The sequence below is a fragment of the Glycine soja genome, chromosome 11 (genome assembly GCF_004193775.1).
Source record: "Glycine soja cultivar W05 chromosome 11, ASM419377v2, whole genome shotgun sequence".
NCBI lineage: Eukaryota > Viridiplantae > Streptophyta > Magnoliopsida > Fabales > Fabaceae > Glycine > Glycine soja.
The window spans coordinates 39514893-39645286 of NC_041012.1; the positions used below are offsets into that span (position 1 = coordinate 39514893).

General features: G+C 31.0%; 16 protein-coding genes, 1 long non-coding RNA gene and 1 other non-coding gene across 21 annotated transcripts in view; 9 read left to right on the plus strand and 9 right to left on the minus strand.

The window, feature by feature from the left end:
• Positions 1–10731: 10731 nt before the first annotated feature.
• Positions 10732–14269, minus strand: LOC114375798. Its single transcript, XM_028333659.1, has 3 exons — positions 13794–14269; positions 12371–12499; positions 10732–11920 (listed from the first exon to the last, which is right to left on the minus strand). Exons 1-3 carry the CDS (start codon positions 14085–14087, stop codon positions 11099–11101), a joined length of 1245 nt encoding a protein of 414 aa, XP_028189460.1. The 5' UTR covers positions 14088–14269; the 3' UTR covers positions 10732–11098.
• Positions 14270–24868: 10599 nt separating this feature from the next.
• LOC114374971 lies at positions 24869–25683 on the plus strand. Its single transcript, XM_028332699.1, has one exon. It carries the CDS (start codon positions 24957–24959, stop codon positions 25368–25370), a length of 414 nt encoding a protein of 137 aa, XP_028188500.1. The 5' UTR covers positions 24869–24956; the 3' UTR covers positions 25371–25683.
• A 7361-nt stretch (positions 25684–33044) lies between these two features.
• LOC114376798 (uncharacterized GPI-anchored protein At1g61900-like) lies at positions 33045–37804 on the plus strand. Its single transcript, XM_028335075.1, has 8 exons — positions 33045–33353; positions 34439–34609; positions 34710–35315; positions 35603–35848; positions 35990–36001; positions 36271–36414; positions 36619–36663; positions 37370–37804. The coding sequence occupies exons 1-8, from the start codon at positions 33296–33298 to the stop codon at positions 37438–37440; spliced, it is 1353 nt and encodes a 450-aa protein (XP_028190876.1). The 5' UTR covers positions 33045–33295; the 3' UTR covers positions 37441–37804.
• An 8900-nt stretch (positions 37805–46704) lies between these two features.
• On the minus strand, positions 46705–47040 carry LOC114373280. Its single transcript, XM_028330780.1, has one exon. The coding sequence runs from the start codon at positions 47038–47040 to the stop codon at positions 46705–46707; it is 336 nt and encodes a 111-aa protein (XP_028186581.1).
• Positions 47041–50348: 3308 nt separating this feature from the next.
• On the minus strand, positions 50349–51239 carry LOC114373281. The gene has a single exon (XM_028330781.1). The coding sequence runs from the start codon at positions 51237–51239 to the stop codon at positions 50349–50351; it is 891 nt and encodes a 296-aa protein (XP_028186582.1).
• Positions 51240–56097: 4858 nt separating this feature from the next.
• Positions 56098–61221, plus strand: LOC114374176. The gene is made up of 3 exons (XM_028331786.1): positions 56098–57252; positions 57352–57606; positions 59798–61221. Exon 3 carries the CDS (start codon positions 60189–60191, stop codon positions 61047–61049), a length of 861 nt encoding a protein of 286 aa, XP_028187587.1. The 5' UTR covers positions 56098–57252; positions 57352–57606; positions 59798–60188; the 3' UTR covers positions 61050–61221.
• A 1785-nt stretch (positions 61222–63006) lies between these two features.
• LOC114372996 (polyadenylate-binding protein RBP45-like) lies at positions 63007–67319 on the minus strand. Of its 3 annotated transcripts, XM_028330555.1 has the most exons (6): positions 66933–67319; positions 65643–66117; positions 63888–63949; positions 63687–63817; positions 63497–63593; positions 63007–63407 (listed from the first exon to the last, which is right to left on the minus strand). In XM_028330555.1, the coding sequence occupies exons 1-6, from the start codon at positions 67203–67205 to the stop codon at positions 63216–63218; spliced, it is 1230 nt and encodes a 409-aa protein (XP_028186356.1). In that variant the 5' UTR covers positions 67206–67319; the 3' UTR covers positions 63007–63215. The 3 variants fall into 3 exon arrangements, with proteins under 3 accessions (XP_028186356.1, XP_028186357.1, XP_028186358.1); XM_028330556.1 differs by lacking the exons at positions 63007–63407; positions 63497–63593 and having other exon boundaries at positions 63683–63817; positions 66933–67310; XM_028330557.1 differs by lacking the exons at positions 63007–63407; positions 63497–63593; positions 63687–63817 and adding an exon at positions 65262–65344 and having other exon boundaries at positions 63896–63949; positions 66933–67310.
• Positions 67320–68373: 1054 nt separating this feature from the next.
• Positions 68374–71179, plus strand: LOC114376896 (zinc finger MYND domain-containing protein 15-like). 2 transcript variants are annotated; one of them, XM_028335211.1, is made up of 2 exons: positions 68374–68464; positions 68585–71179. In XM_028335211.1, the coding sequence occupies exon 2, from the start codon at positions 68826–68828 to the stop codon at positions 70719–70721; it is 1896 nt and encodes a 631-aa protein (XP_028191012.1). In that variant the 5' UTR covers positions 68374–68464; positions 68585–68825; the 3' UTR covers positions 70722–71179. The 2 variants fall into 2 exon arrangements, with proteins under 2 accessions (XP_028191012.1, XP_028191013.1); XM_028335212.1 differs by having other exon boundaries at positions 68405–68776; positions 68815–71179.
• A 1125-nt stretch (positions 71180–72304) lies between these two features.
• On the plus strand, positions 72305–73333 carry LOC114374562 (15.4 kDa class V heat shock protein-like). Its single transcript, XM_028332222.1, has 2 exons — positions 72305–72519; positions 72832–73333. Exons 1-2 carry the CDS (start codon positions 72384–72386, stop codon positions 73095–73097), a joined length of 402 nt encoding a protein of 133 aa, XP_028188023.1. The 5' UTR covers positions 72305–72383; the 3' UTR covers positions 73098–73333.
• A 4489-nt stretch (positions 73334–77822) lies between these two features.
• On the plus strand, positions 77823–80882 carry LOC114377311 (derlin-2.2). The gene is made up of 6 exons (XM_028335761.1): positions 77823–78135; positions 78505–78604; positions 79759–79973; positions 80058–80141; positions 80269–80322; positions 80423–80882. Exons 1-6 carry the CDS (start codon positions 78037–78039, stop codon positions 80603–80605), a joined length of 735 nt encoding a protein of 244 aa, XP_028191562.1. The 5' UTR covers positions 77823–78036; the 3' UTR covers positions 80606–80882.
• Positions 80883–82108: 1226 nt separating this feature from the next.
• On the plus strand, positions 82109–82180 carry TRNAW-CCA. The gene has a single exon. It is a non-coding gene; the product is annotated as a tRNA-Trp (tRNA).
• Positions 82181–84594: 2414 nt separating this feature from the next.
• Positions 84595–86791, minus strand: LOC114373282 (RNA-binding protein Y14-like). Its single transcript, XM_028330782.1, has 4 exons — positions 86750–86791; positions 85052–85452; positions 84753–84947; positions 84595–84619 (listed from the first exon to the last, which is right to left on the minus strand). The coding sequence occupies exons 1-4, from the start codon at positions 86789–86791 to the stop codon at positions 84595–84597; spliced, it is 663 nt and encodes a 220-aa protein (XP_028186583.1).
• LOC114373882 (probable serine/threonine-protein kinase PBL23) lies at positions 86628–89198 on the plus strand. Its single transcript, XM_028331452.1, has 5 exons — positions 86628–87050; positions 87447–87628; positions 87736–87925; positions 88018–88409; positions 88729–89198. The coding sequence occupies exons 1-5, from the start codon at positions 86822–86824 to the stop codon at positions 89011–89013; spliced, it is 1278 nt and encodes a 425-aa protein (XP_028187253.1). The 5' UTR covers positions 86628–86821; the 3' UTR covers positions 89014–89198.
• A 710-nt stretch (positions 89199–89908) lies between these two features.
• Positions 89909–90600, minus strand: LOC114373883. Its single transcript, XM_028331453.1, has one exon. It carries the CDS (start codon positions 90500–90502, stop codon positions 90152–90154), a length of 351 nt encoding a protein of 116 aa, XP_028187254.1. The 5' UTR covers positions 90503–90600; the 3' UTR covers positions 89909–90151.
• Positions 90601–96699: 6099 nt separating this feature from the next.
• LOC114377437 (adenosine deaminase-like protein) lies at positions 96700–101966 on the minus strand. The gene is made up of 12 exons (XM_028335939.1): positions 101850–101966; positions 99836–99930; positions 99661–99731; positions 99100–99191; positions 98958–99017; positions 98635–98859; positions 98477–98553; positions 98316–98385; positions 98126–98239; positions 97765–97831; positions 97368–97472; positions 96700–97226 (listed from the first exon to the last, which is right to left on the minus strand). Exons 2-12 carry the CDS (start codon positions 99910–99912, stop codon positions 97084–97086), a joined length of 1101 nt encoding a protein of 366 aa, XP_028191740.1. The 5' UTR covers positions 99913–99930; positions 101850–101966; the 3' UTR covers positions 96700–97083.
• A 14379-nt stretch (positions 101967–116345) lies between these two features.
• LOC114373319 (RNA pseudouridine synthase 6, chloroplastic-like) lies at positions 116346–120628 on the plus strand. The gene is made up of 10 exons (XM_028330806.1): positions 116346–116760; positions 116850–116978; positions 117074–117328; positions 117415–117496; positions 117919–118034; positions 118117–118171; positions 118388–118499; positions 119025–119194; positions 119602–119951; positions 120045–120628. The coding sequence occupies exons 1-9, from the start codon at positions 116519–116521 to the stop codon at positions 119875–119877; spliced, it is 1437 nt and encodes a 478-aa protein (XP_028186607.1). The 5' UTR covers positions 116346–116518; the 3' UTR covers positions 119878–119951; positions 120045–120628.
• Positions 120629–123597: 2969 nt separating this feature from the next.
• On the minus strand, positions 123598–124166 carry LOC114377209. The gene is made up of 2 exons (XR_003659050.1): positions 123880–124166; positions 123598–123803 (listed from the first exon to the last, which is right to left on the minus strand). It is a non-coding gene; the product is annotated as an uncharacterized LOC114377209 (long non-coding RNA).
• A 3319-nt stretch (positions 124167–127485) lies between these two features.
• LOC114377208 (glucose-6-phosphate/phosphate translocator 2, chloroplastic-like) overlaps positions 127486–130394 on the minus strand; it is a 3091-nt gene continuing 182 nt past the window's right edge. The window contains exons 1-5 of the mRNA XM_028335627.1: positions 129838–130394; positions 129093–129318; positions 128778–129000; positions 128409–128622; positions 127486–127814 (exon numbers count right to left, since the gene is read on the minus strand). The exon at positions 129838–130394 is cut by the window's right edge and continues 182 nt beyond it. Coding sequence (XP_028191428.1) covers positions 127803–127814; positions 128409–128622; positions 128778–129000; positions 129093–129318; positions 129838–130338 — 1176 coding nt within the window. The 5' untranslated portion in view covers positions 130339–130394 and the 3' untranslated portion in view covers positions 127486–127802. The remainder of the gene's footprint in view (positions 127815–128408; positions 128623–128777; positions 129001–129092; positions 129319–129837) is intronic.

A 130394-nucleotide genomic window follows, 5' to 3' on the forward strand; every position in this document is an offset into this window, starting at 1 on the left:
TATCACATTTTTTTTGTATAACTACCTTTTAAAAAAATAAACATTATAACTAAAAAGGTTAGACGATTAAATAATATATATATATATATTTAAATAAAATAAAAATATATAGTTCACGATTAAATAATATATATATATATATATATTTAAATAAAATAAAAATATATAGTTCATGAGCTAAAATTAATTTCTACATTAATTAATTTATAAAATTTCTTTTAGTTTTTAAAGAAATTATACAAGAGTTTGTACAAATTAACTAACATATAAGTTAAATTTAACTTATGAAAAAATTCATTTTAATTTTTATTATTATTTTATTTTAAAAGTATTTTTAGAAAAATTTACTTAAACCAGCATATTATTAGTTTGAGTGATAATAAATTTGTTCTCCTTAAGTACTATCTCATATTTAAGTTTTGTTAGAGATGAACAAAACAATGATGGAGATAAAGAAAACTGTGACGGAGAAAAAAAAATTCACTAAAAGTAATAATTAAATTTTTGATAAAGATTAATATTAATAAATAGACCTTTAATAATTTTCAACATGAAAATCTATTTTTTGTCGGGCAGGACAAAAACCATTGTAAGACAAAGTATGCAGGATCATGGTGGTTCTGTTACGAATGTGCGGTTTCGGGTGTTCCTTGGTCGTGCTCTGGGGTTCAGGGGTACTGTGCGACAAGGCTGCTACACATAGAAAAAGTTCCAATTTTGATAAAATATAAGGGTGATGTTTCAACGAATAAAGTAATAATATTAAAAAAAAATTCTGTTTAATTTTAAGAAAAAAATAATTTTTATTATCATAGTTCATAAAATATTAGATTATTTCACACAAAAAAACATATTTTTGCTTTATATTTTTATTTTTCATATCTTATATTTTTTTAATAATAAAAGATAAAAATGGTACTCTCATATTTTCTCAAACCAATTATATCTTTTACCTTTCGAACATTTTCTCTCTTGCCTATTATTGGATTAGGGAGTTCTGACAAATTTCTATGGGCCTTAGATTGTGGAGTAGGCCGCGAGTGGGTCACACACACAATTTTCACCGTGACAGGAGGCCCCATGGGAAGTGGTTGCATTTGGCAGGAGTGGGCCAGGGCCCAATTCTGCCTATAGTTGGGACCCATTGGAGCAACCAAGCATCCTATGCTGTGTTTTAATCCCATCTTTTTTTTTAATGATCATATATGTCTAACACTCCTTTTTTAAGTAAATGAACATTTAATCTCAAAAATTATGTTTTGCTATCACTTTAGCCTTCACCTAAAAAAAATCATTTTAGTATTTAGATTAGGCAAAATTAAAAAGAAAGTTCCTAAAACTCTAATTGGTTTCATTAAATCTTTAAATTTAATTATTTAGTGTCAGTTTTGATCTAAAAACATATGTTATATGTTACCTATTACATATAACTTTGGATTAAAATGAACCAAAAATTAACCTTTTAGAATTTTTCTTCTTCATAATTTTGTTAATTTTAGAGAATAAAGGGACAATGAATCATACTTTCAAGTCTAAATTAATTATATTAAAGAAACTTAACTCAGTTGATTGAAAAAAATGTATAAATTATTATAAATTTTTTTATATTTATTTTTGATTCTTACAAATAAAAAATAATCTTAAAATAATTATTTTATTTTTTGAATTTTTGAATCACACGTATACGGAATTGTCTCAGCCTCAAGATTATTACACTTTGTACTTGATTACATTACACAAGCATTTGGCAGTTGTAGTGCTAACATGGGTGACTGAGGATAAATTGAATCAGGTAGCAAAATTGGCTTTGGCGGCTCATAATGGAATGGCCCACCAGCTTATTATTAAAATAATCCCATATCTTAGGAAACCTCACTTGTTTCTTAGCAAAATTGCAAGTGGAGGAATGACACAAACAAGGTAGAACAGTCCCAAAGACTTGACCCACAATTATGTCATCTTTATAAACAAAAACAGCCAAGGAACTACTACAGTCGGTGTTTAGTTATGTCAGCCATTATGATGTTTTCAGAGGATTCCTTTGCTGATAAATCATAGTATTATTCTCTTTCCAATGAATAATAATATTTCACTTTGTTATTACTACATAAGTACGATTTAAATAGAGATGTTTTGGGTGAGTTATATTGATTTGCAGAATCAGAATCAGATTCTCACCTGTTTTGTATTAGGCGCCACCCTAACTTGCGTAATTAAGCAAGGAGAATTAAAAATATATACAACAGAAACTATACTATGATTTTGCATGTGATATCATGCTTTCAAGATGGGTTGGATTGGATATACTTGTTTGTGACAGTCTGAAAAAATCAAATTACATGTACCATGACATATTTTTGGTACTAAGCTAACTTTCAGATTGCAGCATTTTACGGATCGATCAATTGGATACTCTGCATTACCTTAGTTGAAAAATTATTGTACTAAGGTGGAATCTATGGGATTTTTTTTATCGGTGAAAGAGAAAAAGAGGCCCCCTATATGATTTGATTAATAGTCTTAGTCTAGCATTGCAGTTGTATTATATAGAGTTTATTAACATAGAAGAAAGAGGGACAGTGTCTTCTGAAAGGCTTTGCCGGGTATCAAGAAACTAGAGGTTATTCTCCAATGTCTGTTTTCTAGACTTCTCAACTATAGTTTGGTTTAAACCTAAATTTACAAAATATTTCAAGTCTTACTTCTCAAAAATTGAATTTCGAGACAATTTTACTTCAAATATACACGATATAACTAAACATGACTCAAAATACACTTAAACATACTTTTGGAACACTTCCACCAGAAATCTAAATATATACTTAATGTTTTTTTTATTTCTCTCTCTTTTTGGCATGCTTGTAAAAAAATAGTATAAGGTTAAAATATACTATATAATTTTGTATTGAGTTTGTCAAATTTAAAGATTAAGAATATTTGAATTTATACTAATGTTGGTTTATACTTTCATGAATTTATACAAATAAATCTTATTTGCTAAACAAAGTTTCTTATATTGAGAGTCATGGTTAGTCAATTTGAATTTATTTGTATATTTATGACAATACATCGAGACATAATGATCTACCCTTCCGTAAAGAAGGGCCACATGCCCGTAAAGTGCTTGGAAAGCAAACTTTTTTTGCCCCTTCAATGGCACATTTCATTGATTATTTTTTCAAGAAGTTAATAACAAAATAATTTTAGGTGCCTTTCGGCAGAGAAAAAAAAAGAAGAAAGAATAGCAATTGACAATTTTGGGATATACCAGATGCAAACAATAAAAGATAATTTGTTAAGCATTAGTAGTGTTTAGTCATAAGTGTGGATGGAGATAGATTGGACTTCTTTGAAGTTGAATGGTGAGAACTGACAAATGGATAGTTAATAGTTATTGAATGAAAGTGTTTTTGGCTTAAACTTCATGACTTTGGATTGTGCATGTACGTATATGCAATAATTACTTTTTGTGATTCCATTCTAGCTTTCCATCTTCAATTCACTCATGCTATATAAATAATATTTCATTTTTCATAACACCATTTAGTTTTGGATTTCTACACCTCTGTCTCCAAATAGAATGCATCAGATTAATTTGAGCTACAATTTAGTTTTTCTCTTAATTTTAGCGGGTAGAGAGAGTTAATTTCCTTCCTTCAAACATTTCTATATCCATGGTTATTGGTCTATAATTATTGATATAAAAATGTTTAAAGGAACAAAATTAATTTATAGATACAAACATGGTTTATCTTTCATACCCTTGTAGCGACAACTTATAATTCTTATAAATCATAATTATAAAAGAAATTGCAGAATAGCTTTAAACCCTCAATTCATGACATTGTCCGCTATGCATAATAATGACTGTAAGAATCTAGTGCAATTTGGGCAAGATGGAATCCATTTCATGTCCTTCTCATGCGTCTAGCAACTTGGAGAGAGTCCGTTCTTTCTTTAATTCATGGATTCTAGATTCTGAAAACTTGAATTTGGAATTGGAACTATATATCCAATAATCAATGTAAGATTCCAAGAGGCTGTTCACATCTCATGCTTTTGATATCACTATACAAAATAAAAAAATAAGATAAAAATCTTTTAGCTACTTCTGGGCCATTATAGCATATATGGCCAGATGAGTCCCTATCATTGGAGTCCACCACAACGATTGTATGCTAATTCTGTGAACAATATTTAGTGGCAACAGTTTCCTATGCAGGTGGTTCTATCATATTTGCATTAGGTGCTAGATAAATGTCTGAAGATCGTAAATCACAGTCACTCTCTTTTGAATTGTTATTTTCAGCTGGGGAAGTTGGGACAACGATCAGAGTGTCATGCATGTGCTCATCTGAATACAATTGAATCGTTTCATTCACCAATTTGATGGGAACCTTAATTTGTAGTTCAATTCTAATCAATATAGCTAAGACTTAGGGCAAAATTTATGGATTAAAATTAATTGTAAAGAGTTTAACTCAATTGATTAAACATCATACTTGAGTTATTGTAAATCATATTGTGTTTGATTTTTACATGTAAAAGATTAAAAAAAAAATAGATATAATAAAAACAATGCCAAGAAGGTTTTGAACAATATATTTTTCCAAGTCCTACTATCAACAATTCAACATATAGATATATTTAACAGATTCATTTCTCTTACAATAATTTGTTTCTTCTTCTGATAGCTACCATGATTTATAAGATACCATTACAATATTATATAAAAAAACAATTTTGTTTGTCTTATTGATAAGAAATGCAACAGATATCAATTCACCATGGGTCCATTAACAAATTCCAATTGGTTAGTGTGGCACATCAATGATAGCTGTTAATTAATTAATTATACCCTTCCTCCCCAAAATTATTTCATTTATTTAGATACTCAAGAGAGATGCTCATTTTATTAATTAATTTGTTCATCAATATGATTTCCCCCATAACAAATTCACCGGATACGATATAACAATTCACAGGGAATTTAACCATTAGAATTCTAACCAAGGGTTTTTTCATTTATTTTTGGTTTCTACATCTCTATCAACCATGCACCCTCGTCTTGCCACGCATGTATGAGTATATCTTCTCTCCCTAAAGGCGATAGCTAATCAAACTTACTGGAGAATACTAAGGGTACGAAAATATAAATTTAATGTGTTAATTATCAAATGTACTCTTAAATAATTTTCAATAAGAATTTTGTATATTTATCAATACTTAATTTATTGGGTGTTGTTGATCAGTATCTCAAAGCCACTAGTTGAATAATTAATAATATTTTTTTAAAATTACGTTGGAAATGTATTGAAAATTATGGTAATTAATAAAAAAATATTTTTAAAAAAATTATTTTTAATTCTTAATATGTGTCCTGAATGCAGTAATTAATATTTTCATACTTTAATTAGTCAAGTATCTCTTTAGCAAGACTCATGCTTATTTTAGGATCTGCTAGTTCTTATGAAACTCCAAATAGCTATATCTCTATCATATTACTTTCTTCAAAAGCAATCATCATATAACTTAGCTACACTTCAGCACTCCATTATATTGCTTGATTAAGATGACACAGAAACAACCAACAACTACAGCTAGTTGGAAATCTATCTTCTAGGCTGTCACTATTGAGGTGAGGTGAATAGTGTTAGTAAATGTTAGTCTAGTGGGTAAGAATCTTAGTATCATACTAATGTCTCATAAGGATTTATAATCTTGTTGTCGATGTGAATATATTTTGTGTATGAACAATTATAAATACTTCTTTGTGTTTTTTAAGCCTTAAAGTATGTAATAATCTTAATGAAGTCTCAGTATATTTTATGATCTAATTAATCTTAACTTCTCTTTAAAAAAAAAAGTGTGGTAACTAGGAACTTGAATCCTTTATGTCCAATTCTGAATTAAAAAATAAATAAAAAATCTTGTAGCTATTAAATATGCACAAGCAGGCGTGTGTGAGGCACATATATTTTGGTTACCCACCGACCCAGAGATGCGTCAACGACGTAGGCAGTTTCAACTTTCATGGTAGCATTACCATTTCTAAAATTTATTCACATTTATAGTTTGGTACAATATCACTTTCGATATATCATATAATTAAGATCTCGTGTGGCTGTGTCAGCTAACAGTTGCTCATCTTGTTGCTATGACAGTTAACAGAAATCTCAAAATTCGCTTATACAAGGAGTGAATAATAATATTATAAACGTGTCAAATGGGAAAATAAAAGATATTTTAGACTGATAATCGATATTCTCAGTAAATATGTTAGATAGTTTTGACTAATATATAAGAAGGACCAAAATAGGTTTTCATAAACTACGTGGCGTTTAACTAAATTGGTGCATGAATGTGCTTGATTGCTTAAAGTAGAGCTCTATGTTCGTTTTGGTTAATTAGTCATTCAAAAGATATAAATTTCAAATATCAAAATTCAAAACAAATAAAAATTACAACTTAAGCAAAACTTGAGTTGACAAGAAGTTGAAGTTTATATTGATTGACTAAGACATGCATCAGCATTTTAACTTCAATATATTATAAATAGAAACTCATTTACACTTCTCACCAATGCGTTAATGTTTCATTTCAATAAAAAAATAAGGATATATTATAATTTCTTCAAATTAATCATAGTTTGTCATTTTAGTTTCATTTCTTTTTTATATACTTTTTAAATATTTGAAAATGACTATTTATAATGTCACTTTAAGATCACATAATTTGATAATGAATGAAGAATTATCGTACTGTTTATACGTTGAACTAATACAATAGCACACATTAAAATAAAAATATTTACTTTTGTGCGTTTATAATTTTCAACGAAAATTTATTTATATTTTTTTTTCTAAAAGTAACGTTATATCAAATATTATAGAGTAAGAAAAAAAATACAATTGGAAGTCATCTCCTCAAAATAAAATTATTTCTGTGTCTTTTCATAGCATTACCAAGTTAAGTCCCACTTGTGGATGATGAAAGGCAAGAAGACTTTGTGGATATGGTGGTCGTGGGAAGTGCTTTTCTAGATCAAATGGGGTTCAGTGGTACAATTCAATCATAAAGCAAAACACTATTTCTTCTCTCTGTTTTGCCAAAATGAAGGATTTGCTTGGCATCTCGTTATAAATCAAAGGTCCCCAGGGCACATCAAATCAAGGTTTTAATTGGTTATTTATTGCGGGAGGAAGTACTAAGCTAAATAGCTTTAATTATTATGGGTATGGTCCCCCCCTAAATTAAACATTAACTAATCAATCAATCAATCATCTTAATGATGCTTGGATAGTAGGATGACTGCTGTGGTTGTGCTTATTCCAAGTTAATCTTTTTATGTAACCTACTTTAATTAGAAGTTGTTTCTCAGCGATTTATGTATCAATTAAAACGAGTAATGTTAAACTATTCTTCTTTTTTTTTTTATACATTTTTTATTGTTTTATAATGAAAATATTAAATAAAAAAATTTGATATCTTAAAAACATAAACATTCAATATATTTTATATTTATTATGAATTCAATGTACGCCCAGAAACCATATCTTTTTTCTTTTTTATTTATTTATGCTAGAAACCACATCTAATAATATTGATTTCATTTATCTCTGTTAAAACAATTGTCTTTGTAAGGTACTTTTTTTTTAAAGAGTCTTTGTAAAGTACTTGAAACTCGTTATATATATACTAGTACTATCTTAAGGATAAAACTAAAGATTAAAGCACTTTTTTCTTAAAAACATTTATTGTTGTCCCCATGCATATTTTGATATCTCCTGTCTTCACTTTAATTAGTTATCTTTTTGTGGTTGCAATTAAGTTTAGGAAAATAAATTTGTTGTACGTATAGTTTGAAAAACAATTCCAGGATCGAGTACGGTATGGTCTTAATTAATTTACAATTCAATATAATTGTTCTATTTTTTTTCTTCATGCATGAATTGAAATAATTAAATATTAAAATCAAATCAATAACGCAATACATTAGTTTTTTCTAATACAGAATTTTAATCTTAATTAGTTTAGATATGATAATAACAAGAAGAACAATACTTAATCTTAAATCAAGGTTCCTTTAAAAAAAAAATCTTAAATCAAGGCATACTTAAACTTAGTCTAGCTTATATTTGGGGTAAGCTTTAAATTAAAGCGTCTATACATTTTGTTTGTATTTGAATTTCTTTTCTTGACCGGCCGGGTTGTGTTGTTCGATAACTCTTTCATAGAATTCTTTTAGTCCTATGATTGAATAATTTTATATAAAAAATATTTACATAAATGCAGTTTAAAATTGTTTTCTTTTGATATATATCAATTAAATTCTTAAAGATATATTTTCTGAGAAAATTTAACCAAACATATCTAAAGTATCCGCATACAATACTTTAGATGGCTACATATGCTTTTTTCATCATTTGAGCTCTAAAAAATACACTAAAACCATATCTAACGGTGAGTCCTTGATTTTTTTTTTTTAATTTAAATAACTGTTGCAGCACAGAGTTGCACCGTTAGAGTTTAAACTTTAAAGATGTATGAGTCACTTATAAGTAATAATTGCTTCAGGAAGCTATGTATTTTTTCTTATAGAAAAAGTGGCCCCAAGTTGTAAATCAATGGAAGAAATTCAACAAATCCATATCAGTATGTTTTAAGAGTAGTGAAAATGAAAACCATTACAGAATTTTCTGGTATAAAGTAACATAGACGAGTGAATTCAATAATTAGTAGAAAGAAACCATGATTTCCATTTAATCTTTATACATTCTTTGTCACTCTTTATTCCGAAACAAAATGAGAGAACAAGAGTTCAAATAAAGTATAAGTAATTTTTTAAGTGCATCACAAAATTATTCTTTTACTATATTTTTTAAAGGATATTATTTTACTAAATTATTATCTTTATAAATAAACGTGTGATTAACTTTTTTTGTATGAAAATCCGTATGAGCTTTTTTTTTTCCTTTTTCGGTTAATTATATATTTCAAAGCCTAGGATACTTATAGTTTCTAGTTTAAATTTTGAGTGTTTAAAATTAATGTACCAAAAGTAAATTAACACTAAGATTTAATTTTGATAACTGTTATACTCCAAGTTAGCATTGCAAATTATCAATTACACTTTAAAAATTATAATCAATAAAATAAATAGTAAATATATAATTTATTCACATAAAAATTATAGATGTAAGGCCAGATTTTTCTCTTGCTTAATAAAGGGTGCTATTTTTTGTTAGAAAAAAAACTCGTGAACTTAAAAATTAATATATTACTAATTATGTTTATTATAATGTATGATTAAATTAATTTGATAATACAAATTAAATTTTTGTGCCAGATATTACATAGTGATGATTTGCTATTTAGTATCTACTTCTAGAGTCCACAAAATTTTCTCAGTTTAAATTTTTGGGTCATTTGATATTAGGCATTTATATCCAGCACTTCTACTATTACATCGGACATTTCTCATTGTATTTCAAATATAAATTTACATTTTAGAATTAACTTTTCAGAATGGGAGGTGCAGAATAATAATGAGGGTGCATGATACAATAGCCTTGATACTGTTAAAAAGTGGGCTATCTATTAACACATTACGGAGTGTGGGCTCATGCTCAAAGTCCACCTTGATCCATATTATAGGGAGGTTGTTGCTTCCTGCACCTCCAAGTAGCATCTTGGACCCTTTTTGGATTTTTTTTACCTTTTGTATTGGACATTCAAGAAGCTGGAATCTGTAATCATTCTGGAATGCAATTTTATATTCCAGATTGATCATTCTGAAAGCTAAAAAAGAGGTGTTGGAAAAAACTAGGACGTGCAAGAAACAACAACCTTATAGGGAACTAGGAAAGGCCTGGTTTGGATGGGTGACAAGTGTTAAAGCTTTCTACACCTCATAAAAATCAAGGTGCACCTCCATTACATTCCCAAAAATTCAATCCATGAAATTAATGTCTCGAATATAAAGGAGGTGCACCATGATTTTTATGGAGTGCAGGAATAAACATCCATGCTTTATGACTCATGTTTTCACTAGTGACTCGCAAGGCATCATTTTTTCTCTCCTCTTAATATGTTATAAGTGTCAAGTATTTATAGGTTTTGTCAGGGTTAATTTTGGTTAAAGAACCACATTGATAATTTTTAGTAGGATTTCTCCTTTTAACTAGTTTTTTTTTTTTTTTTTTCTATTTGCAAAGCTTGAACCCAAGATTTACTTAAAACATCTACTTCTAGTTCTACTTGTTTCAACTACATATAGGTTACAAGGCATAACTTAATAAAAAAATGTTTCAGTTTTTTTAAAAAGGGAAATTTTGTAGTTTTCCAACAAATCTGAAGGTTTTGGACTTTGGGCACTGTTATTTCTTTTAATCAATATACGTAAATGAGTTTCCATTCAGTGAAGTTTTTTTTTTTAAAGGCCCATTTAATGGAGCTATATTTCTTCCATTCCTTTCATATATCCAAACTTATTTATCCCCAGCAAATAACTGTTTCAAAATCTTTAGATTTTTCAAGATATCATATATAGCACCTCTCTAAAAAAAAGAATAAGTCAATCACTCTCAATTATTTCCAAAGAAAATATTGTATGAACCACTATGCCATTAATTCAACACGAGAAAGAAAAGAGAAAAAAGAGAAAGAAAATAACAAGGTATAATAAGTGATATAACATTATAAAAAGAGATATAGGAAACAATAGGTGTTCATAAAATATTCATAAAATGGAAATATATATTCATAGATAGACTCATTTCCAGATGCTGTATGGCTTTATACTGTGAATAGAATCGACAAAAAGGTTGAAGTACTGACCTTACTCATGTCACAGGGTTTATATAATAATTTCCACACACTTTTTTTCTTCTCTCTCAATCATGTTACTTATTTTTATCATCAATTTCTTCAATTTTCTTTTCTTATTTCTTCCTCTGCGTAGAAACGACTGAAAGGTTGAAAAGTGGAATTACAACCAGACCATTGTTCTATATTTATTTGTGTATCGACGAAAGGCAGAAAACTGTTCATACCATGTTCCTAGAATATTGTGAACTATATATATCTTGGAAGTTTTTTAGACATCAAAAGAAAGCTCCATAACACGTTGAATATTCAATGATTCAACTTCTTGTTTGATCAACTCAGCATCCTCTAGTTCCGTAGTGTCAAGTTCAGCACCCCTTGATATCAAGAACCTTTCAAGAGAAGCAGCAAGTTGCACCAACCGGTTATACTTGTCTTCAAGAACAAATTGTGCATCAACAAGCTTCATTTGCACGCGTTCTTCGCGCCAAAGTTCAGCCATTTGCATCATGTTCCTCTCTTCTTCCACTTCCTCGCAAATTCTCTTGGACTCACTTAGTATTACTGTAAGCTTAGCCTTGTCTTCTCCTATTTGCATGGCTAGTTCTTCGCACATTTCCTCCATTAGTTCTCTCTCTTTCTTATCTTTCTCGCAGTTTGTCATAAACTGCTTCCTTAATAAGTTGGCTTCAGCTAGTTCATGCACCAATTTGGTGTTTAGTAACTCCATCCTCTCTCTACTTCTTCTTTCCCTTTCCAACTTACCCTTTAATTCACCTATTGTTGCTTTAATCTTGTGGTGTTCCTTGCTCTTCAAAAAGATTTTGTCATCTTTGAGATTCTGCAAAAAATGTTCAACGTTTTTCTGGATGGTCTTTTGCTCTGCTTTGAGTTTATTGATGGATCTTTGAGCTTGAAGGAGTTCTTCTAGCAAAGTGGAGACAACAGAGTTATGGTCACCTACTAATTTTTTGTCTTCGAGAAGCTTCCTGCTATGGATCATGATGAACTCATTGGATGCTTCATTGAGAGTAGGGCTCCATTCTGTGGCCATTTCTTTTGAACCATTGAGATGTGGCATAGAAGATTCAAGCTGAAAAACAAAAGCCACAAAGAACATAGATTGAAATGTGGAATCTGTTTTTGATAATTGATCTATTACTTAAACTTCACATTTACACATATTTAACTTTCAACAATTATGAGAAACAAATGAGTGTTGCTTCACAAGATTACATGTTTTGTTATTTTAAAATGAGACTCAAGTATAAACTTCTAGACACACAATCCTACTTATGGATAAAAGAATACCTTGCTCCATTCTAGACTTTACTTACTACATCCAAGAGTATTCTATTATTAACTAAAAACAAGTGTTCAGAAAAAGTCCACACTGCTTACTTCTTAGATAATACATTTCCAGAAATTTTTTTATAGAGATCATGAGGATTTTAAAAATCAATTTGTAGGATATTTAACACGTACAATCTCAAGTAGCTGATGCAATTTAAATAATAATGAGCAAGTAATTACTAGCTTGTACCTCAGATCGAAGTCCGTTTCTTGAACGCAAGATGGTTATTGGCCTCTTTAGCTGATCCTTGGTCTCTTGAAACTTTTCACCAGGTTTGTCATAATGGGGAAACCTGATCTTTGCATTTCCATTAGCCAGCTGAAACAGACATGCATACAAAAATATTATAGTTACAACGACAAAATTAAACTAATATGATATATATATCTGTGTGTGTGCGACAAAATTAAACTAATATGATATATATATCTCTCTCTCTGTGTGTGTGTGTGTGTGTGTGTGTGTGTGTGTGTGTGTGTGTGTGTGTGTGTGTGTGTGTGTGTGTGTGTGTGTGTGTGTGTGTGTGTGTGTGTGTGTGTGTGTGTGTGTGTGTGTGTGATATCTCTGGTGGTTCTAATGGTTATTTTGAAATGGGATTTTGGATAGAGATGAGTTGTTGGACTAGCTTCAAATTTAGATCATGGTGTGAGATCACGTCTATGTTTGATGGTTTTTGTATTTTCTTCATGCTAGAAACTAGAAAAGACATAAGAGAGAATGAAATGAAAATGATAGTCCCCCGTATTGGAATTTAAAAGAAGTATTGTATGAATAGACAAAAATAAGAAAGTAAACTATTGAAAAACAAAGGAGAGTTCTTCTCCCCCGTTTCTCCCGAACTTTTTTAAAGGAAAAACGTTGTGTTCTATTTTTTTCCCCTTCCTCCTTATCTATTCTCTTAAATAAATAAATAAAAATATTTTTTTACCTATTTCTCTTTACTCAGTTTCTCTATTTATATTGAAATAAATGATGTGTTATGTGCCGTATGATTTTTCCACCAAAAATAAAAATATGCCCTATGATTTGTTTAAATTGCTGACTCTGCAGATTGGGTTGTACTGGGGGTTGGGCACTCATGGTTCTCCTTTTAATGAAGTTATTAATTATTCAGTTTTATTTTTTAAATAGGGTCTACGGATGCGTCGTCAGTCCAAATACAGAAGATAAAAATATCATTCTATCACTTTTCTAGTACTCTTTTACCAAAAGAATATTCCCCAAAGAGGTTAAAAACCTTGAGAAGAATTATATAGTACTATTATATTATTATAGTATTTTAATATTACATTCATATTTTAACATAGTTACTTGCGTGTTCGGTTTCACCATTTGTGACGTGATTTTCAAAAACTAACAGTTCTAACTTTCATTTCAACCAGTTTTTAATCATGCACTGCATTCATATTTTATATTTTATATTATGTTACATTTCTTCACATATGACTAACGTTTTAAATATCGGTCACAATTGTTGTCATATTTGTTGATATCAGGATAAATGATAAACAAGTGAGACCGATATGATTTCAATATATTGTGATCCAAATCTGTGTTGGGAAATCTTATTTAAAAGCTTGAATATGGTATGATATATACTACTGGTACATACCTGGGACATGGAGGAAGGAAAGGAGCTGCGTCCAAAAGCAGCAGCATGATGATCCCTTGAGACTTGAATATACTGCATCTGCCACAACCCAGCAGCGAGCTTCCTCGCAGAAACCTCACTTTTCTTGGAACCACCTTCCCAAGAATTCACAACTGGGGAACTGCAATTGCCATCACCACCACCAGAGTGTTTCTTGTGGGTCCCCCTCCTGCGGCCAAGGGCGATCGTCACGGCTGAGTTTTGATGTTTTCGGCTGCGAGGTATTGCCTGAATGTTGTTGTTGCTTGATGCCATGAAAACAGAAAAAGAAAGAAGGCTCAATGCAGAAGAAGAAGAAGAAGAAAGGAAAGCGAAAACATGAGAGGAAACAAACAAAAGTAGGTTAGCATTTAGGAATGTTTCAGTCTGGTGAGTGATCACCTACTGATCCCTGTATCTATCTCATAGCAGTCGTTATAATGCTTTACCCAAAAATGAAGTGGATTGTCCGTACGAGAAGAAAAATAAAATAAAAAGAAAGAAAAAAAAACGGCATATGATAAAAACAGAAGAAAAAGTATAATGAAATAGTTTAACAATGGTTATGAAATCAATTTTATAATATCATCCAATTATAAAATAACGTTATGAATTTATAATTCACCATTATAAAAGTTAATAAATTTGTTATATATGATAATTTATGAAGATAAAAAAATTTATGCATTAATGATAATTTATACAGTCATCTTATTACAACTCATCATATATAATTATTAACTTTTAAAATAATTATATAAAAATAATTTAAACGATAATTTATAAATAAATGATAATATAAAACTATTTTACATGCATATGCATAAACATTAAATTCATTCATGATTAGATATTAGTATAAAATTATTTTATATTGTATTATTTTTTTTCATAAAAAAATGAAAGTGAAAATGAAATATCATATAAATAAGATTTATAATTAGTTGATATATAGTGAAATTTTTTTTACCTTATTAGCGTATGTCTACTGTTTTTGCATATGTTTTTCTTCGGGCTATGGAGACCTAGCCTTACTCCAATCTAAATCATTCCCTTATTTAAACTGTCATGCATATTCTCTCATTTTTTTCTCTAGCAAGTTGAATATTCTTCCGAGGTTTGTAAAATATTTTGACAACCCAGCACTGAACCGACAATTAGTTGCCTCCTACAAGATATGTAATGGTCCTGCTGTTTGGCACAAACTAAATTTTTTTTATTTACTTTAAGAATTAATTAATTTCTCTGATTTCTTGTTTTTATTATATATATATATATATATATAATTTTTAAGCTTCATTTGTTAATTAATTAATCATTTTTCTCAAAACACTAATCAGTAAAAAAATGATTATTATTTAAGATTAAGCAATCCTGAAACATCACTCTATTCATGATATCATAGATTAAAAGACATTTTTATACTAAAAAGAATGTGATATATAATAGGTCGATTTTATAATGAAATATATATAATGTGTTGTAAAAGTCTTGTGACCTTAAAGAGTAGTGCTATTCACAATCAAATATGACAATAAATTATACTATATAAAAGAAAAAGATAAGAAAAGAGAAATAATAATAAGATAAGTAATAAAAATCATAGAGGTGAGAGAAAAAAATAAAAACTATAAAATTATTATAAAAATTTATTATATAAATAATGTTATTGAACCCTAAAATATTTGAATTGTAGAAGCCAAAACTCAAAAGTCAAAAGTCTGTTTTTTTAATTAGGAGTGCAATTATTAGTTAGATAAGGTTTTATGTGCCCCACCTAAATCAGTTAATAAGAAGGACGGGAATCCGGATCCTGCCCCAATCGCATTAGAAAAATCTTCCTTTTTATCATTAGAGAAGTACAACGGTCTCCCTAATCTGTCATAAAAGACCTGATATTTCCTCACGCTGTCTTCGAGCGTATATGCATTAATAAACCGCAACCTTATTAGCTTCTGTTCTCAGCAGATTACTTAAATTTGAACATGTGCATCGTGACTCTACTTTTACGTTTGTGCCAAATTCACCTCAATTTTGTAAGATAACGCAGAAACCCTTGTCATATGTTTCAGGGATGAGGTGCGTCCACGGTTCACGACGCTGATCCAAACAAGGTGGAAGTAACTTTTGCATATTTTTAAGTTTTAAAACATGAAATTATGGATAGGCTTACGTAAAAAACGCAGAAGCGACCACACTTCCTTTTACTATATTATTATATTATATACGCATGTGGCCGTAAAAGCCGATATGTGCTGGTATAAAAATTGGGTTTTGTAGTTTTCCAAAAACTAAAATATAAAAATGAAGGGGGAAGAATTGAATGGTGAACTTCATTGTTTATTCATTGATTTGCTATGTATATATAGATTATAATCAGAAATGGATTGGCCAAAACCTCTTAGAATAAGTGATAAAATATAATTTGAATGATATTTTATGTGAATTTTCATGTTATTTCATGTATTTTATTGGCAGAATTGATGTTTGGACATTAATTTTTACCTTACAAACGTACAATCGCTCAATCAAGTGGAAAATTTAAAAAATACACAATTTCATGAAGATCTGATGCTAATTTCACTTGATAACGAGGAAGGTCATGATCAATCATGAAGGTCCTTATCATTTTACAACATCTCAAGCTTTAGCGTCAAGATTTCGATAACGGCTGTGGTGGATATCACCATGACCGTAATGAGCTTAATTAAAGAAACTATCTTTAGGCATCTAATTGAAGTAATTATCTTTAGGGATTTAATCAGAATATTTGTCTATAGTGCATCTAATTAAAGTAATTATCTTTAGAGATCATTTTAGAATATTTATTTATAATGTGCCTAATTAAAGTAATTATCTTTAAAGATCATATTAGAATATCTATTTATCATGTGTCTAATTAAAGTAATCATTTTTAGAAGTTTATAAATAAGAAGTTGGAGTCTATACTTAGGGGATTCAAAATTATATATATATATATATATATATATATATTATGAACATCAAGAGCTTTTGAGAGGAGAACTGCACCGAAAACAATTGGGATCTAAATCTGTAAGAATTTTTTATCTCTTTCATTTCTAATGCAATATTGTATACTGTTTAGTTATTTTATGACCATGGTTTGTTAAACCCCTTAGAACTTGGGTTGTGATATAGTTGTACTCATGTACTTTAGTTCATCTTTTCAATAAAGTTCTTCGATGTCATTCAGTTAATTGTATCTTTCTATCACTTTCACTTATATATTGGATTTAATCACTCTAATTATTAGTTAATTGCATGTTAGTGACCATCTTCTCATAATTAACTAACTATGGAATGATAGGGTTCATAAAACTTTCATGACCCAACTGGTGGCACGAATCCCCTTTTTACAAACTTCTTTATTATTCATCCTTAACCCTAAATTAAATCCTAAATGATCAATGTAGGATTGATTTAGGGAGAAGAGTATTCTCAGACCTTGACCATAAGTTGATAATTAAAATAAAATGTATTAGGCAATTAATTGGTAATTGAGAGTTGTTAATTAAAATATGAATTCGGGGAAAAACGGTACATGTAAAATCATAATTCGAGTTATATTTATTCATACATATTTCTTCTTTGAAATTGTTGCATGTCTTTAGTTTTATTTTTTGAACACAAATACAAACAATCTCCAACTCTAGATAAAAACTCAAAATTATTTAATTTATGTCATTTAGATTATTTGGAAACACAAATAGTCTCTAGTATATGATATTCAGACTTTCGAGTTCACTGTTGCTATTACATAAGAATAAATCATGTACTGTATCCTAGGTTAGAATAAAATGACTCACCACCAACCATGGTTGTGTTTCGCAAAAGTATGCTCTTGATTGTTTAAGAGGAGAAAGTACAATTATTGTTAACAGCAAGGTTTCTTTAGGTATCAATATTACCATCAAACATTATTAATTTCTAGAAGTAAAACTGCATGTATCCCTACGTGTCTTCTTTATAGTAACAACTAAGACAGAGAATAATAAAACAAAAAATGGATGCGATAAAAAGATGAAAGAAATATACGCCAATAAATCTTTTCAGAGGCGTTTAATCCAAGGTGGAGATTTGTGGAAGAATGTCTTGAACCTCTGGACTTAAAGTTATGAAAATGGTTCTTATTAGTATAATTAGGATGGATCTCATCAAAACAGGAACTTAAAACAGTCAATTGTGACTAATATAATCATCGTTACCTGGAGACTCTAAATATATTGGGTCTTTGATACACAAAGAGAGATAAAAAATAGATAGACACAATCTAAGAGTGTTAGGTACAAATTAAGGTACAATAAGAGAGGTGTGTGAAAAATTAGAAATTCAGAGTTTGAGAATGTTCATATGTTCTTCTGTATTCACACTCATATAGTGAAATTTGTCACTCCCGTGGACATATGCCCAATCTTGGGTGAATCATACGTAAGTTTGTGGTGTCTTGTTTTCTTTCTCATTGTCTTTTGTTATTCTCAGCTCGTTTTATTTGTTCTAATGTTTTGCATCGTTTCTTATTACGTAGCCTAAAAATATTGACCGTTGGTTTTCTCCAGAATTATCACCTCTTAAGTGATCTAAATTGATGAGCACTCTCAAATGCTTGGTTTTGAAATGCAACTTCCTTACAGTTTCGCAACCCAGAAATGTAATAGTACTATCGTTACGTACCTACTTATCTTGACCAATTCGAGTAAGAATTTGAAAATTTTCTTCAAGCATTTAAGAAGTTTTATTTCTCAACTTTATCTTTTGTCGTTTCTAGTTTTAGAATGTCTAACTCATCTTATTTTGTTTGGGTTAATTAAGTAGATTTCTCTGCAATCTATGTAACCTTCATTTGTGAATCTTAATAAAATTTTGTTTTTATCTGTGTTTGTGCTCTTTAAGATTTACCCATCCTTAAAAATTTTAGATCTATTTTAATTTGTAAATGAGAATTTATTTCATAAATGTGTTTTGTGACACAAATTAAACCTAGCAATATTGTTGAGTACCAGAACAAACAACACAAATTACAAAATGTCAAGCCACCTGGGCCGATCAAACATAGCCCATTCCAGTTAGATATTTCAATTCAATGTTTATCTATATTTAATCTCATCCAATGAATTGCAGTTATTAATTAGGGTAAAGGTTTGATTGCATATAAATAGGATTTAAATAAATTAGAATAACCCGATGGAAAAACTAAGAAATTAAGTTGAATTAATTACAAACCTAAATTAGAAATTCTTTGTGAAAGAAAATGAAGTTTAATCTCAATGTTTTCCCTCATTTGAATTAAATCTATTTACTTGCATTCTTTCATTTTAAATTAGAAAACTTAGAAACCATTTTTTTAATCATTTTCTTATAATTTAAATTCTTATTTTCTTTAATTCAATATTAATTATAAATCATTCTCGTGATTCCTAGCTAGTAGAAATGCATTTGTAAAATTTGTAATTACCTTTGTGTCCCTGAAAATGATACTCAATGTCTTACTATTTCAATTCTGATACACTTGCCAATTAAAGTCTCATTACCTAGTAAACCTTGTGCCGCATACCCTGTGTCTGGTCATATAATTGTCTAGTTTTGGTTTAATATATAAAAACACTAGAGTTTGAACCAGTTAAAATCTCTAACTTAAGTTTATCTAACACAACTATTTGGCTATTTGTGCCAAATTTAGCTCCGATCAAAGAATGTGTCAACTCTATCAGCTGGTGACCTAACTGTGTAGACGTAGGCAAAGGGAAAATGAGTCAAAATGACACAGCAGATGATTTCAGGTGATATATATATATATATATATAGGTTAAGATAAGAATCTGTCAAATTAAAAAGGTCATCAAGATAAGAAATTTTAAAGGATGCGATGGTTCAGTTTGGATATCTGTGGGCAATTGACTGAGTGGGCGATGCTTATCCAATTCAAGAGCAGGTTTTCCAGGAAATTACCATATTATAATCAAGTAAGTCGAAAAAGGTAAATTATTATGCTTAGCTTTCAAACTAATATCTGTGGTTAGTCGCCGTAATACTAGTTAACTGTTATTATCAAAATTTGAGTTTTACAGTCTCTAATTTTGGAGGATTTTTAGTTATCAAATCACAAATTAGAGAAATTAATTAAACACACAGTTATATACGTGATGATAATTTCTTTTTTAGCAAGCAAAATTATTATCAGGCACAAGCCATGCCAAAAATATCAGATTACAACATGACAGAAAATAGAGGAGAAAGATTTACATGACAAACATCTCCATTAGCAGTAAAACATCAACCTCCTTCTCCCTTCATCCCGCAACATTTATAACAGAACAAAATTAACAAATTAATACTTATGGATCTTTCTAATATTTTTAACAAAACTAATAAACTAAGATTTTCCAATAAAAAAAAACATCAACCTCCTTTTTAAAAGCAAAGCTATAAAAAGTAAAAACAGAAGAAAACTTTAACATGCACTAGGCACTAGGTAAAAATAAACTAAGTCAGACCGATAACTCTGAATCTAACCTAGATCCTTATTACTAAGGATAAGTCTAACCTATTAATCTACACATAATTTTTTTTAAGTCTTAACTTGATGTTTAAAAGTCTAAACTAACTTGAAAAACTATTTACATAATCTGTTTAAAAGTTTATATATAAAAAAACTATAAACAAACTAGTCAATAGGCCCCTATAAGCCTAATTAGACCAACAAACCTAAAAAAATCAATGGATCTTGTTCATTACATATATTATTTTTATTTTAAAACTTATTATTAATATTATATATATATATATATATATATATATATATATATATTAAATATAATATTATATAAACAAGCCAACTTATTAGGCTTAATAAAAAACTAAATCTTACCATTTTTAATTTTTTTATTTAAAAAAAACTAAGCCTAACGTTTTCAATAAATACATCAAACTTTAACGAGTTAAACTGCATATGATTACCTGATTTATTTTCATCCCTAGTCACCATCGAATAACAATTCCACTACACAACATGCATGTTACTCCGTTGCAACGGTAGTCATCCTAAGACACAATCCTGCATAGTGTTGATATCTTAAGGTTCCTACACAAAATAAATCAGGTAATCATATGCAGTTTATCCTTATTACTAAGGATAAGTCTAACCTATTAATCTACACATAAAATGAAAATTAGAAAGTGAACTGAGAATTTTTTTTAATTAAAGTAAAATTTAAAGTGAGTCTCATATTATTTTATTGTTTATTTCTCTCATTTTTTTATTATCTTTTTCTTCAAAAGATCACGACTTTTATGTGAAAAAAGGACTGAATAAAAAAATCTTACTTAAACGCAATCAACAAAAAAAAAAAACTAAAAAAGAGGTGATTAGCGGTGAGAGATTTACATATAATATACGGGACGTCAAATATATCATGTTATATTTTCATAAATTATATGTTTAATAATATTATAATTATGAATTTTATTTTTAGGTATTTTTTAAATTTTAAACATGTATGTTAAAAATATTTTATTACAATTTAATATTCTTATAAATATTTTTAAAATCCAAAAATTTAAATAAATAGAATTTACCATTTTTAGAAAATATTTTTTCTTATTCCTACAAGAATATCACTTTTTAATCCCTCAAATGAAAATAAAAGTATAAAAAATATAGTAAAAAAAGAAATTTATAACTTGTTCAAAACTGAATAGTATCTGAAATTTTTGTTGTATTTAAAAAATCAATCTATACATCCCAAATATCACATGACGAATGTTAACTCGTTGGTAAATGTATCAATTTGTTAAAGTAGTAAAAACTCAGAAGTCTGAATGTCAATTTTCAAATAAAACTTTGTTTTATACTTTCGCTGGATATATAATTTCAAATTTGTAAGAGGAAAATATAAGATGAGGTAAAATATGAGTAAAAAGAACACTAACTAAATAATAAATATTAGTAGACAAAGAAAATAATAGAAATGAGATGTGAATGTTAGGATCTAACATGTCTTGTTTTCCTAAAATGTATTATTTTAGATTTTTTTCTATTAATTAGATGAATTTTTACTACCACATCTATTAGAATACTTGTCTCTGATGTCTCACAATAATAAGTTTATTTTACCTATCTATATTCCAAATATTTTTGTAAAAGATTCAATAAATAAAATACATGAAGTTCCAATTCTATATGTTTGCTTTGATGCATGGGTATAATGCAATTATTCTATGTCTAGCCATGATTTTATTAAAATATTCATTTCTTTTAGTTCTATTAGAAATTATCCTCTGTCGAACAACTAATTCCTACAACTGTCGAGCACCTAACCCCCAAAGATGATGTAAGGATAAATGATATATGAAATTAAAAATAAGAAATGATAATAGGAAAGAAAACACTTGTTTGCATTGATAAATATGGAGTATATAATATATCTTTTGTCTTTTTAGGTCTGTCAAACCCTAAGGGTTTAGTCTCTCATAGTCATAAGAGATTTTACACTTGAAAAAGGGTTTAGAAACGGATGGAAGAGAAGGGATGAAAAAAAAGAAATAGAAAATGATAAGAGAGAAAAAAGAATTTTCTAAGGGAGAGTTCTTAGACTTTAGATATGTATTAGAGTGTACTCTAAGACTCGATGTATCTTCTTTCCTTGACTTGATTCATTTTTTATAGTTGTTGGAATGAAGTTGAGTCTGATGCAAAAAATCTTCCTTATTCATATTTTTGATATCTTTTTAAATTTTATCTCTCATTTTCATATTTGCAAGTCATAAATAAAAAAACATTTTTAGAGATATTTCTATTATATTTTTATTTTGAAAAACAACTCATAATTTAGTTGTTATCAACCAACATAAATACATTGTGGAAGGGAAAGTATATGCCACAAATTGGTTAGGGATAAATTAGTTATTCTTAATAAAGAATCCTTAATTTCTCTTAGAAATTTTCCTTCTGTTCACTGGCGGTGTACAGAAAAGCATGACATATTGCCATGGGGATCGGAATAAAAATCTGAGTCGGTGCCCACTCTCGCAATCTCAAGGCAATCGGTAGGTCCTATATAATTTTACTAAGATATTATTTATACAACAAATTCTGTATATATAAGAAAGAAAATCGGTAGATCATATTTTTCTTAAGAGGAAATTGGTAGATCATATAATCTATGAAGTGATGATTTATATAATAACTCATACAACAAAAAAAGAAAAAAATATGAAATATAATAAATGATGAATAGTAAAGATAACTATGAAAAATGTTGTAGTAAAAAAAATTGTATAAATGACCTAACTCTTTCTCATAAATCATAGATAATATTTTTTTATCCATAAAAATAAAAAATAAATACTAAAAAATTTAAAATAATTCATATATTTTATTTAACCAATTAAATCAAATTTTCTTAGGAGTAAATAATAATTGATGTGATTATTTTATTTTCCTTTTTTTTCTTTTTAAAAAAATACTGATAACTAGATAAATAATATTTCTGCTTTCTAAGCAACTTCAAATATAGTAATGGTACTGTTCAATACGTTTAGACAGATTGCATGCGTTCAACTACCAAGTACCAATCGACAATCATGCATATGCTCTACAGCCATAGCTACACTAGCCAGCTTAGAGAACCATATTTGTGGCGGTTCTTCCTTTTACTTTCTTATGAACAACGCATACGCATAATTATCGCTCTTTAATTTCTTTGCCATGTGCAAGCATTACCAAAGTTATTTGAGTCCCAATATTATATTCTTATGGGCTTTTTAGATTACGGATTCATGGCTGCTTTTTCTCTTGTTTTAATCCGAACATTCCTATGAGATTACGAAAGAAACATACCTGATCAATGAAAACAAGATATACTTAATTGAACTATCTTCTTCGGTGTTTCGAAAATTCCACAAATGATTTCACCCTAAATCCACTAACAAAGACTGCGTTGTAATGCTCATCATTTTTCTTTTCCTCCATTTTGAAATATTAGGTGTAGCAAAGAAATGAATGCTATTTTTTTAGCATTTACATATATATACAAATAAAATGATGATAATTAATTTTCAATTATTATTTCTTGGTACTTTTACTAAATAAAAAATATTAATAAAGTAAAAAACAATGAAATGTAGTTCTATTTATTAAAAAATAGAAATACTTCATAACTTTCAATTTTTATACGAAAATCTAGAATCATTGATATTTTGAATCGAGGGTTATATATAGTTGAATTGGCTAATCTATTTTGAATCGTCATTAAAAGATTGATTGCGTATAACAAACATGTTTTAACAGATTTTCTAATGCCGATTGAAATCTATGAAAATTATTATTTATTCAACCTCTCTAATAATTTTGCAGTTTCCAGAAATTTAATTAACAATAAGAGAAACTACGGAGCACCGCTAAAAAATGGTATAATTTGAAAGCACAAGATTCTTTACCACGTTAGTAGGTTAGTCATGGAGGGTATAAAAGCTTACGCAAGAGATTAAATTAACCAAACCCACACGTGATATGCTAAAATTAAATGGAAGAAGGAGCAAGCCAATTATCCCTAAGTCTTAGATTCCAATGGCATATGCGCGTTCACACGCACTTAGCGATCCCAAAGATGCTCCCTCGTCCCCCATTTCACACACGTCCTTCACCACGTATCAATCGACCCAATCAAGTAACCTAAGTTCATCTAGGTCCTACACGGCATATATATATTATCATCATAATGTTAACACGAAGTATATTTGCCGTTAAAAATAATAATTAATCTTTATTATAGATAGTAAACGTTCATAAAATAAATATTTATTTTATATTAAAAAACATAAATATTCAATACAACCAAAATTATATAATGAAATTAATTTGGTCAACAAAGCTTACCCTTTCAGTTGCCATATGCACATAAAATGATTAAAATGACCAGATCTATCTGCCACATGTACCTAAGAATTAATCGGCCAATTGTAAAATATTCAGAACCAAAAGTCAATTTGCCTATTACCCACCACCTCTCTTACATCACCCTTATAAATATCCAAACCCTCCAGCTCACAAATCTCTCTCATCATTCCATTTTTACACACTTCATCCTAAAGAAATTAAGCTACAAAGCTAGCTATAGCTAGATATACATGGGAAACTGTTGTGCCAGTGCCACGGAATCATCATCTATGGATTGGGGAGGTGATGATTGGGGTTCTTTTTCATCATCCAAGAGAAGGAGGAGTTCAAGGAAGAATAAGGTGTTTGATGAAGTTCATGGGGAGAGTTTAGGGAACGTGGAGAAGGAGAAGCTCTTGGGTGCTTTGAGAGCTTCTTCTGATGCCAATGGGAAAGTGAAGATAAAGATCTCAAAGAAGGAGCTAGAAAAGTTGTTGGGAGGGAAAGAGAATAATAGTAATAAGCAAGGTGATCATGGACACGCTTCTGCGGAACAAGTTTTGGCTCGGTTGATACACGCTAGAGATCATGCGAGTAACGAATACCATGATGTTCATTATAGGCCATGGAGGCCCGTGCTTCAGAGTATACCTGAGGTTAATTAAATGGGATCAAAGGTGGTGGTGGATTGTGTATAGTGTAGAGGCTGAGAAAGGTTTAGCTAGGTTTGTACTTTTGTACAAAATCGAACTATGTTAATTATTTAGCCAGGATTTTTTTATTTGTTTTTCCATGTTTTCAGCTTGTGTTTTTCTTGTAAGGTTGGGAATGTGTGATTTGTATATTCGTGATTCCGCGAGCTCAAAACATAAGTTTCTTGTGTAAAACTGGATATAGAAAATCGAAATTACTGTTTTATATATATTACATGTTTATGTACCAATTAGTACCAAGTATGTATCTATGATTTCAATTCAATTCGGCTAATTTTAGTGACTCCAAATCACAGTACTCTAGAGGAATTATGAAGAGACCAAATCAAAGAAGTTTCGTGTACTGTATCGTTATTCATCTAACCATGACGCGACAAACCTGTCCAGAAGATATATATTATCTGATTGTCTTTTTCCTTGCTTAATACGTGGTCTAGTTATTTATTCATTTCTAGGTTCCAATTGTCCTATTGCTTTTGATCCTTTCTCTTTTAAAAATAAAATAAAATAAAATATTTTTCCATACAACTATACGGTGATAAATTTCAGGATTGTTCATGTAAAATTTACATGGCACTCCTAAATAACGTGCTGAAAACGAAAAAGAAATAAATTTGAGCATACTGTAAAAAAGAAAATTCTAATTACTAGTTGAATATATATATATATATATATATATATGGACTTCTATGTTACACTAGCTGACTAATCATTGAACTGAAATATGATTGACTACAAGACGAATAAACTTGCAGTCTTGGGTTAGGGGTTGAATTAAGACAAATCAAACACAAATTACTAATGCTTGAAATTAATATTAGTTTCAATTGCCAAAAGAATGAAAGATCAAAATATACTTTTTATTCATTATGCATAAAATTCGTTTTTCAATTTAGACTTTATATGAAAACTTTCAATTTAATCTTCACACACACACACACACACACATATATATATATATATATATATGTAAAATTGATTATAATATTTCTAATACGTACACATAATGCTAACTTTTATTTTATTTTATTAGTATTTAATATTCGTTTTAATAAATGACATATTATTACAATAACACTCGATAAAAAAAATACCTTAGAAAAAGTCGATAAAAGCTTAAATAAAATTAATTATATGTATAAGATAGGAACTAAATTATTTTTTTATTAAAAAAGAATTTCGCATAGGAGAGTTAAAATTATATTCTATGCAAGCTAAAACATCCAACTTGGCCCAAATGTTGTTGACTTTGAGCTCGCTTTTAGTTTTTTTAGTTTGAAATATTAATTAATTGCTTAAAATAAAGGAATTAATAAGTCGTCAATTTGAGAATTGCAGTAGCGCTCTATGAGTCTCACAAGTCACAAGGCATGTTGAGGGCGAATTGGAGAGGCTTGGCAGTTGGGCCAAACAATTGCGGGCTGCGATGGAACAAGCTTGGAAATTGCTTGGGGCACCCAGCAAATTTTGAAAATGTTGAAAATACCCTTATGGTATTTTCGGTTATAAATAGCAGGTTCAATTTTTTATTTCTGCAGCACTATTTTTTTTTTCACAAAATTTTCATCACTTAGTATAAGTTGATTTCGTTAAGGGCGGTTTGGAAGCGTATTTGATCTCCAGTGGTGTATGTGCGTTTGTGAGCAGTATACGGTGAATTTTGGTTAGTTTTCATGTTCGGAAAAGGAGAGGAGTGCAAAAATTTCTTTTACGTACGTACAGATCAGCAATCTGTATGGTTCATACGAATTGCTGATCCGTATAAACCATACGGATTGTCAATCCATATGAATTTGTATGGTCATACGAATTGGCAATCCGTATGGCCATACGGATTGTCAATCGGTAGGTACGTAAATTTTTTTTGTGATATGGGGAATTTTTTTTGTGGATACGGATTTGAAAATATTTATTTTGTAATAAAAAAAACCATAAATAACAAAAATTTAACAATGATAAAACAAATAAATTCAAAAAATATTTTAGTGATTAATTTTATTCAGTTATTGCTTAAATTAGATTGCTTAAATTTAGTGATTAATTTTAATTTAGTAATTGCTTAAATTTAGCAATGATAAAACAATTTAATTCAAAACATATATATAAATTTTTTTAAATTAGATTGCTTAAATTTTAATTTAGTGATTAATTAAAAATAATTTATTTCAAAAACATGACCAAATTAATTAAAAAACAATGGGATAATATTAGACATGACAAAACAACTATTATATAAATAAATTAGATTGCAACAAATTTATGATCAACACATGATAAAACAATTATTATATAAATAAATTGTTCATAAGTCATAATAATGTTCATAATAATTAAATTGCTCAATGTTCCAAGTCATAAAATGTTCATAAACATGGTCAAAAAAGCGCACGATTAACGGTGCGATCAATGAATTCAAAAACTATTTTCATGTCAGTTGTCAAGGACAAGGTTTCATAGAAATATTTCCATCCAACTCTAATTTTAAGTGTTTTCCTCTAATGATTGAACACAAGCTGACATTCTGCAACGTCCTCCAAATGCAAATGAGTTCAGCCTTTATCTTTAAGAAAATAGTACATGCTTCTTGGAACGTCCTGATATTAAGAATAGTGTTATGTCAGTAATATATGTTATGAAATTTAAAACTTGAAAGATAAAGAAATGTTGACAACTAAATTAGAAGATTGCTTACGAGACTGTTGCAGCCAACTTTCTGCTGAGTGAGATAAACCTTAAAAGTGACAGAATTTGGCACTTGATGGTATAATGAGTGTCATCTTGGGAATGATTTGGGCAAACAATTGATCTTGAATATGGTAAGAAAAAATGCACTCTTACCATAATGAGTTAAGGACACTAGATGATCTCCGGTCAGCTGATAAAAATCTCTTAGTGTTGTCCACCCTACTACAATGGTTGATTGGTCTAAATTTTTGTTGTAAACAATGTTATGATAATTCCCATCCTTGTCAACCAAATGCCATACGTCGTCAAGTACATCCTTCCACCTGACAGCAAATAACTTACTAACTTCACTGTAAATCTACATTTGATATAACAAAATAAGGTTGGTTAGTTACACAAAATAACAGAATAATTATATGTTAACTAAATCAAAATGAACATGACCTAATCCTTAGCGTGAACAGTGTTTAAAATAGTATCTGGTGGAACTACGACATTCAGCATCATCTTCGCCATTTCGCACCATTCTCCATGCTCTTCAATTGTTAATTCTGACATAATTAACATTCAAGCATGATATAACAAAATTGACATTCAAACAATTAACAGAATTATTAATCTATTAACAAAAGGTTGATATTCTTACGGGGCACAGTCACAAAAAGCATCTCCAATTCCTCATTGATGTTGGTTAACCATGATGAAGATGGACCAGAGTGTGACATTCTGAAATATATTTGACAAAAATCACTCTAAAAAAGACTAACAAAATCTACATTTTTTTAAAAATAGGTTTTCAATCTTTATTTTCATAACAATCAATTTTCAAACTATTCTGAAAAATATTATTTTTGTTCTACAATTCAAATTTTGGTTTCATAAATTTTAACAAATATATATTTCTAATCTAAATTTTTTAAAAACACGTATTCAATTATTATTTTGACTAACTAACATTTGTAACTATTTTTTTTTATTTTCAATCATTCTCTAAAAAAACTAACCATATCTAATTTTTAAAAAAATAAGTTTTGAATCTTTATTTTCACTTACTAACATTTTTAAATATCTAACATTTTCACTAATTAACATTTTTAAGTATTCAGTTTGTAAATATATTATTATCTTTCTTAAAAACTAACTAACATTTTTAAATATGTTAAAATAATATTTTAGTATTTTTGTTGTACTAACATTTTCATGTTTCTAATCTAATGTTTGTTTTAAAAATCTAATCTAATCTAAAATGTAATCTAATCCTACTACTAACTAACATAAACATTTCTTAGATAAATTGAATAATAAATAAATCATTCATAAATTCAATAATAAACAAATTAATGATACATAAATCAATAATCAACAAGTTAATCACAAACTATTAAAATCAATACTAAACAACTTATAAAATAATTAACATATAAATATTTTTCCTACTTTTTTTCTAATAAAAATCAATTTTTTTATAAAAAAAAACTCATATGCATTGTCAATCTGTACAAGCCATATGGATCGCCAATCCGTATAGGCTTTTCACAGACTGAAAAATCATTTTTTTTTTAAAATCCCATATGGATTGATAATTCGTATGAGCTATATGGATTGTTGATCCGTATGGGTTTTTTCATAGACCAAAGGCACATGCAAAGGAAGATAAGCACAATGAGAAAGAAGATTAACACAATAAAAAAGGATAACCGCAGTAAACACCAACAAAAACACAATAAAGAAACAGAACAAGTAGCAACAACCAACAATAATGGCATCATCCAAGTAATAACAATCACCAACAAACATCAAAAGAAGGATAACTTACCTCGAAGGAGAAACCAAGTAGAAGAAGAGGAAGCAGCAACGCACACGAACAATAGCAACTTCACGTCACCGTAGCACGAACCACAAGTCCTATGGAGTAGGAAGAAGAAGCACCAAGCCGAAGACGGAACAAGAAGCAGGAAGCCAAAGAGGAAGGGAGGAAGAAGAAGCATTTGTTGGGGAGGGGAATAGTGACACATACGGACGAGTCACTATTTGATTATATACCAAAGAGTGAAGAACATTTTAGCCCTTTCATCCGAGTTGTTGGGTGCCCCAACAAAAACGATGGGTACCCCAAGCAACTCCCAACAAGCTTAATGAATTGTTGTGGGCTTTCTCTTAGTATGAATGGAAACAACTTGAGTTTTTCTTTGGGTACCATGTAAATTGCTGGTACACCCAGCATAACATGTGAAATTTTGGTTTTGCCCTTTCGTAAAAGCACGACACTCTAACCAACTAAGCTAATAGACCAATTATATTATAAAATAATTAATATCGTTATATATAACACTAAAATTTCTAATGTATATTTAATGCACATGTAAATTTACAAAATGAATTTTGTGACGATTAATTTTTATCTAATAATTAATTTGTTTACATATATAAATTGTAAATAAAAATCATAGGTCTAATAAAAATCTACATATGTAAAAAATAAATTATTAACATACATTATTAATGTATTTTTTTACCTTATTACAATTAATTTTGATCTAATAATGTATTTTTTTACATATATAAATTTTAAATAAAAATCATAGGTTTCATAAAAATTTATATATGTAAAAAAACTAATTATTAGATAAAATTAATTGTTAAAAAATTTATTATGCAAATTTACATGTGCATTAAATATATATTAGAAATTTTAGTGTTATATATAGTGACATTAATTATTTTATAACATAATAGCTCAGTTGGTTAGAGTATCGTGCTAATCCGTATGAGACTTACGGATTACCAATCCGTATCAATTTTATGGAAGGGTAAAACTAGAATTTCCAATGTTATGGTGAGTGTACCAGCAATTTACATGGTGCCCAAAGAAAAACCCAAACAACTTTGGAGGTTTCTATTGACTCCTATAGCTATTGGCCCCTATAAAAGTGTCATTCATGCAGAATCATAATTCTATTTTAGCATGCATATAATGAAATCATGTTTCCTCTATGTATGTTTTTTTACCCCCAAATAATACTATGAAAACATGATAATGTTGTATTATAACAAACACAAACATGTTTTAGTTGTGTGATTGATCAACACAAACAACAAAAATATAATTCTACTTGTGAGAGTGAGAAGAAGATTTGGGGGCATGGGGAAGGGGAAGGGATGGTGGGTTTGAATTGAGGGGGTAAGAAGGTTTTTCTTCAGGGGCTTTTATTTTTATATAAGGACCAATAACAAAAATGGTAGGAACCAATAGTAACTTTCAAGAACTTCTTATGCTACCCATTTATTCTCTATGGATGTTTCTTCCAACTGCACCCAAAAAAAAATAAATTCAAGTTTCACCCCGTTGAAAAATGATGATGGATAGCATCTTAAACTAGTGTGTGAAATTTACAGACATGCATCAAAGAACCGAAACATTGTTGATTCATTCATACCATTAGCCATTTCATTGCAAGTAAGAATTATGTGTTGTTTGTTATTTTACCTCAATGCATGGTGGCTCATTTTGGAAGCTTTAAATTTTTTTTATTCTGAAATGTTTGTCAATGCGCCCCAAAATTAAATTTTTAGAATGTTTGGTACACATTCAAATATGAATTCGAGAATGTTTACGAAATTATGATGAGAACTAAAGCCTAATACTTTTTAATATATATTATAACTTTTAAATTATAGTAGCATGATCTATCTATCTATATATATATATATTCTAATTTATATTTTTATTTGCTTAAATGTATTCTATTTTATTTATTTTAATGCAACATAACGTAGTCTAAATTAGCAGTTATTGATAATTAAAATTAACAATTATTTGGCTTGAGTAAAGATTATCCATTTGTGAAATTATTTGATTTATAAAAATTTGATCCATTTATTACAACCTTAACAAAGATAATTAAAGAAAATGTAGTTAATGATAGTTATGAAAGATACTATAGTTAGGAAAGACTATTACTCCTTAAAAAAGAATTACATACTCAAATCTCAAACTTGTAATTATTTTTCAATTAACTCAGGCACTCGGTTTTTAATTATGATGGTTGAATTATTTGAATACCAACGTATTAGAGTTTTTTATTTTTAAAAATCAACATATTGATGGACGATGGTGTGTAAGAATAGTAACCATCAAAGGGAAGTGTCATTAATTGTAAAAGAGACGTTCAATCAACTGGTTGATTAAGTGACATAAAATCCGGAAAAAAAAACGATGCTTAGAAGAGGTGATTAGCCAGAAAGAATTAAGTGGAATTGAATGCATTAGGGATAAATCATAAATGGAACTGGTAGGAAGGAGCAAGCAACGCCTCCTTTCCGTTTCCAATTCCATGTCAAAAGCAACACTCAGAAAACTGACCCTATTAATGACGCCAGCTACCAACTGCCACATTACCCAGTTGGCGCCAAAACAATAACACCATACCTGGAACCGCTTACACACACATAGTACGTGTGCGCGTCTCTGGCTCACTCATACACAACCATCACATATTAAATAACACTTATACCTCACATCAATTACAAGTAAAATCAACATAAAATATGCATACAAATTTATTTTTAGTTTATGTAAGTTTATATTTTTTTAATTTTAGTTTTTTTTATTTATAGTTATAAAACTTTACACTTACTAAAATTGAATTTTTATTTTAAATAAAATAAAATATTTTATAAAGACGAACATTTAAAAAATATATACTTACACAATTAAAAATAGAAAAAAAACTTAAAGATAAAAAAAAATATTTAAGTCTATATATAAGTGAGAGATAAATTTTTCTATTCTATTGTAGGATTGAGTTATATTTAAAGTAGATTCTAAATACATTAAAGAATTATCTATGATGTTAAATATATAAGTAAAAGAAGGGGATTTTGTAAAATAAAATTATAGTAGAATCCGGAAGGGCTTACAGAGAGAAGGAATTAAAAAAGAAAGACAATGGTGGCGTAAATGCGGGTAGCTAAGTGCTAATGGAAATGGTGGGGTCTACTACTCTCTCTTAGACAGCTATTACTGAGTCTGCCAGCCACAGTCCCCACTCTCACTCATAGCTCATTCATTCAATTTCTTTCTTCGCTTCACGCATTACATCATATCATATAACCCTTTTTCGATCCTTCTTCTTCTTCTTCTTCTTTTCTCTACAATGCCACAACCACTCACCTTTTCCTTCTCTCCTTGAATGCTGTTTTCCCTTTTCTGCGCCATGCCCTTCCTCTTCCTCTTCCTTCTGCTTCTCTGTAAGTCCCCTTTTTCTCACTTTCCATCGCTCTTATTTGATCTGTCCTATTATAACTCATGTAAGTGTGCTGAATTCCATTGTTGTGTATTTTGTTTCGGGGAAACAGTGTTTCAGCTAAACTAACTTTGAGCATTGCTCTGGTGTTTAAATAGCATAGATTGTTGATGAAATTTTGTTTGTTTTTAGTTTAATTAATTCTGCTCGCTTGCATTATTTTCTCTAGTTTCGTGGTTGCTATTGCTAGTTTCTAATTTCTAATGTTCAGTATGATGAGAATTGAGAAGGGTTAGTTGTGGCAGCTGCAGCCAGGGTTAGGGTTTTGGAATTGTTTCAGTTTTACTTTCAGAGCTAATTTTCTGTGCAATGTAAAAGAAAGAAAGAAACTCAGGTCATGAATTTTGGTTTCGTACAAATGATGTTGCTGTTTTTGACATGTTATTGGTCTTTAATCATATTAACAAGGGAGCTTGTGTGTTTAGCCCTTATAATATGGAGTTCATCCTCCAAAATTAGTTTACATCATGTTAATCATCAATCGGTACAGTTGGATCCTTGATTTTGGAGACTTAGTATTGCTATGCTAGACAACCACTACGTCCCCCATAAAATTTTAAGAGTGCTGGGCATCATGCTATTGATTGAAGTTTAACTCTATCATGCATTATCATCATCATCCTCTGCTTCAGTTCGACAAATAACTTTGGTATTCGGTTGCATTAATTTTGGATACATATTTAGAAGTGTCAATTGCTGTCGAACAAATTTGGCTGGGTTGGCACTGTAATGTAACAGACAGTTGAAATAGAATGAAATTTGGTGTCTGGAAACTTTTATTGGTGAGAATTAATTAATGTTGAATTGGAGATACGTTTCCATGCTTAAGTACCTTTTAACTATGAGATATGTTCTCACATCACATCCACATGCTTGAACTGCGGCTGCTATTACTCGTAACTCTTTAACACAACAGTGTAATTTTTTGTATGTAATTCCTTGTTTGCCAACTTATGCTAAATGAGTAAGCAAGAGGAAGAAACGTGTACACAAAGGGAAAGATACTCTCTTATTTGTGTTTTGGTGTAGGTACACTTGAATCCCATAGCAGTAATCATCTTCAAGGTCCTGTAAGACTGGATAGCCATGTGGGTACTATGTTCCCCAAACCCTCACCTCTTGGTTCTCCACAACCCTTTCTTCCTCTTGCACCTTCACCTTTGGCTCCATTCACCAATACCACTATCCCAAAGTTATCAGGTTCTTTCCTAGACGACTTTGGTTTTTTTGGGTTTTCAAATGCTTGAATTTGGATGTTCTCTCCCCCTCTCTCTTACTGTCTTATCCATGTATCTTGCAGGACTTTGCACTTTGAACTTTACTACTGCGGAAAGTTTGATAAGTGTGGCAGCAATTGATTGCTGGGAAGTTTTTGCGCCATTTCTGGCTAATGTGATATGTTGCCCCCAATTGGAAGCCACTCTCACAATTCTTATTGGTCAATCCAGTAAACATACCAATGTACTTGCCTTAAACGGGACCGATGCTAAACATTGCCTGGCAGATGTGGAACAAATTTTGATGGGCCAGGGTGCCACTAATAATCTGAAGCAGATATGTTCAATTCATTCTTCAAATCTCACCGAGGCATCTTGCCCAGTAAAAAATGTGAATGATTTTTATGACATGGTGGATACTACTAAACTCCTTACTGCATGTGAGAAAATTGATCCCGTGAAAGAATGCTGCTACCAAATCTGTCAGAATGCTATATTAGAAGCAGCTAAAGCAATTGCATCAAAAGGCTCTGATATTTTGGAAATAGATGCAGCACATGTTCAACCTGAACACTCAAGTCGGGTCAATGATTGTAGAAATGTTGTCCTCCGGTGGTTAGCTAGTAAGCTTGAACCTTCTCATGCCAAGAAAGTTCTTAGAGGACTGTCTAATTGCAACGTGAACAAAGGTCAGTTTGAGTAAAAATGGTATATCATTCCTCTGTGACAAAGGTTGGGTAGATTGTGAGTTGGGCTGTTTTTCCCTTCATGGTTGTATTTTCTCTGTCTATCTATAGATGAAAAACCTTGTCAAATGTGCAATGTTCATCCTGTGATGATTCTAGTAGATTATCTGTAGCTGATTGCTTTAGGTGCCTTCTAATCACTTGGTGATAATTGCTAATGATGCTAATCCTTCTGGCCCCTTAATATTGCCTTTCTTTTACCTAGATTTTCTCTTTGTATTCTGCACCAGTTTGTCCACTGGTTTTCCCTGACACAAAGCAAGTTGCCAAGGGTTGTGTGGATGAGATAAGTAACAAAACAGCATGCTGTAATGCTATGGAAAGCTATGTGTCTCACTTGCAAAAACAGAGCTTCATCACGAACTTGCAAGCGTTGGATTGTGCTGAGACTTTGGCAATGAAAATGAAAAGATCGAATATTACTGCAGATGTTTATGGTCTCTGTCACATAAGCCTTAAAGACTTTTCCCTCCAAGGTTAATTTCTTTTCTCTTTTCTTATTAGTATGCTAAGCTCACACTCAATACCCATAATATTTTATACCTGATGTTAATAATTCTTCTTTTCTCTCTCTCTTATTCAACTTGGTGTGAAAATCGTCAATGTGGATGCTTCAGTTGGAAATCAAGGTAATTCCGCAATGTACATTATGTCAATATAAATTATATGCAAGTGCCATTTTTGGGGGATGGAAGGGGAGGGAAGGAAGGTGAAGGGGGTTCAATTAAGAAAAATTATGTACTTTTGAAATGCATTGTTTATCCATCATTGAAGTCTACTTTAATATGCTCTTCTATTATTGTTCTGCTGAGACATGATCTGCGGCATTATAATTATATTCCCTCTTGCATTAATGTTCTATTGAGAGATGACTTGCTGCATTGTCTACCCCAAACAGAGGCTGGTTGTCTATTACCTAGTTTGCCTTCAGATGCTACATTTGACAGTGTTTCTGGGATCAGCTTCCTCTGTGATCTAAATGATAATATTCCAGCTCCTTGGCCTTCTACATCTCAACTGACTTCTTCATCATGCAATAAATGTACGTATACCCTGTTGAAAATTTATATAATTATAAGAGGAGAACTGTTCTTTATTTATTTATTTATTTTCATTCATCGAAAGAAGAAAATCCTTTTATTTTGGATTATTTTTAGCTTCACAATTTTCATTTTAATTCATTTTTATGTGAAATGCTATAATTCTTTTGTAAACTTTTGATAATTCTTCATTGTTGGAATTGCAGCTATCAACATCCCTGCTCTTCCTGCAGCAGCATCAAGTCAAAGTTGTAAGAGAACCTTTTCTAGTTGTATTGTTTGTTCACTAATCTATGAAGTTTTCAAACACTGTTTAAAATTTAAACTAGAATATATGCTTGTGATAAATATCTGGGTGTTCAAGTTATATTACGATGAAGTGATGAACTATATGTTTCCTTAAAAGAAAAGAAGATTGCACGGGCATTCATGTATCACATTGAATCAGTTTTGAGGGGAAAACTACCTGATCCAACCTAATTGGTTTTCTTACAATATCATTCAATGATTTGGTTTCAAAATGTAAATCCTGTCCATCTTAAATTGTTGTTTTGAATTGAATTGGTTTTTCAGTTTTTCTTTTAAAAAAATTCATATATAAATTCTTCAAAATATAGAAATCTAATTTCATCAAAATACATCATGTACAAGGCTAAGATTATTTATAAAAATACACTAAATACAGGTTCAAAATTAATTGCCAATCGTATATATATTATCAAATTTGAAACCCACAACCCAATCTATTTAATTATTTTTTTGGTTTTTCAGTTTATTCACAATTTTTGGAGTTTTTTATTTCTTCAGTTTTAATTGGATTGATTGGTTTGGATACCTCTAGTAGATTGGAACTGTTAGCCATACTACCGAATAACACCATATCCTGGCATACAATGATCTCAGCATCTCTATTTATTTGGTTTCAACCACTAACTGACTGTATTTTATGTTCTGCAGGCCTTTACAGCCATGACATTCTGTTCTCTGTGCTTGTTGCTTTGTTGTTTCTCTTGATGACGACCATGTAATCATATGAGGGTTTCCTTGTTAAATGAAGCTTTCCTAGTTCTTCAACAAGGATAGTTTTTGCACGTGTAGTATGGCAAAGGTTAATTAATTGCGACCGGTTCTATGAGAAAGAAATGTCAGTTGGAGGTGATGTCCAATTTGTTTCGGATCTTATTGATTCATGATTCTTCTTGTGTGCTTGTGTAATAAATTTTTTGTATATAGAAAATCTAGAAACCGTAGGTTATACAGGAACTTATTGAGATTGATATGTAAACCTGGATTGCAGTCGGAGAAGGTTTTGTAATCATACATTTGAAGTAGTATAGGAATTTCCAGTGCTAGAAGTGTTCTTTATCTTCAATATAGAATCTTCTACCATCATCATCTTGCCACCTCTTAAGTGTTTAAGGTCTGTCCCAAACTCCAATTTCATAGTTAAGCATGAAAGCTCTAATTTCTCGCCCTTTTCAGCAATGAGATAATATTAAACATTCATTGATGCACTTTTCCATTTTAATTCTCAATAAATTGTGGGTCAGAGACTCGATTCCTGTGTAGTTTTGTCAGGGTTGTAACCAGTATCTCTTGGCTTTAACAGTAATAAACAGACGAATCATAATTTTGGGAAGTAAGAAAGTAAAAACTCTTGATCAACACATCGGGGCAATTCACTACACTTGCATTATCTCATCATGTACGTACGAATGTTCTAACCTGAAGGCTGATGCAAGGAGTGTTGTGTTCAGTTCCACAATGTTTTTTGTGTTAAAATTTGAGAAGACTCTTAGCTCTGCTGATGACTGAGAGTGAGACCAGAGTTTCTAATGAAAACTGAGGACCCTTGTCAGAACATGATTAATAACATCAGCGGTTTTGTTAAAAAGAAAGCTACACTCGTTACTATTAACGGGGTTGGGTTTAGCAGAAGAATTAAGGATATGTTTGTATGCATTTTTCTAAAAGTACTTCTAAGGGAAAAGATAAGAAGAGAAAAGGAAAGTAATTTTTTTTATAAGCTAAAATAAGTTTTTTATTAGTTAATCATTGATTAATTTGTACAATTTTTCTTATATAGTTTCTTTTAAAGATGAAAAGACATTTATAAATTAATTAATGGAGAACTGATTTTAATTTGTGAAAAAATTCATTTTTTTTCCTGTAGAATTGTTTCTTGAGAAGTTTATTCAAATAAATTATAAGAAGTTTCCCATTTAATAGACACTTATCACTATCAACAAGTTTCGAATTCCCTTATTAGAAAAAAAAAACAAACATACATTCACATTTAATAGCTGATCATGCCTTGAATAGGATTACATCCAAAGGAAAATATTTTGAGGGGAAAAAAGCTAGACTCATCAATGATCCCATATGAATACATGCTAGAAACTCTTAACGCAGCCATTGCACATGAATTCATCGTGTAAAGAGCTATCTCGTCATTGGGTTTCATAAATTCATGAACTTATACGAAAATCTGTGGGAGTGACATCCACCAAGCCGAACTATAACCCATATCCTCTGCAAAACCACCTATCTCCTTCAAAAGACCACCTTGCTCATTCCAAATTCTTCTACACGCTACTTTCTTCGTATGCACTGTAATTATCCTCCTCTTAATGCTAAGCCCGCCTCTTAGTGTACTTCAAGATTTGAAGCACATGAAAATGGGTTCTTCTAAAAAAATAGTTATTTTTACTTTATTTGTACACAAGCCAGTTAAAAGAACAATTGCTGATAAATAGGTAAACACATTCGAAGCAAAACCAACAGAGAGAGAGAGAGAGATATCCTATGTGATTCACAATCTTGCCTTCCATCAAGGCAAAATGACCAAGGTAGAACATAGGATATCCAATATTTATTCAACAATATAGTGCAAGATTACACATTGATCAAAATGATGAAGAATTCTGCCAAATGACTTAACAAGATGTAATTTAAAATTAGTTTCATAAGTCAACTTGGAAGCTCTGTATTTAAATATTTTAGATCTTTGAATGCTATTCAAGACTATTTTAATTAAGCTAGTACATCAAACAAGTTAAAATCATACTTTGGGAGAGTTTTAAAAAGACTTTTCTCTTGGTTCTTGGGGGCACACCAGTGTTGCTCTAGGACAAGAGAAGTAAGGAACTTGTAGACACTCAAGAATCTTCATTTCTTGAATCTCATAGAGTTTCTATTGACCTTCTTTTCCTCTTATTTTAATTTAATGTGCATTTTTTTCAATACTTACTTTCATTACGTGGTTGTTCCTTTGCTTATTGATTTCATGACTTAACCACTCATGGATGGTTTTAGATTCACTTGTACAATTGGAAAAATAGTAGTTGGATTGGAAATTGAGTCCCTCACCGTGTATGCTGTTAGTCTAGGAATAAGTGATGATGTGCATGTGGTCTCAGAGAATTCTTGAACTACAATACATCCCTGCATTTAGGAGAATCAAGAAATTGAAATCTTGAGTCAAGGAATTGAATTTTAACTAATTTAGTGAATTTGACCATTAATGAAGGTAATAAGGTGTTTGAGTTAAGATCTATTAAAGAGTAGCTGGGGAAATTTGAGTCAAATCAACCCCTAACTCATTTTTCATTATTGAATCCTAATTGGTATTGTGTTCTCAATTTTAGATAAAAAGTTAGTTCTTTTGTGTCATTTTTTGTTTTTAAATTTTAGAATTTTGTCTAATTTAATAATGAGTTAGTCCAACGAATTTGATACTTGAAACTGATCTCAATAGTGTGAAATAGTGTCAATTTAGAACACTTAGCAAAATATAAAAAAAAGTCATTAATAAATTTTTTTGACCCATCCATCTGTACTGTTGTAGTTGGTATGTATATTCCTATAACCTTTTTTTTCGCAATATTTATGAACAGTAATGTTGCTATTTATCAGTCCTTGATGCCCATATAAAACAGAGTAATCTCTTCACGTTCCTGATAATGTTAGTTAAAATAAAGAGAAAGAAGGTTTAAATCGTACTGCTAACAAAAATTTATAAATAACATTGATCGATAAAAAAAATAAAGTAATAAAATTAAAAATGATCAAAATTAAAGTTTGCAGTGTCATGAACAAAGCTGTGAGCTACTTGGTGTATAACTTTACTCAAATCAAACTGAAAATGCTTAAAATAAAAAATTAAATAAAGGTTATCAAAGGACTATTTTTCATACATTTAACAGATTTTTAATAAAGGGCTCAAACATATTTTTGATTTTTGATATATATTTGATTTTTATTTTTTATCTCTGATAAATTTTTTATTTTTATTTTTGATTCTTAATATTTGAAAAGTTTATCTTTCAATCCTATTGTTAGGATTTCTTCTTAATAACCGTCAATTTTTTGAAATATTGTTTAATTACTTTGTGAGATAGGAATCTTTAACCTTTAATTATTAATGTTATTATTCAAATTAATACTAATAATAAATAATACGCTTTCGGGAATGTCTTGGTTTGTATTTTTGGAACGTTGTTAATGTGGTATCAGGCGGGTATCGGTTATGGATTTGGTGTGGGGTACATACTGTTATTATTTGTATCTAGTCTTATACTTGTGTTGCAGACTTAACATGTCTAATCTTGATTCTGGTTCACACTTTATTTAATAAACTAAAACACACTTTTTTCTCTCTTATAATATTCAATTCGTAATTTTTATATTTTTATAATGGTTAAATGTTAATTTTGATATAACTATTAATATTGACATATACTTATGTAAAATGTTAAGATGATGTTATGTGACAATAAATTAAATAAAGTGAAAAATAAAAAATATCTTAATAAAACTTTAACCTATAATTTTTTAAATGAACGAATGAACCATGTTTTTTGTTTTTTTGGGTTGATACTGGAAATAATATTTGTTATATATCATCGCATCATAAATTATTAATTTTTTTATTTAATTATATAAATTTATAAATTAAATTTTTATTGAATATATAAAGCTTTTTAATTTTATTTTATACAATTTTACATATTTTAATTTCAAATAGTTTACATATTTTCATTTTAATATAAATTTATAAAACTTTAATAAGAAATCAGTGTTCTTATTTTTTCCTATTTATTATGTTATATAATTTATACAAATTATGTAAATTTATTTTAATATATAAACTATTTTTATTCTAATTATATTAATGAATATAATTACATGAATTCATACAAAAATTATTTATATAAATCATTTTATGTAATTATTTATTTTAACATGTAATTTTTTTCTAATTTTTAAATAATTTACATGTTAATATAAATTTAAGAAATTTGTATAAATTACATAAAATAATTTGTGCAAATAACTTATATATTAATTTACGTAATATAACTTATATATTGTAATTTATTTTTTTATTACTCATCAAAAACGTATTTTTTAATTTATAAATTTTATAATTAGATAAAAAAAATTAATAACTCATGATGTGATAATACAATATTTTAAAAGATAAATGACTAAATTAAAATTTTTAAAAAGATGAAATTAAACTTTTTAAAAAAATAAAAAACTGATCAACTTAACTGGGAATTTGATTCGTGACAAATTCAATTAAGTATTTAGATCGTTTATGTGATTGATTTAATAGAAATCGGTTAACTTATTTTGCCAATAAAAAAAAATCAGTTAACTTAACTTTCAACCAATAAAAACTAGTAACTTAATCTAAATGACTCAGCTCAAGTAGGCCACTGAAAAATGTCTTTCTCATATATTCAACTTAGTTTTTAGAGGATTTTCAAACTATTATGAACACTTGAGTTTTGTTTTGGCAAAACCTAATAAAAACAAAAACCAAAAGCAGTAAACCAGATCATAATATAAAGATTGGAATAAGGGAGATTAACACAAGATATACCTAGTTCAGCCAATGAGGCTTACATCTACGAGAAAGGACAATTACACTGTTTTATAGTCACCAAGATCTTCTATACAATAGAGTCTTTTTCCACGACTTTCTTGTCTCTTCTCTTTTCTATATATAAAGGAATTTTCTCTAAGAATCCCAAGCCTTCTATATGTTGCTCATGCCCTCAATCTTTATGTTTTCCTCTAAGTTGTAGAAGTAGATAACATACACTACATAGTTACATGTATCACCGCTTATGACCCCCTCAACAGAGGACTTCGTTATACAAGTTTTCTGTGCCCAGTAATTAACAGCTTGTCAATTATTTCACAAAATAACTTGCTAACTAATTTTGAGACAAATTTCATAGTTCTCCACCTTGTCTCTAAACCAAAGAATTCCTTTGTTAAATTGCACTCCCACTTATGAATTATGCTTCAGAGAATCCAATCAAGTGCAAGAAATGTTTACACATTTCCTGAGTTAGTGTCCTCATGAATGCATAAGTAGGATTGTCTTCTAATGCCTTCTCCACCTAAACCTCATTTTTCTCAATAACATCTCCGATAAAAATGAATTCCAACATCGATATGCAATTTTATCTCGCGTGATCCACTTGATGTTTTAAGAGATGTATTGCACTTTGGCTATCACAACAAATTGCTATGTTGTTCTGCATAATTCTCAATTCACCCATCACCCTGTTATGAAGCAGCCCATACACAGCACAGACCAAGACAAGGAATTATCAGACAAAGAGGAAACAACCATGCAACCAAGGAGCAAGAGGCAGAGCACCAGGCCACAATACCTGAAGGATTTCATAACTAACTCTGACAAGGGTTGCTGAGTGGGTGCGTGAGTAGTGGCTAGGGAATGTCCTGTCTGCTATAGAGGCATCTTTCTGTTAGGATAATCCCACAATCCGTTAGTGCTAGCATCTTCTAGGATCTGCAGAAGAAATAGCTTGAATTAGAATAGCATTTCATTGCCTATAAATAACAAACTCATGTAATGCAAATTCAAGCGGAAATATAATCAGAAATTCCCTCTCTTAATCTCTCTTTTCTGGAGGTCTCCTAGTCCTCGAATTCTAGAAATATAACAACTCCTTTAAGCCATTACATTTACAAGGTCCAAATCAGGCTTGCTATGTACGAAATCATACCATACATACTACTTTTGAATCCACTTCATAAGAAATTGTATCTGCATCCTCCTTCTTTCTTTATCTGTCCTTAGTGCTTGACAGACAAAGGATTTATAAAGATGCCTCAAGGGAGTTGTCACGGGTTTAGACTTGTGCATTCAAACCTCTCAACAAATTTCTTAAAATGTTTATGTTGAAACACGCACAATTCCCTTTTTTATGTGTCTCTAACTATTTCCATACCTAAAATTCCTTTGGCTTCTCTAAGCTCCTTCATTTCAAACTTATAATTAAACTCGAATTTGAGTATGTCAATGTTTTCCTTCGTTGAACCAGCTATCAGGATCTTATCCACATACACAATTAATTGTAATAGCTTATTCTCATGAACCCCATCCTCATCGTGAACTCATCATCATACCTTTTATTGTCCTTAGCAAATCCTTCAAGTTGTTCCGCTTATATGGTTACTTTGAGATCACCATCAAGAAATGTTGTTTGTACATCTAATTGATTTTTCAAGTTGTACTAATTGACTTTGACTATAGATAATAATATCCTCATAAAACAATGTTTGACCATTGGAAAAAAAAAAGATTTCATTAAAATTTACGCCTTCAACTTCAGTAAAACCCCTTGCCACAAAATTGCCTTAAATCTGACGTCTTGAAATTAAATTTTAAAAAAAAATCAATAATAAAAATATATATTTGGAGTTACTCCTGGAATAACTTGATCTCCTGTCTTTCTCTATATCTATTTATCTATGCAGAAATTTAATATATACCACGCAATGATTAAGTTGATAATAAGAACAGTTTTAATAAGACTGAGAGGAAGTAGTATGCAATAGAACATATGGTATCGTGCACACTAACAGGTGAAGTTAAAATTTGTTGTTAAGAGGATCCATTCTCATTTTGATGTGTAGTGTCATAAATCAATGTCATGAAAATTGAAATCACCCTCATGAGGCACGAGAGCTGAGAATATTCATGCCCCACAATTGACTTTGGTCAGATTCAAACCCTCCAAAAACGTGAAAGCATGCTACCCCGCTAATAATGGTGGGGTGGGGTGTTGAAACAAAAGAGCTGTTCTTTTCAAAGAAATGTGTGCTATGCATGAACCGCGCGGGTCTTCCATGTCCTTTCAGATTCATAGCTACCTAATTTTTGTTCAAACAAAATTAATTAATCAATTGGTTAATTTGCGTTACAATTAAGGAATGATCCAAGGAAGGAAAGTTTAGAGTTCTTTGAAGAATCCAAAAGGGTGTTTAATAATGAAGTCCTCCCTAGTGAAAAAAATTACAAATAAAGTAGTCCTTGATGATCAGGGTCAAAATTGTGCAAGTTACCGAAATTTTCTCACAAGGGACGATTCTTAATTGAGAAAATAAAAAAGATGTCGCAAGATTTACTAGCCAGGTTGGGTTCTTCCAAGACCCATAGGTGCAATTGCTTGCAGAAACCTGTACATAACTAATTATTTAATATAGGAGAGTGTACAGAAGTAGTTGCTGGATCACAAAGGTAGTGTAGTGGAAGGTGTATTTGACGAGTTGACTCTTTTCTCCAATAATCACCAGTTATTATTGTCATTAATGCCTGCACTTACTTTCACACCTAGTTTTTTTTTATTATACTTATTTTTCTAAAATCAACTTTGGATCTTAATCAGAAAGAAAGAATCCTAACTTGCAGGCATGTTTACCGGGTAAGTGTTTTTAGATTAAGAATTAGGACTTCTATTAATCAGGTTCATGCTCCATAGACAGAGAGTGAGAGAGAAGTATCTAAGAAATTATGTAGTACATTATCCAGAATTAGATAGGAGAAATTCTTAGCGGCAATATAACTTGAGTGATACACTTTTAATTTAATACTATTATAGAATGTAAGTCCAATTGTTGAGCTAGATAGTGCCTAGCTAACTATCTTAGGCAACGGAATAAAAGAAAAATACCAATTAGTTGAGGATTTTCCTACCCATAAGCTAGAACCTCCTATTTTTTTACAATTGAGTAATGAATAAACTACTAATATGGTCCCCCATTATCACCCTCTTTCCTAATAAACCACCAATTATAATATCCTTTGACTTGATTGATTAGAATTAATGAACGTTCTTATTTGGGGAAGTTTGTGATTGTCTCTATTACTAATATATTATGGGACACAAGTTGAGATAAAATGTACAATGAATTAGAAAGTCTTTCCCTCATGTTCTTATTGTATCAGCACAATGTGTTCCAGATTTGATGTGGCTTAGGATGTTATTTAGTATTTTACATAACAATGCCTAATCAAATAGCAGATGGCAGATAATATCAGAAACTTAACTACTGCACCGTCCACACCCAATGTCATAACGTGTCGTTTTCATGATTATTACTCATCAAATTTGTTGTCTGTCACTTGTGTATACCACATCAGCATCTGCAGTATTTCAAGACTTCTTTAATTCAAAGTGTACGTTACAATGTAACAGAAGAAAAAGGGTAAGTCCACCATAAAAATAAAAATAAAAAAGAAGAAAAGGGTAATTTTCATTTCAAGTATTTAATTTTCATTTAAATTTTTTATAAAATGATATGACTGCAGTGTGCCAGAGGGAATTGTAAGACTTTGCAGTCCCCCCAAATTTCACAATTTTTCACATATGCCAAAGTTTCTACAGATTTTAACACAAGACAAAAGATAATTAATGAAAAATGATATAAAGGGATGATTACTAAAAGCGTAAAGAGTTTACCTATATAATATGTCGATCACAGCTTAAAATGCAAAAGATTTGTCTTTATAGATGTCTTATATTTAGTTGTGTCCAATGTCTTAATTTGATTAAAATCATTACAACCTTTCTATTATTTCATGTTTCTTAATTTATAGATATTTAATACTAATATTTATTGCTACCCTGCTCTCTTCCAAACTTGACAATTCATTTTAGCAAAAGACCTTTTTCCACCGCAAGTGAGTGCAATAAAGAATCGTAATTGACAACAGACAGAAATTGCCGTGTCATCTTCTTCTGCACAAGAGTTCAGAATCTGAAAGTACCAAAAGAGAGAAAGATGGAAAAAGAGGAACAACTCAATAGATCTTCATGCAAAACTGATTATGATTTCACTCTTTGTATAGACTAAAGAAAACTGGAGAGAAAAAACACATAAAAAATAGGACAGAAATTAACATGACATTGTATTGCATAAAACATGAGTTTCCTAGTAAAATGTTTACACATAGATACACATCATCAATTAATAAGAGGAGGAAGGGTTATGAGGGTTTGAGATTGTCTTCCTCGGTTGAAGAGTCTCTTCCATGTTTTGATTTGACTCATAACATGTCCATGAAAGCCAAGTCTAGCAGCAGATACACCTGACAAAATTCTCCTCCTGAGCCTCCTTAACCTTTTTCCAATCTTCACCTTCAACTTAGAGATTCTGATTCTAAGGCACGATGGCTTTCTACGTGAATCTGCTTTCTCCAACACTTTGTGGATCAAAAACTGTGCCCTTCTATGGATTATGTCTTCAGGGTCTTCCTTGTCCACCTTTGAGTAACCATAAGGCCTTCTACACAGAGCCATTTTTTCTTCAAAAAGAGTCTAAACCTTGAGTGAGAGAGTGAAAGAGAAAGAGGACTATATGGTAAGCATAAAAGGTTTTCAAAGTAATATTTATAGTATGGTTTTGGCTGGTGGTGTTAAACTATGGGGTGGGGGCCCATATGAAGGATGTCATACATGGTGATGAAGCAGATCATGTGCACTAATTTTTTTTGTTGAAAAATAATGGCCATGATGACTGTGCCTGAACTGGCCTAGCTATATCATTTTGTCAAAATTAAACCTTGTCCTCAAATAGAAACTGCCTTGGAAAATAGGACCTTCATTCAACCATAATCAATTAATCATTAAATTGTGGTGCCACCCCAAGTGTAAATTTGCATGAATGCTGCCTTTCTTTGGTTTGTATTTTGGCTACTGAGAAAAACCTGCATGAAATGTGTCCAAAATTTGTGCCTTTATTTCTAATATCATTATATCAACCAATAATTTCAGCCAAAGTTTTAAAAATTAGTCTATAATTATAATTTCGATCATAATATCAAAGTTTTTGTCTTTATGATAGGTGCAAATACTCTGATGATAATATGCTAAGAAATATGATTTCAGAAAATTTCTACCATAACGTAAAAGTTTTCGACATCTTTACAGTATGTGTCAACGTAAAAGTTCAGATATCATATTTAGAAAATATATTTCTATATGGGAGAAAACTAGTAAAACTGAAAATGCTATTAAATTGAATAAAAGCCAAGTATAAGATGTTATCATCACGCCTTTGTATATGCTAACAAATTAATCACAAACTAACTACTAATCTCCTATTAGATCACAATTTAAAACATTTATCCCATGAGCTCTCAGGGAATCAGGCTCAGCCACTATTTTTTTTTTCTAATTGTTCAGTTTGTATTGAAAGTCGGAAAGGGGAAGTTTCTAAATCATTTTAATTGAACACTGTGACGTGGGATTAAACTTTTGTGTGGCAAGGAAGTAAAAGGAGGGACCTTATTGACGTCCTGGGGAAAAGGTTTAGTTATATGTGCAATAATACTAATTAAACAATGGTACGTTGACCACAATAATTGTCAGTTATTTATTGATAAATTATTTTGATTTATATAATAATATTACTAATAAAAAAGTATTTGAGATTCGCCGATAATATTCTTAACTTAACGTTGCATATTTACATTTGAAGATATGTAAAATGATTTAAAAATTATATAACCAAATCAATAATTAATTGTTATGCATTTGTGTTGTTTTCTAACATCAATTCTTAGATAAGTTTGTAAGTAAATGAAAATTATATTATTTATAAATAAGTTAATATTTGTTAATAAATAAATAAAACTATGAAGGCACTGCATGTTAACGGGTAGCTGTATCATCTTGTAGATGTGGTGTGAATAGCCTTTGTAATATCACACCGACTAGAAGAAGAAGCATCACGTTGCCAATGAAGAGGATCTCTATAATTATTCTTCTGAAATTCAATCATTCATTGATTGCTGCGCTAGCTAGTTGCATTCTTTTTTCTTGTGATGGAAGCTCTTAAGTCAAAGAAGCTTCTTGAGTCAAAGAGCAAGGAGACAAGCACGAGCCTTGCACAGTAGAGAACAGACCAAATTTCCACCGGGGTGGGGTGGGGGGGGGGGGGGGGGGGTCTTTGAATTTGATTGGTACATTCGTACTTTATTTAGCAAGACTTCTTAAAGCAAAAAATAATGATTGAAAATTACTAAAAATTATCGTTAATTAAGGAAAAAATTGTAAAACAATTGCACAAACAACACACAAAACTTGGCATATATATATTTACTGACCCAAAGAAAATATCTCACTATTTTTATATATATATTTGATGTGAAATATGTATTGTATTAAAATAAAAAACATGATTCGTTATTTGTAAAGTACTATGATTTAGTATTGTAACACAACCGGCCTAACTACAATCCTTTAGGAAACTATATAATCAAACAGTACTCGCCTCTTATCAGATCTAGATAACCAAGGATTAACATTGCATTGGCAATAAGGCAACCCATGAATTCTATGTCTAGTCCATGTGTATAAAGAATGAGACTCAAAATAATTATTTATTTTCATTTATTACTCCCTTCGATCTTATATATTGGTCACAATCATGATTTTTCAATTCTGTCATTTATACTATTCTTAACACTTCATTATTAGGGAAACCTATTTTTCCATGCATCCTCCACTCACTCTTCTCACTCCATGCAATTAATGAAAATATGAGTAACTCTTCAAATACTTCATTCTCTTTCTGTCTCGTATTACCTTTTCTCTCAGATTACCTATGCCTTTTGTTTTCTTTCTCTCAATTGAAGCTGGAATGTTTTTCTCTCTCCATGGAGAAAGACAAGGAACCCATTGTAAGCCATGAAGATTTGTTGGCATTGGTTTTTCTCTCTCAATGTTATGAAGATTTGCTTGGAATGGTTGTGGAACACTCGCTAGAGTCTGAACATGTCCTCCCCTTCTACTTGAACCAGTTACAAAAGGAGAAGGTGAACTTGAATATGCTATTGCCAAAAATGATTGAAAGTTCAAATCGTCGTTAGTTTGTTAGTAACAAAGTGCTCTTGTTCGATCTTAACAAGTTCCCAGAGGATGAGTATGAGGATGACACTGAGGAGGAAAAAAGAAAAAAAAAACTTGTTGAGCGAGCACTGTTAAAAATATATTTTCCTAATTATTAATAATGCTGTTGTGGAGAGATTTTGTTGGTTCTTTATTAGGTTCATCCATCCATGTTTCAATGTTAGTGGCTTAAGAATATCTTTTTTATGTGAACGTGTTAGTTACATATTAATCTAGTTTAATTTGTTCTATTTCTCCACAATCCCATCCATGTTGGTCTTTGTTGCATGTCTTTCTTACAATGGGAGATTTTATACCTATTTGAACCCATAACTTTCGTAATCTCAATCATACAAGCTTCCAAAGTTAGAAATATCTTGTTTGATTATGATGTTGTGAAGTCAAGGAAATATTTTTCTACTACCATGATGAGGTCATCTATAGTTTTAGGAGCCTCTTTGTGTTGTAATGACTGAATGGCATTAAAGAAGCCAAGATCTAAGACGTTAAAATCTGGTGAATTTGGGGGTTAAGAAACCGATCGAATGTCAAAACTGCCTTCACTAGCAGCTTGATGGAAGTCGTTGTCATCTTCATCAATGTGACATGGAGCATTGTCTTGTTGTATGAAAATAGTTTCTCCTCTATCCTCTATTGACCATTTTTCTTTGATTGCAGGCAACACATGATGAATAAGAAAATACTTGCTTACTTGTTTATTTATTGAAGATATTGGTTTTGTTTCCATAGTCCCTGCATCTTCTCTTTATCGGTTCCTTTGTAACAAATGGAAAAATACCAATCTTGACATCAAAAGTCTCATTGCTGTTAGAGTTGAATCTTGGTCTAGCCATGGCACATAAGATCATAACCTTGCAAATGAAATTCTTGCTTCTACATGTTTGATGTGGCTCTTCCTCCCCAACAGCCAAGTAATAATTCATAGAGTTCTTGGTCATATAAAACCACTTTTCATCAATGAATACAATGTTGTGCATAGATTTAAACATTGGATTATGTGGAATGGTTTGATTATCGGGCTTGGATAAGCAAAATCGCAAGCGAGACTTCATGTTTTCATCTTTCAAAAAGGGCTTGATCGCATTTGAATGTCGTCGTATAATTCCATTCTTATGGAATCTAATGAGTGATGTTTTGTTAATCTCCAATGCATGCGATAGAGACCTTAAAGTAGTCTGCTTTGAAAGAGGAATCTCACGAATTCTTTCAATATCCAATCCAATCCTCTTCCTTCCACAATTTTTGGTCTTCTTGTGCAATGTTTCTTTGGTTTCCCTAAGTTGACGCCATATACGTTGAATGACCCTTCTTGAAACATAGTAAAATGTGGCAATGTTCTTTGTTGTACCTTCCTTCAACTTTCCATTATAAACTGAATTTAACAAGAGACGACAAACGGACCTACGCTCTTCATTTGATAAGAATCTTTGTTGCTTGTTTAATGTAGCATTTGCATTTATAGGAAATTCTGTTTTTGCATTTGCTTCCTCCTCTTGGCCATCACTCATTACCCCGTGTAAGCTTGCATCTTCGGTGTCGTCAGCCATACCATCTTCTTCCTTCTCAACACTCATATCAAAGTCCATTTCAACGCTTGGAAGATCATTCAAGTCCGGCAGCTAAGATTGATTTCCTTCACCACTGATGGGTTGTTGAGAATTTGCTCCATCACCACTCATGGGTACAATATTCAAATCAATAGAATTTGAGGATTTTGATTGTACATTATTGGCATCACTATTCAATAATGGACCTTCATTTTCGTTCTCTGTTTCTGGGACTACATTCAAGTTGAAATTCAAGTTCACACTCTCATTGTTCATGGTGTTTATGAAGAGTAAGATACCCCTCTGATGGCGTGAGCTTAAAATCAATTTCAAACTTCACCTTTGGTATTTAAAGATACAAAATCCACACCAAAAAATAAAGGAAATTTTTTAAATAATTAGTTTAATTACCATAACCATTATTAAGAGATTGATAACAGAGAATAGTGATCCTTGACTTGTTAATTCTTGATGGCCATTGGGTAAGATTTCATTATAAGAGAGATTCAAAGTTGCTATTGGTCCATATTCATTGAAGGAGATAATGGAGTGATCACTAATGTGTGTTGTTTGTTGAGGCAGTGGAAGAAAAATATTGAGATTGAAGGTTGCTATTGGTCCATATTCATTGATGGGGATAGTAGAATAATGAGTGAATATTAATAATGGCATGAAAGAGAGAGAAAGTGAGATGATAATTTAGGCTAAGCATTTAATTAGTTATTAGTGAAATTAGTTGAATGTGTAATTATGTTATGATATAATTGAAAACTTGTTTTATTTTCAGATATATTTAATGGTTTAACTTCCCTTCCTTGATCTTGATGATTCAATTTAAAGTGATTAATATATAATTGACCGAAGAGAGTACACTTATTTATTATATTGAGTGATATTTAATTTAAAATAAGTTAAAATTTGTAGGTAATCATTCACACAACAAAGAATGGTAAAAGATGACAAATTTAAATGGATATAATCATACCCTAAGACATGTACATGTATTAAATGTTAGGTACTAAATATGTATGTGGGTTTCTCTTATTGTTTGTATGGAAATTAATCCTTTTCACTAATTGAATTAGCGTTCATCATTGCCTCTAAAAATTTTTTAGCATTCATTTAATTTCCTTATCGTTGTCATTGGTTAGACTATGATGCTTCATCAACTGTCATATTGAAATCTACCCATCTTAAAATTCAGTTTCGTATATCCCTCATATTTTATAATGCAAATACAATGAAACTATTTCATTATTTTATAATAGAAGATTGCTAATCATATTCAATTATTAATAGATTGCTACAACAAGTTGTGTTTTTTTAGGACACTACTAAAAGAATAGTATCGTAGCTACCACAGACATCAAAAGGAAACTAAGGCATTTTTTGCATCACTGGTTGGAATTAGCCTCTACCGATAACTACTAATTTATTTCTTTTGTGCATTTATTGTCCTTTCACAGTTGACACTACCATTTAAATATTTTCTTCTTCTTTCTTAAGATGTATTTGATGAATATCTATGTCAATCAAGTTATTTAAAATATATTGACCCTGTTTTGTTTAAGATTATTAGATGAATCTATGATTATATTTGTTTACAATGTTTCAACTGGAGTATTAATGATGTTCAATTTTTTGTTTTTAAAAATAAAAACAGTATCAAAATAGTCATAACTAGTGTCACACAGAACTTTATGAAAACTGTTAATGTTGTTTTAAATTATTAGATAACTAATTTATATGTCTTGTAAATCTTTGTCGCAATATTTATGACTCAAAATTAAGAAGAAAAAAAATATTTATGACATACTCACAACTCAGAAGTTCAAGTTTAGTTATTATGTCTAAAACATTCTTTTTTATTCATGTAATTATTTATAACAAAAATAGAACTAAACTAACCTTTTTCTTTTTAAATGTTATTATATTTGTAGTCAATATAAATTTAAATTTAATTTAAAAATTTTAAGTTTTTAAATTTTAGCACACCGTGTTAAAATAGTCATAGAGACATGTCTTAATTTAAATTATTCATTTTCTTATTTTTATTTTCAATTTCAAAAGTATTAATTTTTAATGTATTCTTATATATTAAAACAAAATATTCATTTAAAGACGTCTCTCATTATATTTTTCTTCTTCTTTAATATATATTATATTGTCATTATTTTATAGTTATGATACTTATGTTTTTTTAATTTTACTTAAATTTTAAACTTTCCGTGCTGAGAAACCAGCTAATTTTAATAAATTGTTGGTTCTTATTTTCATTATTTTGTTTGTTTTTCTTTAAATTATTTTATTTATATTTTTTTTCCTGAAAATGATATTGGAACGAAAGAAGTCCCCGTCCGATGCGGTTAACTGCCAACACGATTTATTCCAGAATCATTTGCCAACACCATTTATTCCAAAACCAAGGATTTACTATTGTTCGAAACTCTAAACAAGTAAACTACTTGTTTAAGGGACACAAATTACTAACATTTATGTCAACCGTTGTCGATCATTTATATATATTTTAATATAAATGATTTTTTTGTTGGATAAATCACTTGAAATAATTTATTATTTTGAAAACACAAAAGAAATTAATGCATAAAAAACTCATGAAAATAATTATTAAAAACTTATAATTCACTAGTTTAATGAACCAACAAATAAAAAAAAATTCATTAAAAAATACAGTGAGATTACATTAAAAATAATGATAAACGTATGTTAGTAATATTTTTCCACAATCTTTTTAAATTTTTTTTATCCCATGTCTTAAGAACACTTAATAATTTTTTTCTAATTATTTTTACCTTTACGGACATAAAAAAAGGTATAATCTAGAACAGAAAAATGCCTGTTTGATGATTTTCTCCTTAGTTTTTGTCTTTTAAAAAATACTTTCTAAAAGATTTTAAAGTTTATTTAAAATAAAAGATATTTGGGCCTATTTGATTTCCTTCTCACTTTTTTTGTTTCAAAAATTCGTGTCCAAAATAATCCCATGCTGCTCAACAATTAATTTTCATCAAAATTTATTAAATTTTTTAAGTTAATTTTAAAATATGTGTTTAATTCAAAAGATAAATAAGTTGGAGGTATTTTTATCTTCATCTACTTTTATTTTGTGGCCTTGGCTAAAGAATGTGAGTCATATGGAAAAGCATTGTACGTGATGAGACATAAACTTGATATGAATGTTTTTGTGTATTTTTTTAAATTAAAAACTATTTAAAAAAATCAAACACATGTGATACCAAATTAAATCAGCAACAAACCACAAAGCCAAAAGTTCGATTTCAAGTCTGTGTGCATAGTAAAATATTAACTCCTTGAATAGATGTTAAATGTTAATGTAGTAAGGGATATTAGTTCTTGACTTTAGATTTGAGTTAAAAAAAAAATCAACAACAATTTTTTATGATTTTACTAGTTCATTGTTAGAGATGATAAAATAGATTCAATTTGACACACTAATTCATCAATCCACTTATTGTTTTAGATTGAATTGAGGTTTTCAACTCATCAACTCCCTTTTAATCCATCCCATTTTGATCTGTCAGAAAATAAGTTGAGAGAAAAATGACATCAACACTTTTAAAAAAATAAATATCAATATATTTATTTTGATATTTTATACCTATATTATTAATTTTTATTTAATTTACTTTATATCTAAGTAAATTATTATTCAAAATTTAATGTAATGCATTCAATTTTTTAGTAATTATTTATTATTTAATATTTATAAAAGATAAAATTAATTAAAATATATTTCTTATTTTATTTCTCTCAATTTTTTTTGTCTTTGGTAGCCAAGCCGAGCATGTGCGGGGTGAACTTAAATCCCCAACTCACTTTTCTTATACAGGATAGGCTAACCCATTTTTTGTGGGTCAATGACCTGATCCTACTAGTTCATAAATAACCTTGATTGAATCATAATATTTGAAAAGCATTTGCTATTTACCTCTCCATCTTTATTAAGTACACCTATCCCATTCTTATATTTTTTCTACCAAATATACCCTTTTAAACACTTATTTTACACTCTTATCCTATGCTTGTTAGTCTTTAAAATATTATTTTTATTGTATCCTTATTATTCTTTCAACTCTAATTTTGAACTCCATTTTCACCCATGTTCATTATATAATAGTGTGTTTTCTACCAAAACTATATGTAATATTATGCATTTTCTTCCATGTGACACTGTATTTCAAGGAACGTTTATCACTAATTTCATGTATTATACATTTTAAATCAAACTTTCTTTTATTTACACAATAAAAATAAGAGAAACTAATATAATATCAAAAAAGATATTGTAATTGCAAAGCAAAGCTTTTGACAATGGCTTTGCCCATCAATAAATTTGAATATGTGTTTTCAACATCTCAACACTAGGTCTACAATGTTCAAATAAGTTAGCACGTCAACGATTGGTGCAACTCATTAAGGTATGTTTAAATAATTTAATTTATGACTTTCTAGAAAAAACATATGTCGATTTTGGAAAGTCATTTTCAGTACCTTTTATTTTGTTTTATCTTGTCATAACTTTATTTCTTTTCAAAAAAATTTTATATGTGAACATGAAATATTGTGTTAGTATAATTCCTAAAGAGATGGATATACCAATTGAGGGAGGGAATAAGATTGTTGATTGTAGTGATTCATTCAACAGTAGAGAGAAAAAGAGGGGTTCCAAGGGGTTTAATGGTTTCAAGGAAAAGGGTATAATGGGCAATTAAAAAATAAAGAGAAGGGAGGGGGTATACATAGCAAAAATTAAATTATTTGAAATAAATTTATTGGGTCAGTCAAAGCCCAACCCACAAACCAGATGTGTGGGTTCAGCGCTCTGAATCTGTCTCACTTCCTTCTTCCTCTGCAGAACTCTGGAACCGTAAACGCCAAGGAGAAAAAAAAAATTAAAACCTAAAAAAGAAAGAATGGAAAGTATCAGTGTTAGAGGGATTGTCCTTGTCATATATAACAAACTTAACGGCTTCAACTGATTTTCCGGTTCATTCTGAAAAAACAACTCTTCATCCACCTGTGGGTGTGTGGTTTTTTTTTTTTTTTTAATATTTTGCGTTCACGTGAAACAATGTACAATTTTTATTTTTATTTTTAATGTTGTGGCATTTTTAAAGTAGAATATGGTCATGTTCATGTGACATCAGTTTGTTGTTCAAATGTTTTAGGCCTTTAGGGTTTGGTCTGAGTTAGGAATGAGATTATTCTTATGGTTGTCGTTGTGATTTGTTCTAGTTGCTACTGTATTCAGTGCAGTTCATCTGTTATCAAACACACACTGAAACAAGGTGCAAGGTAAGGCTTCCTATTATAGACTCACTCAGTTGGCCTGACCCTTGCTTGGATACCAAGTATAGTGGGAGCTTTATAGCACCAGTCATCCCTTTGTCACTTTTTCTGATTATATAGAATTACCTTGGACACAGGAAAGATGTTTCTTTTGAATATATGGATTGTGTTATTCAGTTATTCTTATGAATTTTATCTTTGACAAACTTGCTCACTTTGGGTGTTTTTTTTTTTTAGTGTGTTTTTCTATACTCTTAGAATCATATTCTGTTACTTCAAATAAATAGAGGCCTATATAAAGTATATTATTCAATGAATATTTAATCAATATGAATCATCAAGATTGATTGATCTCATTTCGATATTAGCATTGCTTGATAACTCATAAAATTTTCTCCTTGTTATAATGTTTGTGCCATTTTTGCCTTGTTTTGTTTTGTCTGTTGCATAAGAGATTGTTAAAACAATATAGAACTCAAAAGTATCTCAATCTCATTTCACTTACCAAGTAGAATGTTTGTATGGCTGGGTTTTGGTTTCCTCTCCTTGACCAGCAGTTTGCTCATAGTTCATAGACAGGATATTTTAACATTATATAATGTAGTAATGTCACTCCTTCCTAGATGTGGCAATAACAGAAACTATGAACTAATCAATACGTTTGCTATGTTCTAGAGATGAATTAATGTGTAAGGGAGAAGTGAACCAAGGTAATGCAGTGGTAAGTAAGTGCAAAGGTGTAATCATGTTTAACACTGCAAAGTGATGCTATATCATCCTTGGACTATGATGTTGTATCTCTATGTGGCCCAATTTGTAGATACACTTTAAAATCATTTTTGGGTTGTTACGTGGATCACATGTTGAAGTTGAATTGGAATCCAGATGGCCCACAATGCTTTATGGCACAACCGTTAAATTTAGCTCCTTGAAGGCTTTTTTTGCTGGCATTAAGCCTTGCCCTACTATAAGTAGTCTCCGAAGTGAGAGTGGAAGGTCTTAGGCTCTAGCGCCGTCTCTGAAGTTTTGGTGGCCGAGGGGTGATCAAAAATCTTTTGATAGCCGAAGGATTAAGGTAACGAAAATGTCTTTTATACATAAACTGTTTTATCAAGAGGATTGATTGCTTTCTTCTTTATGCTTATAGAGATCACAATCATTCTTTACCTTTCTAAACAGAAAGATCTTGAGATCTGATGTTATTTATATTGATGATGTTCTTCATCTTAGTGCGGTACATTCTGGGAATCCCATGAATGTCACACTTTCTAATTTGTACCGTAAATGTTTGTATCAGCAAAAATATACATTTCACCATATTTACTACTTTTGTTCCCCATGTGTGTATCTGTATGATTGAAAATGGGAGTTTGACATCATAATGTCTGTTTATCAATGCCATAGGAAATTCTAGAGAAATATTTCTCATTTCAAAAAATTTGAATTTTCACTGTTAGTGGATCATGTTATTGTATGAATTGTTTTCAATAAAACTGGAATTTATCCTATCTTTACTTTTTGTTACATGATAGCATAATCTGCCTCTTTTTTTTTAGTAGCATAAGTCATTTATACTATATCTTTCATCATTTGTATGCTAGTCTTGATCAGGTGCCTTGGTTGTCTGCTTATTTGATTCTTGTGAATCTATCTATATTTGTTTATCAAATCGAAATTCAATTCGAGAATCACTAAGCTAATTTTTGAATTGCGAATTGTAAATTTATTGAATCGTAAGATTCAGAAACACAATGAAAAATAGCTTGAAATATATCATATAAGTGATAAGTGATGTATACTGTTCAATATAATAATTTTAAACTTGAAATTGCTTACAACAACTGAATTGTTAAACTGGAAGCAACCAAATAGAGAGCATAGAACAAGTGAGTGTGAAACCCTTGTTTCAAAAGAATGAAAACAAGGAGGTAGAATAATCAGATAGGATGCAATCAATAATGCTCCTTTAATTCCTTTTCATGTAATTAAGCTTATCTGGCTTTTCAATTTGTGTGAAGAGAATCAGTGAAAGAAAAACAAAAAAGGCAAAAGCGGCAAATCACAGAATGATATGATTCATAAGTGATACAGAGTCACACTGATTCATCCATGTATTGCACAATTCAAAGTCCTTTGCCCCACATTACATTATACTAATTGCAAGCTTGTAAATTGTGTTATTCTAACAACTATATTTTATTCCTCAATCCTCATTCATTCAGCTCTATCACATTTTTTGGAGCTAAAATGGAGTTGTTAATCAAACCAGGCTTCTCTATCTCCATTACAATTCTTCAATAAAATTTTAAAAGGAAACTGAAATGTTGGCTTTCTGAAAGAAATTGTTTAACTCCTTGTTAAATAATTAACTCCTCAATCCTCTGCGCCCTTGAAGAATAAGTGTTAAAAGTAAAACCATTAGTTCTGAACTGTCTAGATTTTATACACAAGTGAACTTGTTACTGCCCTGTGCCATGGTTTAAGATATATATATATATATATCTTTTTCAACTTCACAAATTTGATATTGAATGTCTCGTGTGTGAGCAGAAAGGTTGATGATGTCTCCATAACATTAAAAGGTAATAGAGCTTATATCTTTAATTAGATGCTCCCTTTTGTTTGCTGTACTGGATCACAATTTTTGGCTTAATTCATTTGTCTTCAAAGTGTGAACCTCTGGTACAATGCAGCTTGTTAATGTAAATAATTGGTTAAAAAATTTTACACATGGGGATCGAAAGTTTCAACGACGTTAATTATGTTGGCAAAATGAGTAACCTTTCAACCTCTGATTTGGTCTATGCAAGAAATATTAATTTGGTTTCCAACATCATTCTCTAAGAGGAAGCAGATATATTTCTCAAATAGGTTTTGTAAAGAATTAATTTATTTCATTTCATAAAATTTCTAGGTGTTTTGTCTTTTGTCTTACTCCATTATACCATTTGCTGGTTTGTCCTTCCTCTTCTTTCTAAAAGGCTGAGGGGAAGTGAATAGCTTGTCTTTCTTCTTAATTCAATTATTTTATCTCTTTGATTTTTTCTATTAATAATTCCCTCATTTGCACAATTGTTTAATGTTGTCTCATCTTAAAACAGTTCCCCACTGTGAGGTCTATTGAAAGGGCTGAATGTAGGCAATTTCTGCGCTATTGTACTGTTTTTTGTACTGTTTTTTGTGTTTTTATGCTGCTCAAACAAATAGTTACATGCTATGATTTCTTTTAAAAAAGGAAAACTTATTGGTAGTTTTACAAATTTTAGGGAGTTTTTCTATAATCCTGGATCATTATTGTTCACTCTAGAAGATGAATGAGCAGACTGGAGGATTAGGCTCTTCAACTCCATCAAATGTTCCAATGAAAAGGAAACAAGGCAGACCACACAAAGTAGATAGTGGAGTTCAGGGTATGAACATGCCTGTAATGCCTAGCTCTTCTAATAAGTTAAATTCTAACCAAACAGAAGGTACAGCTGTTGTTTGTGATGATGGAATACTGGGGAAGGAGATTGCTTGTGTCATTGAAGGCACTTTCAATGCTGGATATCTTATTAATGCGAGGTAGCAGCTGATACTTACTTAAGAGGTGTTGTTTTTCTACCCGAGCGAGTTGTTCCAGTTACTGCAGAAAGTGATGTCGCTCCACAAGTTAGGATGACAGAAAGGACAGAGATTCCAATTCCAGTTCCAGTTCTTAACCCAGAGACGCAGATACATAGTTCTGTTCCTTCATCAGGACAGTCTAACAAGCAACCTTTTGAGGCCGAATTGCAGGTACCCGTGTCTGTAGACCTAGTTCTCCCAACTGAGCTCTATTCCGGCTTATCAGTTTCACTTGGGAACCAATCTGCACCTGTTGTGACACCCATGTCTGATTTGTCAAAGATTGACTCTTCTATTTCCACTGGAGGAATTATGCCAAAGGGAATGTCAAAGCCTGGACCTGAAAGTCAGCCTGCCTCTATCTTGTCTGGGTTTGAGGGTGACAAAATCATCAAACAAGATGGAAAATTGCATGAAGTCGATGCTTCCAGACAGGCAAAGGAATCCAGTGCTGATGGAGGAGCAATAAAAGACTATCAGATAACTTCTGAACCCATCGACTCAGTTCCAACAGTTGAAAACACTGAGAAGGAGCTCCCAACTGGACAGCAGTCTATGCCTTCTGTTTATGAGCTGAATAAGTTGATTGCTGATGAACCAAAGCACTCAGTTATTGAAATCAACCAAATCCCTGTATCTGCTGAGCGTGAATCCATGCCACCAGAACTTAAAAATAATACTGTCGACAATTTTATGCAGAAGCAGGGCTCTCCAGAAACAGGTACACAAGAAGATACTAAAACCAAGCTTGCCATTGAGACTATACCCACAGTTGACACCACAAACTCAAACGGAAGACCAAGTACTGATATTGCTAACGTTCCTGATGTGGGATCAAACCATGCACCGGGACTCAGCCACCCTTCAATACTGAATGACAGAGCGCATGTTCCTTCTGAGTCCAAGCTTTAAAGTATTGTCGTATACTTATGGATGGAACTGTTTGATGAGTTTCTTTTGAATAATATTCTTCTGTTATGCATAGGAAAAGCTCTCCCTAAATTTTACTGTTTGTACATCTTAACCTGAGATATCCGTATACATTTTGAGGGAGAAACAAAAATAAACTCCTTTATTGTTAGCTCATGCACAATTTCAAGTCAAGGCAGATGTTAGCTAATGCACAATTTCAAAAATATTATAATTTACATATTTGTACCTTTAAAAGTATAAATAAGAATCCTTAAATATTTAGGAATTGTAAATGATCTTCATAAACTCAAATTCTTATCTTCTTCATCTTCATCCTTTAATGTTTTAGATCAATGTCCTATTAAGATGAGACACTTGCTGGTTGATGATGCTAGTGGTGTCTTATACTAGGATATAGGTCCTAGGTCCTGCTTTGTTTTTCTTTTGTTTAGTTTCTTCTATTTTTTTTTTATATACTTTGTTTAGTTTTTTGTTCTTGTTATCTTCCCATTCATAAAAAAACTCAAATCCTTATAAATTTACACGTTTTGTCTCTACAATTTAGTAGATTTCTTCATTTTTGTTATTGTAATTTTTTTTTCGTTTTAATTCTTATAAAATGTGTTTATTTTCATTGTTCAAAACACTTTTTTTTTTATTCAAAGTATTATTTAAAGTATTTTAAAGATGAAAAATAAAATAAACACATTTTGTAAAGATTAAAAAAAAATTACAGAAACAAACAAAAATAAAAGTGTTAAATTGTCGGGAAAAAAAGTTTAATAACAAATCTTAAATACATCTAAATACGTTATGTGTATTCTAATTTAAGTAACAGAATAGAAAGATTTCACACTTGGGTGTTGCTGACTTGCTGTACCCAAGCACTTATTGAATTATTGTCATATTTACATACTTATAAAGCTTAATCCCCTATAAAAATAAACTTTTTTTTACAGAGAAATGACACATGTATAACAATTTATACATTATTTTATGTGTTTATCTCTATCATATTATTTATTATATTTTTAAATTTTCTCCTCATTTTTCTTCCTTTCTATTTATTGTACAAGTATAATTTCTCTTTTTTATGCATTCTCCAAAACAATTTTTTTCTTAACATTCTTCCTTCGCAAGAAACAATCCTATATCAAAAACTAGACTAAACAACTCAAATTCACTAACATAGTGTGACATGAATAATAAATAATATTATTCTTTAAACATGTGATTAGAAGTTTAATCTTTTATTCACACATGAAAAAATATATTGAAAGAAATTAATCCCTCAATAAATTTCAATATCTCAAAAGATTAGTTAATAAAAAACACATAATTAATTCTTAGCTTCTGACTATGCATATCACCAAATAAAAAAAAACAACATTCAATTTTGTGATGATCAGATCAACAAAATGAGAAATGAAATTAAAAAAAAATGTGAAATAAGAATATTACACAACTTCTACAAAGCAAGAAAAATTCAAATCCAAATCCAATTTCGACAGGCGAATTTTTCTAGTATAAGACAGGTTGCATCAAATGTTTATCAATAAAATAAAATTTATGCCCAAGTCATGAACACTCCCGTTTGGCGTGATCGTAAATTTTTAAGATAAACAATTTTCAAAACAAATGGAACTAAAACGACTTTCATCTCAGTTTTGAAACAATTTACATATTTTCAAAACCATGGCAAAGTGAGAATCTCATCATAGTTGTCACTACACCATGAAATAATAGGAAATTAAAAAAAACTAAAATAATAGAAAAAATAAATAAATAAAGAACCATGAAATTTATTAAAAATAATGCAATGAAAACCATAATGCATTATAAAGATCATCACATTACCTGTTTAATAGTAAAAAAAGGGACAATTTTAATAGTAAAATATACCGACAAAAGGACAATTTACCACCAGCTGAATATGAAAGTACGAGCATCGTAAAACCATAATGCATAATAGAGATCATTTCATAAATAAGTATTCAGCAAGCAATTTATGGATACAAAAGGCGGCTCCGATAAAATTTAATGTTATTAAGCAAACAAGGGGAAAAAAGAAAAAGAGTAGCAGAGTCGGTTTTCCACGAGACGAGAAGAGACACGCAACTCGATAAGTATCACAAAAGATTACAGAAGAAAAGGAACATTCTCTTCTCAACTATATCCTATTTGTTGCTGTTGCTGAGGTGGTTGGTAACCAGGATACCCCGGATAACTGCCATACATGTTGGGATCCTGTCCAGCAGCAGGAGCATACCCATAATTTTCATAACCTTGTGCAGCATACCCATAGTATCCACCACCAGAACCAGCACCACCATTCCACTGGTTTGGATCTGCCTGAGCCTGAGAAACAGAGCATTCAAAATTCAAACTCATTAAAAAGAATCAGAAACATATTGAAATCAAGTGCAGAGATGCAACACTATAACTACCTGTTTGTTTGAAGGACTGCGACCCCATGAAAGACGAACATTTTGACCACCCAACAGGGTCCCATTCAACACCCGAAGTGCCTCTTCAGCACAGCTCCTGTTGCATGAAAAATCAAGACACAGTAAGAGAGCTGCCTAGACTAGTGTTATCACACAAGGTGAATGTTCAATAAAGGAGAGGTTACATTACCTGTCTGCGAATTGGACAAACCCACATCGCTTGCCTGCTGGAATCTTCACATGCACTAATTCTCCATACTGGCTGAAAACTTGCCTCAGATGATCATCAGTGACATTAGGATCCAAATTACCAACAAAAATCTGCAATTAAGATTCAAAGTCACAAACAAGTTGGAAAGAAAGCAGTTTTTACATTGAAAGAAGTACGCACAGTTGTATTATTTGGATCATTCTCATTCTGTGAACCTTGAGGTTGAGAATTCTGATATGAAGCTGCATTTTCAAAATAGAAGTGAAGTAAAAAGATGAATTATCTAAAACACGGATGGAAAAATCACCAAGAACAAATAGCAAAACAAAAATAGAGGAATCATATACCAAATAATATTGTAATAACTAAAGGTGAAACTTATTTAGTGTTCAATCTCAGGAACAACAAAATTAGCCAGTGCCTTACTTTTCCAAGCACCACAGATCTTCAAATAAGAAAAGATAAATATACACAACAATAGAAATGAAATTATAAGTAAACAATATATAAACAAATCAGTCAGTTAACATGAGCAATATATACAACAATAAGATAGAGGTCAAAGTTGAGAATCAACAACTTGGTTAGTACCATTCATGCACCACAAACCTTCAGAAAAGCAGTTGGACACCATCCAATATAAATGAAATCAGTAGAAAAGTTTGAGTGTGCATTTAGATTATCAGAGTAAATACAACAAAGATAGCGGTAATATAGTGACAATGGCAGAATAGAGGCACAGTTACAACTAAAGTAGTCATGGTAACTGATAAACAGAAAATATCTAATCTAAAATCACAAGCACCACAAGATAATATTACTGGTCCAGCCAAGCAGAAAATATCTAAAATCCAAAATGACAAGGAAAAAGGAAGGTGAAGATGGAATGGGAGAAGAATGAAGAAAAAAAACATAAAGTAAAGCCTAGAGATACAACCTTGAACTTGATCATATTGGCAATCCTATATCTAAAATTTTCCAGCACTTGAGAAGAAGAAAAAGATATCAATAGCAGGTTCTAAAGACCATGCTAACTGAAAGGAATGAGCAATGTAAAGTAAAATACAACTTCAATTGCATGGCATTGCGCTTAGAAATTGGGAATAACTGAATGGGAATAGAACCTAATCAAGAAAATATGAAACCACACGACAACACAAACATAACCAGCCAGCAAAAGTGTAGTTTCTGGAAAATCAGTAATAAACACTGGCACTAAACATTTTTTCCTCGTGGACTAGACATTGGAAACTGAAATTAATAGGCATTTGATAGAAGAACAGAAGAAATTACTAAAACATAAATAAGGTCTTCTTTGGCACAAGGGAACGCTAACAAAGAAAGTCAAAGATGTAGTTCTTATGACAAACTAACAGGAGTAAATTAAAGGAGCGAGGTTAAGAATGGATGACTGAAAAAATAATTAGCGAGAGAAGTTGCAATGTAATTTGAGTAAAAACTCAACCAACAACTGGAATGAAAAGAACTTGAAACTGTAGGCGAAAAAGAAAATGCCACAAAAAATAACGGGCAAAACATAAACGGATAACTGACCTAAGCAAGGATATGCACTAAAATGGTAACCATTTCAGCTGAAATCAGTTCCAGGCTCCGGGATGACAGAGCCTCTTGACACCCTGCTTCGAGACAACATGAGTTCTATAAGATTTTATTATTATATATAATTTATTTTGCCCAAATTTTTAAAGGAAATTGCAGGAAGAAATGAGTTTGACTGCGAATCTTCAAGTGTGTAACTGAAAAGAATCAAAACTTAATAACATTTAGCATACACCAAAAACAACATTCTGAGACACAGCATTAAATTCAACCAGTATCACTCATCTAACAAGGACAGCTCAATTTTCCCTTAAGCAGCATATGAAAGAGATATTTGCAGCAAAAAGAACAAACAAGATAAAGAAAGAGACATACCTTTGGGCTGGGACTGAGTGGTGGGGGTTTTATTAGAGGCGGGTCCAATCCTCATGGGTCTTGTTGAGCAAAGAACCCCTTGCATCTCAGTCATAGCCCTCACTTGCTCACTCTCATCTGAAAACCTTACAAAGCCATATCCCTTGGTCCGGCCAGTTAGCCTATCAATGACAACTTTTGCACCCTTCACCGAGTTATAACGAGCCCTAAATGTCTCCTGAAGAAGATAATCAGTAACATCTGCAGCCAAGTCACCAACAAATATGGTGTAATCTGGAGAATCGTCGTGGCGCGACCTCTCACCAGCACTAAAAGTTGCCCAATTCAACCTGAAACTCTGCCCCCCATTTGGCATTATTGCCCCATTATATGTTTGAAGAATTCTCTCAGCTCCAGCACGACTATTAAACTCAATAAACCCATAACCTTCAGATTGACTAGTTTGCTTGTTTCGAATTACTTTAACCGATGTAACCTACAATAAAACAGAACAAACATTTAGTATCACGACAGAACATTTGCATGTCTAGCTCAATACAAGTTTTAAACTAACAAGTACATATGTTTAAAAAAACATAGAACAGACAAACAGAAAACCATATTCACCTTTGTAGAACACATTTATTACCACAACCGAGCATTCATGCGTCTAACTCAATACACAATTCAAACTAACAATTGCACGTGTTTAAAAAACCTAAAACAGACATACCGAAAACCAGATTCAACTTTGTCGAACACATTTATTATCACAACAGAACATCTAACTCAATACAAAACTAGAACGGACAAAGAACCATCTTCGACTTTGTCGAACACAAATAAAACTGAATGAATACAAAATCCAACCTAAAATGCTACAAAACCCACACCTCAGTATCATAACAGAACACTCTTACACCTAAGCATAAATCAACAAGTACGGGCATTTAAAACAAAATCTAGAAAGGTTCTAATTTCATGCTGCAGAAAACCCTAACCAATTTAGCCAAAAACAGCTAACAATACAAACCACCAAAATTCAATACAAAAATTAAACCTTCAATCCACCAAAAACCGACACTTCAGTATCACAACGACAGAACAGCCGCACGTCTAAATCAATACCAAATTCAAACCACGATTAACACAGCAGAAATCCCTATTCAAACTAAAAGCACAAACATTTAAAAAAAAAAACCTAAAAGTGATCAAAATTCACGTAGAAAACAAAAGGTCTATTCAATAGGCTAATGAAAACAAATCAACTTGAAATAAAGGAAAGAGAAGGGATACTAATTATTATTATACCTCGCCGGTGTGAGCAAAGCAGGTATAGAGATAGTTCTCGTCCATCCAGTACTGCAGATCCCCGATCCAGAGGGTTCGGACCTCGTCGGCGCTGGCGGGCTGCTGCTGAGGCGGAGGCTGGGCGGAGGGGGCCCACATGGCCTGCGGGGCCTGGGCCTGCGGCGGCATCATGACGTAGGGTTGCTGCTGCTGCGGCGGAGGCTGCTGGTACTGTTGCGGCGGCTGCTGGCCCATGGTGGGAGGTGCCATGCCGGGTCCTGGCTGCTGCATCATCTCGCCCCGCAAATCTGAGAATTCTAGAGAGAGAAAGAGAGGGCAAAGAAAGAGAGAGAAAGAGATTGAGTCTCGATGCCCCTTTAAAGGAAGACTCACAACCCTAACCCTAAAAAGGGGATGGTATTGGTAAGGTAAGTAAGGTGCGTGCGTGATGGGCACTATGGTTTTTTATTTTTTATTAATTAAAAGATTGATTGGATTTTTATCGTTTGGGTGATTAGGTGGGGGATTCTCATTGGCTGCTGCTGCAAACGACGCATGTTCTCTGTACTCGTGTCAGAGATTGACGTCCTCTTCTTCCTTCACTTAAACCTATGTATTTCGAGCTTCATTTTTTTTGGGCGAATAATTATTTGATTTGATTGCTGTCAAAGAAAATTGAAAGTTAATTTGATTTTTTTTTATTTTGTGTAAAAAAGACAGCTTTCTAATACACAGATAAAAAACTTAATTTAAAAATAAAGATACGCAGTTAAAAAAAAACTAAATATACAGATAATGATACAATGAGAGTTGTCTAAAATAATTTTAAAAAATGTTTAGATGATAATTAAATTAAATTTAAAATCAAATTAAAAGATATATTTGAAAAAAAAAACTAAATTAAAGATTTAGTACATTTAATTAGGATAAGACATATATCTTAATTTGAAAGTGATATCAACTTTAAAATTATAATTATAGTTCATATATTTTATAAATCGACTTTGAATTAGCTTAGTTTAAATTAATTTTAAAACTAAATATAAAACCCCTTTCTAAATAAACAAAATTTATATTTTTTATACTCAGTTTAATCAATTTTAAATTTAGTGATATTAATTAAAAAAACTTATTGAATAAACATTTGTTTAATATTTATATGAAAATATTGTTATTATCAAAGAAAATTTAGAAATAAACTTTTTCATATAAATGTTAAGTTCTTTTTACATGTTTTTCGAATACTTACATGAATATCTGTGGTACAATAAGTTTAAATAGTTCGTAAATAAACTCTTGCAAATTCAATTCATAAAAGGAAAAGAAAACTCTTGCAATAAGTTTTTGACCGTTGATTATATTTTAGCAAATCGTTTTCTGATCGTTGATTACTTCAATGGCTTCAATTTCCTGATGGGAATTCCGAGCTCACAGGTCACAAATACGAATGCCCGCATGATATGACTTTACCCGTCAATTCCATTTATGTCCGAAAATGAAACGTTTCGGAATTGGGTCTTTGGAGCACAACTCGGTCACTGTTTTGCGGGCTGGTACGAACCAAAAGCTTTGAACTTTTTTTCTTTTGCTTTCTGATTGAAAATTTGAAACAATTGATCTTATGGTCCGATCAGTTTTTGTTTTATTATCTGTTTTCTGTTGCATGAACAAAGTTGAGTGGGTGCTGATTTCATAAGCTGTACTCATGTACCCAAATGCGTTTTGGCATTTTGCTTTGTTAAGTCTAGTGCTACTTCATAGCGGGAATTTGGGTTGTTGAAGTGGAGTAGAGTTGTGAGAATTTGTGAGATCAGAGTTATTGCATAATTTCAAGTGTTGAAGCGGACAGATTTAGTTTCACTGGAGTGAATTGCGAGCATAGAAAGAAAAAGAATCTGAGGAATTGGGGAGACAATGGATTTGCATTTGAAGAGTTTGTTTGACAGATTTCAGGAGCAATTTGGGTCTGGTCCTGGTCTTGGCCCTGGATCTGGGACATGCATGATGAAAGTGGATGGCATTGCTCCAAATTTTATTAAATCTATATACAAAGCTTCTGCAGCTTTGTATAGAACTGAGCCGTGGAAGAGGCTGCGTCCGGGGCACTTGTTTGGCGTCCGGGTTGGGAAAGATTCGGATTGGCCTGGCAAGAAACAGCCTTTTCCATGTGTTCAGTTTATTGGAGGGGATGGTGGAGATGTTGGATTTTACATGTTTAGAACAGAGAATGATGCTAAGAAAATGACAGGGTCTAGGGAGACCATTCACTCTCCCAATGTTGAGCTTCTGAGGGTCACATATGAAGTGGACTCTTTGATGTTCCCTTCTAACCGCAAGATGATCAAGTCTTTGTCATTGGAAGCATCAGGCTCAGATCGTTTTCCTGTTATTGATGTTGCTCGATGCACACCTTCTGGCGATCTTCGATTTAGAAATCCAAGCATTGAAGAGCTTAGGTTTGTCTATGCATTCATGAAGGCCATTTCCCTGGTGCACTCCTTACTTCAGGTTGACAGGGAAAGTGGTCCAAAGTATTCAACTGTGGTGTGTTTTGAACCTTTTATAGAGACTGTTGATGTTCAGTGGCCTCCAGAAGTAGCCAAGGGAGGTTATGACCTTGTTGCTGTTACCGTTTCCCACCCGCCGGGTCAGGCATACGATGAAAAATCTAATAGTGCAAGTGCTGGCTCGACCCCCACCAAGTATGTAGAACCACCTAGGGAGGACACATTCAATGACACAAAAGCATACTCAAGTACTGGCTTGAGACAGTGTGCAATGTGTGAGAAAGAAGTGTATGGAGAACAGTCTATTTGCTGTGGCCGGTGTAGAGCAGTTGTTTACTGCAGTTCAATCTGCCAGAAGCAACACTGGAACGACACACATAAAAGCATGTGTGGACTTTACAAGGCCATGATGGAGAGGGAAGAAGAGCTGGCTATAATGATTTTCATGTTCCCATGTTCTGCTGACCAGCCTTGTAAGTGGCTTGAATCATTAGGTATCCACCAGAAGGGTATGTGGAGGAGAAAGTGCAGTTGCTATTCTCACTGCTCTTTTGGTCTCCTTCCTGTGAAAGGTGGGCTGCAGGAACTATGGGGTGGAATTGATGAATTTGAATACCCTCATGACTCTCCATTTAATAACCATTTCATCTCAAGCCCGTTTCTTCTCTCTGGTTGGCCCGAGTACTACAACCTTCGTTCGCTTCCATTGTCAAGTCCTGTTGCCGACATTCTCTCGCATCCATTGACTGTGTATCACATACTAACTACCCTTAATATAAGTTCAAAGAACCTTATACTGAAAGGGAAAGAGGTGATTGTCCACTACCTTGGACCTGAAGGCGAGTTGGATTGGATGCCAGCATTTGCAGAAGTAGGACACTTGCTTAATGGGTTAGGCAATGTACAAATAGTGATGGTGGGACCAGAAGTTCCAACAAATTTATCGGGTACAACCTCAGGAATTGGTAGCAGAGTTAGAGTGAATCTTGTGAGGGGTGTTTATCAGGTGGAAGCCTCCTACCTACCTTCTCCACATGTTGTCATTGCTCTGAATTCTAGATTAGAAAGCTATTCTAGTTGGGGTGGAGCTCTTGATTTAATCAAATCAATTGGGGTGCCTGCCTTCTTCACTGATCAATCCGAAGTTTCATGTGTAAATGCTAAACAAGTCCTTCGGAATGCTGGACTGCACATCACACATCCGGTGACTCCAAATCCTTTCCGGTCACCTGTGAAAAATCTCACAGCTTCTAGCAATCTTCCTTCATACAGCAATGGTTTTGTCTTTGGGGTGAATACTTGAATGCAGTCCAAGAAAATCCAAAAACAAGTGTCTGTCTACTGTCATGCATTCTCAAGATTGCAGCCAACTTCAAATTTTCTCGATTGTCGTGCAATTTGCTGAACATCACAGTCACAGCAAACTACAAAGATCATTGTATGTCTCATTGAATAATGTATATTTATTTCAGTTTAGCCAGAGATCTTGTTATAGTCTCTGAGTTATGGACCCTGTGGTTTTTATATGATTTTGTATCTTGAGCCTCTAGTGGGCTGAGTTCTTTGATTGTTTTCCCCTTATCTCATTGAAGTTTATGTCTCTTAACTCTCCTAGAATGTTGTTCAGAATCCTCAAAACCTTGCTTGTATAAGTTGAAATCTAAATGTCAGTTGTTTTGGTAAATCAATACCATTGTGCTCAACCCGTAGTGGCCCAATTGTTTTGAGAAGAAATAAAGCAATGTTGAAAGTTATCCAATATATGAAGTTCATGCTTACATTTCATCAAGTATATATAGCTGATTTACTCCAAAACAGCGGTGAATCACGTGATACATGAACCAAATTAAATTGATTCATAGTTCAGAGTGAATTAAAAGATGAAGCCTTGATATTTCCAATCAATGAATGACCCACATGCTAAGTCATATATACAATTTATCAATGGATGCTGTTAACTAGTGTCTCAAAAATCCTGATTAGAAATTTAATAAATAAAAAAATATTGAAAAATATAATAATATATTGAAAATATTAAATTATATATATTTTCATAAACATTTTTATGGATATAAATAAGAATCAAACTATAATCAATATACTCAAGGACTTAAAATGATTGTATCATTTTTATCACCACTGCATAATGATTTATATTACATTTTAACATTGAAAAGGCATTATTTTACAACCTTGGTTGGGGGAAATGAATTAAAATAAATGAAATATAATGAATTTTTATAGTTTTCTCTTATTTAGTTCGAAAGGGAGGAAAAAGATAGAGGAAATTAGAATCTCTTTCATTTTTTTCTGCTGATATTTCATATTTGTAGAAAATAAAAAATAATTCTATTATTAATATTGTATTAACTAAGTTATTGAAATTTTATTTTCTTCACTTCCCCTCCCTTTTTATCTATTAATATTTACAAGGATATATGACTGGTACATTACTCTTAATTATTTTTTCCCTTTCTCCTTATAAACTCAATAAAGAAGGGAGTTTTATACTTTTATTTGTTCCTTTCTTTCCTATTTTTCTGTTAAAATTCTCTTATTCCCTTTTTTGAGTGAAATAATTTAAGAGTAAAAGTAAAAGATGAAAATATAATATAATGGATTATGTAATAAAAAAGTTTTAAAAAATTAGAGGTATAAATAAAATAAATGAAAAATTGAGCAATGCAAAAATCAAAATAGATAAGATTATAAGGTAATTAAAAGTTGTGCATCCGATGGGAGAAGAGAGAAAACAATGAGGTCCAAGTATCCAACTCTTTATCAACCAAAAAAGAAAAGCAGTGATCAGAAGCCTCTGATCTGTTGAGTCCATCACCCCAACTTGCCCACTTGTCTATAAAAGAAAATAAATCCAACTTACCTATATATCATTTTCCACTAACACCATATATAGAAACCAAACTCAACAAGGAAACTCAAAATTTTCTCACATAACCACCAAACAATGGAGTTCCCACACTCCCTTCAATGGCAATACGGCATCCCTTCTCACCTTCTCTTTCCCTACAATTTCATCCCTGAAAACCATGTTCACTGGACAGAAACCCCTGACTCTCACATATTCTCAGCTGACATCCCTGGTAAGCACCACCTTAATTAGTCATGTGGGAAAATAATGATACTAAATAAAGTCCTTCCCTTCAATCATACGTCTTTTGTTTTCTTTGTTTCGGTTTGAGTAAACAGTAAACAGTCTATGTACTTATAAGTTTATTGATTTTTACCATAACTATCTTAATAATCATATCATCCATAATTTGTGATTGATTGATATTATTTTACTCTAATAGTGTATAAAAATTAAACTCTTTTGGTTTTCCTCATAATTTTTATTAGGGTCTTTTGAACTTGGTGTCTTTATTTATTTATCTGGTGCTTGCTTGTTGTGGTAGGTGTGAAGAAAGAGGAGCTTAGAGTGGAGGTTGAGGACTCAAAGTACCTCATAATCAGAACTCAAGCAGTGGATAAATCCACAGAACCTGCGAGGAAGTTTGAGAGGAAGTTTAGGCTGCCAGGGAGGGTTGATCTTGATGGCATCTCTGCAGGGTATGAAGATGGAGTTTTAACTATTACAGTTCCAAGATCACTTAGTAGAGGTTTCTACATTGACCCTTCTGATGTGCCTGAGAATTTGGAAGTTCTTGCAAGAGCTGCTTAATTGAATGAATGAATGGTCCTTGTTTTAATTAGGAACTACCATTTACTGATTGTGATTGATTCTTCTAGGTTCTAAGGAAATTAATTAATGAAACATTGGTTATGGTGTCTTTGCGTGATTTGGGCCATGTTCTTCTTATCTGAGTGATTCTTGTGTACAAAATGATTGTGGATTGTGATCCAATTGTGTTCTATTATTTTCAGAAGTAACATGGATCCAAGACTTCAACTCGCAGATATTTAGCTAACTTTTATATCAAATTTGCCACACTTTCATACTTTACCTAAATTTTATGGAAGTAGATAGGTAGACACTAAATGCTATAATATTTTAAATAAGGTGTTAATTTGATACTATATGAAGAAGTATTTGTACATCATTTAATGTCCTCAGTGTTGTTTCATGGCCTTTTACAAAGCCAGGACGCAATCAATATGATTTACACGTCTCTGAATAATTTGGCCCTTTGGAAATTTCGGATATTTTTTAAGGAGTTTTTTGGTCAATTGCTTCCGGTATAAAAATCCCAATAAGAGATAAAAATCTTCACATCAAACTGGCACAAGTGGATGCAGATATTTTTGGGTAGCGTAATCGATATTTTGGCTTTTCAAGTTTTATTCAATAAGGCAACTTTGAATGGGAAAAAAAGAATCCATGGACATGGAAATATTCCATGTCCCACTCCCACTGAGAAATGCAACACATTCACGTGATCACATCGATCGTCCAACTCCAACCAAAACAACTTGGAGCAGTTAAGTACAACTTGCCTTAACAGTAACATAGTACAACACTTTATGACTCGAATCATGCCATAATAATAATAAACAAAAAGAAAAACTATTCAAATTAACTGCATGTTACCGACTTACCTCCTCAGACTGAAGGAACACGTGAATCATTTACATAATGAGATAGGTTTTCTTCATTCATTCTGTGGCTCCCATTATCGGCTTGCCAGTCAATAATAATATTGCTAATATTTGCTAAGCTTCGTGTTATATTGGTATTTGTACTCATCAATTGGGGGTCTTGCATACTATACAAAATAGTAAAAGGCAATAATTGTAAGAATCTATCCAATTATATATATATATATTGAGAGGTATCTATCCAATTATATATTACTAACTAGTTAACGTGTATACTGTATATTAAAGGACTTGTAATACATGGTTGTTCTTTTACAAGTGATTATGGTTGTCTTCTTTCCCTTCAAAAACACTACTACGTCAATGAGAAAGGAAAAAAAAACACAGTTGTTATCGAAGTTTGGCTTCCCCGTCTCAGTGTCTCTAACTCTAACAACTCCTTTTCTTATATTTTCTTTCCTCCTTTTTCTTACTCTTGCTCCTCTCTTTCTCTTTCCACTGTTCACTTTTTTTTTTCCCAAAATTACACTCTACCACTACTAGAGGCGATATTTTATGGTGTACGTACTACCTCCCACATAGGCACCATCATATCTACCATCTCCAAAAACCACCACCCTCAACAGAAACCAACCCCATCTCTTTTTTTTATTTTATTTTTATTTGGTACCACAAATTAGGATCTTTAAGCTCTCAAGTGACACCTTAATATACTTTCACATGTTCATCCATTTTTTTTATAAACTCAATATGTGTTATCAATTGAGTTATAGAGTCATTAAAGAACTAACCCCATCTCTACCTTTCACCCTTATGCACCCTTACCACTATGAGCACTCCTACGATGTCTCTCTAACAAGCTATGTGACTCCAACAAGTGCCTTCCTTCTCACTTTTCCCAGTTGAACAAGTCACAACTAAAATAAAATAAATTAAAGATTGAAAAAAAAAAACAAATCAAATAGATACATGAATGAATGGAGGGAGGAAGAGAGTCAAGAGGATGCGAGATTGAAAAATAATTTATATATTATGGTTGGTGTTAAAACCTTTCGACTCTAATATGCGCTTTTCTTGCATGGCATCGGCTAAGTCGCTACTATTGAGTGTCTAGTTCTATTGGTGGATGTAAATTGTTTTGACCTTTATTTAAGTTATTGTTAACCATGGAAACACTAACGTTAGCCTCAACCAAGCAAATACTAGTTAACGTCGACCAAGCAAAAACTAACGTTAATGTCAAACCTTTTTAATTTGACATATGGCTTTCAATTTAGCATTGGCCAGGCTGACACTACCAATTAGCTTCGACAATTTTAGCATCGACCACGCAGTTGTATTTATCGTTGACTTTCATTTGCCAACATTTGCTTTTGGCCCACACTAATTCACATTTTCATGTAGTGAAGGTTACTTCAAGGTCATTGATTTTGCTCACCAAAATGAAAGTCGCATCTCAGTTCTATTTGTTTGCCTCTAAGTGGGACTTAATTTCTAATGTACGTAAAACGTGGGATGACATCGATTTGTGCACTAAATTGACAATAAGAGATAACTAGTGATGGAGTAAAAAAATGGCAACCAATGATTAGATCTTCTTATGAGGATATGAGTTAAATAATAAATATTCCTTTTTGGATGGTCTACGAGTAGCTCAATCGATTAGTTATAAAATACAATTAGTGTTAAAATAATACTTCTTTCAATCATTTTTATAAGTGTTTTGGAATAGGGTTTTTTCAATTAGATTAGAGGTTGTCTACTCATAACAAAATGAGGATACACAACCTTTAAAGTTTTGCGTGCAAACTCAAAGAAACTAACAAAAGTCAAAGAATTCAATCTTGGATCAACGGAGGGTACATATGCATAACCCCCAAGTCTTAAGTGCATAGCTTCAAAGAGACTAACAAAAGTCGAAAAGTTTGGACTTGGACCAACCGAAGGTACATAGTTCTTGAGTCTCGAATGTGTAACTTTAAAGATATTAATAAATCAAGATCGACTTCGGTCTCCGACAGACCAAATGATACAATAAAAATCAAATGGATGCATTTTTTTTTTCATTAATCGTAAAAAATATGGAATCACTTTTAATACATTAATTATTAATTTTCTTGTATGTCATTCATTTATTATGGACTCTATTAATTAAATAGTCACTCATTTTTCATGCAAGTGGATGTATTTATCATTTATTTCTACTAACAATATAACTCACACTTATGATGGAAGAAAGTTATCATTTTTTTTTATCTTTAGGAATTGACCACGGTATCAAGAATTTACCACATTCACTTCAATTAACTGGGCTAAACCCCTTGACTGAGAGAAAGTTATTGCTTAAAGTGTGTGTAGTGTGATTAAATACAACCAAGAGTCCCTCCATTTCAAAATATATGATGCTTTGGCATTAAAAATATAAATTACTTACTAACTATATATCTTTATACCTAATTACAAGACCTTCTTAATTAATTCACATTCATTAAAAAAAGTGATTAAGTCAATTAATCACATTATTATTTGTATTATTATTGTAAAATTAGTTTTTTTTTATTTCTCTATTTACTTGATTACTTCTTATTAATTTTTAGAGACAAGATAATTAAGTAAAGGTGTTTGAGAGAAAAAAATAATATATCTAAAAATTAGAAAATAAAATCTTATAAAAATAGACAAATAATTTCTTTAAAATATTTTTATAATTAATGACAGAGAAAGTAATGTTTTTAGTTTTCTATGAAATATTTAAACTTTTATTCAAAACTTACCCCAAGATAAATTTCATCTGTGTAATGATTTTTTTATTACTATGCTTATCAACTTTTCAACCACCATCACTAATCACTCAACGTTACAAATAATGCATTTATAGATAATACGGATATTCAAGTAAATCTGTTTCAATAATTAAATTATTTATTGTTGTTCCTAAACATCCGTCATTTAGAAAAAAAAAAGTATTAAATCATTTAGTTCTATGATTATTTTGAAATAAAAATAAATTATGACACTACTTGTATTTTAACTTGTGCAATGCACATAATAAATATTTATTATATACAACAACAAAAATTAATTTATAATAAATAAATATTTCTAAGCATATAAATTATATTATAACTAATTTTCTATTAATCAGTAATTTTAGATTTATGATAAATAATTTAAGGTGTGATATATTATTATTTTTAATTTATTTTAAAAAATATTAAAATTAAATCTAGAACTAAAGATGTTATGAATGATTGATTGAAAGAGATGATAAGTTTTAATATTAAACAACCCCGATAATGTTAAAAGTATAAGAGCATATATTAAATGTATGTTAGGAGTATATTAATTTTTATTAATTAACTTAATTACTTTTGTTTATTTTAATAAATTAGTTATTTTTCTTGGAGAAAGTATATTTTAATTAATTTATTGAATAACTATTATAAAAATCAATAACATTTTCTATATAATGATAATCTTAATATATTATTAAATGAAGGATAAAATATAAGCATGTCCTCTTTAATGTATTTCATTTTTTAAAATTGGTTTCTTAATTTTTAAAACTTTTAAAATAATTTTCCTATTTAATTAATGATACCATTTATGATATATTTTATTTCAACTATTGGTTGATTTTCATAATTTTTTTATGTGGGTGAAATAATAATATACACCATTCTTATATTTTATCATTAAAATGAAATTGTAAAAGAGTACATTTTAATTATAATAATTAAATGCAAAACTTATTATATGTTTTTTTCCTCCTAAATTTAATCCATTGTGTGACGAAAAACACGGCAAACAAATCAAGAAGAAGGCGATTGGTTCGTAAACACCACGCGCTTCGTGATTCGTGTTGTCTTTGTCATTGTGTTCTGATCTTCTTCTTCTTCCTCTTTGCATCGCTTCTTCCTTCATCACTTATCTTCATCTGCTTCTGTCACATCATCAAGCATTCTCACATCGCTTCTCAGTTTCTCGTTTTCCCAATCGCAGCTAAAAAATCCTCTGTACCCTTTTACCCTTTTCTCAATAAGAAGAAATTAGGAAACGCAACAATGGCTCAAGCGGTTGAAGAATGGTATAAGCAGATGCCCGTCATCACGCGCTCCTATCTCACCGCTGCTGTTGTCACCACTATCGGATGCTCCCTTGATGTAAACCCCCTTTTTTCGTCCTCTCACTTTTAGGGTTTCCATTATTATTTTCTAATTTATTTTTATGAATTCGGTGCGTCTAATTTGGATACATTCATTTTAGGATTCTTGTTATTCTTTTTAATTTCTCGATTTGAAATCAAATCGTGAATGCGGTTGTGTGGTTATTTGTCGTTAACTTTAAAGAGTTTCTAATGAACATGTGGTTGGATCGTGTTTATGTTAGCTTGGTCTGTTGAAAAGTTGTCATGTTTTATTGTTCTTTGAAATTTTGTATTTGAAGGATTAATTTCGTTTTGATCGCGATGATTTGGGAACTGTAGGTGACTCATTCTTTGTTTATTGATGCTCTTTTTTGTGGTGCCGCAGATAATTTCTCCGTATCATTTGTACTTGAACCCTATATTGGTGGTGAAGCAATATCAGTTTTGGCGCCTGGTTACTAATTTCTTGTACTTTCGTAAAATGGGTAAAATTTCTGCCGTTCACCATTTAATGAATTGTTATTCATCAGATACTTGGGCATTTCAATTTCAGTTTTAATGTAGAAAACGTCTCAATTTTTTTTATGCTAACATGATTGGGGCACTGATTTTCATTTCAAGTTGTCTTCGTGTATGCATAGTGATTTTTGTTGATGCCACCTGTGAGAAACTCATTTTATTCTTTGTTTAGGTAGATCATAAAGTCCCCCGCCCTTGGGCAGTTACATATGTATGTGATAATGAGTATTGATCGTTTCCTGATTAATTCTGGTAAATGGGGATCATGGACATTTTTAAGCATCATAAATTTAATCCTTACATGATGAAAATCACATTAAGAGGGCAATTACATTAAATAAATTGTAACTGTTTTCAGAAGAGCACTAGTGAAGAAAGGCTATTGCTATAGGTGGGGGGGCGGGGGGGGGGGGGGGGGGGGGTATACCTACATTTTGGGAAAGGGGTCAATCTGATTGTCCCTGACATAATCATAAGAGATATGAGTATGGGCATGATAGTTCCCAGAACTAAACTATTTGATTGAAGATATGAGCTTTTGTGGGCTTATCAGAAGCAAGGAAACTGATTTATGATATTTACACATGACCATGGTTACCAACTTTGCTGAATTATGTATTAGAAATTAGATCATGCATTTCTGATTGTGGATCTTTTGCAGTAGTATGCAATCCAGACTTCCAAATGCAACCTATCCTCTTAGAAGTAAAATAAGAGGGAGACTGAAGCTTGCATTGATGGTTTGACGTGTATAACTTAGTTAATAAGTTGCTAATCTCTTTATTCAAATGGGTGTCTAACTGTCTATTGTATAAAATGGTTGCTTCATAAGTACACCCATTATTTTCTTTTGCGGCTCTCGTGTCTGTGGACTAGATTATCAGATGCATATCTGTATTCAAACCTTCAGCACATCCTTATATGATTTATTAATTATTATGGCCATTTACTCTCTTTAGTTCTTGACATTCACCTGTGATTTTCCTGAATTACAATGACACCTTCCAAATTCCCTCTAATAATAACCCTTATTCTTATTTGTTTCATAATCGTTTGATATTTAATTAGAAAGTTATGCATCTTCTAAATTTGACATGGTATTTTCTTATTGAATGGGCAGACTTGGATTTCCTGTTTCATATGTTTTTTCTTGCTCGTTACTGCAAGCTTCTTGAGGAGAACTCGTTCAGGGGGAGGACTGCTGATTTCTTTTACATGCTCTTATTTGGTGCCACTGTATTGACTGGAATTGTTCTTCTTGGGGGCATGATACCTTATTTATCAGAGTCGTTCGCAAAAATAATATTCCTTAGCAACTCATTGACATTTATGATGGTAAGTCACATTTTTATCTTTCACTCCTCGTGTTCAAATCTGTCACAATTCACAAACGTGAAAGCTTAATTTTTTTTTTTTCAGGTTTACGTGTGGAGCAAACAAAATCCCTTCATTCACATGAGCTTCCTGGGTCTCTTTACTTTCACTGCTGCCTACCTTCCATGGGTGCGTAAGCTCTATAGGATAGGATAACATCTAATTGGGTTTATACTTAATTGATCTTTGATTTTGTCTTTTGCTTAAGTTCATACTTATGGTCAAGGCAACCTAACCTTGAAGTTTATGCTTGTAGGTTCTCTTGGGGTTCTCTGTACTCGTTGGTGCTAGTGCTTGGGTGGATCTACTGGTATGCCTCCGTTAATTAACATTCACACACCTGATTACTATCATCTATACATTTTGTAAACAACAGCTTAGCTAATGTGAATCTTGACCACATTTTTCAGGGAATGATTGCTGGCCATGCATATTATTTTCTTGAAGATGTTTATCCTCGGATGACAGGTCGTAGGCCACTAAAAACACCATCATTCATCAAAGCACTATTTGCAGATGACCCAGTTGTTGTTGCACGGCCTGCTAATGTCAGGTTTGCTCCCCCACCTGCTGAAGAACTTCACCAAGATTGAATGAATGCCCATCAAAATGGTTAGAGGATTAGCAAAGGAACAGCAAAGCGGTTGACCGTGTAATATATAGATTTTAAACATCTTTTTTTCGCGTGCATTTGTTAATTAATTAGGATTTAAGGGGCAACTATGTCGAATGTTCAGGGTTTTAACTGAATGAGATCCTCTTTTCTCATCGTAGTTTGTCAGACACCACCTTGTAGATATGATATTATATCCTCACGTAGTCCACAAAGTTTTTTTTAAGCTAGTTAAGTCAACAAATTTGGTTCTTCTATTTAAAACTCTAATTCTTATTTTATTTTTTATCCAAATATTTGAGACTTTATGATGAATTTGAGATTCAAAATAATTTTAGAAGTTTAGAGGTAAGAAATTAGTGAAATTTTGAAGTATTTTGTAAGGTATGAAATAAGGATTGCAAGATAAAATTTGGGATTTTTTTTGTTGTAAAAGATTGATGTTTTGGGCAGTAAATTTAAGATTTGTTTTTTAAATAATCCAAATGAAGAATTTGAGTAGAAAAACAAGAATTTGATAAAACAGACGAAAATTGTTGCAGGCATTAACTTAAATTTTTTTAAAGACTAAATTGCAATTAAATCTTTTTTTTTTCATTTTATTTTGTTATTCTGTTTAAAAGATGCTCTCTTGCGCCTACTTATTCATGTAGTTTTTCTGTCGATTAACACCTTGCTTGTTCAGTCATTGAAAAAAATTATAATTTATTTCCAAATAAAAATTGAAAAAGATTAAATAAAGAATAAAAATGGAAGTAAAATGAAAAAAAAAAAGATTTTCCTTGATTAATAGAATGAAAGTGCAAAATTACGTTGAGAATTGTGTTAGAGAACATTTCTCACATTAATGGATTAGAAAAATTATATATAAAAGAGGACTATGAGTCCAAAGTCTTGAAGATATTCAAATCACTTGCATTTTATTAACTCTCTCATTTGCATAAAAAATAAAAAATAACTCTCTCATACATTATCAGATATGGTCTGCAAATGAATTTTAATTAGTTGCTTGTCCATAAATTTTACCAAGAAAGGGACCAGAAGTGTATATATTGAGAAAAACACTAGTCCTTATACTTCTAATAACACAAAAATCAAGACCTAAACGAACAAATAGCCACTCCAAGTCAATATGCAAGCCTCATATTGACTTATTAAACTTTAATTATTATTTTTATGAATAAATTCTTAGTTTCAAAAGTGTGAGATAATGATAGATTGATTCTTAAAAAATAAAAAATTTAAATTTAATTTTTAAATAGATAAAAAATATAACAAATTAATCTTATAACTTTCATCATAAAATTCAATAAACATAACATACATAATAATGAATTATGATTAAATATCAGTATAAAACTTTTTGTATACTTTCGATATATGATATATTTTTTCATTAAAATTTTAAATTTAAAGCTAAATCTACAATGAGATTAAAGGATTAAGATACATTTTAAAACACTAGACGAGGTTGTCAACAGTTGGATCTGTGGCGCAATGGTAGCGCGTCTGACTCCAGATCAGAAGGTTGCGTGTTCGATTCACGTCAGGTTCAATTATTTTGATTTACGAACAAATGTTATTTTTTTTGGTTTCCGAAGTTCACTCTTCACTCCCTAAACCCCTAATCTTCTGCTTCTAGTTTTCTTCTAAACCTCCCTCCGATCTTCTTCTCCGCTGAAAACCCTAACCCTAGCCATATCAATCCTCTCTCGCCTCCGCCACTACTCCACCTCCATCCTCTCCCCGAACTCCTCCACCCGTCTAACCTTGACGCAAAAAACCCGCAGCGCCCTCCACCTCCTCAAATCCGAGACCAAGTCGGAGCGCATCCTCGACATCTGCCGCGCCGCCGCCCTCACCCCGGACTTCCCCCTCGACCGCCGCGACTTCTCCCTCGTCGTCTCCAAGCTCGCCGCCGCGCACAACTTTCCCAGCATCCGCACCTTGGTCGACGACCTCAAAACCCGCCCCGATCTCTGCCGCAACGAAAAATTCCTCTCCCACGCCATTGTCCTTTACGGCCAGGCCAACATGCTCGGTCACGCGATCCGCACATTCGCCGAAGATCTCCCCTCCCCTCGCTCCGTCAAAACCCTAAATTCCCTCCTCTTCGCCTCCCTCCTCGCCAAAAAGTACAAAGAGCTCACTCGAATCTGCCTCGAATTCCCTAAAACTTATTCAATTCAACCAAACCTAGACACATACAACATCGTCATCAAGGCCTTCGCGCAATCCGGTTCAACCAGCTCCTTTTAATCCGTTCTCGCTGAGATGGATAAGAATAACATTAAACCCGTCACCACTCTGAATAACTCGCTCTCCGTTTTTTATCGCGACGGAAAGTGTTGAGAGGAGCACTGAAAATTGAATTAACTATGGAATATCAGCTTTGGAATGGCTTTACTTTGTTTCGCCATTTCCTCTAGCCATTGTCCTTTTTGCTTGCTCAAATGAATTCATTCATCGGTAACTGGTAATTTGCCAGGTTAGTTTAACATGTTCGCTGTCGTTGGGCATGCTTAGTTTTCCTTGCTTGAGTAATAATAGAATTGGATATGGTTTTGCAGAGAGTTTTCTCTTTGTTTCCATCTGTTTTGCCTCTTTAAAATTTTATTACGCCCTTTTTTTTCAAAGGAGAATGATCATACACTGTATGAGAGCTCTTATGGACCTGTATATTTCATTATTAGTTTTTATTACTTCCTGTTTCGGTTTCTTGTTCTGCTCGTCCTCCATAGTTTGCTAAAAACTTGTAGCTGTTGTTAATGTAATAGTTCTACTAATTTTAAATATTAATTGAATACAACAATTGTTTGACTAATTTCTTCGGACACTGTGTTGTACGATGTTATTATAAGTTGTGTAGGTAATGCAGAATTGCAGAGTCTATAGTAGATCCTCGTTGTTTTTTGTTCACTTATCATCTTATCCGAATTGTATGTCTCTGCATTTTAATGCAAGCTCAAGCATATTTATAAAAAGAGAAGTGTTAAACACTTAATCGCCACCTTCAAGTTTTACCACCATGCAATTTAGCTTACAAACTCTATTATATATTGCCTCATTTAGCCCCGTTACAGCATTTTCACTTAATAGCATGCGTTCCAAACCACTTACCTCAGAAGGCTAGCCAAACGGTGCATCTAGTGCCTTTTATCATTTCACTCTTAATGTAATGGTTCCGTCCTTTCTTAGCTATTGAAAATGATTATTTAAAATACGTGCGGAGCATGCGTTTACACATTCAGGAATGAAAATGGGCATTTTCTATTTTAATGCTGTATATTGAAGTCACTGAAATCATTAAGAAAACACAACTTATGTGCACTTGATTGCCAGCCAAGAGCAATGAAAGATCTCGTGCTAAAGAGAACAAGTAGTGCACATATTGGTGTGTTTTTTATTATTGGTAGGAATCGAACAGACACCAGGAATTTATAACAACTCACACACTCCTTGCCTCCTTGGTGCACATATTGGTGTTTAATCAGACATTACACAGACTTTGAATTTGTAGAAATCTTTTACTTGTCACCTAAAGGTATGGATGAAAATTTTCAAGCCACTTGTTCTACTCCTTCGTGGGCATTGGTAAAACAAATGCTAGTGTATATATATTATTGCTGAGTTAAAAATCTACTGATGATAAAGTTGGGCAAAACTAATTTGTCTGCCTTATCTTGACAATCAAAAAGCAAATGGATTATTAGCATGTAGTTTACATAATAACAGCACCCAGCACAGTCACAACAGGTAACAAAAAGATTGTGGATAAGCACGAATTATCACGCCGAAGGACTTTGAGGTGTACTTGGGTGACATGCGATGAGTATGTATTACAAGACACAGTTCAAATATTAATTATTAATGGCTTAATTAAATTTTTTATACCTGAAATATAACATATTTTTAAAAAAACTACCTAACATTCATTTTTTTCCTAGATATTTGAAAAAAATTTGTATTTTATTTTAGTATTTGTCGTCTGTACCTGTTAAGTGATGACATGACAAACAGAGTGTCACTTATCATGTCTACTCGCTAAACACGTAGGCACAAGTGTGTCCATGCCATTTTGTTATTTTAATTTTAAAAAACTAAAAGCCAAAAAAGGGAGGCAGCACTGTTGGTGGTGGTGCAAGGGGCGGTGCCAGAGCAACTTAGGAATGAAAAGAGTTACTTTGACAAAAATAGTGCGACGATCGAGATTCAAATGCAGGTTCTTAATCTCTCCATATTCACCAAAGGCGTTTTGCAAATCATTCGCTTGCGCTTCCTCGTGCACGTCAATGACCAAAATGATCCATCCTTTAGTGGATGGAGTGAGAGAAATAAAATTGAAATGGTTATTAAATTAAATAAATAAATAAAAAAGACAAAACCCTAACCCTAAGAGGGACGAGGGCAAAGGGATTACTAACATCTTTGACGGCCAGGGCCGCCCTCGATGGTGAGAGAGTCAGAGTCAGAGAGGCGAGTGTCACAGTTGGCATCGGTATCCTGCCGGAATTCACAACCCTTGGTCTTTTTGGGGGCGACAATGGCGGTGAAGGTGAATTTAAGCTTAGGTTGAGGCAGAGAAGCGTCAGCGTCGGGGGTGCCCTCCTCATCCATCAAGTCATCGTCCTCAGGCTTGAAATCCAAGGCTTCAATGTCAACTGCACTTCCTTGAATCTCTGCCTCTTTGTGCTTCTCAACACACGAAACTAACGCAGGGTGAGAGAGAACCCTTTTATGTTGTGATTTATCGCTTGCAATGGTAAGTCTTTTGGCGGCAATGCCTCTTCCCGCACCACCACGGATGGTGCTACCTTCGTTTTTTGGCTTTCAATTTTTTAAAATTAAAAAAAAAAATTAATGACATGGATGCACATGTGTCTACGTGTTTAGTGAGTAAGCGTGATGACGTGACACTTCATCTATCACGTCATCACTTAACGGATATTGACTAACGATATGTACTAAAATGAAATGAAAAAAAATTTCAGCTATCTCAGAGAAAAAAATGGATGTTAGGTAGTTTTTTAAAAATAGACTATATTAAAAAACTTAATTAAACTATTATTAATTATACACATGCGATGAATATGGAAGTTTCTTTTAGTGACTTCAAATATTTACGTTTATCACGCATATTTTTATCATATAGACAATGAAATATATATATATATATATATATATATTCAAAGATGACAATAAGATATGAACCTAAAACCCCCATGTATTACTTAAACTCCCTCCATTAAGTCGGCGATTCTCACAACCAAATATGTTTATCAGTGGTTTTATTATTCAGTTTAATAAGTGAGGGGAGAAATTCTTTTAAGTATTTGCAGATTTCATAAAATAACATATGTTTAAGGTTTCATGTATGTACACGTCATGTAAAAAACACACGCATATTTGAATTCGAGTTAGTAGAAACAGAAAATAATACACGGAACCACCAACAAAATAATTTTTTATTTTTAATAAAAGGAGGCTCTTTTTTACAGCAATAATAAAAGGAGGCTTAAAAAAAGCCTCTAAAAATAATCTTATTCTAACATTAAATAAAAACTCTCAAATGATACCTCAAGTTGAGAGGAGTTTTTCCGGCAGGCCTAGGTACCAACTAAATACAGATACTTAAAAAGAAAGTCAAATAAACTTATAAAAGGAAGAAAAAAAATTGTAAGAATAGTGCCACTTCAAACTGGGATTAGATTAATCTTAATCTTATCTACAAAAGTATAGGGACACATTTCAGCAACTAAAATAAATGAAATAAACTATTCTTGTCCCCAAGATTTAAGAATAGAATGAATTTACCTTATTTGCATCTAACGCGTTCTTATTTTCTACTTTACTAAATTTTCTAATCTATAAGGTCAATTACTGCAACGAAGATATATAAGACAAAGAAAGAAGGGCAAAAGGTTGTCCTCGTCTTTTTTCTTCTATGTTCCAGATAAGATGCCCCTAGTTCCTTTTTTTTGTGTTAAATAAAACCAGATAAGATTAACTAATGTCAAGGAAAAATCCATTTGGATGTCCAAAACTAAATTAAGTACTCTTATTCTCGTTAGACACAAATATAAAACAGATTATTCTAGTATTGAACCGAATAAAAACAACTTACAGTTTCACAGTTCCAGAAATTAAGCCACGTCGTACCTTCCATCAATTATGTTTTTTCCTCCATCCTTTTTACATGCAAACTGTGGTGGAGCTTATTGTGTTGGTGCCCAATCACAAATCTCTTGAAGGATTTGTAATAAAGGGCCAGACCAGGCACCATCACCAAAGTTTGATTAAAATGGGTTGCTTCCCATGCTGTAAGTCAGAGGCTGAATCATCCTCTTCAAATGCATCCGCCGGAAAAATTTCCAAAGGAAGGAGAACATTCAAATCATTGGCTTCAGTTATGTCACATAAAACAGGTATGTTGTATGGTTCATTGATAATTACATACATTATTTGTCTTTTCTAATTCTGTCTAAATGTTGCATGATGATTCCCTTCTCATTATACCTTGAAAACAAATCCATTTTTTATCCTTTTTATTTTTTTAACCCTTTATTTATATCAATTTATGTCATGCTCTTGAATGTGATCTGGCTTAGGAGATTAGGCCACCCTGCCCAACATTTTTCTTTTCTTTATATAAAGATGGTTCATGAACAATTAATACTTATATAGTTTTTAATTTAACTGCATAGCAATGAATTTCCTTATTACATGAGCAACATGCATGAAATTTCATATTGGAATCCAAGGCTTCAAATGTAAATGTGAATGGATCATTGGTGTAATAACTAGGTGATCTCTAATTGCAGGTAGTAGCAGGCAAAGACGGATAGATGCAGAGATAAGAAAATATGGATCAGCAAAAAACGATGTCAAAGTATTCACATATGCACAACTTGCTGAAGCTACAAACAACTACAATTCTGATTGCCTGGTTGGCGAAGGTGGATTCGGGAATGTCTACAAAGGATTCTTAAAAAGTGTTGATCAAGTATGTTTCTTGATACCCTCTCAAACACACCCATATTTAATAATCTAATAGCATATTTAGCGTTTTACAAGGTTATGAAATTCTCATGTAATATATTTGGTGTTCAGACTGTAGCTGTGAAGGTACTGAACAGGGAAGGAGCGCAAGGAACACGAGAATTTTTTGCAGAGATTTTGATGTTGAGCATGGTGCAACACCCAAATCTTGTGAAGCTCGTTGGTTATTGTGCAGAAGACCAACATAGGATTTTGGTTTATGAATTCATGTCCAATGGGAGTTTGGAAAATCACCTTTTAGGTATGATCGCCAAAAACATTCTGGTTGTGGATTTAAATTTTACTGAAACACGTGTAGGGCATGCAACACTGACTAGAGTTTATTTATCTCAGACATAGGTGCAGATAAGGAGCCTATGGATTGGAAGAATAGAATGAAAATAGCAGAGGGAGCAGCTAGAGGACTTGAATATTTGCATAACGGTGCAGATCCAGCTATTATATACCGTGATTTTAAATCATCTAATATACTATTAGATGAAAATTTTAATCCAAAGCTCTCTGATTTTGGACTTGCTAAGATTGGTCCAAAAGAAGGTGAGGAGCATGTGGCAACTAGGGTGATGGGGACTTTTGGTTATTGTGCACCAGAGTATGCTGCTTCGGGTCAGCTTAGCACAAAGTCAGATATTTATAGTTTTGGGGTTGTGCTTTTGGAAATAATCACAGGTAGGAGGGTATTTGACACTGCAAGAGGCACAGAAGAGCAAAACTTGATTGACTGGGTATGTTACATAACATACTTTTTTGTTTTGAACTTTGTTTTCCTTAAAAGATTTATGTGGTTTGAGGGAGAAATTATTATATAGTTCATGACCGATACATGCCCATGGTTCTGATCTCCATGCAACACATAGCCTGAGTTTTGTTAATTCTTTCTTGTAAATTGAAAGACTCAGTTATGTGTCATGATGAGATTCAATGATACCATATAGACAAGTAGCCGTGCAATACAATAATTTCTTAGTTTGAGAAGCATTGATGTCAATTACAATTAGTCTTGGAAAATGAAATTTATGGTTGTCCATGTTTTTCATTTTGCAGGCACAACCTTTGTTTAAGGACAGAACGAAGTTCACTCTAATGGCTGATCCTTTGCTTAAAGGTCAGTTCCCTGTGAAGGGTCTGTTTCAAGCCCTTGCAGTAGCAGCAATGTGTCTCCAAGAGGAACCTGACACACGACCTTACATGGACGACGTTGTGACGGCTCTTGCACATCTAGCAGTGCACAGAGTTGAAGAAAAGGACATAGCTGGTGAATCTGTAATATGTGCCGGGCATGTTGAATCTTTTAGAGCTATAAGTTCAGCTGGATCTGGGAGGACGTAGCTTCATTGACCAGACCACAGACTAGGATTACTGCAAAATTGTAAAGCACACAAAAAAAAATTGTTGTAGAAACATTAAAGTGCTTGCTTACTTGTAATTCTGCTGGTTTAACATATCCTACAGTTAAATTTTAGGCTGTAATTCTTCCCTTGTGGGACTGAAATGAGGATGCTGCCTTTATTTCATCTGGGTTTTTTTTTTCTTTTTTTATTAAGTTATATGGATTTTATCTTTCTATTTCATTTCATCTTTGAACTTTTGCCACTAAGATCCAAAACAACAAAACTTAGATACAATTGCTTAAATGCTTTGATGTTATTCAACAATCATAATCAGTAATCTGCATAATAAAAGGTTAATGAGCTATATCAGAAGTATCTAAAGAACCACATCTAAGTTTTGTCCGATCAACATTAACGTATGTTCCTCAATTATATTGAGTTTCTATTTCATTTCATTTTGAACATCTGACACTAAGCTCTGAAAAGACAAAACTTCGATACAGTTCATTAAGTGTTTTTGGTGTTATTTCTCAACAAAAGGTTTGCACTAAAGATTAGCATAGGTTAATGAGCTTAAACTGAAATTTGATCGAAGAACAAGTGCATGTTTAAATTAACGTTTGCAAACTTAAGTTTGAATGAACTTTATTTTGCAAATGGAGTTTGCAAAAACAACCATCCTTTTCCTTTCATTTCTAAGAGTTTCAATATAAAATTGAGACAAAACTCAGTTTATAATCAGATTCAACTGAAAATCAGATAAGAAGCTTTTTCAATTTTATTTTTCGAATACTTTGGAGACCTCCTAAGTCCTAACTGAACCAAACATATCGCAAAAATTACCTAAAGAATTGGATCTAAGTTTTGTTTTGTCCGATCAACATGAATGCATGTTCCTCAGTTAAAAACATTCTATCTGCCAAATGTATATAGAACACTGATTTTAAACTGAATCTGAGATCAGAAAAGCCACATAGAAAGGCAAATTAAACACGGGATATGACAGAAAGAAAAGCATGACCCCAAAATTAAAAAAAGTTGCCCAAGTCAGGCAACATAACATGAAGCATAAAATGAATATTATGCAAGTTTTGGTTCCTTTCAAAAGGCTAGTGCACACTAACACAACAAGAGAGTCACTTAGAGATGAAAGTTGTTATATCATTCCTGAGGATCCTGTAGCTGTAACCAGCAGTCTTGTTTAAGTGATTATTACTCTCAGCTACTTCTATAACTGAACAGATTTTTGGAAGAAAACCACTTGTGCCTCTTCTCTTCCTCCTCTTCCATGTTGTTAGCAACTCCCAGAAACTAGGCCTTGAAATGGAATAGCTTCTGCCAGAAACCATGTCCATGTCCACAAAATGTTGCTGAGGTTTTTGTGAACTTGCTCTTCTCTCTAACTCAAACTTGGTGAAGTATTCAATTTCCTTCCTTACTAGAGATCCAATAGTGCCCCTTGTTCCTATAGCAACAGGAGCAGCCATTTCAACTGCACTAGTTGTTATGGCACTACACTTTATATATAGTGCATAAATTTACTGTTGATATGAGTGAGGCTTCCACATGAAGAGAAGAACTTTGTTGTGTAATGGTTTTTAATTTTCAATTTGGAGCATCTATCTTTTGGTCTTTTATTAAATAGTAGATACTGAATTGCTTTATGAAAAGCAAAAGCATGAAATTTCCCATAATTGAAACTTTAAAAAGTTGAAATTATCATGATCTCCCGGTGTCCTCATAAAAACTAGCTTGTTTTCCGGACATATGTGCACTTTTAACATGATGATCATATTTTTGAGAAATTTTTAGGGTATTCTGTTAAATAGTTAACATATGTGGAAACATTTAGAGAGATTGGTGCAATTTTAGCGCTTAACATCACAAACACATGTGCATTATTGAATAGTGTGATAGATTTGATGATTGCCTAACCAAAATTTCTTGTGGACACCACTAAGCATGTTCAGTGGAAGAATTCAATTTCAATTTTTAGATTTCTTTTTATGAATCTCATAATACCACATAGGATATAAGAACTTTGCTTATTTTTTGCTTTAGTAGTAGTTTCTAATTTGGGTTATTGGATCACTTTTTATGGGTTTAACATTTGAAATTAGTTAAAAAAATATTTAAAAAAACAATTTTTTAAAAAAGAGGAGTTTTTGAGATGTTTTTTCTTCTAAAATGAAAAACTCTTAAAAAATTTATTGATAATGATAAGTGACATAATTTTTTGAGTGAGAATAACTTATTATATATATTTTTATCAGTATGAATTAAAGATAAATATCAATTTACAACACTCACAGTTTAACAAACTGAGTTACGGTTGTTTTAGTAACTTATCATATGAAATGGGTTTTCAGTGACCTTAAAATTAAATTCCTCTGCATTTGCTACGCATTAAAAAAAAAAATATACAAACTTTAAATTCCCGCGACTCTCAATGGTTCACTTTTTTTCTTTATTTGTCAGGTCAAAGTTATTCTCCACCTTTCATGCCTAGGCTAATGGAAAGAGAGTTAGAGAGGCGATTTTTTTATTGTGATGATCCTTTTTGGGCATGGGTTCTATTGTTTTTTGTTGGCTTATTGCTATGTTGTCCAGTCAAGTTGTTATCTCCATTTGATCAAATTAAAAGAGAAATTCAAATAAAATATTGGATTTTCTATCCTACCTAATATTTGAAATATTTTAAAAGGAATTTTTCTATCAATCAGAAGCACAAGAGGACATTTCCTTGAATCAGATCAACTATTAATTTTATAGCAAGACATGATTTGTGTCTACATAACTAACTAGAGGTGCAAATTAGTTGAATTATTTATAATTTTTTCAAGTTTATTTATTTAATTAAATAAATAAATTTAAGATTGAGAATAAGCTTGAATGAGTTGGACTAAAACTTTACAAATTCATATTAACGATTCGTAAACAACTCATTTATATCAATTGATTATGAGAATGTTACTCATCTTTGTTATTTATTATGAATTTTTTTTGTTAAGAGCGTTAAAATTAATTTTGAAATTTTATTTTTGTTGGCAATCAAGAAATTATGAATTTTTTATTGACTGGATTACAAAAATGTAATAGTTCAGTAGTTTTTTAATTTTACATATCACACGTTAATTATATATTTTTATTTGTATATTATCATCTAATATTAAAATATTTTTAATGCTATATTGATAATATTAAAAATTAATTTAAGAAAAAATGTCATAAAAACAAAAGGTTTTATGAATTGAACAACTTGATTTGGATTTGATTATATAAACGAACCAAACTTAAGTTTTATATGTTTGATATTGATACTAAAAGCTCGTGAGTAGCTTGTAGATACTAAAATTTAGGGGTGTTTAAAATCAAATCTCGCATAAAATTGAAAATTGACGTAAAAAATAAAAATCTTATAAAAATCAAAGCTTATTGGTTTGGTTTTTTTATTTTTCAAACTATATAATTCTGTTTGATTCGCGGTTTGATACGTGGAAAATGAACCAAACAAAATTCATTGTGAACCAATAGAAATCATTGTTGTAATTAGTATTTTGTTGTTGAATATATATTTTCTAAGTTCCCATAATTGAAAGCAAGCATTATGAATATTGTTTTATTATTTTTCTTTTTAAATTTAATCATTGGAACTTGGAAACAAATATTATGTGTTGTTTTTATTTTTATGTTGAATGATTACTTTATTTTTGTCTTAACCTTCTAATTCATCAGGAGAAAAGGACCTTGGCTAATCTAGAGTTGGATCGGGAGGTAAATCAAGTTTGACAAAAATAAAGTCCATTTATACTATTTTGATGGTTAAACTAGTTATTATTCAATTAATAGCAAACTTTTTAAGCATTTTTTAATACATACTAGTAGAATCTTCAAATTGCAAAAATTACACTGAACCAAACTCCAAAAAAATAATTTGGTTTGATTTGGATTTCATAAATAATTTAAGTCGAACCAAACCACACCACACTTAATTTTCCTATAATCTTTTTTGGATCTTGGGTCAGAGATCACAGGTGTCCCTCAATCTACTGAGTTAAAAACTAATCTTGCTTATGGTTCGTGATTGTCGTTGATCCAAAATAATTTTGTACACTGTAAAAATCAAACATGGATTTTCTCACTAAATAGATTGTTCTCACTCATAGAAAATGGGTCTTACACTCTTATGCCAATCTTTTGGGTAAAAAATGTTAAACTTATACAATGGAGATATATACTTTATAAATTATAATTTTATCTTAAAAGTTATCATTACATGCTTTTTTATTCAAAAATGTTATTTTATTCTTTTTTCTCTTATATTTATTTCAATGAAAATATCTATTAAATGCTATATTAATAAATTTAAAAACAAATCAAGAATATATTTGATAAATTAATCAAAAAAGGAAGTTTTAAAGTGATCTAGATAAGACAAGTTCATGTTTTAATTCTATTTAAATAAATAACTCAAGTTTAAATATCTTATTTTTTCAAGCCAAGTTTGAACTAAGTGTTTAATTTGACTTAACTTATTTACATGTCTTAAAAGTTAAAACTGTCTAAATCAGTGTAAACACATAATGGACCTTACTTAGCCTTTTTAACCACACACAAAAAAAAATTGCCCTAGAAAGTGGGCTATTTTTCACTCGAACTCTAAATCTAAAACTTTATGTGGGCTACGGGCTTATGGCCATTGGACATTTATATCTGCACCTATCATTTCACATCCTTTACCGTTCCAGAAGGACTTTTCCAAAATAGTTATTCTAGAATATTATTTTTCATATTTTTGAATACCTATTCTAGAGTAGGTTTTTGAAGTGCTCATCCTATTATTCGGGGATATAATTTAGAGTATGTTATTCTAAAAACCTACTTTGAAATAGGTATTTTTGAATAAAAAAATTATATTGCAAAATAGTTATTCCAAAAAAATATCCTATTTGGTTCCAGAATAGCTAAGAGGACCCGGCAACCTCAACATACAAAGTCTTGAGTCCGGTCACAGAATATCCTATTTGTGTGTGACAGGGAACGGTCGAAGCAAAGTTGTTTGGCAGAAAACAAATATTTGTAATCTACTACTCCTATGTTACAAATGGTAGGGTTTAAATTCTATAGAAAATATTTTTTTAAATAACCTTAATTTTGAATAGATTATTTGTAGTTTTGTAACAAATTTTACAAAGAAAACAATATTGAAATAATTATAAAGAAGTATCATTTTCTCGATTCGCAACATTATACTCAAGATTTCATGACGACCATCACTGTGACGTGAATAGATTCTGTTTGTCATACAAACCAAGCCGTATTTTAAAAGGCAAAACAAAAACAAGTTTGAGTTTGACTGTCATAATTTCAATTTCAAAGATCAAATTATATCTCCAACTCAATACTTTGACTACCGTCCATTTAATTTGTCTAAACGACGGAAAAACACGTTATCGGGTAATATTACAATTCTACTACTGAGAGTTGTTATTTTGTAAATAAACTCGGGTTCTAAAGTATACAAATATATATAATTAAATTAAAAGTAAGTTCACATTATACACCTTTTTTTATATATAAAAAAAACTAGATGATCAAATTTATTATTATGAAAACAATATCGTGTGAACTGATGTATCTGCACTGTGTGGTGGAAGATGGCCAAATCCGCATGTGTTTCTTATTGTGATGATAGTAGCGTAGCATCAAGGCGTATCATAAAACTCATTTACAGAGTAGTAGCTGTCCCATGACACCTAACTAAAGGTTATAATTCATTACAAAAACACAAAAGGACTGTTGTCACTTTCAATCAATACGTTTAACAACTGGCAATGGCAAAGAAGACGCATATATATTTTGGGCCACGATAATAATGAAGATAAACTGTTTTTTTTTTATATAAAAAAAAACTTCGATGCAATAATAATACTCAAGGAGTAATGAAACAAAACATTGTACATTTTCATTTTTCATATTTTCCCTTCAAAATTACCCACCCTTTCAAAGATATCGTTGACCAATCCCGTATTTTCTCCCAATCTCCCAAAAAACCCTAATTTTTTTCAAGTTGTTTTTTGGTAATTTGACTTCAAGAATTTTACTTTTATATATATAAATGAGAGTAACTGGGTAAATTATAGTATAGCTCAACACTTTCCTAGCTTACTTCTCTTAACCTTTTTGTGTCATTCAACTTTTTTCTTTTCTTTTTTTTGCACAGCATTTATTCTAGAGTAGACTAATATGAAACTGTTTACATTTTTTTATTTATCAAAACTAATTTCAATTATATTTTTATGTTACTGAACCTCCTCTAGTTTTAATCAAAGTAAAATTGTTAAGTATTTTTTCAATATTAATATTAATGTCAGATACATAAAAACTCTTTTTATAGGCAGAGTAACACATGTGTCGATTTGCTTGTCAACCATATATATTTGTTTCTCGGGTTTCTTGTTGTTGGTGGGGTAGCACTCCATCTTTTGTTAGGATTGAATCCCTTAAGAATGGATAAGCGCTCCCTAATTATAGGTTTACCTTGCTATTTTTCTGGGTTTTGACTTAGTCTCCCTCATATTGTTCTTCCTTTTTTTATCCTTCTTTTAGTGAGTTTTGGTGTGGTCATCATAGATTGTCAAGGGGGTACCGACTTAATTAGGATGCTCCTATCCATTGATGGGTTCACACTAATTTACATTAAAAAAAAAATAATACTTCGAAGGCTCTATCCATCCTATCTTAGAAAGTTATTCTTTTATGGTAATCCTTATAAAGTTTTTCAATTCCCACTAATTTAATCTTTTGGTCAACTTAGTTTTTATTTAATTAAGATTAACACAACCCCAATCTTGTGATCAAACCCTAAACCCAAGCCAATCAAATCACTATTTTTTTTTCGTCAAAATATTAGTATCATCAATATTTTTTATTCAAATATAAACAATATTTTAATTTAATAAAAGTAACATAAAACATGACTTGAGTAGAATTTAGTAAAAAAATTTAAGCGTTAACCTAACCATCGAACCAAAAGGCAATTAAATTAAAAATTAGTACATTGATTCATGTTGAGTTTTAAAGAAAATCTCAATACAACTTTATTAAAAGTACTTACTTTGACTTCCATTCTTAAAGTTTATTAAAAATATACTAACAATATAAATATTTTTTTATACTACCATTCAATTGCAATATAAATATTTTTGTATACTAGCAATCATATTTTTGAGCGTATACACAATTATATCTATGCACTGGTTTGAATGAAATACAATAAGTATGTTTTATCTAAAAAAAATAAGTTTAATAATTTTATAATAATCATATTGGTAATTATCCTCATCATATAAAAACTTTTAGGATAAACTATGTTTTTAATTTCTGAAACTTTTTGATACTTCTGAATTTAGTCTCTTAATTTTTCTTGACCAAAATTCTCTAACTTTTTCTCCGTTCAAGTTTTAGTCCCTACCATGTGTTTGGACCGTTAAATGATAACATCTCATTGGTTTTATTATTATCTTATTAAACTCGTGTGTGCATTTATAACATGAATGCACAATAATTAAACTCGTGTTTATCCAACATGTACCGAACCCACTCTGTTGACCCGCGTATGGCACAATGGAAAATGGAAAAATGTTCATTGTCATGGTCAAATTTAAAAGTGGAAATTGCAAGGCACCAAAAAAGAAAGTGGTAACTGCAGCATTAATAGCCAAGATTGTGGTCGGCATATATCCAATGACGTGACCATTGACCCTTACAATGGCGTATCCTGTATGGCTCATCAACCGAAACCTCCTAGAAGAATAATCACTTGATTGAACAATTTTCATCAACTCCTCGAGTGACGTGCAAAATCAGAAAATAAAGGACAACATTGCTGCAGATTTGAATTAAAAATACTCATAACAAATGTGAATCCTACACCCTTATTTTATCCCTTTACACATTCTTTTTTCCACGTGAAGGACTCGATTGCCAACTTCAAGCTAGGATAAGGGGCAATCCCCTGCATGATCGTTAGCTAATCTCTAATATTAATATATCTAAATGCAGATATTCAAGATGAAACTGTGGTTACACTTCCATATTTTTTTGCCACTGAATTGAAATTTCTTCTTAAATCCTCCTTTATTTTGCTGTCTGCGAATATATACTCAACAGCATTCCTTGATAGCTCAAACATTTCCCTCCTTCCCAGCCCTATATGATAATCAATCACGCATGTAGTCAGCAAAACATAGTCAATTAGTTTAAAGAGAAATGCTAACACATAACACACCCTTTTGAACACAATTAGTTTCAAATTTCAATTACTGGCTGCAAAAGTACAGTGAAACATACCAAATGAATCAGCAGCAATTTTGTATTCCTTGGAGAGACAGGTAGAGAACACACCAGAGTCATCGGTACACAGGACTAAAGGATGTTTTGCGTTGTATAAATGAGCTGCATCAGGAAGGGCATGAGATTAAGAGAGGATGTTTTTTGAACAGGATCCTCTGATAAAAGTTTTACATAAATCTGAAATGACTTTAGAAGTGTTAAGAGAATAAGTCCATGATAACATGTTAGAATTTATGCATGAACCATGTCCAAGAGTATAGACTTCTAGCTAAATAGCATAAAATGCCTTGACACTTTGGATTTATAATCCTCTTGCTTGTGAAGTTAAGCAGTTCCTCCATTGATTCTATATTTATGATCATCAACTTCAACTATAAATAAAAAAAGCACCTACCAAAGTGGTGAACATCTATAGATGGAACAGTCATTGTCCTAACGTTTGATGTCAAGCAAATTTCAACCTGAAAATAGTGAAGATGAAATAAATAATATGTAAATAGCTGGCTATAAATTGCAAAGTGATTTTTTTTTTATTAGAAGGCAATTGAAAAGTGATGTTATATAAAGCATTCAAACTTAGCAACGATCAGAATCCCTGGAGTGTTGATCAGTAACAACATAACCTTTTTTATTGATTATCTTTGAGTAACTTCTCAGATGTGACAATCAAATTCACACTTGAAATTTTCCTTTTAACTTCAATCATAATTCACTTTTACTAGTTCACTTTAATAAGGTTGGCAAAAAAGTCTGACCGGAATGTTCGATGACTTTAGCTGTCTCCAGTGTTCATCCTCAAAGAAACAAGCATGTCCAATCCTTTGGGGGCGAAAGTCAAGCATATTTTTTATCTCCTTTGAATTAGGTAACTAAAAACACCAGGTCAGAAAAAAAAGACTAAGTCAGGGAAACACCAAACAAAACAAGAGCTTTAAATTTGCCCACCTCGCCACAATGAAGTGTTACATAAAGACCTTGTTCTCGAGCAAATTTCAATGCTGGCAAGTATGTGGTCCTACAAAAGTTGAAAATGGGTTAGAACAAGAATCAATTTTCAAAATTGAAAATACATTGCAACACTCGAGTCCTGGATCAGGCTGATGTACCAATCACCAATACTTGGATTTCCAGAGAGGTCAATTCCAACTACCCCATAAGGCCTCATTTCCAGTGCAAGCTTGACCTGCAGTAATTAATTGTAACATTCAAAACCAGCACCCGACAAAATGTGAGGTTCTCAAATTAATTGCACATTTCATCTTACAGTGTCCATTGCAGCTTCTGTTGTCTCCCTTCTGTCAATGCTCAAGAGAAGCCTAACAAAGATTCTTTTTCTCGCATGTCCATCAATAGCCGGTGCAGGAGTAAAAAGAGTCTTTGAATCTTCACAATGTGGAATGAAATCCACATCAACTGAAGTAATTGATCTTAGACCTTTCAGTACAGCTTCAACATAAGAGCGTTTGCTCATTCCCACAGAATCATTTCTCTGAATCAAAAAACAAACATTTTCTTCGTTAAAATCAATTGTCATTAATGGAAAACAACAAGAACACCCTGAATTACCAAGCTCCAAAATTCAGTTACCTTTGGAGTAGTCCTCAACTCCAGATAGACAACATTCTCTGATGCAAAATCCTCAATAACCTGCTTTTTAAGTATTATTATTACTTGCACAAATGAAAAGGCAATAAATTAGGCAAAAACAAAATTTATGTAGCAACCATACTTCTCTGGTAATTCTTGCAACAGTGTTGTGATCAGTGGTGAGAATGTGGATTAGGTCGAACAGCTTGAAAACTTCTTCCACTGAACGGTTATCTGTATTTATTACAACAGCATAATTCACACCAGTGTAAGCATCAACAAACAAAAAGGAATTAGAATAAAAAGCAGAATCCAGCAACAGTTATGCAAAAGAACCAAGTAGGTAGTTAGTTGTGTGATAAATTTTTTTTTTCATTAAATGGTGCTAAAACGATAATTCATGGATGGTTGTGTGAGTATGTTTATCCTGGGATGAAATTCGTGGTCTTGTTTGGAATAGAAACAAGAGGGCATAAAGGCTAAGACAAGATGTGATGAAATGAAACGTCAGCACATAAATTTGAAAATTAAAAAGAAGAGAGGAAAATGAAGTGCATTGAAATTTGAAAGAGAGAGAGAGGTTGGAGAATTAAGCACAAGAAGAGGAAGCATAGAAAAACACAGAGATGGACATGTTTGTTGGCGGTTTTGTCTTTTGCAGAAACCAAACAGGAAAAAATAAACAAAAGAGAAGCATACATACATTTGAGGATGATATGCTCCACTTCGGAAAAATTAATGGCACCCTTTCCAATCAAAGCCTTAGTGAGTTCACTGAAAGAAAGAAAAACCACAACAACAATAATAATAATAATGATAATAATAAAGATGAGGAAGACAGAGGAAAAAGAAATAGAAATTGAAGAAGAGGAAGTTACAGAAGTGTGGAGTCTCGGATGGATCCATTAAGGTGAGCATGCAGTTCAATCTTTGGCATTGACACACACCACTCCATCTCTTGTTTTTCTCTTTGCTTTGGTAAATGGTAGAAAATGCTATGTTAAGGAGTGAATGAATGAATGTAACTGAAAGACAAAAACGGTGGGTTTGGTTGCTTATGTATATGGCTCACGCCAACCGATAGCGCCACTGCCTTTTGATTCTCAATGTCCCGTCTCTATTTTTTTTTTTTTAATTTCTCTCTAATAAAACATAAATAAGCCACGGATATACTCCCTCCAAGTAAATTTAACTACCAAGAATATAGATTAAGGAATCCGTTCATACCATTTTATTCAAAAAAAAATTCCTAAAATATGTTTTATAGTAGAGCTTGTAGAATAAAAATAAATAATTTATCGAAAATAAAGTTTTATTAAATAAAAAACATAATAGGAATACAATTATTAAATAAGATAAAAAATAGTTAATATTTATTTATATTTAGATTCAATTTTATTTTTATTGATTATATTTAGGTCCTGAATAGTACCATCACTTAATATTATGATTATGAGTTTTTGATGTAAAACTAAGTATCTTTAATCCAAAGTCAAATATTAATCTATTAGATCTATTTAAAGAGTTAATTATTTTTAACATATATTTTTTTCATACACACAAACTAAGGATTAAAGGCATGATCACATGAAAAAAATTATCCGTTAACTGTCACGTTATGTTGAATTATGATTATGAGTTTCTTAAATTTTTTTTGTACCAAGTAAAAAAAAATTATTCTAAGATATCAAAATCATAAACATAACATTTAATAGGCGTGCATGATTGCTAATTGATCAAACATTTATTTTAATATAACTTTTAAAATACTTATTTTAAGTAATAAAACTTATACTTGCAACATTACGACTTATAAATGTATTATGAAAAGCCTTTATTAGTTACTTAATTATTACTTTTAAAATAATAAGGGATTTAGCAAATAATTTGAAGATATAAATAAGAAATAAAAAATTATAAGAAACACAATAATATATTTGTTTTATAAAAATTTCTGTGAAATAAATTATTTAACACCTTTAAAAATTTGATGATAAAATATTATTAATATACCATACTTTAATTTTCAAATACTTTTAATTTTTAATATAAAAAAATTAATTGTTAACTTCTTAACTAATATCTTTAAGATATTTGTTGTTAACTTCTTAACTAACATCTTCATAAAAAAATACAAAGTAAATTTTACTTGGGATTCTTTTTATAAGAAAAAGAAATTATAGTGTAAAACACAACACTATCACTTGTTTCTTGTAAAAAAAAAAAGAAAAAGACCAGAGCTAGTAAAATGTTAATACTTGTTTTTCAAAATTAAATTAGAGGATTTTAACAATAAGTTTATCTTTATAACTATCCATTGCATAAGAAACACTACCACAAGACCATAACTATAATATAATTATTATTTAATTCAAATTATCGACAGCAAAAGAAGAAGCTGACAACAAGATCAAATATGGTTCTTATTTATTTAAGTTTAATTAAGGAACTGAAAAAAAAAAAAAAAACAAAGCACGTGACCCCCTTTGTCATTTGAAAGGAAATTGAACACGAAACTACTTATCAAGACTTGTAAATTAAATAGCATAAAGTAGAAAAGGAGTAGTATGGTAAATGAGAGACATACTAGGCGTTTCCGACACTAAAAAAATCAAAGTCGAATCGGGAAAGTGGGGAAACTCCTTAAGTAAAAAGGTGATTGTAAAATTAAGATCAACGTTGAAAATCAAATCTACACACAGAAAGAAAAACTCAGGCTATCTCATGTACGACCATGATCTTCTCATGTATTTACTTTGTATTTGTATATATAGGGTGATGTTAAGAAAAATAAAGACAAAAAGATTTTTTTTTAAAGTACAAAAGTAAAGCTATTAGACTTTAAAAAATAATGCTGAAAATTAAAGATCACAAATGGGAGAATTTACTCACATCCTCGGATGATGGCAGAAGGAGCAGTTTTGCAAACAGAAGGGAGAGTGGTGAGATTCAAACCCTCACCAAACTGAGCACGGTGCTTTTCAAAGCCTCAGAGAGACACCACTTTAATAGGCCAGCACGATTTCGCGTTAACCAATAAATGATTATTTTAAATATAACTTTTAAGAAAAATATTATAATAAAATTTAATGAAACTTAACTTACGTGTGATTTATTGTTGATTGCATTATGAAAACTGAAAAACGTGCATGTGTTATTCATCCTATAAAGGCATGCATGTTTTATTCCTTCAATGATAGGCAAGCATATATGTAGTAATTGCAAATACAATTATTATACACGGCATGCACGATGCATGTATTATTTATTTTATAAATATATTTTCTCGAAGATTTTAATATAAAAAAATTGGTTAAAACTACAAGTATTTTTACAAGACTATTTAATTCAATTATGTACCTATATAGAATTCAAAATCTAAATAATTTTTTTCAATGCAAAAGGATTAATTATATTAACCATTAGTTAAGTTAACTCCGTACGTGTAAATTATATATATACTGTATAACTTATTTAAATTAGTTATTATATGCCTTCACTTGATTCTTAAGCGTATGATCAATTTTCAACTGAAAAAGTGTATCTACATTATATTTGTATATTTTATTACAATTATAAATATGACTTTACAAAGAAAACGTCAACACTAAATTAACTAAGGCATATATGCAATGCCAAGCAAAGTCCAGGAGCATTTATTACGAAGACTTGTGAATGTGAATTCTCTCTTGTGGTGAAAAAAATATTTATCTCAAAATAATTATTTTTAATTTTTTTAACGTAATATTAATTATTTTTTCTATTTATATTTCTTATAATATTAATAATAAACAATAAAATTTATAAATGAATTAATAGTGATATAATATTAACTTTGATCAAAGTTATTTAACTCAATTAGTTAAATAAAATATATAAGTATTGTATCATCTTCCATTTATAATTGATTGCATTATGAAACCTGAAAAACGTGTGATCAATTGTCAACTGAAAATGTGTATCTACATTATATTTGTATATTTATTATAATTATGAATATGACTTTACAAAGAAAACGTCAACACTAAATTAACTAACGCATATATGCAATGCCAAGCAAAGTCCAGGAGCATTTATTACGAATACTTGTGAATGTGAATTCTCTCTTGTCGTGAAAAAAATATTTATCTCAAAATAAATATTATTTTAATTTTTAATGTAAGATTAATTATCTTTTTCTACTTATTCCTTATAATATTAATAATAAACAATAAAATTTATAAATGAATTAATAGTGATATAATATTAATTTTGATCAAATGTGTCTAACTCAATTGGTTAAATAAAGTGCATGAATATCATAAAAATCTCTTAGTATTGTCTTCAATTACTATTGATAAAAAAATCTACTAATGAAAAAATAAGATTAATTTTATTAAGTTACTACTTTTTTTCATTTTTTTTTTATTTTTTATACATGTAAAACAATCTAAAACAACAATGATCGTGAGACAAAAGAAATATATTTTTTGTTGTTGAATTTTTTGGGCAATAAGACCCAAGACTAAATTATATATTACTCAAAATAGAGGGACCAACATTTGCATCCATCCTCGTGGAAGTTACAACAACATTAGGTAAGCTATCATAGAAACATTGATCATTATTAATGGTTAAATTATTTTTGGCAAAAAGTGTGTCATAGTATTTGACTGGGGCACTACATGAACAATGGAAACAAAAAGTAAAATTTTCATTGGTCTTCACAATCATCTTAGAGGCAAGATCTACAAATTGACCTTCACGATATCTTGGATCCTCCACAAGATTAACAACTTCAACATAATCAGTTTCAACAATAATTGCTTTATAACCCAAATCACAGGCCATATTCATATCAAATAGAATGACCTAAAGCTCAGCCTCTAGAATAGTACAATGCCCAAGTCTCATTGAAAACATTTTTAGAAAAATCACCTTTATCATTTCGGAGTACAACACCACAAGCAGCAAGGGTCGCCCAGGCAAGGTAAGAGCCATCACAATTATTTTTTTATAGTACCTTGCAAAAACTTCTTCCACCTTTGAGAAGCATTGTGGTTGTCATTATCATCATTTGGTGCTAATACCATATGAGTGAGCTTACTTTGACTTATATCACGTACACCACTCCAAACACTCAACACCAGACCTAGAGTGTTTGTCCACTTATTATTGAAGATAAATTCATTTCTTCTGGACCAAATACGATCAACAATAGTTCCAAACATAATGCTCCACTTCACTTCTTCCTCTGTTCTCGTGTTGTTCTCGTGCTGCAAACATTCATGGTAAGCTAGCTAGACATATCAAGGTTAAAGAACACAAATCTAGCATTCATATTAAGTTCCCACCATATCAGTTGCACCCATTTACAGTCTCTAAGTGTGTGCATCACATCTTCTACTATATCTTTACACAACGGGCAAATGATGTCCTTTGTGATATGCCGCAAAAATCTCAACTCATTTGGAGGCAACACTCCAAGACCAATTTTCCATAAATGAAATCTAATCCTTTCCAAGCCATCCCAACACCAAATGTTTTTAAACAACATAGATTCTTAAAGAGTATGAGTATTATACAATTTGAGATAAGCATCTTTAACTAAAAAGTTGTCATCAACAACATTATTCCACTCCAATAATTTGTTTTACTAACTACGCAAGGTGGCTTCATTGTCTTTATACTTTCAACAACATTCATGGGTAAATTGACAACAATTCACTCCAAATATCAATCTCCTTTAGCATTGACATAAAAACATATATATATATTAGAATGTTCTCCCCGTGATTGGTTTGTCCACTCCAATATTGATCTAATTTACTATGATTTGAGATCCAATTATCTTTCCAAAATCGCATTTTTTATCATTTCCTACTCTCTTAATCATATTTGACAATAAATTATCCTAACACTTCACAATCCCCCTCCATAAATTAGTTTTAAGTTGATGCTTATCAATAACAGGTAGTACATCATTACCACATTTGTACTTTGCACGTACAACTTGTACCTAGAGATCATCAAGTCTTGTACATAATTTTTATCCCACCGTCATTAAAAAAAGCTTGGTTCATAACACTATTTTTCGACAGACCAAGGCTGCCAAATCTTTTTTGAATACATAGAGAATCCCAATTTCGCCATTGAATTTTGCTAGAGGTACTTGTATGGCCCCAAATAAAATCGCAACATTTTTTTTGTCAATTTATTCACACGTTGAAGACGACAATAGAATAGTTTGCATCACATAGGTAGGCATGGTCTGAATAACAACTTTTGTTAAAGTTACTCTACCTATTATGAACGAATTGGACGCTTTCTAATTACTCAACCTTTGATTAACTTTGTCAATAATAAATGATGGTTTTGCTTGGATACTTTGTCATGGTGAAGAGGGACACCAAGATACTTCCCAAGGTCCATCATCCTTTGAAAGTTAAGCTTGTGTATAATATCATCTCTAATATTCGAGTGAGTATTAGTAAACAAAAAAATTCTGATTTTGTCAACATTCACTTTTTGGCCTAAACTAGTATAAAAGTTGTCTAGTATTTTCTTCATAGCATTAACATGCTCTAAGTTTGCTTTAGTAAAAAGTAGAAAATCATTTGCAAAAGCAAGGTAAGAAAATTTTGGACCACCTTCAAATAATTGAATTGACTTCCAAATTTTTTGCTCTAGTTAATGATTAATCAAATAAAACAATCTTTTAATTCATAGAACAAATAGATATGGGGAGATAACATCAAAATAAAAACCAATTCTGATTCGATTGTAACAATAATTAATTATTTAAAAAATTAAAATTTTGCAATTATCTCAAACATACCCTAACAGGTAAATTTATTGAATTACTTTTTATGTTAATTTTTTAACTTTGAGTTTTTAGACAAGAATCGCTACATTTTCAAATTTTCTAATTCAAAATCCTTGCGGTACTAAAATTTAATCAAAACCCATTGATATGAAAAAAAAAACACTTTCGTCTATAATCGAAAAGAGTTAATTTTTGTAACAATTTTTTTAGAATGATTTCTAATTAATTAATAAAATAAAATATTTATTATGATAGTTTTTTAAGTTAAACGTTTATTATTTTTAATAAAAAAACAATTTACCAATTAATCTAATAAATATTATAAACCACACGTATCATCATTCGATATAAATCTATTATCTAACAATTTACCAAAAACAAGTCGTATCACAAACATTTTGTCTAACGAAACAAAACGAGGAACCAATTTTCTCTAACTTTCTAGGAATGACTTGTGGATATGACATACGTACCTTCTCTAGATAGAGAATTGAAGATATCGTGAAATGTCAATATTACAGGTTGAAATGCACTAAAGTGATTGTACAACGCCATTTTCATTTTGTATACATTGTATCTTCTTTATGTTTTCTTATGGGCGCATGTGGTCTGTCCATAAATGGATTTGACCCCAGCATGTGTCCCCCCTTTGTACTCATTGCAAATTATTCCACGTATCCTCTCTCTGTTTTGGTAGTTTTATTTCGTTTTCTTGTTGCCAATGTTTAGTTTTATTTAGCAGTTATAAATTATAGCCACAAAATAAAATACTTACATAAATTAACAACAAGAAATTACAATCACACTTTCTTAGCTTTTTTATAATTACATAAAACATCACTCATGACTATTATTTTTATATTTTTTTAATCAACATATTTTATATATACAATTTCCGAGAGAGAAAAATATAAAACGAGTTAGATGGTTAAAGAAAAAAAATCTTATGTTGAATATTTTATATTTACAAAAATTAATATATTAATAATTAATATTTGTATATAAAAAAATTCTAGAGATCCACCCTCTTTAATTTTGTTCAAATTTAGTTTATGTCTATGTCTATTTATAAAAAGTTTGACATTTGAAAAAAAAGATAACAACTGATAAAAAACATAAATATATTTTTATCAGAAATTTTAAAACTATCAACTAATTTTAAATATGAAATACTAATTAGTATTTTAAAAATACTAGTGAAAAATTAAAATAAAATATCAATAAAAAAACATTACTTTACATTTCCTTATTGGATAATATATACATCATGAATATTTCATAACCTCATCTTTTCTCCATTACACCACGTCCACATATTTCCAAAAAATAATCTTATGTTTTCTGTATTAGTATAAATAGAAGAAAAGAAATAGAGAAAAGTAAAGTAGAAAAAATAAAATACAATAACAGTCTAATCTCTATAAATATCACGCACGATGTTTTATTTTGATTTTCATAAAAAAATGTTTTTTTTATAGTGTTCTCATTTGTTTTAGCTTCTAAAGACTAAAACCACATAATCTTATTAAACAATTAACAATTTAGTTAGACTAAAATTATATTCAAAACAAGAGTAAAAGAAAATAGCTGACTAGATGCCAATTGTGATGGTAGAAGAAAACGATATGTGAATCAAATCAACGTTTCATTAATGCTTTTATACGATGGCGTTGACGCTCGTAGTAGTAAATTGCTATTTCACGTCGAATTTAAATCACCAAAGTATGAAATATAAGATACAAAGCAAAGCAGAAATTAAATGATAAGTAATAGTCATGATTAATTAAGGGTAAAAAAACGTCATGATTAATTAAGAGAATGATTAATCACAATTTTATAGCACATCTGAATGATTATCAAATCAAAACTAAAAAAACGGCTGACTAGATGCCAAGTGTGATTGCATTAAAAAAACGATGCCAAAGAAAAAAATATTGAATATATGTGAATTGAATCAACGTGTCACTAATGCTTTATGTGATGGCATTGACACGAAGTCATAAATGATTTTTCATCGAATTTAAATCATCCAAAATACAACATCCAAGATCCAAAATCACAAATAGTTATTGAGCAGAGTAAATGTATGTTGAGATTAAAATTGGCAAATATAAGTTAATTGAAACAAAAGGATGTTATAAACTCAAGTTTAATAATAATAAAAATTTATAATATAATTTATGTGTTTGAATATTCTTTATTAAAAAAATATGTTGATAAAATAAACTTTGTTAATATAATACTAATAAAAAAATACTTTTACTTGATGTTGGCCTTAATAAATACTCCCAACAGTAAATGAACTTTAAGAAATAACTTTTATGTTACTTCCAATGGAAACACAATTTTGCATGCGTCAAACACAAGGAAAAATTACGTTAACAAACAATCAAACATAATAACAAACTGAGTTTGATGAGGCAAAAATACTGTGTTGGAAGAACCCAATAAAACTATTATTATTATGGAAAATGAGACCCGCAAAATTTGAATCATGCAACTGAATCAGTTTTTCGCTGATTTTTTTTTCTTGGTTTTACAAATTTTGATCCATTTTCTTATTCTTTGATTAGTCATTTTAAATACATTTTACGATTTATTTAGACTGATCAATAGTTGAATTCATCAATTTTTCAGTTCGACTGGCTGGTCCAATTTAGTTTTCCAAAGATGGATGTGTATGTAATATTATTTAAAATATAATAAAATTAATTATATATTGTTACAATAGTAAAAAAAATCTTTATATACTAATGTAAGAATTAATTAGGAGTATTTCTGAGATAGTTCGCTCCACTTAAAATTTCAGAGATACTTTTCCCCACTAAAAATCTTCTTCTTCTCATTATTGCAGACCTATATCTTTCTCATTAGTCATCAGGATTCAAAAGGTTTAGCAAAAAGATTTTCTTCTCAGTACCATTGTTACAAACGTGTCTGGAAACTAAACAATTGTCAAATGTAAACGTAAAATCTTCTTCGCATTTTACACACACAATGTTATGATTCATGCATGTATATATAGAGAGGGGGAGTGCATCAATAAGAGACTTTTTTTATGTGAGAGTAGAAAGATTTAGTAAAAGATCTTCTTCTCAGTATCATTGTTACAAACGTATCTGGAAACTAAACAATTGTCAAATGTAAAAGTAAAATCTTCTATCCACGATTTACACACACAAAATGTTATGATTCATGCATGTATATATATAGAGGGGGAGTGCATCAATAAATTATTTTTTTTTATGTGAGAGTAGAAAGAATAAATATTAGAAATTAGATATGTTAATATAAATAGTCAATATTAAAACATTTTAAAAGACAATATTTATGCAGTAAAAAAATATTTTATAAAATCTCAAAACTTTTTATATGATGTTAAACTCGATCATTACCTAAATTTACTCTTTTCATTCTCGATCATATAAAAATGGTCCTCTCACATATGTTTCTCTGTGTGCATTTAAGATTATTTTAGAGATATTTATCTTCATAGAAATTTGTTTTTATTTTTATGTCATAGTTTACTATTATTGATGGTTGATAATTACCCATCTTTAACGATAATTTATTTATTTATTTCTATTTTTAAACCAAGATTTTACATCGATTGTTAATTAGTAATTGCTCTTCAACTACTTGTATTGTATATATATATATATTCCAAAATCGTTGTTTTGCAATTCAAACATTGACTTTTTTAACCTTTCACTTTTCATTTTGCAGTGAATTGTAAGTTGCTCAAGCTTTTGTCTTTTTCTGTAAGTTTTTCAATTCAAGTGTTTCATTATTGATTGTCACTTTTATCATGCTATACATACGCTAATTTGGAGATTTTGCAAGCCTTTCAATTCAATCGATTCATGTTTGTTTGTCTTTTCTATACAGTAAATGTCTACTTCTTCCACTGTTCAATGTGTTCTTTCTTCGTTGTTAGGGTTTCCTTAAAACTTTTAAATTTTAATTTATTTTGTATAGGAAGTTTGAGTATTGTTTTTCTGTCTTTTGTACGAGAATTGAGTCTTCTTCTGCATGAATCCATTGATAAAATTGTATTAGCTTAAACAATGATATTGAGTTTGAGTCGGCGTTGAATTGGGTAAAGTATATTATAGATCAAAATTATTTAGTATTGAGTTATGTTTGGATAAAAAAAACAAATAGGAAAAATAAATAATTTTTCAGTATGTTGTTTTGAGAAAAAATATTTTTATTTATTTTTTCTCTATTTATTTGATTAGGAAAAAAAGTAAAATAATACTCTCTTATAAAGATATTTATGTCCTTACAAAAAGGTTGGAAAAAATATTTATTTTGAATGACATTCATACTTAAATTTTCGTTTTTATATCTATATTTTACGGCATGCATGTGAAATTAATTTTTACAAATCAAATAAAATAAATATTAAGTAATACTGTTATCACTTGTATTTATTAATTTGTCATTATTACTCCTCAACAACTATTTTGTCCTAATTTTCATAAGATGGCCTATATTTACTCCTCAACAACAAATTTGTGCATTAATGTTTCTTTTGGTTTTGGTTCTACTACCATTTATTATATCATATTGGATCTATGTGGACTTCGAAAGAGAAGAAGCCAAAAAGGAGAGCATGATTTCTAACAAGGTAGACGAAAGATAAGCCAAGAGGAGTATTGGATGGGAAGTGAAAAGAGAGAGCATGTTTTCTAACTACTCACCAAAATCTTGTCTCTTGTGTGAACAAATTATTTTGGGTAGGGCCACATATCTTTGTTCTTTCCTCACAAGTTTCTTCCATCCCCCAACAAAAGAAGTTCTCTCATAATTAAGGGCCATTTCCCCTTATAGTTTTATAGTTTCCAAATATCTAGCCTAAATTCGAACTTAGCTCCAAATCAATGATATAGTGTAAGAATAATTACGCACAATTCCATCTATAAAATAACGTGAAGTCTATATAAAGGTTTAATTTTCTCTAATAAAATATATGAAGGAAATTTTACTTTTTATTTTTTAAAAATAAAAAATCTATTTTATTTACTTTATAAGAGTGATGGGTATTTTTGGGAATGATGCTTTCATGACAAATTTTCGCATAACCATATCACGTGAAACTTTTTGTATTTATCTTATATATATAAATTAAATAACTGAGATCATATTAAAGTTTGTATATATCCTTTTAGAGACTACAAATACTTTTTACTAAAAATAATTTTACTCAAGTCCAACATAACTATATTTAAATGTTAAATTTGTGTATATTTAATAAAAAGGAGATGAAAATAAAAATTTCTCATAAGAAAATTTATTTTTGGTATCCAGTGCCTAGACACTTTATGTTTTTTCTTTATCTTTTTTATTGTACATATGTAGAGAGAGGGTGGGAGAAAGGGCAATAGGAAAAAAAATAGAGAATAAGTCATTATTGCTTTATATATGTAAAAAAAAAAATCATAAATAAAGTTATTTTTGTTTTTGAATTAATCATTGAATTAGTCATTTTGATTTTTTATGATAAAATATTTCGAGCATTAAATATTAATTATTGTAAAAATAAATACTATTAGACACTGAATATATTAGTCACTTTTTGCTTTTTTAAATAGAATGTTATGTTACTAGTATTAGTTATTGTAAAACACATTATGTAAAATAAAAAGTTATTGTAAAAGACATAGTAATTATTGATGTATGTATATCCATGACAAAGTGGTCGCCAAAGTAAAAGATAATGTGTCACGTTACATTTTTTGTAATGCATGGAATTATTGGATAACTGTAACTGGAAAGATGAACTCATTTATTTATTTGTTTATAAACTTGATTGGGAGAATTTAATTTCGTGAGTTTATTACTATTATTTATCATTCTTTTAGTTTTAGGGATTACCGACAATCCTTCATTAGTGTAAAAATAAATATAGAAAAATGAAAGCTAAATTAAACATGTAAAATTTATCCGTGAATGACACGGGTATTAATAATAGTAGTAATTGTATGAGGGCATCTATATGAAGTTTTGACAATCGAGGAAAAACACAAGACATCAGGTTGGATGTTTCCTAGACATGGATACTGCAATATGTTCTGTCAAACTTCGTACGCGTAAGACATGAATGCTCAAGATTTGGGCTTGGATTCGGCTTCCATCGAGACAAACCCAGGATCTCACCAGTTGATTACAATTGACAAAAATTTAGACACTGCATGTGATCATTTACGTCTTATCTACCATCATGATATCTGAGAAATTGAGTTCGGATCTTTTCAAAATAAATGTATAAGTTTTTTTTTTTTTTTTACAGTAATAAACTAATAATGTAAAACTTTTATGAAAATAATGTGATTTAGATAAAAAAAATTACTATAAATAATTAATCATGCTTTTTTTATAAAAATTATTTATCAATAAAATTAATTGATTTTTACATTAATAAGATAACAGTCTAGAAAAAAGATAGATCTTATCCTACTGTATTTATGATCCATTGTTTTTAACATGTAAAAATAAAAATTATTTTTTTAAAAATACATTATTAAAAACGACTAAAATAAGTAATTATTATTTTTAAAAATAAATTAAACAAAAAACATATTAGATATGTAAATGAAAGGATTAAAGCTAATAGATAGAAAGCTATTGTAAAAAAAGAAAGAACTTACAATCGTAGTTAGTTCTTTTTATTTGTTCATTTTAAATGATAATACATTGGAAAATGAAATTAATATCATTTTTATATTAAATTATTTTAACTTCTTCATATAATTTTATTATAATTTTTACTTTGTTTATGATAAGTTATAAAATATTTTAAGAATTAATTATATAAAGATAAGTGGAGCTATAACAAATTGAGCTATTTTGTAAATTTCTCGAACTTAACTGATTAAATATTTGATTAAGATTGTTTATTTAGTTAAATTAATAGGCACAAACTTAAATATAAATTTTATTATTTAAATGAGTGAAATTCAAATTTTATAAGATTAAAACTAATAATTTGCAAATAGATCATATATGTGCTGTGTGACCTAGATTGTTGTAATTTTTTTATTATATTTACTTGGAAATATAATTATTTATTATTATCTTATATACATCATTTACTTATTTTATAGGATTATTTTTAAATTTTTATCATAAATTCAGTACAATAAGTCATTATTTTTTTCATGAAAGATTTTTACCTTTGATTTTATAATATTTATGAGTATAAAATTATGTTATTATTATTAACTTTATAATATGAAGGTTTATGTTAAATTTAAAAACATTTAAACCATGAATGAATTAAACGAGTTAGGCTTAAATTTCTTATTTTTAAACAAATTTGAAATTTAGCATGTTATACATATATGTGTGTGGGTAAAATTTGACATAAATTATATTCATATGTAGATTAAGACAATGCATGTGATGAATTAGAAGCATCTTCTCTTTTCTTTTATTTATTTATTTATTTTCTGTTTTCTACTAGTAGTTTTTATAATTTGTTCAGCATCATATTTCGATATTCCATTTGAATAAGCTTTTTACTCACTCTACGTACCTAGTAAATAGCTTACCCTACAAAGAACTGAGAGTTGGGACCATTTCGCAGCAATAGAAGTGTGTAACAGCTAAGTCTAGACTCTTGATGAAAAGGATTAGCAATGTGTTTCAACTATTTTATTTATTTTACATTTTCGGTATATTATTTTTTTTATTCAAATGAATTTGCTCTCTACAGAAATATTGCATACCAATCTATAAATTCGTCATTTGAATCTCGCACTTCTATTATATTTTGGAATGCTTATTTTAAAGTATAAATTTACATTTTAGAGTAAATTTTTTGAAATACCATGATAAATGCAAAACTCAAATAAATAATTAAGAAAGTGTAGGATTCAAATGCTTCGAAATCCATGACACGAAAGCCTAACACAATTACGAAACCCAAACCAAAATTGATAAAGCTAGACACGAACAATAAACTGGGTTGTTATTTTTTCACTCCCTTCTTATTCATCATACTTCCTGTTCTTATTTTTTAAAAGTATTTTTTTTTAGTCAAAGATCATAACTCATGAGTGTTATTTAATACATTGGGTCATAGATTAATCTTACTCATTAATCACTTTGTTGTTTTCTTCTTTTGTTTGGCATTAGCTAGCTATTTATCCCCACTACTTATACTTTGAAAAGCAACGATTCTAGAGGAGTGACATACTACAGATTCAAGTTGTGGGAGACAAATTTAATTGGATGCTGATTTGAGTAGTTCAACAAGTAGTAGAGTCTACCGAATGCGACGATGAGGACGATATATGTCGGAGGATGGTGATGAAGTTCCAAATGTCACCAAGAGAGATAAGTGCCAACAATTAGAATAGACAAGTATGAGTCTTGCTTAATATTTGAAAACCTTCCCCAAAAGAGACTTAAATCAGGAACAAAGAAATCCTGCCAGTTTTTTTTTTAGCTCACACTCACACTTCCGAGAAGGAGTATTTCAATACGAGTTCTTGCTCAATTAAATACCTCTTAAAATGGAGGCTTAAATTGGGAAGAAAAAATAATTTGTTCACTCAACACTTTCCCTTCCCAATAGGTAAAACTAAATATTTTTTTTTTAAAAAATCAGCACAATTTTTTTTATGGTATTGAAAATAAATTAAGGAATTCAGCAGTGTTTACGTAATAAAAAAGTAATTGAAGCATAAAATTAAATATTTGATCTTTTTAAATATTCTAATTGAATCCTTATATGTTGATTTTTTGATATTTTTAAATCGCCAAAAACCTAACTCGAACAACTTAAATTTTAGTTGAAGGATATATATAGATATCAAAGTTTCCCTTGCTGCTGCCATTGGATTCTGGTATACCCAAATCCAAAATTCATTGTTGAGCTTCACAGGTAAACATAGCAGAAGAGATCATATATCCAAGGTGTACCGCACATGTATATTTTGTGAACAAAATGACAACATGGAATTTATGGCCCAGAACAATTATAATTAGTCAACATTTTAATGTTGTAAATGAACAGTAGTGCATTCGAAGGGAGCATATTTTATATGAAGCGTCGGTTATTACTTTTTGCTACTGCATTAACATGGCAAGGCTATAGCTGACAACAATGGATGCAATGCACATTAGTATTTTTCTGCTAGATATTGGCAACCACAATATATTTGGCATTAAAGTTCTTGAGCTGACCTGTTTGTTTACGTTGGTTGTGGTCCATTTAGTATGATATACGCAACTTACACTTTGATTTGAAAAACATGATTACACGCTGGAGGACCACTGTAATATACATCGTGCATCGTCTTATCACTGGTCTTATCATCTGCTATTAAAGTAAACCAAAGGAAAACGAAGAATGCCCAGCTGAAAACTACATCCAGTCTGATATATACTGTTAATTATTACTTTTAAGAATATAATGACACTGTTAATATGATCTGTGAGTCAGACATATTTAATTTTTTGTGTCACAAGTCTAGATTGATAATTGTATATACACATTTATTTATTTTTAGACACTTGTGAGACAAAGTAAATTATTGTTAGACATTTTAATAATTGTGACATCGATATATTTAACCATTAGTAGTGAGGCTTCTCACGAAAGGATGGTGTTTTTTACATCCTTATTGTAATCTTGTTAGACAGATTCATGCTGTGTATGAGGACGGTGGAATTATCTCTTGAAATAACATTTTGCAAATCAAGTGGCAGATGACATGTTTTGCAAATCAAGTGGCAGATATTTCATTCCACGTGTGTTTGATTTTGCTTCGAGTTTTTATCTTGTATGCGTTACAAGCTGATATAACTCAAATTTCTTTCTCGAGAGACTTTTACTTTTTGTTTCTTGTGTACTTCACAAAAAAATTTAACCATTAGTGATTATTGTATATAATTACATTTATTCATTCTTAACTACTTATGATATAAAATTCATTATATTTCCATACATGATTAATTGGTGATGGGAATGCTGAGTAGATGCATTTCTAGGATAATGAAGAAATACATTGAGTGGAGTTCACATAACAATATTTTTTTCCCCAAAGAATCAAGGAAAACTCTAAAAAATTATTTACCAATTTCATTCCACTATCTTTTATCTTTATTTTTAAATTAAATATCAATAATTTTATTTTAAAAACTTCTCATTGATTAAAATATACTTATATCATAATTTAATCTATTCATTGTAAATCAAAACTATAATTTACATACTAAGAGTATATCTACTTATGATAAATTTTAATTGTATAAAAATCAGAAAATATACATTTATCCTTTTTTTGTCATCAAATAAATATTTATCCTATATAGTTATTCGTGTGTAAGTCAAGAGAAATATACGAATTACATAAACAATAATTAATACAAGTGATAACAGTTTATATTTTTTTAATCAAATGATTCAGAATTTATGTTGAAAAGATAATACTTACTTTAAGTGTGTGCTTAAAATCTATGACGAAGATTAATCATTCTTTTCCGCATAGGCTACTTCATACTTGAAGTTATTATATCCCATCATTTTCTTTGGTTCTCACGGATAAAAAAATAAGTTATTCATGTGCAAGAAGTCCTAATGTAACCACCCCGTTCATGTGTGGGGGAGCCCAAGATTGAGCCCTCTAATAACGGGCCTGCAATTTTTTTAAATCAGAACCCGCCCCAACCCGATAATAGTTGTGGAGAAGAAGAAGCTCGGAGTCGAAGAAGACACGTCACAAGAGTGTAAGTAAGCAATAGCATGAATTCGGTGGCGATGACGGTGGCGTCAATGTTGTTCGCCGGCGGCTGTCGTATCCTCGCCGTGCCTGCGGCGGCGCGCGCCATCCGCATCCCGCGAGCAGCTCTCAGCAGTCACCACAACAAGCACGCTCCGAGTTGGGGCTGTCGGAGTTCACACAACAGTAACACTGCACTCGCCGGTGAAGCCGAATTCTCAACAACCGACGCCGGAAACTTAACCGCTACCTCTTCTTCCGACAGGTACCTTCGCGTTGATTCTCGAATAGTTACTTTCTTCCTTTCTACTACCTTCGCATTTTGCTTGATACTGAACTTGCTTCACGTTTAAGTTTCCCGAAGTATGACCGGTTGCTTCCATGTCCATCGCACAAAAATCCACCGAGAATTGAACACTTAGTTATATCAGAAGGAGGACCTGTGTTAGAACTTATTTGCAAGGCCCTGGATCTTCCTCCTTTGTAAGCGTGTTTCTCTATGCCTCTGCGTATCATATTATTGATTAATTTCTCGTATTGTCTGCGTTGGATTGAATGTTAGGTTTCATTTTGTGAAGGTACGTTTCAGATTTGATTCAATTTGGAGCTGTATACTACGCTCTTGTTTGTCCGCAGCCTCCTCCGAATGCTACTGAAGAGCAAATTAGGGTATTCAAAGAAGTAACGGAACCTTCGGTGTTGCGCAAAAGAGCTTCCATCAAAGGCAAAACTGTGCGAGAGGCACAGAAAACTTTCCGTGTAACTCACGTGGATCAATTTGTTGAGCCAGGGACTTATTTGCGAGTACATGTGCACCCCAAACGCTTTCCTAGGTACAATCAGAATGTTTGTTTGAATTTGAATTAACTTTTAGATTATGGAGGGAAGATATTGTTTGACATTTTAAAGCCTTTTTTAGGAGCTATGAGATTGATTGGAGATCAAGGATCATAGCTGTGGCGGAATCCTATGTAGTTTTGGATAAACCTGCTGGTACATCAGTATGTAATCAATCCCATACTACGAACTAAAAAATTTACTAATGCTCGTATTAGTATATGTGCACAGTAGAATTGTTTCTATAATTTTTTATGCTAGATAGTGCAGAGTGCTGTAAATTTTATTGGCAATGGCCATGTGTTCTACATCTAGCGATTAGCGAATGAAAATTGTCACTTAGATGTGGCTAATTGGTTATTGTTATGTATTCACTATTCAGGGTCTTCTTTAGGGTGGAGTATGTTTACTTTAGTTAGGTTCTATGCTGGCCTTGAATGGGTTATACCTTACATTACTAATATAGAGACTCAATTCAATAACTCAAGTTTCTTTTTGACGTGTCTTTAAATTTGTTGATATCTTTACACAATTAAATAATTGCTTAGGTTTTCTCTGCAATTATTATTTTTTTAATCTTGGTTAGGTAGGTGGCACTACTGACAACATTGAAGAAAGTTGTGCAACCTTTGCAACTCGTGCCTTGGGAATGACAACCCCTTTGATGACTACCCATCAAATTGATAATTGCACTGAAGGCTGGTATTGCATATATGTTAAAAGTAATTATTTCTCCTTGTCATTCTAACTGTTATAGATTGTAACAGAATGCAATTACATGCAGTGTGGTATTGGCTAGGACTAAAGACTATTGCTCCATCTTTCATGGCAAAATCAGGGTATGTCTATGATGCCATTTCATATGTTATGTTAGAATAACCTTCTACTACTTGAAAAGGCACACTCCTATAAGAAATGAGCTATTTGGGTCATTAGATGAGGTTCTACTGTATGAAAGAGTGCCTTCTTCACCATGTGAAGATAAAAATTAATTGTATCTGGTATTGCATTTTTCATGTTATTAAGGAGTACTTGTGCTATCATTTTTTTTTCAGGAGAAAAAGGTGAAGAAGCTCTATCTCGCTCTTGCAGCTTCTCCTTTGCCAACTGGAATCATTACCCACTATATGCGTCCTATTAACATGGCTCCTAGACTTATTTCTGAAGGTAACCACATGGCTGGAGTGATTAGCTCAGAAAGATTGTTCTAGAAGTAGCTAGATAGTGATAGTTAAGTGTGCTTTCAATGACTGTCTTTAGCAGCTTGCAGGAGAAGCCAAGACCAGGCTTCATGGTATTGGTGGCTCACAAGCTTAACTTTAGATTTGGCTGATAGTCAGTATTCCTCTCCCTAGAAAGGAATAATGGAAGGCAGAGTGTTGCTCTTGAGAATAATATATTTGTTTTAAACTAGATGATGGAAATTGAGATATCATTTACTTTGCTTAGGTGCATTACCCAAGATGGAAATTAGTTACTTAATGAACATATGATCGTATGTTCTTTGACTCAGTATAATTTGAATGGTTTAGCCTAGCCTAGTGTACTACAGCATCATGATGTGTCAATGGATGAGGCATTTGTATCAAAAGTTAAATGTTGAAACATCTGTTTGCTATGTGACTTGGGTAAAAAGTTTGCAAAAGAGGGTTTTGTATCGTGGATTCAACCTAGTAGGTTTATTGACTGCAGATTTTATCAAGGGATGGCATCTGTGTCAACTTGAGGTCCTGGAATGTAGAAAGATTCCCTGGCCAACTACTGCTATACAAGACAAGTATTGTGTTGAAGACTGTGGGTGGCCTTCTCAAGATTATGCATACGAGTGCAAAATCAACCTTCTTACTGGTAAAACACATCAGGTCTGTTAGCTTTCATTTTATGTTTTCTTTCAACCACTTAAATGTTGGATTGTATTATATGAATGGTGAACCGGCTGGTGGCCATTTGGCTGTGTTTCAAAGGTTATAATTATATCGAATAAGGTTATGTTTGGATAAACTTCTCTATAAGTATTTATAGGAGAAGAGAATAAGAAATAAATTTCTCCCATAAACTAAAATTAGCTTTATGAATAAGTTTATTGTAACTTATAGGAAAAACTTATTTCTATTTTGCTTCTTATTCTCTTCTTTTACAAGTGTTTATAGAGAAACTTATCAAAACAGGGCCTAAATAAAGAAAATATTGTTATTTCTTTTATTTGATTATCTTTTAGGAAAAGGAAACTATGTTTTGTACCTGAATAGTAACTTCAATTTTAATGCAGATTCGAGCTCAATTTGCTGCCTATAAGGCACCATTAATTGGTGATTCTATGTATATGCCAGCTGCAATTGCGGATGTGAGTAATCCTGGACTTAATCCATTTGGAAAATACAAGAAAGATTTCAGTAGTGAGAGTGAAAAAGAAACAGCTGTTGTAAATTGGATGGCACAACATGGAAAAGAGCCGAGTGTTGCAATTGGCCTTCAAGCATGTCAAATTTCATGGGATGATGATGAACACTTTTATGAAGCTGGTTTACCTTGGTGGAGGTGTTAAAATGCTTGAAATGTGTGCTTGGATTGAGGATAAGGATCTTTATAGCTAATGTTTTCATCTTTCCTCAGTTTTACGTGAGTATACTATCGTTCAAATTGAAAATATCCTAATTCAGTGGTACGACTGATTTGTTTGCCTGAAAAAAAAAGAAATGTTTTTATACGCAGATGTGGATATTCAGAAGGTGGCAGACTGGTCACGGATCACTGTATACTGGTTTCTCCTGCTGTGGTGTAAGAATGATGCAATATTTTCTTGAGGTTGTAGAGGGGAGGCAATGAGATTGTCGCTGGTTTGAAAAGAGAAACGCAAATAAAAGGGAAAGAGGAGCTTCATATGGGGATTTAAATTGTGCATGCTGTCATATACTGGTGACTGTGGCGATCCTTGTAGCACCATTTCTAGCAGAATCAAGTCTGAACAGGTAAACCAGATGTTTGGATATTCACGGATAAAGACGCCTTTTTGAAAAAGAGAGTTTAATTTATTTTACTAGGAGATTGAAGAACTAAGAAAATGTTGTAACTTATTGGAAACATCTGATCAGGCTGTGTTATATATTAATGCCTTAAGCTCCTCGCGTCAACCTCGAATTGTTTGTATTGGCATTTCTCGTTCTGTCATGTTTTGGCAAGGGAGCCTTGTTTATTCTTGGCAATATATTGCTTGTGCTAACTTGGTAGTGATTTTGGAGTTCTCTTCAAACAATTTTTATCAACACAGTGAAGAGGTCTAGAGCTGTTGATTGATTGATCAATGTGCATGAGTGGCTTGAATCCCTTAATACTTTAATACTTGAGTTCAATCTTTATTGTTGTATACCGTACAAAAAAAATTGAAAAGAAGCCTTCTTTTTGGTTGTGATATCTTTTTTATATAGCAGAATTTAATTTCTGTTTGATCATTTTCTTTTGTTTCTCTTCCATTTTTTTTTATATAGAAACAGCTTTTAGTGTAAGAATATAAGTTTTTTTTTTAAATCCATTCCTTAATATTTAAATTTATCACTTTTGATTTACTTCATATTCATTTTTTTAAAAAAATTAAATTACAACAAGCTCCAAAAACCTAAATTTAAGCCTTTTTTTTTCCTTAACAAATCAAGCTACATCTTTAATTTTAACTTGTTTAAATAAACGATTAAACTTAATTGACTAAATTATTTTCGTATTACAAAACTTGAGCTTACAAAAGTGTTTGGTTTTCTCCACTTGGTTACACCCTTATGCATTATTTGGGTCGGGTGAAAGAATAAGGAATGATGGGAGAGGGAAGAAAAATCGTAAGATTTATCCTTTACTTATTTGGTAGGGTTTTGGAAAAGAAGCAACGCTAATAGGATTAAGTGAGACTCAATTTTTACAATCTTTCCAGGATGGGTGGAAGAGATGAAAGTTGCTATATATAAAAAGACAAAAACAACATTTTAACATATTTTTTTTATTAAAGATATTTATATCATTTTACTTATATATAATCAACTCACTTTCTAATCTATTTTTTTTCATTATTTTTTCTTTCATTTCTTTCCTAAACTAAACATGCCATTAAAGAAAAGGGCTGCTTATTTGTCTTCCATGAAAGTAAACTATATATCATTTCATTGTTGGTCACTCTTGAGTATGCTGAGGTCTTGTGCTTCCGCGAGGGGCATGAAGAGTAATGAAGTTTTTGTACCAAAATGCAGACATTCTTGGGGTTCTGTTGAGAGTTGCATAGTCCACATGATGAAGTCCAAACCTTATAGTGAGCATCCATCAGTCCACTCAAAGTACCCTCTCACGTCTGCTCCTTTCCTGTTCATGCAAAATTGAAGTAACAATTTCTTAACCAAAAGGGGTGATCATGGTATATATGCCTTTCTAATTAGTTAATTATTCGTTAATATTTAAATTGACAAAAAATGTGGAAGTTAATTTGGTATGCATATTTTCCAAACAAAGTTGGGTGTGCAAACACCTTATTGCTGTTGCCAAGGAATCCAAGTAATTACGTAAGTAATCCACTCTTTCGACATCATTGATGATTTCTTTAGTGTCATGGTTGAAATTCTCCCTCATCCCAACTCCTATATATGCAGGACAATACAATTAAAACCAAGGAAGGGGATAAGAAGATAAATTCTCCCTCACTATAATACGACGTTTTTTGTAAACAGAAAATACGACGTTATTTCGGGTCTATTTTATAAAAATTCTTTGGAATTTTTTTTAAAATATAAAAACACTCTTAAGTCAAGATGTATTAATAATTAATCAAGTGAAAAAAGATTCAAAAAATCTCAATAATTTTAAAAATACACACACACACACACACACAATTTAATTTAAATTTTTAAATACTGTGACAGAAGGCAATCATTGCAGTCAGAGACATGTTTCAAGAAAGTTGCGACTTGCGAGGGAGGTACTGTTTGTCTTCATTAAGGTTTAAGCGTAGATAGAAGATGGTTTTCTTTGTCTAATTATATTCTGTCTTTTATAATTATTGGCTTTGCAACGACTTCTTTCCAGGCGTTTAGGTGTATATTTGTTAAAGTGAAAAGAAAAAAAATGTAAAATTTTTAAATTAAAATAAAAATAAAAGTAGAGATTCTACAGAATTTTATTATTTTTTCACTTATTTTTTTTATCATCTTTCACTTTCACCAAACGCAGCATAAAAACTAGTATTAATATGTTTGCGTTCATGATAAATTGATAATACAACGGCTTTTTTTTATCTTTGTATTTGTCTTCTTCAAAAAATTCCTAGCTTCGATGCATCCCTCCTACATGCATATTTATATATATCACTAAAAGCTTCTTCAATTTGGATGAGTTGTTTAAAGTTAAACAATATTATTTAAAAAAAATTGTATTTAAGTGGATGACTTGATAATGTGTTGTCTAAGTGACTTATTTATATAAATAATTGTTACTTAATTGATTATTAAAAAAAACTTTCAATCAAAAATTTAATATGACAAATTTTTATATTTATGTGATATTGTAGATTCATAAATTTAACATAAATAATCCATTTAAGTAATCATGCAATGCTCTAACATGTTTATTTTAAATTTTAAATTTAACTTTTATTATCATTTTAAGAAAAATTCTATTTTACGAATTAATGTGATTTTATTTATTGTATAATGAAAAAAGGGACAAGAAGAGAATAAAGAAAAGTATAAGATACAATAACTAATGCGGTAAAAAATATTTTATAAAAAATTCTGGATGAATAATATAACTCTTATTTTATCAATTTTGACTTCTTTAAAAGGAATACATATTTAAAGTAAGAAAACAAAAAAATATCGTATTTTTTATTTATTTTTATATATATATTTCATCATGAAAATTTGTGGAAGAGATCATGTGCAACTTTTTTTTATGGTTGTCTGAAAAAAGGTGGATTAAACTACTTTGCATCTATTTATTTAAATTTAAAATGAAAAGTAATTTTACGAAACTTGTATTACGTACAAAATTATGTTGTAGAATTATTAAAATATTTTTAAACTGCATAATTATCATAAGTTTTTACACACGTCCTTCCAAATGTGATTCAAAATTAGTATTATTTTTCTTTAGGTAAAATTACATTTTTAGTTCCTCACTTTTATTTTAGTTTTATATTTAGTCTCTCTATAATTTAATTCACAAATTTAGTCCCTCATTTTTTATAAATCCCGCAATGTTGAACATCTAATAAATTACCTGAAAAGACTTACAATTTTTACCCAGCTGTAATAAAATTTATTTACGCTGACAAGAATCCTAATCCTAAATAAAAACCCTAAAACATATGTATTTATTGTAAAGGTTGAAGACAAAGCAAACTAAACCCTAGTGGCAGTCTTACTTGCCATCGTCGTCCCTCTTCTGGTTCCTCTTCGCAACAATAGTTGCCGCCAAGAAAACCATAAGCTCTCTCTGCAACTGTAAGCAAGAAAACCGTAAGGGGAAGAAGCAAAAGCAGAAGAGACGGGATGAAGAAGCAAAAACAGAAAGAGACCCATCTTTAGTTTTTTCTCTAAAACTCTTTTTCTCGTGCGAAGAGGTGTACCCAGAATCTGGATTCTGTTTGGGTGGTGAAAAATTAGGACTTTGGGGGTTTGCTGGGAAATGGAGATGAACTTGAATTCTCTTTCACCTATAGAAAATCATCATCACACGATCCCAAGAAAATTGAGATGCAAAAGCTTAGTGCGCATAAACTGCTAGGAGTGGAAGCTCCATGTTTTGCGTGTGAGGGAGTCTTAGTAACAAATATAAGAGTACACGTTATGTGCTAAAAAAAACCCATTCTCAACGAATAGAAACAAAGTGCTTTAATTATAAATAAAAATAAATAAACAAAAGGCTTTAGATGTCCATGTAGCCATAAGGTGAAATTGAAAGATGACACTGACCAGAATCATTGGCCTTTTAATTAGGTGCTTTGATATATATATATATATATATATATATATATATATATATATATATATATATATATTGGTACAAAGAGACTATTATGTTTATTTTTTTTATTCTTAAAAATTGAAAATAATATAATTTTTTTTACAACATTCACATGTTCTATTTAACTCATTAAACTATATCTCTTTATTTAAGTTGACTAAAACTATGATGAATAATGAAATTCTTGCTCTACATACTTAATGTACTACATTGGATACTCAATTCCTACAATCACATAAGATGATAAACATATTCCATGATACAAAATCGGGTATTAGTTAATGTAAACAATTTTCTATTAATTAATTTTAGGCAAAAATATTAATTTTGTTATCTATTTATTTAATTAGTTTAGTTTGATCTATTAATTATTAAAACCCCAATTTAATTTCTTAATTTCTAAAACTGATGCAATATTACCCCTTTTTCAACACTGTTTAAATTTCTAATGAAAATATTTTACATGACAACTACATGTCATTTTTTTTATTGTGCCAATACACAATAAGTTAACATGTTTCTTGTAATTGGACTGAAATGACAATATTATATTGATAGAGACAAAATTAAACTTTTTAAATCAAAGAAATGATATTTGAGCAACAAAATGTGTAACAAATTTTACAAACAAAGGGAGAAAAAAAAAGAGAGAGGAGATAAAAAAAAATTTGAAATGTAATAAAATAAATGATAAATGATGTGATTGAGAGATAGACATATCCCATCTCTTTTTATAATAAACAGAATAAAATGAATGAATGAAATAAATTGAAGGCTGAAATTAGTAATTCAACCTTAATTTTAATAGGTTTGCTGCGGAGAGTAATTATACTCGTGGACAAATAATAAAACTTAACATTATTTTTTCAAAATAAAAAGTGCAGTAGAAAGACCAAGAGAGGGAGAAAACCCATTGAGGTTGGCACCCCACCCTCTAAAGATCAAAATTATGCACCGAAATCATATTGATATAAGGAAATAGAATAAAACACATGGGGATCAAACCAAACCAAACCCAAAGAAAAAAACTATGTAAATCTGTACGAGGGGAGACCCTATCTATATCGAAGGAACTCATTAGAAAGCAAAACCGACGGTGAATTCCACCAATAAAAACCAAGGTTATGAAAAGCAAAAGAGGCGAGCTTATCAACTGAGCAGTTAAGATGACAAATATTATCTTCCTAAAATTGTTTATAAGTATTAGACTATCAAACCCTTGATTATTTATACAAAGAGGAGAGAACCATGAATATAAATATGATTAAAGAAAATAAGAGAAAAAAAAAAAGTTAAAATTGAAGGGCTCAAGTAATTACTAGCAATAATATTTGATATGAAAAGTTTAGGGCGTCAAGTATCAGTGATTAGGAAAGGCCCACAACGTACAACTTACAATGGTAATCCAAGTCTACAACCCTCCAAAAAGTGATAACAAGGACTCTAGGAAATGTCCACAACAACTTGCAATGGCACTCCAGGCCTAAAATGCTCCTAAATTAAGACAAAGTGATCATGAGAGAAAAGATCACCCTCAAAAAAGGATAAGAAAGAAGATCAAAAGATGAAAGAATGCATTCTATATGTATGTGTATAGGGGACATATATGTAATCATCAAGGAGCAAAAGTCTAAAACTAATAACTTGAGTCTAGCACACACTTGCACGACCTTGTTGGAAAACTAGAAGACAGTCATGTGTAGATATATAAAGTTATAATTTTTATTACATGGTTATTTATAACCAAGGACCAAAGGTCCAAAACTAATTTGCGTCTAAGCTGGACAATCGTGCTAATTTCCATGAGAAATTATTAAGAGCATCTTTAACAGTCAAACTTAGTTTTGGATTCTCAATGTCTTTTTTGTGGGCTACTTTTTATTCCAACTTTAAAATCTCAATTTGAGGTTCTTAGTTTTTCTTTTTACTTTATATTTTCTTTTCTTGTCTTTGTCACAGCATGCACGTCCAGTTCTTGCAGGTTCTTCAGTAAGAATTGATTCTCCACCGTGGAAGCCAACTCACTCATCTCCAATGGAAGACTAAGCAAAAACGGGTTCGTAGATTGAAGATTTCTCCTAACAGCCTCCATTAAAGATACTTTAAGTAGTCCTGAATTAACACTTCTTATTTATTTATTAAAAATCCTGAATTAGCACTTGATCTATGGGTCTAATTGATCTCTAATTAAGTATTATTAATTTTTTTCTCGTAAATTAAAAATTTTAAATACGTGTTACTTATAGATTGGTAAAAAACATGAATAAGTAATAATTTAAAATCACTTAACAATTTTTTCATTTTTTTTTGTTTTTTATATTCCTTAAATATTCCTCTTACCTTTCACCTTCACATCACACCCCTACTTTTTATTAGTAATTTTAACAGAAAGGCTAAATTATCAATTTATTCAATCTATTTATTTATTTTATTCAGTTTGTTCCCTATTTTAATAAAAGGTTTACATCGAAACATTTTAAAAAAAAATAAGGGAATAAATTAAAGCATTTTTTTTAAATTAAAGAATTAAATTGAGTATGAAAAGGGTCACATTGAAACATTTTTAAAAACTAAGGGACTGATTGGAACTTTTATTAAAAGAGAGACGAATAAAATAAATAAACAGAGGAACCAAAATAGTAATTTACGGAAGCTAATTTATGCAATGTAGTTATGTTCTCTTACATTACGCAAACTAATTTCCATAACATAAAAAAGCTAGAGTTTTCATAAAATGGTTTCGGTAATGTAATGTAATATATATATATATATATATATATATATATATATATATATATATATATATATATATATATATATATATATATAAACTAGTTTAATGTAACTAAGTTACGGAAACTAATTTCTGTGAAGGATATTTTTGTAAAAAAAATTACATGCCAAAAAATAGATGATGCAAAGAATTAAAAGGGGTGTGAATAGGATAATCCTTTAATGAATAATCAATTAGCAACAATAATGATCTAAGTGAGCATCGACCAAATAATGTTGTACTGCATGATAATCAATATTGGACTTCTTTTTATCCGTGAAATCGAAAATAGCGTAAATTTTTTTTATAATAATTCATGTAACTTTGTTTAAATTAACTAAGTTAAACCTCTTGACATAAATATTGAGCTTTGAGCAAGGCAACTTAGTCAACACAATAATAACAAACCAATATAATAATAAGTACTGCTCTACATGATTATTTTTCAAGAAATTCTTCATATACTTTCAGCCTCAAGATTAAGTACAGTTTAGTGCATTCCATTTTTCTAAAGCTAATTTACAAAGATCAAAACGTGATTACAAATGCTGCTGCTATGGCCCAAAAGAAATAAACTTAAATTCCTATTAACAACAAAACATACTAGCTAATTAATGCCATAGTCCTCATCATTGACACTTTGAGCTCCAACCATGAGTCATCGTTTCCTTGTGTTACATAAAAGCTTCAAAATAACCACCTTACTGTTTAGCCTGCTCACAGAATCAATTGAAACCTGTTAGTTGTATTCTATATATATGATATTGTATGATGTTTCACTAATTGAGTATACTGTTTTAGTAATAGAAGATCATAGACAAAAACCATTCAAAATAATAATACTGTCGCTCACACCTTGCAAACCATTAGTTGTGGTTTCTGTTGTTCATGGATCCTATTTAAAATTTCTTTGGAATATTGAAGATAGAAATACAATATACAACAACTTATGAGTTTTCTTTGGGTCTGTAAAAGTGTAATAATGCTCAATTTATGTGGAGAGGTACATTCACCAAATTGAACTATTAATTGGGGGGCTGTTGCACGCTTTAGTATGACTTATTTGGCTTTGTTTGCACAGATGAAATGCTTCAAAATCCACACTTTTTAAAGAATAGTGTACAACTGTATATGGAGGTTCTATAATCCTTCCTATTAATTTACTTGATATAAATATAGATATAGATGGCAAAAGCAAACAAAAAATAATAATGTCAGTGCACAAAGCATGTTGTCTCTTAGGATTCTCACTTAGGATTCTGGGAGTACAAAAAACAAAGTCAATTTAGAGGGAGAGGAGAATGCACCTGTGAATAGAGGAAGGTGCCAAGAATTGCAATGGCAGCACCAAGAGCATTGATGGGCTGAACAGGCGTGTGAAAGATAAGGATGGAAGAAACAATGACCGAAATCCTCTTCATTGTGTTTCCAATGCTAAATGTTAAGGGAGAAATCTGATCAAGAGACATGTATGAGACTTGATTGTACAAGTGGTAAAAGACACTCTGTGCAGCTACCCACCTACAAACATCAAAATCCATTAGTTAACAACATTTGATAAACAGAATCCACTAAGTTAATTTGGCCCAACAACATGAAATAAAAAGCACAACAATAAGAAATCTTGTTGAACCAATACAAAAACTAACAGTAAAAAATTAAAAAAATGTGCTTACCATACAAAATTGGGACCAATTTGAGATACAGCTGTTTGCCAGCCTGCAGCCCAAACCTTGGGGCCCTCAACAGCAATGGCAAAAGGTGTCAGAATTAACAGTGACATTATGGAAAGACAAGCATAGTAGTTCATTCCACTAACAGACATTCCCTTCATCCCTTTCTTTGAGAATATATTGCGGAAGACAAATGCCAAATTTGATATCATAGCCCCCATGAAGCCTGAAACATCATCAAGTGTTCTCTCTATTTAGAATATTGAACTACCAAATAAGAGAAAATCTCAACCTTGTTTTTCATTTAAATAGTCTTACCAATCATGTTGAAATTGAGCTCAGTCACTGCAGCTAGTGCACAACCACCAATAATTGGCAGCAGTGACAGATAAACCGGCATTGGGAATGCTTCTCCGAGCAAGAACCTTGACACAAGGACACTGAAAGCTGGCTCTCCACTCTTGATGATGTGAGTGAATGAAACAGCAACCTTGGACATGCTCACAGTTGCAGCAACATGCCCAATTGTGTGTGCCACCGCAACCTGCACAAAAAAATTTGAAATTTCTTGAGTGCTTACTTCAAACTCACCCACCATTTGACCACCATAAACGCGTTACTTTATTAAATTCTCTCAAGTAATTTTTCCATCTCTATTTTCATATAAACCTTTACAAAATTTATGCATCATGAATCATGATCAAGATTTTGAAAAACGGTCCACAACTGCAACATCAAGAAAAAGTTATTGTATGATTTGAGTCCACCACTTGTCTGTGATACTAACCAATCTTCATATGATACATAATCGAGTTTTTCAATTTAAAAAAAAAAAAAAGAGTTAATAAAACTCGATTAGTATCAGATGAAGATTAACCAATCACATCACGACCAAATCTGTGGCCACATCAGTTGCATTAGTCTGCAACTCTTCACAATATCAAGAATTGCAACGAAACTACAATTAAGACGACCGCAATTTGAAACCTTGATTCATGACATTAATTAGGAAAACAACAAAAATACAAAAAAAAAAGAAAAAAGAAAAGGATTAATTTCTTACAGGAAACAAGGCCTTCCAGAAGTCCAAGTTGACTTTTGGGACCTCAGCAACCCTGGTGGCCCATGAGACTAACATCATGAGGGAGCCAGCAGCAAGGGACAAAGTGGAGGTGAGCCATGGGTAAGGAAAAGCATTCAAAACCTTCTTATTGTAAATGTTGAAAACTACATTCAAAGCCCACCATGTAGCAAAATACACACCAATCTTGAACCTCTGCGCCGCCTCTTCAGCCGGCAGCTCAATGTTGATCTCCAGAGGCCGTGACCTGTCAGCTTCATAGGCCTGGCACTCCGTCACTCTCCTTCTCCTCACCAATGCCAAGTTCTCGGTGGATGAAAGGTAGAGAGGCTTCTGTGAACACAACTGAGAGGGACCCATGTTTTGTTCAACGTTGTTGATGGTTGGTAATGTCACGAGTTGAGGCCTTGCAATGGAAAGCTTTCTGTTTGAGAAAGCAGAACATGTGAGAGATGAGGCTGTGCATTTCATTGACGAGATCATGGTGTGGCTGCTTGGCTTATTATTTGAATCTGTAACAAAATGGAGCTGAATTTGAG

Coding starts and splice junctions, on each gene's coding strand:
- LOC114373882 (XM_028331452.1), top strand. CDS start 86,822: ATGCAAACTGTGGTGGAGCTTATTGTGTTGGTGCCCAATCACAAATCT. Junction 87,629..87,735: donor TCTTAAAAAGTGTTGATCAA/GTATGTTTCTTG, acceptor TTTGGTGTTCAG/ACTGTAGCTGTGAAGGTACT. Junction 88,410..88,728: donor AGCAAAACTTGATTGACTGG/GTATGTTACATA, acceptor TTCATTTTGCAG/GCACAACCTTTGTTTAAGGA.
- LOC114374176 (XM_028331786.1), top strand. CDS start 60,189: ATGACAGAAAGGACAGAGATTCCAATTCCAGTTCCAGTTCTTAACCCA.
- LOC114376798 (XM_028335075.1), top strand. CDS start 33,296: ATGCTGTTTTCCCTTTTCTGCGCCATGCCCTTCCTCTTCCTCTTCCTT. Junction 33,354..34,438: donor CCTCTTCCTTCTGCTTCTCT/GTAAGTCCCCTT, acceptor GTTTTGGTGTAG/GTACACTTGAATCCCATAGC. Junction 36,415..36,618: donor TTCTTCATCATGCAATAAAT/GTACGTATACCC, acceptor TTGGAATTGCAG/CTATCAACATCCCTGCTCTT.
- LOC114374562 (XM_028332222.1), top strand. CDS start 72,384: ATGGAGTTCCCACACTCCCTTCAATGGCAATACGGCATCCCTTCTCAC. Junction 72,520..72,831: donor ATTCTCAGCTGACATCCCTG/GTAAGCACCACC, acceptor TTGTTGTGGTAG/GTGTGAAGAAAGAGGAGCTT.
- LOC114372996 (XM_028330555.1), bottom strand. CDS start 67,205: ATGATGCAGCAGCCAGGACCCGGCATGGCACCTCCCACCATGGGCCAG. Junction 63,950..65,642: donor CACTCAGTCCCAGCCCAAAG/GTATGTCTCTTT, acceptor TTGAAAATGCAG/CTTCATATCAGAATTCTCAA. Junction 63,408..63,496: donor GCAGTCCTTCAAACAAACAG/GTAGTTATAGTG, acceptor TCTGTTTCTCAG/GCTCAGGCAGATCCAAACCA.
- LOC114377311 (XM_028335761.1), top strand. CDS start 78,037: ATGGCTCAAGCGGTTGAAGAATGGTATAAGCAGATGCCCGTCATCACG. Junction 80,142..80,268: donor CTGCTGCCTACCTTCCATGG/GTGCGTAAGCTC, acceptor TTATGCTTGTAG/GTTCTCTTGGGGTTCTCTGT. Junction 80,323..80,422: donor GTGCTTGGGTGGATCTACTG/GTATGCCTCCGT, acceptor CACATTTTTCAG/GGAATGATTGCTGGCCATGC.
- LOC114375798 (XM_028333659.1), bottom strand. CDS start 14,087: ATGGCATCAAGCAACAACAACATTCAGGCAATACCTCGCAGCCGAAAA. Junction 12,500..13,793: donor TTCCTTCCTCCATGTCCCAG/GTATGTACCAGT, acceptor TGTCTGTTTCAG/CTGGCTAATGGAAATGCAAA. Junction 11,921..12,370: donor GAAACGGACTTCGATCTGAG/GTACAAGCTAGT, acceptor TTTGTTTTTCAG/CTTGAATCTTCTATGCCACA.
- LOC114373883 (XM_028331453.1), bottom strand. CDS start 90,502: ATGGCTGCTCCTGTTGCTATAGGAACAAGGGGCACTATTGGATCTCTA.
- LOC114373280 (XM_028330780.1), bottom strand. CDS start 47,040: ATGGCTCTGTGTAGAAGGCCTTATGGTTACTCAAAGGTGGACAAGGAA.
- LOC114373281 (XM_028330781.1), bottom strand. CDS start 51,239: ATGGACTTTGATATGAGTGTTGAGAAGGAAGAAGATGGTATGGCTGAC.
- LOC114373282 (XM_028330782.1), bottom strand. CDS start 86,791: ATGGAAGGTACGACGTGGCTTAATTTCTGGAACTGTGAAACT. Junction 85,453..86,749: donor ATTTCTGGAACTGTGAAACT/GTAAGTTGTTTT, acceptor AAAAATTGAAAG/CCAAAAAACGAAGGTAGCAC. Junction 84,620..84,752: donor CCCTTGCACCACCACCAACA/GTGCTGCCTCCC, acceptor ATCACTTAACAG/GTACAGACGACAAATACTAA.
- LOC114373319 (XM_028330806.1), top strand. CDS start 116,519: ATGAATTCGGTGGCGATGACGGTGGCGTCAATGTTGTTCGCCGGCGGC. Junction 116,979..117,073: donor GCCCTGGATCTTCCTCCTTT/GTAAGCGTGTTT, acceptor CATTTTGTGAAG/GTACGTTTCAGATTTGATTC. Junction 117,497..117,918: donor ATAAACCTGCTGGTACATCA/GTATGTAATCAA, acceptor AATCTTGGTTAG/GTAGGTGGCACTACTGACAA.
- LOC114374971 (XM_028332699.1), top strand. CDS start 24,957: ATGGGAAACTGTTGTGCCAGTGCCACGGAATCATCATCTATGGATTGG.
- LOC114377437 (XM_028335939.1), bottom strand. CDS start 99,912: ATGGAGTGGTGTGTGTCAATGCCAAAGATTGAACTGCATGCTCACCTT. Junction 99,018..99,099: donor TTGCAAGAATTACCAGAGAA/GTATGGTTGCTA, acceptor CTTAAAAAGCAG/GTTATTGAGGATTTTGCATC. Junction 97,832..98,125: donor TAAAGTCATCGAACATTCCG/GTCAGACTTTTT, acceptor CACTATTTTCAG/GTTGAAATTTGCTTGACATC.
- LOC114376896 (XM_028335211.1), top strand. CDS start 68,826: ATGGATTTGCATTTGAAGAGTTTGTTTGACAGATTTCAGGAGCAATTT.